The 144179-nt window shown below is 34.4% G+C and overlaps 9 protein-coding genes and 1 long non-coding RNA gene across 26 annotated transcripts; 5 read left to right on the forward strand and 5 right to left on the reverse strand.

Moving 5' to 3' along the window:
- The first annotated feature begins 3248 nt into the window (after positions 1–3248).
- LOC147406808 (large ribosomal subunit protein uL29c-like) lies at positions 3249–15478 on the forward strand. Of its 3 annotated transcripts, none has more exons than XR_015176590.1 (3): positions 3249–3654; positions 13682–13947; positions 15185–15478. XR_015176590.1 is itself a non-coding variant. In XM_086435035.1 (2 exons), the coding sequence occupies exons 1-2, from the start codon at positions 3325–3327 to the stop codon at positions 13856–13858; spliced, it is 507 nt and encodes a 168-aa protein (XP_086291161.1). In that variant the 5' UTR covers positions 3250–3324; the 3' UTR covers positions 13859–14189. The 3 variants fall into 3 exon arrangements, 1 of the variants encoding a protein (XP_086291161.1); XR_015176591.1 differs by having other exon boundaries at positions 14424–15208; XM_086435035.1 differs by lacking the exon at positions 15185–15478 and having other exon boundaries at positions 3250–3654; positions 13682–14189.
- Positions 15479–20774: 5296 nt separating this feature from the next.
- LOC147406809 (cryptochrome-1-like) lies at positions 20775–26601 on the forward strand. Of its 3 annotated transcripts, none has more exons than XM_086435032.1 (5): positions 20775–21329; positions 22255–22473; positions 23780–24486; positions 25076–25875; positions 26338–26601. In XM_086435032.1, the coding sequence occupies exons 1-5, from the start codon at positions 21011–21013 to the stop codon at positions 26387–26389; spliced, it is 2097 nt and encodes a 698-aa protein (XP_086291158.1). In that variant the 5' UTR covers positions 20775–21010; the 3' UTR covers positions 26390–26601. The 3 variants fall into 3 exon arrangements, with proteins under 3 accessions (XP_086291158.1, XP_086291160.1, XP_086291159.1); XM_086435033.1 differs by having other exon boundaries at positions 20777–21329; positions 26316–26601; XM_086435034.1 differs by lacking the exon at positions 26338–26601 and having other exon boundaries at positions 25076–25879.
- Positions 26602–32168: 5567 nt separating this feature from the next.
- LOC147406810 (uncharacterized) lies at positions 32169–43754 on the reverse strand. Its single transcript, XR_015176592.1, has 6 exons — positions 43390–43754; positions 43027–43106; positions 42897–42944; positions 40833–40892; positions 40391–40556; positions 32169–32420 (listed from the first exon to the last, which is right to left on the reverse strand). It is a non-coding gene; the product is annotated as an uncharacterized LOC147406810 (long non-coding RNA).
- LOC147406811 (protein EMSY-LIKE 3-like) lies at positions 34876–40158 on the reverse strand. 5 transcript variants are annotated; one of them, XM_086435040.1, is made up of 11 exons: positions 39950–40156; positions 39703–39819; positions 38604–38812; positions 38075–38245; positions 37467–37740; positions 36959–37370; positions 36313–36520; positions 36113–36222; positions 35746–35992; positions 35121–35226; positions 34876–34928 (listed from the first exon to the last, which is right to left on the reverse strand). In XM_086435040.1, the coding sequence occupies exons 7-10, from the start codon at positions 36475–36477 to the stop codon at positions 35212–35214; spliced, it is 537 nt and encodes a 178-aa protein (XP_086291166.1). In that variant the 5' UTR covers positions 36478–36520; positions 36959–37370; positions 37467–37740; positions 38075–38245; positions 38604–38812; positions 39703–39819; positions 39950–40156; the 3' UTR covers positions 34876–34928; positions 35121–35211. The 5 variants fall into 5 exon arrangements, with proteins under 5 accessions (XP_086291166.1, XP_086291163.1, XP_086291165.1 ...); XM_086435037.1 differs by lacking the exons at positions 39703–39819; positions 39950–40156 and adding an exon at positions 39168–39406 and having other exon boundaries at positions 36959–37194; positions 37290–37370; XM_086435039.1 differs by having other exon boundaries at positions 39703–40158.
- An 8086-nt stretch (positions 43755–51840) lies between the features above and the next one.
- LOC147406812 (putative protein phosphatase 2C 9) lies at positions 51841–59547 on the forward strand. 2 transcript variants are annotated; one of them, XM_086435044.1, is made up of 6 exons: positions 51841–52163; positions 52304–52466; positions 53859–54098; positions 54179–54455; positions 58954–59108; positions 59214–59547. In XM_086435044.1, exons 2-6 carry the CDS (start codon positions 52428–52430, stop codon positions 59352–59354), a joined length of 852 nt encoding a protein of 283 aa, XP_086291170.1. In that variant the 5' UTR covers positions 51841–52163; positions 52304–52427; the 3' UTR covers positions 59355–59547. The 2 variants fall into 2 exon arrangements, with proteins under 2 accessions (XP_086291170.1, XP_086291171.1); XM_086435045.1 differs by lacking the exon at positions 51841–52163 and having other exon boundaries at positions 52305–52466; positions 53866–54098.
- Positions 59548–60850: 1303 nt separating this feature from the next.
- LOC147406813 (putative LRR receptor-like serine/threonine-protein kinase At5g10290) lies at positions 60851–74175 on the reverse strand. Of its 3 annotated transcripts, none has more exons than XM_086435042.1 (12): positions 74044–74175; positions 72847–72989; positions 72495–72627; positions 72320–72391; positions 66193–66336; positions 66009–66080; positions 65805–65870; positions 65584–65654; positions 65330–65473; positions 64017–64358; positions 62223–62617; positions 60851–61460 (listed from the first exon to the last, which is right to left on the reverse strand). In XM_086435042.1, the coding sequence occupies exons 2-12, from the start codon at positions 72923–72925 to the stop codon at positions 61146–61148; spliced, it is 1833 nt and encodes a 610-aa protein (XP_086291168.1). In that variant the 5' UTR covers positions 72926–72989; positions 74044–74175; the 3' UTR covers positions 60851–61145. The 3 variants fall into 3 exon arrangements, with proteins under 3 accessions (XP_086291168.1, XP_086291167.1, XP_086291169.1); XM_086435041.1 differs by having other exon boundaries at positions 73930–74070; XM_086435043.1 differs by lacking the exon at positions 74044–74175 and having other exon boundaries at positions 72554–72627.
- A 17971-nt stretch (positions 74176–92146) lies between these two features.
- On the forward strand, positions 92147–95438 carry LOC147406814 (uncharacterized). Of its 2 annotated transcripts, XM_086435046.1 has the most exons (4): positions 92147–92919; positions 94744–94836; positions 95026–95093; positions 95214–95438. In XM_086435046.1, exons 1-4 carry the CDS (start codon positions 92296–92298, stop codon positions 95377–95379), a joined length of 951 nt encoding a protein of 316 aa, XP_086291172.1. In that variant the 5' UTR covers positions 92147–92295; the 3' UTR covers positions 95380–95438. The 2 variants fall into 2 exon arrangements, with proteins under 2 accessions (XP_086291172.1, XP_086291175.1); XM_086435049.1 differs by lacking the exon at positions 95214–95438 and having other exon boundaries at positions 94912–95041.
- Positions 95439–106744: 11306 nt separating this feature from the next.
- LOC147406815 (1,8-cineole synthase) lies at positions 106745–110981 on the forward strand. The gene is made up of 2 exons (XM_086435050.1): positions 106745–107698; positions 109904–110981. Exons 1-2 carry the CDS (start codon positions 106831–106833, stop codon positions 110263–110265), a joined length of 1230 nt encoding a protein of 409 aa, XP_086291176.1. The 5' UTR covers positions 106745–106830; the 3' UTR covers positions 110266–110981.
- Positions 110982–117112: 6131 nt separating this feature from the next.
- On the reverse strand, positions 117113–130404 carry LOC147406816 (5'-adenylylsulfate reductase-like 4). The gene is made up of 4 exons (XM_086435051.1): positions 129971–130404; positions 118729–118916; positions 118145–118269; positions 117113–117846 (listed from the first exon to the last, which is right to left on the reverse strand). Exons 1-4 carry the CDS (start codon positions 130175–130177, stop codon positions 117389–117391), a joined length of 978 nt encoding a protein of 325 aa, XP_086291177.1. The 5' UTR covers positions 130178–130404; the 3' UTR covers positions 117113–117388.
- A 3705-nt stretch (positions 130405–134109) lies between these two features.
- On the reverse strand, positions 134110–140736 carry LOC147406817 (putative pectin methyltransferase QUA2). 5 transcript variants are annotated; one of them, XM_086435053.1, is made up of 10 exons: positions 140718–140736; positions 140257–140370; positions 138986–139720; positions 138762–138894; positions 137462–137702; positions 137080–137305; positions 136754–136929; positions 135932–136235; positions 135613–135751; positions 134110–134697 (listed from the first exon to the last, which is right to left on the reverse strand). In XM_086435053.1, exons 3-10 carry the CDS (start codon positions 139708–139710, stop codon positions 134539–134541), a joined length of 2103 nt encoding a protein of 700 aa, XP_086291179.1. In that variant the 5' UTR covers positions 139711–139720; positions 140257–140370; positions 140718–140736; the 3' UTR covers positions 134110–134538. The 5 variants fall into 5 exon arrangements, with proteins under 5 accessions (XP_086291179.1, XP_086291182.1, XP_086291180.1 ...); XM_086435056.1 differs by lacking the exon at positions 140718–140736 and adding an exon at positions 139984–140097 and having other exon boundaries at positions 140257–140641; XM_086435054.1 differs by lacking the exon at positions 140718–140736 and adding an exon at positions 139903–140097 and having other exon boundaries at positions 140257–140641.
- Between the last annotated feature and the right edge of the window lie 3443 nt (positions 140737–144179).

The following is a 144179-nucleotide window of genomic DNA, read 5'->3' on the forward strand; positions in this document are numbered from 1 at the left end:
TTCATCCAAAAACTAGAAAAGGCCCAAATCATTTACATACATCTTCAAAATGCTTGAAGAAAACCCTTGGTTAATTTTCATCTAAAGACTTAAAAAAAACCCTAAATTTTTTGCATGCATCTTCAAAAAAATTTGAAAATTACTTTTTTTTTCTTCTTAAATCCTTTATGCCACAAACTGAGTTTTCAAATCTCGATTGAGATGCAAAAATTCAAATTTTTTTATGAAAACGATGAGTTTGAATGATTAGGGCATTTAATCGTGAGAAATGTGGGAGATGAGTTCCAAGAATTATTAAGAAAGAAAAAAGTTTACCAAATGGACTATCAAGAAACCACCAAAAACTTATGGACTATTAAGAAAAAAAATCCCTCCACTAGGATCCTTTAAGTAATTTTCCCTTTAATTTTTTTTATAATTATTTAAAATATATATATAATCCAATTGAAAATGCAATTAAATCGATTTCGTACGACACTGACCTAACATGGTAATGTGCACATAACCATTGATTTCTCTCTTTATATCTCAAGGAAAACTTATGGTTATGTGTACACTACCATGTTAGCACAGTATTGGGAGCATTGTTGTAATGTTGGACGAAGTCACTTTAGAAAAAGGCAATCTAATTTTGCGGGAGCTGTAATAATGCTAAGAAACTTTGAGGGTCCTCGTATTTTTAGGGGCACCTCTAAAAAAGTAAAAATTAAAAAATTATTTTTGGGCACTTTTATATCAAGGGCACCTATATTATAATCCTTGCACTCTTATCATCCTCTGACGATTCCAATGGCTCATTGAACCCGATGGTGAAGAGAGATTCTAACGACTCCATGGAAGAAGATTAAGAAAGAAGAGAAAAACAAGATATAGATCAGAGAAAAAGAAAAAGATCATAAAATGAGAAGAAAATTAAGAAGAGAGAGATAAAGAAGAAGAAGAATTTTTTGGTGTTGTGCCATAACTTTTTGGTATGTTTGTTTATCAAATAAGACAATAGAGTTGTTGGAGATTGGGTTGCATTCATGGGGGTACCCTTAACAAACTAAAAAAAATTCAAAGTTTTTTTTTTTCCTTTTTTTAACTTTGACCCCGCTCTTAGAATTCCGTGGCATGTAATCAAACTTCCCTTGATTTATATCATACCTTATCAGTTAATATATTATAAGAGTCTTTTTTGAAATTTGAGATACTAAATAAAGAGACTTTATAGATAACATAATGAAAAATATAATTCTATAAACTTGTAATGCTAAAAATTAACTATTTTTGTGTACGTGGGATTGTAATTTTATTTGTTTTGACAAAATGACCATGACAATAATGAAGTTAAATGTAAGGGTTGGGGCATCTTTTATCTTCCAGATTTTGATGGCAATGAACACAAATTCAACCTCCTCTAATTGTAATCATGGAAATAAATTATAACACACCGATCTTATAAATGATCGATTTTGTTAATGTAAAAAAATTACCTTTTTATTATTATTTTTATCATCCCACCTCATTGTCTGCAATTGAAATCAATAAAAGAGGGAAATAGAGGGAAAGGGAGTAAAAATTTAGTTGGGGAATTAAGGATTTGTGATTTTTTTTTCTCCCCTCAATAATTGTGTCTACTAAGGTCTATTTTTTTTTTTTTTAGGGGTATGGATTTTTCCATAAAAATGCTATAAATTGGGATTAAAAACTACTTCTCTATAAAAGGTAATTACTGAGTTTGAGAACCAATAAAATTGTTTGGATAAGCTAATTTGAAGGGGGGTGGGGTGGGGGTGGGGGTGGAGAGGAAGGAGTGTGGTGTAACTGGAACCCTCGATGCATATGACCTCCATGGACATCTATCGATTTTGCATTCGTAGTTATCCAAATTGAGCCATTCTTAATGAAAGTCATAAAAAATTGTTAGTTATCGTACTTTGCTTCAACGCATTGTAGAGTTCTTTTATGTCACTAAATTCTTGTCCTATACTAAGAATATTATCATCCCAAAATTTTGTTAACAAAGGGAGGTCCAATTAGTTTTTTTTTTTTTTGTGTGGTGGTGATGGTTGTTGATTATCTATCACTTTCTCACTATCCACTATAATCATTGAATTTTGGGTTGAAATCTTTGAGGGGGGATTCAATTACCACATACATGTACATGTTCTTGTTGCCTGACGTAAATCAATTAAGGAGGACAATGTCCTATCTGTTGAAAGATTGATCAAAACTCTGTTGTTGTTGGGTATGAAATACTTCAACTTAATATCTTCTTGTGATTTCTTTGTAATTTCAACAACTTTTTGTTTAAATGATAATAATGTATCATTGTGGTGAATGACTTCCAATTCAGAACTACCCTCACTCTAAATGTAAGTCATGGGACCATCTTCCTCGTTAATTGAAAAATTACCATTGTATCTCAAAATAACATATAAACTATTAAACACAAGTTTTTGGTTGCATAGTTTTTTATTAAAGAGAAATAAATCAAACACAAATTACATTTTTTAAAATCGTCAAGTTCAATAATAAATCATAAAAACACGTTGAATTCGACAATAATAACGTCAAGTTCAAATATTTATTGTTGAACCCGACCATGTTTTGAATTTAAATTATTGTCGAACTCACATATTGTTGAATTTAAATTATCGTCAAATTCGATGTGTTTTTTATTTTATTTTTAAGTTGAGCTTGATAATTTAACTTAGTTTTTGCAAATTTTTCGTCCCAACACAATATTTTCATCAAAACGATAAATAAAACACAATGAATGAACCATAAACCCTTTATAAAAATCTATTTATTTGAAGTTTCATGAAACCAAACCCTAGAGCTCTTATATTCATAGAAAAACATTAAACAAATGTTAAAAACTCGCCTCTTATGAAGTTTTTGTCGAGTACGATAAATTGAAACTTAACGAGAGAAATGGGAGACCTCTAAGGTTGAATTTCCTCTTCTATGAGAATCAAGGGTAACTTAAGTATTTCACACACGCTCGGACCATTTAAAACTATAAGGGAAAAATTTACTAAATAGATTATTAAGAGATCTCTTAAAATTTAGGGATTATTTAGAAAAAATTCCCTCCACCCACAGGTCTTTAAGTAATTTCCCTATCCGCCCCCCCCCTGGAGGGTGCAACATAAGAAAACTTATCATGATCCGGGAAGCCTATAGTTCTCATTCCCATCTCGACTGTTCGTTGGACACTTGGTGTCCGACGTCGTTGTCCTTTAGAGAAGTCCCAGTAAGAGCGTTATCCACATTTGCAGTCGACCAGTATCTCAAATCCAGTGTGCCCGTGTGTGAGTGAGATAGAGTGAAACAAACATGTTGGGCGTCTCCATGGCTTCGCCTTCATGCGCTTTCTTCTCTTCTTCAAAAATCATCTCTGCAAACCCTAAATCCTCCTTCAATGGCGTCAGCATTCATCAAGTTCTTCCTCTCCGTACACCACATTCGTCATCTCTGCGAAACCCTGCTACTTCCATAGTGATGATGGCAAAGAGAGAGGAAGAACTGAAGGAAATTCGAGCCAAGTCCACCGAAGAAATCAATGAAGAGATCATTGATCTCAAGGGAGAGCTCTTAATGCTTCGATTGCAGAAGTCTGCTCGCGAGGAATTTAAATCCAGCGAGTTTGGTCGAATGCGCAAGAGGGTACTATTCTTCTATCTAATCGATCATTTAAATTTTTTGACAAATTTATCTTGTTTTATCTCATGAGTTTGTTGGATGAATTTTCTGCAATTTTTTATTCCTGTTAATTGGTTATGGGTTTTGAAGATAAATCTTTTTGAAGTAAGACGTGATCTTAGTATGAGTGTATTGGTGTTGGGAGCCCAACTAGGAATCATCATCCAAGAATTTCAGTTAAGTTTAATTTATACACAGAGAGATAAGATGTATGACATTTAATTGCTGAATTAGTCTGCATTAGGAGGAGACAATCATCTTCATGAAACAATTATTTTTAATGGGCATTTAGTTATTAAATCCTTGCTTTCCTATCTTTTTTTTTTTTTTTTATAAATATTTTTGGTATGATATAAATACAAGAGTAGGTCATATTTGTTAAACTAAGCTCCAATAAGCTTCATTGTCTTCATGCCTAGTGAGGTTGTTGAGGAGATCTAGTCATTCTTGAAGAAACTTGACGAAGAAAGGTATGGAGTCAAAAAGGCATTGTAGATGTGGAAGGCTGGTGGTCTATGAAGGAAAATTAATTTTTTTTGTTTTTTGGATATTGAATTTTTGAACTTTGGAGGATAGGATTGGTTTAGATGGTGCAAAATGAACTTACATGTGGACGTGTTATCCATGTGCCACATAGTGGCAAACTAACAATATGCCACCTATGCTCTGAGTGTTGGCCATGTAATGTCTACTGGATGCTAATATAGATGTCAATTGTCTGCCATATGTTTCCATTGCATGCTAAATGGTATGGTGCATACTGATTAAGACCATTCCTAGTTGCACAAAGGGGAGGGAGTAAGAAGTTTTAAGGTTTGGTGGGAACAAGGAGTTGGCCTGTGGGCATTGTTATTTTGTTCCAATTATCTTGAAGGGGATGCTTCAATCAAGTGTTGCATACACCTCCATGAACCCCACTTCACCTACAATACAACTTTTAGATAAATTGACCAGATATTGAAAACAACGTCAAAGCAATTTAGGGTGAAATGAGGTAAACCAATTATTCCGTATACTCGTCCATGAAGACTATGTAGGCTGAAATGCTTGGATTTTGCAAACGAATCCTTATTAAAATTAAAATCTTAATCAAATATCATAATATTGTCGGAGCTATTTGTACATTGTTATAAATATACAGATTAATAATCTGAATAAGAATTTCTGAATTACCTAGGATTGATCTAACTGATCAATCTGGATATCTTCTTCTGTTGATTTGTTGAATGACGATTCTCCAAAGATCAGTGTGTCGACTACTATATGAATTAATCCTCTCAACTTTATTCAGGGTTTGTTATCTTGTATCTCTCACCACCCTTGCCGTCCTGCGTAGTACGTGGTATTGGATTTGTCTCCCAAACCCAAGTTAGTGATAGATTGAGATAAATATATTCTACAATCATTTGCCTATTAATTGCTCATATAGGGTTATATTTATATAAGAACAACTCCTGTCTTATGACCCAAATACAATTCTACAGTTGGTCTCCAATTTGGAAACCAATTTAGAGTTCCTTAAAAAACTATTTGGGTTGGATGTCCTACTCATATTATATATAGCTAACTTTTAGGAATTTTGACCATGGTCAAATCATAGGTCCCATGGCATGGACTTCTCATACATTGGATCCCTAAATTTTAGGGATTTTCACCAAGTTAAAGTATGGGTCCCAGACTTAGTTGGACGTCTCATTAGGGTGAGCAACTATTGCTCCAGAAAAATTTGTGATTGGCTTACTGGGTCCTACTTCTATTTGGAAAAAGAGGGAATGCTATCCAATCTGAGTGCATATATAGATTGCTCTAGGATATCCTATTTCAGGTTTTCCAAAACCAACTAACTAACTAGCATTAGTAGGTTATAGAATGACAAGTGAGGTGAGATATCCATATTACAACTGCATCCCTAAAATCAAGTTGGGTTCGGGAATAAGTTAGCAAGGGGAAAATTCGGTAAAATCAAGTAACATTGGAAAAAGTCGGGAAAAAATCAAGCTAGGTTAGAGCTATATAATCGTTCCTTCTAGCATTTGTTTTCATATTGTATCATCAAGTTCCATATTAACTAGCTAGAATGATAAATCAAGAATTCCCATGTTGATATCATTTATGCATCCAACAAGTAACCATAGATTCACAACACATTCAAGGTTTATACTATTCAAAATATAAAAAAGACCACAATCATGAGTTCAAAACAGGAATTTAGGATTCATTAACGGATCAAAAACATCAAATCAATGTCATTCTCATTTGCATCCGCATTATTCCTGATTTAATCGTGATGTTCGTAAAAGTCACGTATTATTAAAAAAGTCTTGATTAAATCAGTGAAGGAAAAAGTCACTATTTTTTTTTATCAGAAAAAAAAAGTCACTATTTAATCGCAACTTTTTCAATGAGTCGGAGATTTTGGTGACCATGCCTAAAATATGACATTTAATCAATACTAGTCCTTTCTACTATTTAACCCATACATAGGCCTTTGAGATTTTCAGTCTACAATTTAACCCATAGCCTATACAAATTCATTTGGGGCTCCAGGACAATCTTCTTAAATTTTTATAAATATTTTCTCATATAAAATTGTTTTTACAGAGCTATCTATTATTGATAAAATTATTTTTCTACTAGAAAATAATCTTTTTAAGGCATTAAGAATACAAATTGCGTAGGATTGTATATTTAATTATTGTCTTTCCCCAATCTTTGATATTCTCCCATTTGCATGGGTATGGATTCCTCATTGGCAACTTGTTACTCAAGCAGATCACTAATTTTCCAATATACTCCATTTTGTGTATCAATCCTTTTGATATCAACTCAAGTGCAATCAAAACAACTAGATAACCATTCAACAACTTGCAAGTTTCGTAGGTCTAAGGACCAATTTCTCTAAGTTTGTTGATGAGAAGTTCTCTAACTGATTGTAGGTTTCAATCAAAGGCTTTTCATACTCAATAGTTTAGTGTGCAATCAAGCACCCATACTTCGAATGCATAGGCCAAACTACGGTGGGACTTAGCCATATGTCATCTAATAGGAATATACTAACACTGTGGCAGTCATGTAAATGAAATGTCCAACTTCATCCCTAACTGCAACCATTTCAAGTATAAGGAACCAGCATGCTCAATCTCCCGTGTCAGCTTGAAGCCAACCTACAATGTAACCTTATGACCTTACACTATCTCATACCTCATTGACCTTCTCATGATTAACTAAAAATGGCCATGTACCTAAACGTTATGCATGAAATAACTGATCATATCATCTAACAAAAGAATGATATAGATCTCACACATCAAAATAATCTCATTTTTAATGAATTATCTCAATTAAATTACAAATGAATTTAGCTTGGTGCTATTTCCAATAAACTATAATGTCATCAACAAGTTGAAGATGAGAGATCATTGGACTTAATTAAGGCTTTAAATAACCTCCTTCCATCATCTTGGAGAGCATCTTTTTTTGATAAATAAAGATAAAGATTGCATTAGAAGTGAAGGCTGGTCGAGATGACCAGCAAAAATAATAGATAATATGACACGAGAACCAATGCCTCCAAATCCCAAAAACCCCAAAATTGTGGAAATATAAGATCACCTTATCGAAGTCCTCTTGATCTTTTCAAGGGACTGGATGCTGCCCCATTAACTAAGAATGGAAGTGGAAGGAATGCAACTTTTGATGTGTCTTTTCCATACGCAGTTACTTTCTTTATCAGCTTGAAGGGTGATACAATTGAGTCTCTGAATGTAGGCTTGGGCCGAAAGGAAAATTCAAGCTCAAGTTTTAAGTTATTGTCATGATAGAAAGTGAAAAAGAAGTGTTTCCATACCTTGGATTTACAGGTTGAGTAATTGGTATCAAGGTTTGTACACATCATCATCTATTTTATCTCAAATGTTGGGATTGTTGGCATGATTTATTTTTTTCTCTTTTTTTTGCCATTCCACCTTATATGACATTTTCCTTAGTTTTTAAAGCCTTCCACTTTTCCCAAAGTGCTTGTGGATATCATTTTTGACATACTACCGAATAGGTGACATGTGTCCTCGGGATTACCTGAAATACTCACTTGTTTAGTTTGGGACTAAGCATGTGCATGAAAAGGGGTAATGAACTCCGGCGATAGGTACTAACCATACCAACGTTCTCAACCGAACCAGAGGGTAATGTGGTAACAAAGATCGAACCATCATTTATGCCAAGGACAACAAAACACCTGTTAGTCAAATCCCTGTTTGAAATTCGAAGAATCGTCTTTAAAATTTAAACGAAGCCCTCGCGAAGTAAAAATAGTGCAGGCCTAAATCCCTTATTTGGCTCGGTCAAAATAAGGATATTAGAAATGTCATTCTTATTGGCCTAAGGGAGGCATCTGGGCACTCGAAGATATAGTTGACAACTCGGGTGAGAAGACAAAACCTTACCAGCTCGGCTTACCTAGCCAACATGATGAGACAATTAAAAGATTGAAACTCTTTAATATCAGCTCTCTCTTCCTTCAGATCTTAGTATTAAATGCGATATTTCTTAGTACTATCGAAATGGAGACATGACATCTTCTATCAAAGCCACCCCCAAAATAGTGAATATCACCAACCACACATTACATGCTCCGAGACTCTACTAATTAATCTAAAGTATAGCATTAATTAGGCGTGGGCACAATCATCACACTTATATAGAAATCTTTTCCGTTCAAAGTCATCATCACCCATTTGAAACCTTAAATAGCCTTTATTATCTGGTCATTAAAATGCTAAATAGTTATCCCACTTCGATTCCCATGGACAACAACAAAAGATGTGGAGGTTTTTAGGTCTTCTACTCCTCAAGATAATTGTTGGAGGCATGGCGCTGATTGGGTACTCACTATTAAGTCAGACGGTGGGATGTTTCATCTTGACTCTATCTTCATGGACATGGACTAGTCCGAAATAAGAGTAGTAGAAGCTTCAAATCCACTACCCGCTGGTTGAAGGCAGAGAAGGAGAAATTGGAGGGACACTGGTGTGGTGCCTACCAAAAGAACTCTGACGGTTAAGTTAGTAATTTCTAAGAAGGAAATAAAGCAGTAATAGGGAGATTGGGGAAAAAAATAATGGAGAAGAAGGTGATCAATGATTATCTTGTTGCAAAGAAGAGGGGAAAACTTTTTTTTTTTTAAAGATTCAAAAAGCCTTTTTGGTCTTTGAAAAGGATTTTTATAGACTCTCTGCTGAGGATATGTGTCTCCACACAATTGTTCTAGGTAGAAAGTGGGTTGTTTGCTGAGTTGGACATATGGGCGGTTGAGACTTGCCGTTGAGATCTTTGGGGGATTGTGTCCACGTCTAATTAATGCTACACTTGATGTTGATTTATTAGAGTCCCAGTACATTTAATGTAGGATTGGTAAGATTCATTGTTTTGAGATGACTTTGTTAGAAAATGTCTTGTCTCCATCCCTTTTGAGAAGTAAGTATTGATGGATATCAAATTTGATACTAAGTCTGGGGGAGGGAGAGCTAATATTGAATAATTCAAATTTCTTAAAATTTTTGTCCCATTATGTTGGCTAGGCAAGTTGAGTTGAGACAATTTTTTATCTGGTAGGGTTACATCTTCTCACCTAAGTTGTCAACAACATCTTAGAGTATTTAGACCCCTCTCTTGGGCCAATGGGAATGAAATCTCTGTGCTCATCGCTCTGTTTGAGTCAAACAAGGGATTCAAGGTTGCAATACTTTTACTTTGCCTTTCCTGGGGGCTCCGTTCAGATTTTAAAGGTGATTCTTCGTCTTTCAAATGGGGATTCGAACAATTGGTATTTATGTTGAGTTTAGTCCCACATCAGAAACTCATTGCTTTGTCTCTCTCCTTAGAAGTTCCTAGGCCTCTCCACCCATTGCCAATTGGTTTTGAGTTGGATCCTCAACTTTATCATGGTATCAGAGTGCTGATTTATATAGGTCACGGGTTCAAATCTTTCCACCTTTATGGGTGAGGTGGAGTGTTGAGTGTATATTTTCCTCCACTCTCAGGTGAGTCATCCCCCAGTTAAGTCCCATGACCCTCTTATATTCATAGTTCTCCCCTTTTCCAACAAATCGGTCTTTTGGAGTAGTTGGTTGGTTATCATGGTATCAGAGCGAGCTTTTTTCTCCTTCACATCACCCAGTTCATAGCTGTATGTGCTTTGGCTTAGTCCGGCCCACATGTGCGGGGGCGTGTTGAGTTTAGTCCCACATCGGACACTCTTTGCCTTGTCTTTCTCTTTATAAGCTCATTGATCTCTCCACTCATTGCCAATTGGTTTTTGAGTTGGACCCTCAAATTTATTAGTTTTGTTGTCCTTGGCACAGATGATGACCCGATCTTTATTGCCATAGTACCCTCTCGTACCGAGAACGCTGTTATGGTTAGTACTCGTCATTGGAATTCATTATCCCTTTTCACGCACGTGCTTGGTCCCAAACTAAACACGTGAGTATTTCGGGTAATCCTGAGGACATGTGTCACCTATTCAGTAGTGGGGAGAAAATGGTATCCATGGTGCTCCTTCTCAATGGTACCTTCGTTGATATTTGTTCTATATACCCAAGATATCTCAATTTACTTTCCTTAATTTATCTCCTATGGGGTTTTGGACTATTCATATATTCCCTCAAATATACTAATTACCAGTTTCATCCTTCTTAGTCTTACCACTTGTCTATATAAACATCTTATCTTTGTTGCTCATTTTCATGAACTTGTTGGTTATTGATTCCCAACTGTTGGAAAAACTCCAACCTTCAACCTGGGATACATAATAATTGACAAGAACGAATAAGAATAAACGAGAAAAATCAACTACGAGATAAGATTTACATGGAAAACCCTAAACTTAGGAAAAAATCATAGAGCTACACCAATTTCATTATGCTCGAAGGCCAAAAAAAAGAAAAGAAATTACAATGTTTTTCTCACAAAAAACTGCTATAACTACCCCTAACAAATTAGGGTTTTACATAAAAGTAGTGAAGTTACAAAATACCCACCTATATCGGGGGGTTGCTAGCAAAACACATGGATTGGTTAACAATACATCCTTATTGACCAATCCCATCAGGTTGCACAAACCATAAAAACAACATTTTACTTAGAAAAAAAATTAAACTCTAGAAAGCATAGCTGATCTTATTGCTCTCTCTGTACAATTTTACATTTAATTTGTTCAATGATGTTGATCACATGATAATGCAAAAGTGTGTCTTTGCTCATAGCCAACTAGTTCTAAGGAATGTTGCCTGGGTATGACAGGGACACAACTGTAATACAGCAATGACATGACATTTAGGTGTTGTTTGTTAAACTGAAAAAAATAAGTGCTTAATAGCATTAAGCGCCGAAACTTATAAACACTGAAAAAGTTGTTTGTTTAGATACTGAATCATGTTTGTTACACATTGTTGAAGCTAGTAAATTGTCTTTGTTACCCTTACAATTATATTATATATTGTTTGCATGTTTCAAATGCCTATTTCTTATAAAACACAATAAAATATATTATTTCTTATAAAATTAAAATACAATTCATTTTTAAATAATAAATAATACTCAAATCTTCAATTTTTAAATAATAATTTCTATTTATAAAAGCCTACAAATTTCAAATTAAAAATAATAATGTTATATAAGTCACCAAAATTTGAAATCAACTTTAAAATAACTTAATTTTGGATGAATAATTTTTTATGGAAATGAAGGATGCGTAATTACAAAAGCACACTATGAATTAATAAGGGCAATCCACACCATAGCCAATTTTTTTTTTGTTTTATATGGGTTAAAGTTTTTGGAATGAGCAAATTTTTAGTGAGGATGGTTTGTATGGTCTAGAGATCATCCTCACCAAAAATCAGTCCATTTTGAAACTTCTAACTCGTCAAAAATAGTATTTAAAAAAAACAAGGGACGATTTACGGTTCTTGAACTTGTTTTGATAGGGTTAGAAGTCTCAAGATGTGCTGATTTTTGGTGATGATGTTCTCCTCATTGTAGAGATCATCCTCATCAAAAATCAACTTATTCCAAAACTTTTAACCCATATAAGACAAAATAATTTAGCCATGGTGGGGGTTTATTAATTTGTGGGGGTGTTTATATACTTATCCATGGGATATAAGAGGTAATATCCTTTTAAGAATAAGGGCATACTTGTCCATGTTCAAAAAAATGAAGGGCATACTTGTCCGTGTCGAAAAAAGCGAAGTGCTTACCGCTTCAGCACTTTTTTTCAGTATCAAAATAGTGCTGAATTTTTATCACTTTTTTTCAGCAATAAGTGCAGAAAATATAGAGTAAACAAACGCGCTATTTTAACAAAAAGTGCTGAATTTAATTTTTTTCAGCAATAAGCGCTGAAAATTAGCACAAACAAACACTGCCTTACATTTGAAAAGTGAAGTCTCAAACATAGAATTGACTTTCATTTTGACATGTCTAATTAACATAGATTCCATTAGTGACTTTTTTATTTGCTTTCAGTTATAGTTTTCTTGCTAAATGAGCTATAAGTTAGAGAGAGCTGGCCTTCTTACTTGTCTTCATATCTTATTTCTATGACCTACCTGCTTTTTCTCCTTATTTATTGTATGAGATTGCTTCTTGTATTATAGCTTCTCTTAGAGATTAGTATAGTTCTTGTCTCCCTTGTTTGGGTATTATCAAATGCTTGCTTGTTACCTTTTGAGTCTCATTAAAATGGTATTAGAAGAAGGTTATGAGAGATTACTCTGGATTAGGATAGAAACACTACAAGCATGAAAATGACTTCTTAGTCTCTCTTTGCTAAGAACTTACCCACCAATATCTCCATCTTTGTGGATAACGAGACCTAAATAATGGAAGTGGTTGCTTTGGGGTATTTCTTCCCCTGCTTAACTCAAATCCACTTGTTTCTAAGGTATGCTTCATACTTGAAACCCGTATTCATATATGAATAAAGCCCCTAGTTTCTAAGGTATCCTTCATACATGAAAGCTATATCCTTATATAAGTAACATCACTTTAGAAAAGATGTGAAATGCTTGTAGTTCCTCTTTTTGGCTTCTTGGCTTTAATTGATGTAGAAGACCTCCCTGATTGTTGCATGGGTCTAATCCAAGGTTCGTGATTTTGATAATACCAATCTGGGCTTTTTTGATCTTGGACCATATTGACCGGCTTCTTTAACCGTTCTTCAACTTCAGTTGATTGTCACTAACTGTCCGAGACCCCATTTTGGTTGACTTGCAAGCAATGAACAAAAGTGTTATAGGGATGAAAGCCTATTTTTTTTTTATTAAAATGAAAAAAAAAAGGGTATGGCCCTTTGAAATTTGATGAAGAAGCCACATGCCCTACTATGATGGATTTCCATCACTGGAGCAGAACCATGATTGCTTGAAGCTCAGTCTATCCTAAGCCTTCTCTTCCGTGAATATCCACGAGAATGTCTCCACCTTTGCCTGCTGTGTTTTCATGCAGGATCATCTTCATCTACATTCTCTAGGGCTATACAAGTTGAAGGCTTAACGCCATATAGCACTTCGTTGTCATTGTGTTTGTCCACAGATAGCACTTTGAGATTATAACTTTTGGAGTTGAGTGGTCTCTTCCTTGTGAATTCAAGATCCTTATTATTGCTCTTATCTTGTATACTTTTGGGGATCATTATTGATTGAATATTACTGGAGTTAATCAGTTAAAGGAGGTGATGTAAAGTAATGCTCTTCTATTTGATGGACGACATACTTCCTTTCCATTGCAAGTGTTTCTGCAGTTGCAATATTCTACATGTTATTTTTTTTTTTCTCTAGATTATCAATTTTGTCCATTACAATTCCCACTAGTTCATAGTACTTTTAATTCTTTAGTTTCTCTTCTAATCATTTGTAAGGTTTAATAGGTATTTTTGTGTCATCCACTAAATATTGACTCGGATCTTTATTTTTCTTTCTCCCAAACATAGATTGCCCGTATGCTGACCGTAAGAAGGGAAAGAGAACTCGAGGAAGGAATCAACAAGAGATTGTCAAGGAAGCTTGACCGCAAATGGAAGAAGAGCATTGTTGTTAGGCCACCTCCATCACTGAGGAAAATGCAAGAGGAGGAAAAGGCGGCAGAAGCAGAGAGATCGACATCATGATCTGACCAACTCCTTATTATGTGAAATAGATAACTTGTTGGTACAAGAGATTATAGCTTCTTCAAATTGGCCAGCATTTTATATAAAAGGTAAGCTTTTTTCCTGTCAAGAGTGCTTGGGGATTGGATAATTCCATTGTTGTAGTATTAGCTAGCTTGTATGGCCGTAAGTACGAACATTTCTTCTCTTATTTCCAAGGTCCTCCTTTATTCACAATTATGGAATCATCTTTGTGCCACAGATTTTTTCTGTTATTTCCAATCTAACAAGAACATCATTTGCTTAGGTGGTTGGATTGATGAATTAAATGAAGTAAAACTGTGTTCTTCCATGCATGCCCCTTTGGTAGTTTTGAGTTTTGACACACCCGTGTTTATCTATGATTTTTTTTATAAAAAAAATTGAATCTACTGATCTCTACCTCTTAAGATAAATACTACAAAGGGCAAATTAAAATTACCCTAAGGAGTAATTTTCTGATTATGAGACATGGGAGAGGGCAAGAGTGGGACCCAATTATTGATCAATTAGTTGGTGAGGCCAACATCAAATTTAATATTTGCAGGAAATTGGGACCTGCCCTGTCACAATCTTACAATCATTTCATGCCTATAAGAGTACAAGCATATTTCCCTACTCCTTTGCAACCATCTCTCTCTCTCTCTCTCTATATGTAGGGTTTCAATGGGCTCGGCTTCTCAGAGCCGGTCTAAACCGGCAATGGACCCGGATATGAGTAAGATAATTATACCGGATCAGGCCAAGTCCGTTTCTTGTAAGGGTAGAGCGCTTGAGCTGGGCCTTTTGACTTGGCAAGTGACCCAGCACAGCCAGTTCTCTCTCAAATGGTCGTGGCCTGACCAATCTGCAAACTAGATATATATATATTTTTCTAAACGGATCAGGCTTGGGTTAGATTTTTAGACCGATGTGATCCATTGACACCTCTGTATTCACAATTTCAGATGGTAATGAAATTTTAATCAAATTAGACATGGCTTAGATTTTTTTTTTTGGGCTCAATAACAGCCAGCCCATTTACGGCTTGACCCAGTCCATTGAAATGGAGATGATTTTGAGTGAGTTGGGATTGGGCTATTATACTCAGTCCATTTAAGGCCCAACCCGGTATACGTCAATTGTACTGTCTCCAGCCCACTTGGGGGGAGGGATTGAAAGAGATAAAGGTGAGTGAGTAGGAATCAAAGAAATCCGTGTTTAACCTTATCTCTATTCTTCCAATAAGTGGTCTTTACTATTACAAAACATTGCACCTAGATAATATCTCACAGGATTCCTCTAATTGGTTGTTTTTCTTTGATGCAGACAACATCTTTATCCTTCTTTCAATCGAGAAAGGGTCCTTTACTGTGGACTTTAACCACAAAGGAAGATACATGTCCAACCCTCCCCTTCTCTCTCTCTCTCTCTCTTATTGATAATATTTAGGGTAATTTAGCCCCCTCCACATACCGCTTGACCACAGTCTTCTTTAAGATACTCAGGAAAATGACCTAATTGCCCTTGATTTATAATACCTCCCAAAAATCTGTTGAGTTTGACAACCTCAAGATTCTTTCTACTTCAAATCTCAAGAATAAGGTAAGATTTTTTTTTTTTGTTTTGAGAAATTACCAATTGCTTTTGACAAGGGATTGATCAAGATAGAAACTTTGATGGGTCGGAGGAATTTGAATGAAATGGGTTTTGAAAGAAAAAATAAAATAAAATAAAGTTTTTTTTTTATTTTTGGCTATTGAAGGTATTTAGGTCATTTTTCACTAATCTCCCAAAGATGACAATGATCTCAAAGGTGAAAACATAGGGGTTGTAGGTATCCATAATATTTATCCATTAGTCATTTGTGTGACTCAGAGCCCAATTCCAATGGAAAAGGACCGTCCCATTATACAAATGGTGGGACCCACACATGTGCGTGTGATTAATGTTCGGTGGACAAAGCTTTTTCAATCTCATCAAATCTTATCTTTAGCCGTATAGCTAATCATTGTTGGTTTATTTCCACAGACCTAAATCTAAATCACTTGATATCAAATCGAATCTTTCGTCCACGTAATCTTATTTGTTTAATTGCGAAAGGCCCAAATCACTAAATGCAGGGCCGGAATGATCCGAAATATAGCTACGTTCGAATCGGTCCGATCCAATCAAATATATATATATATATGAAAAATCAGATTTTTAGATCGAATTAAAATCTTATATCCGAATTTTTGTTTGGATCGAATTTAGATCTATCCTAATTCAATTAAAACAATCAATCCAAATATATTTTAATAATTTTTTTTATTCTTAATTTTTCATATAAATACGTAAAGATAAAATGTTTTAGTCTTTTTTATTTTCCTTTATATTTATAGTAGGAAAGTGGATATTTTAAAATTTTAAATTTTTTGAACATTGATAATGTGAAAATAAGGCATGTGTTCGTTTTGGATTAAGGATGAAATGGAACGGATTGAATTCGGTTCACATATTCATTAATTCAATCAGATTGGATCATATCGCAATGGCATTGATTCGATATCGAATCGATCCGTTGTCAACCCTAACTAAATGTTCGAAGAAAATTATTGATCTCCCAATCGTTGCTAATAAGTTACTAAGGATTTTTCCCTTACTAGGGTTGTTGGGCTCACCTTTTAACATCCAAAAGACAAAATTCTATGAATTTTGAAAAAATAAAAATAAAAAAAATTTATTTTTCACCGTTGAATTTCATTTTTAAGTTTGGGAGTTATGTGAAAGTTCAATAGCCGTTAATTTTCAAAATCTTGAATCCAGTTCAAAAGAAGAATTTGTTTTTTTCTTTTATTTGAGTTTTTCAATGAAACGTAGAGGTTGTGGTATTGGATTTCTAATGTGTAATTCATTTGAGTAAAACAACCAAAATGAGACTCAAAATCAAATTATTAAATATTTAATACCATAAAATCGGGAGTTTTTAATTCAAATCAATTATGGTACTTTTAAATATAATAATTTGATAATTTAGATAATAAAATTTTTATTATCATTCTAATTTTTATTTATAACACATCATTTGGACCTCACATCGCACACCATGTCGTGAAAGTGTATGAGAATCATAGATATTTTTTCTCGAGATATGAGTGAAAAAGCATCTTTAATTCTTATCCACTTTCAAGTCAAGATGTGCAATATGAAGTCATCTTGAGGTCTGTTTTGTTTTGTTTTTTTTTAAGCAAAACATGTAAGTGATCGGTAACATGTAGGTGAGAGTTGATTACGATTCTTTCTTTCGTACAAAAGATAAAGATTTACTGTTCAAAGAATTTACTTATCCATCTCTTAGAATTTTTGTCCTTCTTGGACAAATAAACCCTAAAAGAGATGTTTGATGTCCACTCGAGTTGATTAATGAATTGGTGTTTTATAAGTAAAAGTTGGTGTGACAATAATTTTCTCTCTAAACAGTACAATACAATTTAAAATTAAAAAGGCATTTCTTTGGGACCACATGATGTCTCAATCCCACGTGTCAATAATGCTTTGCGTGTGTTAGCCTTACTATATTTCTATGCTCACAACGCAGACCAAGACATTAATCAGATTCTATCACTTTCTGTCATTTATCTAATGCATTATTAAATAAGTTAAAGAAGTTGATTGATTGGTTTGCCATTACATAATAATAATAATAAAAATGGTCTCAAATTTTGCAAAATTATTAATTTTTTTCTTTTGGCAAATTCCTAAATGATTATAAATTTTTTTCGCATTTTCGAAATGTTGCTAATGTTGACACAACTATAAGATGATATTGTCAACATTACGTGATGAATCAGTCAAAATTTTGAAAATACTAAAAATATTTGTAATTGTTTGAGAATTTACCCATTTTTTCTTTCAAAGGTTGCAAGAGAAGAAAAAAAAAAACTTTTATTGCTACACCAACCTTTTCTGACGCCACTCCAATATGTGTGCCAATTCTTTGGTGATTTTCATATAAAGTGGGATGGCATTAATAAGTTGGTGTGACAATATAATTTGTCTAAAAAAGGGCTATAACTATTAATTTCATAATAATGCAACGAAAAATAATGGTAATGTAATAATGTTCTATAAGGATGACTATCACGCATATATTAGAAAATAATTCTAAAATTTGTTATTTTAAAATGAATTTTGAATTCAAAAGATTGATTTAAAACAATGAGAATAATGATAGATAATTGCCACCATTTTCAAAATAACCGTGGTAGTTATTCAATTTTTGAAAATTATTTTCAAATATGATGTATATGATAAACACAATGACGGGACCCACTTGGGGGGGGGGGAATAAACGAATTTTGAAGAAAATATAATATATAAATCAAGTAATGTGAAGGATTGTAATTTATTGATTTTTGATTAAATGACTTTGATTGTCTAAAGTTTAAACCTGAAAGTTGGTGTATTTGAGAGATTCACATTTTAATATTGGTTAAAGAGTTTTTTGAAAATAACATAGTAAAAAATATTTTTATAACTAGGTTACAATTTTCTTGATTTTTTAATATTAAATATTATATTTAAATATAAAGTGGGGGCATTTATGCTCGTTAAAATTTTGGTGTTGAACCATTTCTACTTTGCCTTCTCTCATTATAATAATAAAGATAAAAACACAACTTAATAAATCATAAAATTAAATCACGACTGATCTAATTTATCAGGTCTATACCAACATGATCAATTATATATTTTTAGCCCGATCAGATTTGCTGATAGTCTTAAAATTTTATGTATGCTAGATGGTGACATGTGCAAATGCACAAGTATCTGAAGAACTCATTTGTAATTTAAAATATTAATTAAAGAATGATTTTGATGATTATATAATAAAAAAAATATGTTTTTGTAATTTTTAAGAGTCGTGCTAGAGTGATCTCAACTTGAAATCTCATATCGCACTTCTAGACATGAAAGTGGATTGGAAACCATAGATGCTTTTTCAATTGTATTTCGATGAAAAGCATCTATAGTTTCCATAGACTTTCACTTCAAGAAGTGCGATATGAGATTCCAATAACATATTTTTTTTTTAATTAATTGGAATTGCATTTTTTTGATTTTTGATTAAAATGATCTTGATTATATTAAATTTAAGAATCATGATAGAGTAACATTGAAATTGACATCATTTCACACATTAGCATGCAGAGAATCATAGAAGCCTCTCACTTGTATCTTGATAAAAAATATTTATAATTTTATACACACATCCACATCAATGTGTGAAATGCTGTTAATTTCAATGTTACTTCAACATTTTCTAAAGAATAATGATTTTCTAATGCTCACGTCTAACACACGCCCTTATACGCCTCTTAACGCGATATATGCTAAAATCATAGATTATTTTCCTCGGAATATATAACTGTACATATTTATGAGGATGTATAGTTGTGTATTGGAGGGGAAAAATCTATGATTTTAGCCCATGCCATGTCACGGGACGTGTGTCAAGGGGCCTTAGAAAATCACCACTCAAATTTAAATGTTAAGATGGGGGTGTTTTTAAAATTATAATTATCCTCATTATAATAGTAAAGAAATGGTGGTTGACGACACCCAGAAGATACAAAATTTCACTGTATACTTATGTACGCTGTCCGAAGTTATTCAACAATGTATGTAGATCCAACATAGAAAGGAAATTCAGATTTTTCTAATCAAATGGACCCCACCCGCAGTACATCCTGACTTCCTCCAATTCAACAGGCCGAAGCCAAACAATGAAGAGAAAAAGAGGAAGAAATGGAAAAATGTAAGTAGGAGAGTGAGAGAGAAAGGGGTTCGGAATGCAATGCAAATGTATATAATTAAGCAAAGGAATAGGTTGAAACATTAAAGCTCAAGAGTTGCTATTACCACACCAATTTTTATTAACACCACACTAATTCAGTATAATTTTTTATTGGTGATTTATATAAGAATTGGTGTGGTATTAGTAAACGTTGGTTGGTGTGATAATAATAGCTCTCTAAATCTATCATGTGGGTTGGGTCATGATTTTTAAACTCGTCCGAGATTGAGACGTATCGTCCAAATAAATTCAGTATCGAAGTTGAACGAGACCAACTCATAAAGTCATTTTTTGATCAAGATTTAGGACTCATGTTTATTTTTTTGATTTGTCTCATGAGATGTCTCAAATATATTAAAAAACTCATCCGTGATGATTCGATATCGGGTCTGAACGAGACGAGACGCGAAACTGAGATTAAAAACCATGGGTTGGGTAGATGGGTAGATGGGTGATCAGGCCTATTTGGTGAATGTTTGAGGGCATTGTGTTTTCAAACTCATCACATACCCTTGATTGTGGTCTTATGTGAGAGACTAAGTGAAATGACGAAAATAACATTGTCTTCAACCTTTTGCCAAAAATTCTTTATTAAAAAAAAAAAGAAAAAAAAAAAAACAAAGAAAAATCCTTCAATCTCTTCAAGCTTTTGGATAAGAACTTTGACTTATTTGCCAACAATAGGTTCGAATGTGCAAGTGGATAGAATCTTAAGACAAAAGAGGATGATGAAACTATTTTCAATGTTAAAGTAGACAGGATCTTAAGATTGAAGAATAGGTAGAGTGATTGAAGATTTGTCCTTTAAAGATATGATGGGTTTTTCAAAAAAAAAAAATAAAAATAAAAAATCAAAGGTTTTCTAGTAGTAGATAGAAGATGAGGGTATTTCCATTATTTTCTTTTAATCTTCTACAGATGACTGTGATCAAGGGGGCATGCCATCAGTTAAAAAATGCTATTCACCAAAACATGGAAAAGATGTGTCTGAATTACCTAAAGAAAAAACCACAAGACATAAAGTTGTGGTTCAAAGTTGTGCGTCATTTGATCTTAGCCAAACCCCAAGAAGGCCAAAAGAGGTGGTGTAAGTTGTGGTGGCAAGTTGCCCATCACTCTCACTCTCTAAAAGAGTAGAAAGATACCAGTTGGATGCTTATGGAACCCACTACTATTCAAAGAAGAGAGAGAGAGGAGGGAGAGCAATGTTCTCATAGACTGAATTTGATACCCTTTTAGCTTACTTTTAATTCTCTATGAGCTAAAGAAAGAAGAGAGATTGTTTGGTTGTTGAGTTGTTACACAGAGAGAGAGACATGCCAAGTGGTGGTGGTGGGTGCAGCATAGTATGGTTTAGGAGAGATTTGAGAGTTGAAGACAACTCTGCACTAGCTGCTGGTGTGAGAGCAGGTTCTGTGGTTGCAGTCTTCATATGGGCACCTGAAGAGGAAGGTCACTATTGTCCAGGGAGAGTCTCTAGATGGTGGTTGAAGCAGAGTTTGGCTCATCTTGATAGTTCTCTGAAAAGTCTTGGCACTTCTCTCATCATCAAGAGGTCTACCGATAGTGTCACTTCTCTCATTGAGGTTGTGAAATCAACTGGTGCTACTCAACTCTTCTTCAACCACTTATACGGTCAGTTTCATTCACAGATATTTTGGATTCTCTTATTTTGGATTTTGTAGATCTTGGTTTGTTGGTGATTACTTTTTATCATTGTTTACTCTCTATTATTATGAAATGTTTTCTTTAATTTTTCTTGTTTTATTAATTATTCTTGTGGTAGTGTTTGTGGCTTGGGTTTTTTTTTTTTTGGTTGTTTGGATCAAATGAAGGAGTCTTCAATCAGTATTTATCATTGTTTACTCTCTATTATTTTTATTTCACCTCTTTCTCTTGGTTGATGATTCCTTTTTATCATTGTTTACTCTCTATTATTTTATATGTTTTCTTGATTTTTTTTTTTTGTTTTATTTATTGTATTTGTGGAAGTGTTTTGTGGCTTGGGTGTTTTTTTTTATTTATTTTTGGATCAATTGTAGGAGTCTTCAATGAGTGTTTATGATGTTTGCTTAAATTGGAATTATTTCTTGAGTATGTACATAAGCCCCTATTGTTTCCATGTTGGATATTTGGCAAGTAGGATTCTATAATGATCATGATTGTGGAATTGGATCTTTTAAGAGATGGGTTTTCTAGAATTTTGGATTTCAAGATTGTTCATTTTCTATTGTTTCTTATGTTTAAATTATTCATTTCTAATGTCAAGATTGTTTTCTTCCCTATTATATATCTGTTAGTTAATCTAGTCAATATGGTCTTTGTTCTGTTTTGGTTTCGTTATTCATGTTTATTGATTCTAGAGCTATGTTGTGCTTAGGTTTCCTCTTCAAAATTCAAGGTTCTGTACTTACCTTTATGTTTAGCCAAGGATGGGTGATGTGCCTTTATATGGCCTGTATGAGGTTTAGATGTTCTAATCTTCATTTTGTTGCAAGAAAAGCAAGAGCTAATTTGTGATAGTTTGGATTTTTACATAGACTTCATTCCTTTTCTGTAGATCCCTTGTCGCTCGTAAGAGACCACCGGGCAAAGGAGCTTCTCACTGCTCAAGGCATAGTTGTCCGTTCCTTTAATGCAGATTTACTCTACGAACCATGGGACATTAATGATGACCAAGGTCGCCCATTCACGACCTTCTCTGCTTTCTGGAACAAGTGCCTTAGCATGCCTTATGATCCGGCGTCTCCAATGCTTCCACCTAAGAGGATAACTTCAGGTCTGTTTTCTCACGTCCTTACTTCATATATGTTCTTGGAATAGATTCTAGTGGTTAGAAATAAATCACTATGTTATATAGTGTTTCCAGTGACTGTAAATATTAGGTCTTTTATAGGTCAATAATTGTGTGGTTGGCATCATGTAATGGCAACAGTGGGGAATTGGCATAAAACAACTCGTAATAATTGGTTTTCCTAGATTTGGCTAAAATGGGAAAGACGGTAGAGGTGAAAGAATTGAGGTTCATGAAATATGCTAGGATCGAATCTAGAACATATACATAATCATATTTATTCTTTGATAAGTAACACATATACATTATATTGTTGGGGGTGGTGAAAATAGTCAATCCTGAAAATAAAATGTAAATACAAAACAGAACTTAATTTATTTTTGACACTCCCTTTAAGTCAGATGTGTACTTGGAATATTGGAAGCTTCATTGGTTATATAATTGTTTAATTGCTTTGCTTGCCTTTATTAGCACATTTACTCATTTGTGTTCCAATCAAACAATCCTCTTGAAGTATTTGATTATGTTAAACCTTGTCACAGATCAACTCTTGCTTATAAAAAAAGGATTGATGAGAATATTTTTCTCTTGGATTATCAAAACGAAACTTAGCTTGGCCTACAAAATTCCCCAGTCCTTCAAGACTCCAATGGATGTTGAAACCATGAAGTTCCTGTCATGATCCAATATTCAACATTAGCATTGGGACAGAAATTACACACTCTACCTTAAATTGCTCTAACAAACCAAAATTCCCACAAATATTATACAGTAGCTACTCTCTCATACCGTGCTCCTCAGGTTCCTTATTAACTGATATTGCTGAAAGAAACGAACAACTCTTAAGAGTACCTCTAGCTTTAATGTTTTGATGATTGTGAAAAAAGTGTAGAATATATGGGAGACCACATTACTAAATTTTAGGCCTTTATGTGGATTGTGTAAGCAGTTGTATATGGTCAAAGAGGCAAGCACCTTGTTCATGCTCGCCAAAAGAATGCGAGTTTCTGTGAGTGCATTAGGGAAACTTTACTTGTACCATAATTATGTACCAACATCATCTTGTCTAGTTTTTTTTTCATCCAAGTCAAGGATTCTAAAAGCGTGAGAGAAAGGCTGAAAATGAAGATGATTGAGGTAATAAGAAAAATATTTGAGGATACATGTCTTTTTGATGACCCCAAGTTGTTAGGATGAGACGTAGATGTTGCCATGTTAGGATAATTCGTTATTCTTTGAACTACCACTCTTGTGCATGCTTGTTTACATAACAATGGTTGTTCTCTTTCAGGTGATGTGTCAAGGTGCCAATCAGACACAGTGGTATTTGAAGACGAATCTGAAAAGGGAAGCAATGCTCTTCTTGCCCGGGCATGGTCACCTGGATGGAGCAATGCAGACAAGGCTCTAACTACCTTCATTAATGGGCCATTGATTGAGTACTCTGTCAACCGCAGAAAGGCAGATAGTGCAACGACTTCGTTTCTTTCACCTCATTTGCATTTTGGGGAGGTGAGCGTACGGAAAGTCTTTCATTTAGTCCGCATCAAGCAAGTTCTCTGGGCTAATGAAGGGAACACGGCCGGTGAAGAGAGTGTCAACTTGTTCCTTAAGTCTATTGGTCTCCGAGAGTATTCAAGATACATGAGCTTCAACCACCCTTACAGTCATGAAAGGCCTCTTCTTGGACACCTTAAGTTCTTTCCTTGGTTAGTCGATGAGGGCTATTTCAAGGCATGGAGACAAGGTCGAACGGGATACCCTCTAGTTGACGCTGGCATGAGAGAGTTGTGGGCGACTGGTTGGCTTCATGACCGGATAAGGGTTGTGGTTTCAAGTTTCTTTGTGAAGGTTCTACAATTGCCATGGAGATGGGGGATGAAGTATTTCTGGGATACTTTATTGGATGCGGATCTTGAGAGTGATGCCCTCGGTTGGCAATACATATCTGGGACTCTCCCTGATAGCCGTGAGTTGGACTGCATAGACAACCCACAGGTATGAATAGTTTTTCAACTGTAATTTTGGAATTAATAATGTGTGTACTCATAATATATGCAAACGCGCTATCACTTTATATATATTTTTTTATAAATAATATATGGCATGTGGGGTAGGGTCCTTTTTCATGATGGTTCTATAAGCTTTAGATCCATACCCCAACGACCCTCATCATCAGAAGGAGCAAAGACCTCTTCTAGTCTATAAGAAAGCATCTCCCTATCTAGCAATCACGTTCAAAATAGAGCATGAACAATTTTATTTCCTCTTGTAACAGAGTAACGATCACCACCACCCTTTGGTGATAGGAACCAAAATGTAGATCCCAAAGCAAACATCACAAAACTTCCCAATACCCTCCCACAATATTTAATTCTGAAAACCTACCATGTGTACAAATTCCTGATCTTTAGAATTGCTATACTCTTCTTATACCATTTTTGACAAGATATTAAAAAAGAAAAGAAAAAGAGAGATGGTTGAAGTTTGACATCCAATTGGCTTACAGAATATTTGATTTTATGCAATTTTTTATTACTTCTTTTGAATAGTTGACTTAATTGTGAGATTTCTTTCTTCATAACAGTTTGAAGGTTACAAATTTGATCCGAATGGAGAATACGTACGAAGGTGGCTTCCCGAACTTGCGAGGATACCAACTGAATGGATACACCATCCATGGAATGCACCAGAATCCGTACTTCAAGCCGCTGGGGTCGAATTGGGCTCGAATTATCCTCTCCCCATTGTAGAGATAGATGCAGCAAAAGACAGGTTGCAAGAAAGTCTTGCAGAAATGTGGCAACGAGAAGCAGCTTGGAGAGCTGCAGTTGAGAATGGAACCGAAGAAGGGCTCGGTGACTCTTCGGAATCAGCTCCTATTGCCTTTCCTCAAGATATTATGGAAGTTGATCGTGAGCCCACTAGAAACAACCCCATACCTATGGTCCGGCGCCATGAAGATCAGATGGTCCCCACCATGACTTCTTCATTGCTAAGAGCCGAAGCGGAGGGAACTTCTTTGGACCTCCGAAACTCAACTGAGTATAGCAGTCCTGAAGTACCGAGAAACGTACACATGGGTTTAGAAGCTCGGAGAGAACCAGTAAACCAAGGCGGCCTCCATACTGTCAGAAATAATAACGCTCCACCACGATTTAGTGTTGCTTTGGGGTTGCAAAATGCTGAAGAATCAACGGCAGAATCTTCTATTACTAGTAGGAGAGAGAGAGATGGTGGTGTAGTTCCGGTTTGGTCTCCATCAATTTCTAGTTATTCAGAGCAGTTTGTAGGTGAACAAAATGATCTTGGGAGTAGTTCATCCTATTTGCAGAGGCGTCCACAGTCTCATCAACTCATCGATTGGAGACGGCTTTCACAAACAGGGTGAGCAACCAACCTTTTTTTTAAAATAATTAGTTAGGGCTGCACTAATTGTTGTCGTTGGGAGGGGAGGGGAGAGAAAAGGCAATAAAGTTGAAGGGGGTGAAGAAGAAAGGCAATAAAATGGTTAATGTGGACCCCACTCCGATGGGATGTTCATTTTCTATAACTGTAGCAACTGTGGGACCCACCGTTGTGTTTTATATATATATATATATATATATATATATATATATATATAAAAGATTTTCTGAAGTTTTGTTTAATGGAACACCCGGAAGAAACAAAAATCTTTGAATTGATATCTGCTAAACTAGCTTGTTAGCCTTTTCATTTCAATATGTTACACAACTCCTTGGTCTTTTTTATTTATTTATTTTATTTTTAATTTTAAATTTTCTCAAAAATAAAATGGTAACTCTTGATCTTGGCATTTCTAACAGATAGAACAATTATACACAACAGGGCAAGAAGTTGGGTGGTTGAGAACGCTGTGCCACCTAATGCCATTGGCTAAGACTACATGGCTGTATTCCTCGGACAGGTCAAAATGGATGCTGTACTCGTGTATCAGATACTTCATTTTTAAGGATGTCGTTTCTGTGACATACCATCATGGCTGTCTATCTGTCGTACTCGGGTAACATAGCTTCATGACATAGACTACCCCCTTGTATATTATTGTCTTTTTTTATACCCATTATCTGACCTGATCTGTGGCTTGACCTCTCTCGTGTCTAAGATGCCAGATTGGTACTGTCAGTCTCTTTCCCGTCCTATATGTTTTTCTTTACTGTACCAAATTTAGTACTGTTATATAGTGATTGATATTCTCATAAGGTGAGTGAAAGAATAATGTATTAGAAGAGGTGTAACTGTAGTAAATCTAGGCTGGTGCTTCTTTCCTTGTGGAGTGACTGAGGTTCAAAAGATCATTAAAAAAATAGAGATTATAGTTTTAAGACTTGGAAGAAAACTATGAGTGATGGTAACTTCAAAAAATATAGATTTGATAAATAAAGAATAAAAGTAGTAAGTGAGGTCAATCATAGATCTTATGATGATCATATAGTAGGTTGGGTACATGAAAATGTGTGAAATATATTATAAACTTAGCAAAAAATTAGAGACACAGATCATATTAATTATTAAGATGCATTAAGAACAAACATGAAAAAAATTTGGTAAGATAGGAGGAAATTAAAGAAAGATGGAGGATCTTATTTTTAGAGAGATTTAAATGCTGATCTTGTGGAGAGTTTAGAGATAGAAAGAATCATTAATCCTATGATGACCATAAGACATTAAGCTATTGTATGATGATTAGGATTACAAAAATGAACAAAACTTTAGCTAATATGAAGATAAGAAATGCTTCAAGCCTGGATTATAGCTTAATAGCGGGAGTACATGGGTCTCGGCTGGATAATTCTAGTTAACTAAGTTTTTTAGTAAGATTTTATAGACTGAAAAATTAAGAGACTAATGGAGTAATATTACGGGTTTTGTTTGTAAGGACAAAGGAAATTTACAAAAGTACACTAATTGTTGTGGGATAAAAGTTACATGTCACACTATTAAATTATGAGATAGGGTGTTGGGAAAAAAAGATTTAATAGTTCATACAATAAAGAATGATAGAAAATTAATTATACTTCATGTCAGGGAGGGAGTTCAATTATTGAGACTATCTTATTTAGAAATTCAAAGGACAACTCTCAAGAAAGGTGGAAGAACATAATTTTATTGAAGTAGAAAAAAATATGTCCAGTCCTTACTAAACTTACTGTCAGATATAAGTAGAGGTCTAACATTGTATTCTATTTACTGATAATGTGGTGTGGTTGTTGATACTTGAAAGTATAGAGGGCTTGAACTATGGGCGGATACCCTAAAATTAAGGATTTTAGGATAAGTAAGATCAAAAGAGAACATATGCGGTGCAACTTTTAGTAAGGACAGTACTAGGTATGAGACATTAGTCAAGATTGATGTATTGGGCATACCCCAAAGATAAAACTTTTACTATTTACTTACAATTATCCATAGTGATGGAGTGATTGGTGAGAATGCATGTGACCACAAAACTAACTTTGGGTTGATGAAGTATGGGTGTTTTGAAGGAAAAGAAGTGTCAGGCTGATGAAGTATCCTTTACTGTGCTTTCGTGCATCTTCTTCTGGTCTGAGGCTTTCTTTGAGTTCAGGGGGTGTGTTTTTTTGATGATTTTGTGGCAAGATGGGACTGGGCTTGTAGTATTTTGTGCAGCCTGTTGAGTTCTTTGCTGTCTTTGTATTGCTAATTGGTCTTCTCGACCACTTTTTCAATAAAATTCGTTATCTATCAAAAAAAGTAGGGGTTTGTTTCTGGAGTTTTATGTGATCAACATGTTCGAAATAAAATGAGAGAGCTTTTACAAGGCGATAGGTTTGTGGAGCTAAATGTGACATTCAAGAAAGTAGAGAGAGGATCTCAAGTTGGCTAAGTGATAAGAGTAGGAAAGGAAAAATCATAAGTGAAAGAAAACTTATGAATAGTCCTTGAATAGGACTATGGGTTAGAAGTTTCGGATTGAGCTGATTTTTTGTGAGGATGGTCTCTATGATAAGAAGATCACTCTCACAAAAATCAGCTCAATCTGAAACTTCTTAGTCCATCGGAAGTGGTTTACAAATTATTGGTAAAAAATCGACGGTCCACATTCTAAATCACTTTTGATGGGGTTAGAAGTTTCTGATTGGACTGATTTTTTTTAGGATGATCTGCTCATCATAGAGATCATCCTCTCAAAAAATCAGCTCAATCCGAAACTTCTAACCCATCTTTCGAAAAATTATTATTATTACATTGCTTTTACATATGTCCCATAATCTGTCCCCTATATGTATATATTATCTATTTTCTTAAATTTTATCGATTGTTCCCATTTCTTTCTTCCCCCCCCCTTTTTTTTTTCCGTCCTTGTCGTTTTAAACCTGTGTGCTCCAACTTGTGACCATGTGTGCACCATCTCTATTTTCTCTATATGGATCTTTGAGAGAACTTGCATAGTAGCTTCTGATGGTTTCTATCAAAATTTTTTTATGGGCATAGAACTTATAGACTTGATATTCAATTAAGCATTATATGTGTGATATTAATTTTAGGCTTAGCCATATGTCATTTTTCCAAGAAGATGTGTTGGTATTAGTATGTTAATCCCAAAATTTTTAGACAAATTCTTGATATGGTTGCAAGTTTACAATCATGTTTTTGCAGATGCACCTATTGATACCCAGGTGAAATCTTACCATACCTTCAACTTTATATTTCAAAGAAATTCAAACAGCTCTGGATTAAAGACAACATGATGCTCAATTTTTATTTTAAAAAAATTGCCACTAAACCAAAAATATCAACTGAAGAATGAGAAAAATCCTAAAATGGTAAAAAAAATGTCATTTTATGGCGTTTTTAAGGGAATGGACCTGAAAATAAGTGAGTTATAGCATGGTTTCAAGACGGCAATTTGCGCAATATGAAAATTGATTCACCTGGGATACAATTTGAACCACCCAATTTTTTGAAGAACTTGACTTCAGGGATGATTCGGATTGGCATCTCTTGGGTGATTTTATTTATTTATTTATTTAATCTTTAAAGAATTCAAGTGTTTGTTATTTGATATAAAAGTATGACCTACCAATCCTTTTCTCTTTAAGCTAACCATTTTCAAACTCAAATCAATTTATATCAATTCATGTCAACAAATGGTTTGAACCAAGAATCAATTTAGGAAGGATTGACTAGGCCAGATCAAACCATGGCTACCACCTGGTGAGTAAAGTATTTTTTTTTATTTTTTTTGGAAAAATGGGTTCCTTAAAAAAAGGTCAATTTTTTGTTTTTTTTGATGAATTTAGTAAAACTAGGATTGCATATATTGACTTTGATCATTAATCTACTACATTATGCAAACAAGTAAAGGACAAGTACTGTAATTGGCACAAATCAGTTGGAAGGTTATTAACAACATTAGAGAAATTAACCATCACTGCTAATCCCCACCCAATGCCATGACAAATGATTTTGATCGGGCATAACTAGTTAATGAGCATAACCATAAACCCTCATTTGGCAAATATAAGAATGTACGTACTCACGAGCTCTACAATAATATGTACAAAAGTAATTGTGCTTGGGTACTAGGGGTAGGCATGATTTTTGGATAGAAAGAACAAGATTCGTTCAACCAATCTTAGATTTTGGGATAAGGCTTTGATGATTATAATTGTGATCTAGGCGTTCGCATTATAAACCAACGGCTCCTGAGAAGGACACCCATGACAGTTGTTTTCCAAAAAACAAAAAACGACTGGTCTAACAGGTGCAACATCAATCGTTCTAATTGGAGTAGTTTTTCATTTACGACAGACAAGGACAGTAGGAAAAGTGTTGAAAAAAAAATGACTGTTTTTTACAGTCGTAAGAAACGACGGTCTATAAGCATCGTTTTCTTGGATTTATAAGTAAAAAAAAATTATTTTGTGGATGTGTTGCTCAAGTGCTCCACACACTACAACAAATAAGCGTTATAGCGAGGGCCAGAGCCGTCACATTAAAGGTTATTGTCGACTTTTATAAAACTTTCGTCCATTTGACCGTTGCTACAGATGTTTTTAATTAAAAATAATAATTTTACAATACAAAATCAATCTGTATGCCTGTGAAGTCCACCCTCTTCAGTTCGATCTCAGAGAGAGAGAGAGAGAGAGTAGAAGAACAATAAGAAGAAGAAAGGTAACTTTGAAGCTTAATTACTCAATTTCTGTTCTGATGCTTTGCTTTGCCCTTTAGAGAAAGCGAAAATGTGCTTCTTCTTTCACGAGGTGCCCTAAAAATACATAAACGAAAAGAGAATTTTGTTGTTCTGTTAGTTCATATAGATAGTGTTGTTTGCATAGTAAAGAAAATATTTATTATCAAACCTTAAAATCTTAACGTATAGATAAAAGAACTTTTTGTAATCGTTCTCTGATCTCTTCAAGTATTAGGCCATGTATTCTTCATAAGTAACTCAATCCTTTAAAAAAAAAAATTGGATTCAAATGTAAGTAATAATTGCAATTTTAAGCAATTTATGTAATTAATAGTTTTGCTTATTGAGTTTGTTGAGGACTTTCATTTTCAGAAAGAACTTGATTCCAATTGGTTCTCCTATAAAATTCCTGAATAATTTCACTTAACATCAATCTTCTCAGTTTCCACCATGATTCTTTCAAGCTTAATTTGTTGCATTATTGTAGCATTCAAGGCATTTTTAGTCATGAATGAATATAAGTGGATGCGTTTCGGGATTTGTTGCAACTCTTGATCACTTATCCTAGACCAATATCGAGGAAGTAACTGATTTCGTCCCTGTGCATCCCCTCGAGGTCTTACATTGGGTATTTGAGTTTCACCAGATGAGTCCTCTCCATTGTGCAGGCTAGTATAGAATTGCTTGACCAATGGAGGTGGAGGAGTTTTTTGTTGGGGCTGAGTTCCAGAAAACCTATTTGGTCCATTTGCCCCACTAGGTGATGAATAAGGTACAAGACCCAAATGAGGAATTTGTGACTTTGGATGGGCCTCATAGTTCATTCCTGAAATAAAGTCTTCAATAGAGGTTTCAACAATCCCACATTTTCTCGTCTCCAGTGGAGCATTGTCTCCTGTAAGGTGAGCGGGGCCTCACAAGACATCTAAATTCCTTTCTTCCCTATGGAAAGTATGAAATGCGGTCACTATGTCAATACTGGAGTTTTCATTTGCAAGTCTATCTAATGCAATAGGGTTGATGCCGCTAGCCATTACTCTTTCAAATAGATATTCAAGTTTATTTTCATAGGTAACTTCATAGGGCATCCATGGATGCTATTCAGAATGAGTTGTAGCAGAATTCCATAAATTGAGTGGCTGTTGCCATTGTCCATAAACCATTCATGTTCCATCAATTGGATTCCACTTGTTCATGGAGGGGTCTTTAAGTCTCTCATGTACAAGCAAAACCACAGGGGTGGTCGTATCTGGTTTGAAGCCTGGAAACAGTATATAGACATAATGGTTAAAATATAAATTGGAAAGATTCAGTCACGCAACCAAAGGAAGAGCAATAAATTTTGGACATAGTAAAGTTACACCAAGTATCCCTTATAATGCAAGAAATTATTCATTGTTGAAGATCTTTAAACTGATGGAAGTGCAGGAAAATCTAACAAATTTAGCAAAGAATTTATATATATATATATATATAGAGTATGATTTACAGAGAATGGATCTATGAAATCTGAAGAAAAGCTTTGAACATGGATATAACTCATCTTAATGACCAAGACAGGCAAAGTTAGAAAAACTCAACTTTGAGCTGGAATAAAGGAATGTTAGATGCCAATTTAAAAACAATCCAAGCTGAGCCATACAATGGCAGGCCAATACAAAGCCAAAACTAAGTAACCTGGGTTTTTGGGAGAGCCTGCACTTTCAACTTCGGGGCACATCTCATTAATTTGAGCACTCCTATAAATTCCCTGAACGCAAGGGAAGTTTTAGGAATAGAATTGAGATATATTTTACATAGATAACAATAAAACTAGTGAACAGGAAAAGAAAGAAAGAAAGAAAGATAAAAAAAATGGAGCATGGATACCTAAATGAGTGTTTTAGCATTTGCTAATAATTTTAAGTTTGTAGAGCAATGCAAAGTATTAGCTAATATACTTTAAAGTGCAGCATTTCCAGAGCATAGGAGCAATATTTTTAAATTTGTAAAATAATAAAAAACATATTTTTTCCAATTCAGAAACTTGTTGCAACTTTAAATTTTATATAGATATGCAAGTGAAGGTCTACAAAACAAGAAGAAAATAAAACCTCTCTACCTTGGCACTCCTAAAGTTTTATTTCCAACAAGTAAACGACATGTATAATCATCGGTGAAGACTTCTAGATTTACCTAAAACTTCACTCTTCCATCATAGAAAGTAAATGATGCTCTTCACTGCAATCATCAATGAACTTGACAAAATTTGCAAGCAAAGGGGTATGGGCATCTTTTGAATAGGTATATGAGCATCTTTTGATTGTATCTAAAATATTGAAAAGTTGGTTTAATCAAATTTGCAAGCAAAAGGGTATGGGAATCTTTTGAACAAATGTAAATATTATTTTAAGGATGATACAACCATCAATTATTTTCAAAAGCAAAATATGGCAATCTTGTGATAAGATTCATGGTGTCATTAGAGATTGTCTAAGGCAAGTATATATAGTAACATTTTCAAAGCTGCATCCAAGTCATGCTCTTCTTTATAGCTGAAAGCCTCATCAAAACCAAACTTTTTGTTCAGTAGATCAACCTTAGTTTTCATCAAAGAAAATAGAGAGGAAGGTTATTAGAGATAACAACAAGATTACTTTTAACATGAATACTCTTTGTTGTGCTTGATTGGATTATTGGAATAGCGAGCGAGCTGGGTTGTTGAAATGGACTTGTGTTTCAATCTGTGTGTCCATAACTAAGAAATAGGTGACCTAACGTTTGCCACTAGACTAGACATATTGAGTCACCAGATTCATATGGGCTACTGGTGAGTGAACAATGATTTTCTTAAGATCAATCTGTCTTGATGTAGTTGAGCGAGTGCTATATACAATTTAGCAATCGTGCTTGGAGTATAAATGAAAGGAATGGAACAAAGTATTGCTTCGGAAAACAAGGGTATTGTGGCTCCCCAATTTTCAGGGATTCCTACCAAGATGGCATTTCATTTTTCTAACAACTGGTTCGGCATCTTTTCACAAAAGTTTTGTTCTTCCTTGGATATTTTGTAAGAACTCATATTTTTCAATCTATAAGTTGATTTTGTAATAAATAGAGTAAGTGTTTCTCATTTCCTAAACGAGAGCAAACAAATGGTCTATCCCTTCGTGTAAGAATTAAAATGTCACTACAACAAATATGGAAATTAGGAACGGTTTATTACCGTTCCTAATCCAGTATGAAACGGTTGAAGGACCGTCTTTAATCGAGGCGTCGTTAATGAGCTTAAACGGCTAGAAGCCGTTCTATATCTCAAGATTTGGAACGGTTACAAACCGTTCCAAAACTTAGATTTTAGAACGGCTTAAAACCGTTCCAAATATGTATTCATATAATAAAAAAAAAATGTTAGACGTTGATTTAAAATCTGATGTCTATAAGACTGATGTCCTAAGTCTAAGACTTTAAACATCGGTTACAAACCGATATCTACAGTGGTCATAAAGCGATGTTTAAAGTTAAAAAAAAATAAAAATTAATTTTTAATTTTTTTTTTCTACACACCTATTACCCACGGTCATATTAATTTTCATTTCTGTCGTGACCAAAATAGCTGTTATTGGTCAAAAAAATAAGGCACAAAACAATAGAGAAATCAATTCTTTTGAATTGCATTAATGACACCATTACACTCATCATTCACAAAAATCTCAGTCAAAATTGCTGTTGCATGGCCTGTGGGCTCCTCCGACTCTCTCCGCAACATGAGCACCTGGTGTGTCAAAAACAACCATATCACATTCTCAATACATTTTGTGCATGCGTGGGCTTGTGTGTGGAGAATTGGCTGATAAATAACAGCTTTACCGTTACTCAAGATCTTGATTTTAAACATTTATACAAGTTTTTTGAAGTGTTCAAAGTCCATCTTTACATAAAGTCAGAGGCATAATCTCAGAGATCACCATTAGGGTGTTGGGTATTGAAGAGCAACCTAAATCTGCAATCCTTAGGCACTAAGGGAGGGTGGAGCAAGACAGATTTAGTATGGTCTCTTCTATTATGAGTTTCACTTTGACTATCACTGTTCTCTATAAACATATAATGTAAATCATTTAGAAGGAAACTCAATTCATGTGAAGAACTTGTTCCACATGAATCAATCATCACGTATCTATCACAACATGAACGTATGTAACTAAAATTAAGCGTAGCAACTCACATAGTCAACAACAGCCCTTAGTAATCTGATTTGCTCTTTTGAAACCGTCCCCACCTATTAAATTAAAGTCAAAATAATTTGGATTAGAAGACCTTAAAAGATGGATAATGTGCAGGTGATAGTAGTGTTTTCCTATCAGATATGATGACCAACTGACAAGCTGATCCAATATTCTTGTTTTGTGAATCTGTATTTTAAAATATCTATGTCCAAGAATCCAAAGATAACCAATCAAGAGATTATTACCTGGCAGCCGAGATCCCCAAGCCTCAAAATCCGTTCACCATCAGTAACGACAATGACTTGGATAGCTTTCACAGGCCAGTTCTTCAATACCTCAAGAATCTTCCCCCTATAAAACCCACAATTCCTCAGTCTCCACATGAACAATTAATGTAAACAACACATAAAAAATCCAAGCTACAGTAATGTGGGGAGCTGAAAAACAGAATATCTCCTAAGAACCCATACTTCTCTTTCAAACTGATGTAAAGACCCTGAGGGCGGCGAAAGATGCTTCCATATTTCTGGCAAGCCTCACCAACTGTTGGGGTGTATACAACAGTTACTAGTGCTTTTCTTCTTCTATTACCTATCAAATTGTCACATGGAAAAATAATGGAACTTGCAACTGATGCTCTTCCAGTACATGGCTTTGAGCATTACAAGGCAAAGGATTATTCCCTTGCTCACGCTCCTTTCTCAGGTAACTCAATTTTCTACTTGATTTTCTTGTTGAACCATTATAGTTTAAGTGTGCAGCGAGTTGCACTTTTAAATGGCATCAATGCTTCTGCATTTGAATGCAGGGAGCAGCTATGCCGGTGGAGAATCTTTAAATAAAATTCATACTTCAAAATATTGAACTTACTGATTTAGGCTTCTTGCCCTTGGTGGGAGCTCCTCGTTTAGCAACCGATGATGATGGCTGCATAGGAGCAGCTACTGTTTGTGGGTGCAAAGCAGGGAGTGGTGCACTTAAGGACATAGAAGGCAGTGCTTGTGTTATCTTTTGTTTCTTGCGAGATGCTGAGACAGTAGGACTGGGTACTGGATCATGAACAAGTTGAGCAGTACTATGCAAACCAGATTGGATCCCGCCTGATTGTCGCCACTCCCTGAAGTAATCATGAAATAACACTTCCAGTTAAAAAGGTAGAACTGATCAAAACTTGTTGCAAATCTGATTGATATATCTCGGAAAAAAGAACATAGTTCACTTCATGACATTATCAGACCATATCCTCCGAATGATGTCATCTGCATTACCTCTGCCTAGAAGCTCTCTGTGTTCCTCATCTGATAGTCTATGCTCTTTTCTAAGTTCTGTTATTAAACTTTCCTTCTCCTGAAGAATTTCCATTTCATGAGGTAGTTATCTAAGCATGGTGAAGAAAATATAAATGCATTAGTGGTGAAATGATGTAACGATAAATACCCAAGTAATGGCATCAGATTGGGCTTTAAAGGCCTGTAGGACTGAACTGTATGCTTCTTGCTCAATATGGTGGAACTGGGCCTCCATATCATTATGCGTCGATCTAAAGTATGGGACAGAACCAACAACAACATATCTTCCATTCCCAGATAGACGGCCACCCATTTGAACTCTATTTTGACGTGAAGGTGGAAGATCACATCTGTGCCTGCAGAAGTTTAAGAAAGAACTGAGAAGTAAATAAAAGAATAGGAATGTATATGACAACCGTGAAGGAATGCATTTTTGACATTAACTATTGTATTTCAAATCAATGCATTTTTGCATCTCTCTCTCTCTCTGTGACTCAAACATCATTTGAGCTTAGAGGTGAATGCACATATTTCTTGAAAGGCAGGACAAAATTACAGAACCAAAACTGATATGCCTCCGCAGTTCTTGTTATTTCCAATTCTGATTCTTGTTCCACTTTAGAATCATAATCAACCGAAGTCGAAACTGAGAAGATATGATGGTTCCCAGTTCTAGTTACCTCAGGAACTAATCGGAATCAACCCATGGACACCCATTATGTTCTTTCTAAGAATTAAGGTGACAATTCCTCATGCATTAGAGATTACTTATGTAGTTAAGTGAATTGACATACCTGCTGTTGGCAATTCCTAGAAGGAAGAGGAACAGCTTGCAAGCGTCGGCTATATATGCTACGAAAACAGAGAAACTAGTGTAAAAGCAATGAAACTAATCAAGCTATCAGATCAATTGTTACGATACCACGTCTTCTGCATTATCATTTACACACTAGTGTCCAAACATGTTCTCATCCGCGACTCATGAACCCTTCTTCATGTTCCGATTCATCCCCTCCAATACGTGCCACATCTTCGTCAGTGGGTCAGATTTAGATCAGATCATATCAGATTAAGCATAATATCACATTTCAAAGGCATAATACTGAAAAAATTAAGCTCACTCACACAGAACTTCATGAGCAGTCAATCTATCCTTTGGATCCCTTTCAAAACCACAGTGTCCTTGTCAATGTCATTTGTGAATACCTGCACCAATTGCAACAACATATAACCCATGATCAACTCAACTATCCTAAAACATTAATCAATCTTACTTTACTGTTCTAAACTTCAATCTCAAACCTCGATCATGGATTTTTCCACAGTAAGCTTGTTGAGGGTCAAAGTCCCAGTCTTGTCACTGCAAAGCACATCCATCCCAGCCATTTCTTCAATGGCAGTCATACGCTTAGTGATGGCACCTTGTTCAGACAATCTATGAGACCCAATAGCCATAGTAACAGACAACACAGTTGGCATAGCAATTGGAATCCCTCCAATAAGAAGCACCAACAAGTTATCAATTCCCTCTCGGTACTTCCTGTGCTGTATGGATTTCACATGCTGATAATGTCTCCTGGTACCAAGATACAAATTTGTTTTGTTAATGGCTAAGATACCCCTGCATATTTCTACTATTAACCCTTACTCTTGTTTAAGGGACAGTATGGTCAATAAAAACACAATTAAGAATGTATAAGCTGTTTTTCACCCAAACCCTCGTGGCTTTTGGAAGTGCTTTTACACTCCAAAAAATACTTCTTGTATATCTTCACCAAACAATTGATATTGCAATCATGATTCTTATAGAAGTGATTCAAAGAATTTGAGGCTGATAGAGAATAATATTTCTGTTAAAAAGACTACCAAGTTATGCTAGATTGAAGAAGTAAGTTGGAGTTGGAACTTACAATGAATGAAATTGTTCTTGAGCACTGTTTGTCATAGAGGTGGGCTTTGGATTTGGATCAGACTTGGGCTGAATGAAATTCAATCTTCTTGACCCAAGATAGATGACATGAGAGATCTGCACAAACAGAGACCACCCTAGTCCTCCTCCTAATCACGTGATACTTGCCTGCCTGCACCACACAATTTATATGCTTTTGCCATCACCCAACACAACACCCATAAGTTTATTAAAATATCTGTAAAAAATTCAGATCAAAAGAGAAGAATCTGCCCTTTCAAGAACCAAAGAGGCATTTTTCCTTGATAACATTGTAAAAGAGTAGCCAAAAGGATTGAACCCAAGGCCCCCCAACAAATTCCACGGATCATACTTACTACTTTGTCATCTTCGTCACAAAATAAAATTATTTCTTACCATTATTATACTCAAAACAGAACCTGTCTCACAGATCAATTTATTTACTAAAACATGACCCATTACTTAACCAAAACATTGATGCTGCTCTCAACCACCAACATATTACCTACCTAATATGTTAATTATTTTCATTACAATCTACAGAGAGGACCACTGCACTGCTGCTTCATCACAGCCATAAAAACAGTGGTCATCATCAGTACACTCTGAATGAAATTTCATTCAGAAGAGAAGGCCAGCCAATCGAAAGCCCTTTTCACCAGTTCTGTAAAGCCCTCTACTCCACCAACGAATTGTTCTTGGTCGGTATCTCCAGTACCTGCAACATACAGACATCAAATGACCATTGGATTTTGTTTCTCAACAGGCCTTTTGTTACATGGCATCAAATTCTAAACCACAAATAGATTAAGAGTTTGGCCAGAGCAATCAAATGGTAAGCAAGATTGAGTGGATTCTACTGGGGCATACAAGACCTAGCAAGGATGGACCCCATCTAATGCATCTTAAGAGTAAAATTGGATATAAAATTTATTAATCCTACAATAGTTGGAGGAAACAGAAAATTCATCATCAACAAGGCCTTTTATTGCTCTTCAAAAATTGAACCAATTGATCTAGATAAAGAAACTACAAGATACTGCAAGAGACATTCAAAGTGGCCATATGAGTACCTTTCATGTGGCATGATTGAGTGTGATAGCAGCATTCCTGGAAATACCTATAGCTATAAGATTTTGAAAAGAACAAATGCTTTCCCAAAAACCACTGAACATTTCACTGTGAATCCACTCCCTTGCTCAATCAAGTTGTGCTGCTGCCGAAAGTAGAACTCAAAGGAACAGACACTGGCACATGTTGGGGACTCCAGCTACAGACACCTTCCTTTGGGATGAAATCAGAACAGGCACCATTTTAAAGAAAAAATTAATTTATTGGGTATGTGATGTAGGACCATGATGGTTAACTAAATGGAAGGTCTGAGATTAAGAATAGATTACTTAAAGCAAAAAAAATAAAAATAAAATCTGTCATTCATCCAGAATACAAAGAATATCAGATAAATAATTATGTTGAAATTCCAATGTAAATCAGAACTGTGAGATAATAGAACAAACAAATTGTGTTTAATCACATCTAAAAACCTAAATCTTCAATCCAAATCCCTAATATAATCTATATAAAGAAAAGAGAGATTAGAGATAGTACCTAGCCCGAGAGATCGATTGAGCGAGCGACTGAGCAAGAGAGAGATGAGATCGAGCGAGAATGACTGAGATCAAGCGAGCGATTGAGCGAGAGAGAGATGAGATCGAGGGAGAGCGACTGAGATCAGAGAGACGATATCGATTAAAACTAGAAAATTAGAAAACGAAAAACATGAAATCGAAACGAAAGAGAGAGAAGAAAAACCAGAAAAATCGAAACATTGGAAGAACAGAGAAGTAGATCTTACGCTGGATTAAGCTTCTTGTGAGCGATAGAGCCTTTCGGAGGTCCTCTCATGGCATCTTCGCTTGAAAGTTGAAACAGAGACGATTGATTGAGAGAGAGACGAGAGAGTGACTGAGATCAGAGAGACGATCGATTGAGAGAGAGACGAGATCAGACTGACTATCGATTGAGAGAGAGACGAGAGAGCGACTGAGATCAGAGACAAGAGAGTGAGAGAGAGAGACGAGAGAGAGAGAGAGAGAGTCGAGTGAGAGAGACGGCTGAGAGAGATGGATTGGACTTTCATTCCATCTAAATAAACAGAAATGGGTCGGATAAAATGGTTTTTAAAAATAAAACGGTTTAATACCGTTTTTTAATAAAAACGGCTTAATACCGTTTTACCCTTATGTTCCAATTTTACATTTTTTTTGTAGTGTGTTAATATAGGGGGGGATGTTACCTTTTCTTTGGATCCGGTGCTTCCAACCACATAGCAACCCATCAACTGGGCAAATTGTCCCACAAGCTGGCCAACTGCACCAGAGGCCGCTAACACAAACACATTTTCCTTTCTTAGGAGAGCAAACCTCATGAAAACTAACATAAGTAGTCAATCCAGGACATACCTATTAGAAAAAATCATGCAACACAGTTATGAAAGCATTACAAATCTTAACAAGATAACATAGAGAGATCAACGTGCTCTATGACTGATATACTTGCATGAAATCTGAACCACATTCATGTTTAATTATTGGGTCCAAACTCATGATGGAATTGAAGACTCCAAATATAACAAAATGTCTCAAGACAGGCATATTTGCAATCTTGGACAGTAATTCAAAACCTCAAGGCAAGGTATGCTTTTTTAGAGAAAAATTAAGGGTTTTCAAGAAAATAACTATAAAGTAATGCTTTTCCACAAAGTGAAATGTACTTTGAGTCATTTAATCTTCATTAACCTGTCGCAAAAACTGAAATTAGATTAAGTTCACCAATCTGGAAAAAAATAGCACATAAAAATTAATGGATACTAAGGGTATGTATGGTAGCAGAGAAAAACTAGTGGCTATGTTTCTAATATGGAATGATGTATCAAACTTGAAACTAAATATATTACTCTTCTTTTTTGTTATTTTTGAAGCATATCGGTGTTTTAAAATTGTTATATTACTGGCAGCGGCTGTGTCAAGATTATAAAGATACATGATTTTATGTCTGTAATAGAATCAAATTAGAGAAAGCATGCTGAATTAAGTCATTTCTTGGCAAGCAACTTCTTGGGAAGCATTTCTACAAGTGCTGTTTTGACAAGAAAAAGTCTGGCTGCTTTTAACCTCCTTTCCATACCAAGATCCCAAGACCAATAATAATTGATATTAGTAACAGAAGCAACAACAATAACAACAAGAAGATAAAAACATACAAGTGATAAAATAGATACTCTATTAAATTAGAATTGCATATGTAAAACAAAGGTTAGCTTTCGTTACTCCAGATTCCATTCAAGTCTTCAATCCCCAGATGGCAGACATTTTTTTCTTTCTTTCTTGCATTTAATGCACGATTACAATTGAAGTCAGGCACTCATGCAATCCCCCCCCCCAACACACACACACAGAATTAACTTTCAAGGCTTTGGAGCAAGACCTGCAGGAACAGGATCTTGCGGATGGTTACAAATGTGGTGAAATGGCCATAAAGCAGGGCTGACAGAGTGGGCATTAAAGAGCTTTTCACAGATACCTTTGAGATTAGAGGTGATGGGTTCTTTCTTTTCCATTGTTAGTGAGAGAGAAAGATAGAAGCTTGAAGGTGTGAAATTGAGGAGGTGAGAATTCAATGAAGTTATAAGAGGGGCTTAGAAGGCTCTTCTCTCTTTAAAGATTTAAGAAAGTATAGGAGGGTAATTAATATCAAAGGCATTTCTTGCTTTTCTTGTGTGAAACTAGCTGGGGTTGCAGGGAAATGAATAGGGAACTACAGCTTTATAATTTTTCCAAGTATGCCATTGTTCTAGGTCATATTCACATTTTGCTTTCCTCATCTTTTTTTACTAAAGAGGAGAACCTACAAGTGCTTCTTATAAAACACAAATGACAGTGAAATCAAGGTAAAACCTTTACCTGTCACACATCGTATGGAAGTTTCATTTGCATAAGGAAATGAAAAACTGCAAATCTTGGATGATATCGAGTTGTCATCTAAATCATATCATACTAAATTGAAAATGAGAGGATGTTGTGCTCTAGAATACTACGCTCAGTTAACTCACAGTTCATGATTATCGAGGGGTCAAAATCTAGCAACTATCTGATAGGTGGGTACTTAACCAGTGCAAATGAAGCTGCATAAGTACGAAGAAAATACTTTGCAGCGCCCACTGGGGAGAGATTTTCATGGAGAAAGTTGAACTTAATAGGTGACGTTGGAAGAACCCAACTAAATCCATGCTTCATCTTTAGCAGGAGGATGAGCAACCATCTTTCATGAGCTACCTCCACCCTTAATCCGAGAGGCAGTGCAGTACATAAAACTCAACTACACATTAGTCTATTTCCATGTAAGTTTTTCATTAGAACAATAATAGATATATTGAAGATTCTTTCACTTAAACCTCTCTAAATCTCATACTATGATCTTCTCCTCTAAGAAATTAAAATAAAATACAGCGCACATATGCATACAAATATTGTATGACCATTTCGTTGGGGCCAGTCCAAGGCATGCATCATTTGATTAATTCAGGTGGTTAGAATCTATTACGAACTCTTCAAGATAGCCAAAGATTCTTGTACTACCAATATAAACCTAAACATAGGTCTTACTTTTTTCATTTGTTTTTTTAGGAGATGTATCAAAACTGGCAATCATAAGAAAATAACAGCAAAAATAAACCTAAAATCAATTGGAATATTAAAAAAAGCCCTTGATTTAAAATTTTTATTGTTCTTAGAGGCACAAACCTGTAGCTCACACTTGTTTCATTCCAGGCTTTGATCAATTTCCTCTTCCTCCATTAAAAACAAATGAATCAGAATTTCTTCAAAAAACAAAGAAAGAGAAAAGAAGAAAATTTGATGAAGAAAGGATGACCTGAAGAAATCATCTTTGCAGGTCTCACATACAAAGATTGAGATTTTTCTCTGCTAATTCTTCAAAATAATGAGGGTCATCTATATAGATTGCACACACATACATAAATATACACACACACAAATAGAGAGATTAGATCACAGAGAAAACCATTCAAATCGCTGCATTTTGCTATAAAAAAATTCAGGCAAAAACACTCAAATATGAGTTATGAAATTCAAGAAAAAATCCTCAAATCTAAGGATTCAAACTTAGATATGGAAATAAAGAGAAAAAAAAAATTGAAATCAAGGGCATATTAACAGAAATTAATCGAAATGAAGTGAAAATGCACGTAGAGCAACATAATATGTTGAAAATTACCTAAGATTTACATTGGAGATTTGGAGCACTTGGGACTAGATCTAAATCTATTTCTCTACTCTCTGATCTAGATCTGTTTCTCTACTCTAAGGATCTAATCCAAACAAAAGGTTGTTCCTTGATTTACACAATACTCCTTTTTCCCATCGTCTTCATCATCTTCTTCCATATAAAGTTAGTGTTTGAGAGAGGGCCGAAAAAGAGACAGGGTTTGAGAGAAATCAATTTGAGAGGGAGAAAGAGATTCTCTAGTTTCAGTCGTGGGTTTGGGAGTTGATCCGATGACTCTCACACAAAATATCGTTTTGACAGTTAAGATCCCTCAAAACAAACGATTGCCCAAATTTTTTTGATAGTATCCGACTCAAATCATTTGTCATTTAGTTCAAAACGACTCATTAAAACAGTCGTAAATTAACGACAGCTACAATCAGCTGTTTTTAAAGTCGTATCATGGCTATTTTGACGTAGTGGGACTAGTCTTCCCATCTTCCATGATTGCCATTAGTTAATGATAGTTTAGGTGAAAGTTGAATGTAGATTCAACCATCACATCTCTAAGAAGTCAACCTCAATGAATTAAGATCGTAACCATCATTTTTTCTATGTTAATCTATATACATATATATCTCATGACAAAAAAAATAAAAAAAACCCTTACTTTATTCACTAAATAGAAAGTTATTGTCGATGTATGCTTTGATTCACCTAAGTTGCATTCCTACAAAGAATTGGAGAGAAGAGAGGAGAGAAAATGTGAGTTTTTTAATCTCCAAAAGTGGAGAGATTTGGAGAGAAACTCCTTCAGAATATTTTATAATTCCAACTCTATTCTTAGATCTTTTTAAGACATTTTAAAATTTCAGAATTGTCCCAATTTCTTTACTGTCAATCTACATATAGTGGAGAAAAATTGAGGATAATTGGAACTTCATTCTTATGTTGTCTAGATTAAGAGATATGAAAAGAAGAGAAGATAAAATAAATGAGTTTCTCTCCGGTTCCCTTGTTTGGATTAAGTGATGAGAGAAAAGAAAAAAATTGGAGAGAAGAGGAGAGAAAAAAAATGTGAGTTTTCTTTCTCTCCAAAAGTAGAGAAAAGAGGAAAGAAATGGAGAGAAATCCTTTAAAATATTTTTTAATTCCAACTCTGCATTTCAAAGTTGTCCCAAGTTCTATCCTGTCAATCCAAACATGATGGAGAGAAATTGAGTTTTTATTCTCTTAATGAGTTTCTCTTCTCTCAATACAAACATCTCATGGTGAAATTTTTTGCTTCTTAGAAAAGAGTTAGGATTGCACTTTCATTAAGTTCCAATTTCCAACAATCAACTACGTCTCGTTTGGACCAATGGTGCTTCCAACAAAGTACTTCCATTGGAATCACATCGTAACCATGCTCATGAAATGCAATTTAGGGTCTACAAATGGAAATGATCGTTCGATAAAATATAAATTATTTTGTACAATTAGTAGTAAATGAAAGTACTCTAAAAAAAGAAAGAAAGTAGTAAATGAAAGACATTAGTTGCCCCACAAAAGATGATGATGTTACCACATAAAGGGATCAGAGATGAGAATAATCGTCGATGAAGAAGATAATTTTGGTTTTTTTTTTTAAAATATATACTGAGAGAGAAATAAAGGCAAGAATAAATGAGAGAAAGTAATTAATTTTGACATTTTCATAAAAAATGGGTAACAAAAAGAGAAATATGGTGCGCGTTTGACTAAGGGAAGCTCCGTCAAATGTGGGAAGCTAGAAGAAATCTCATACACTTCTCGCTTCTGCACCTACTTTTAAGTGCCAAGAAGCAGCTTCTAACTTCAAACACTACTAAAGTGCAATAAATACACTTTGGAAATTGGAATCTGAGGGCATTTTGATAAAAAAAAAAGGGGCATTTCAGGTATAAAATTTAATTTTCAAAGTGTATTTATTGCACTTTAACAAGACCCATTAAGATAGGGTCTTATTAACATGTGCCCTTAGGGCACACGTTAAAGTGCAATAACTACACTTTGGAAATTGGACTTTGTACCGAAAATGCCCTTAAAAATTATTTTTACCAAAATACCTCATATTCCAATTGCCAAAGTGTATTCATTGTCATCAAACTTGTTTGATTTGATTTTCTTGCATTTATTGTATAAATAATTGCTAGTCCAAATTCTAGAAAGTATTTGTTTGGTTTAAGGACCACATGATCTTATATATTCTCCCACTGGACTAGTTAATATTCTTTAACAATTAGTCAACCAAAAAGAGTATCAACTAAAATGCTACGAGGATGATGGTTTTGTTTAAAAAATATAATTAAAGGTTGATAGAGGAATCAATCATCATTTTCGCAAGCTTATAATGGCCACTTACCAATATCAAAATCTTCTTTAAAATAAATAAATAACACAAATGAAAACCGAACATACATCCTTTCAGGTGTAGCTAAAGTTAAAAGCTTCTTTTTTATTTGATTCCTATTCTTCATTTATCTTAATAGAATAAAATACAAAGGGCCTTTTTGGAATGGTGCAACTAGTGGTGTCAATGGGTTGTTCCCAATTCTTTTTGATTCCGGTTACAAAATAAATGGAACCAGGTCTAGAATCACAATCGTCGAAAAACACAAGTACCCATCGGTTTCAATTCTCAAGAAACGAATAAGAAAAAAACTTCAAATCATTATAAAAAAAATCTCCTTTTAATAATTAACATGTTATAGATAAAACAATTAACTTAATTCTACATTTTTTTTATGGCCAGATATCCTCGTAGACAATGGACCAAGCCCGTATTTGGGCTTGCCCAATACATAGACCATGGTCTTGTCTAAGGATTAGTCTCGAAACATGTGCAACACCTACACATCACTCGCACTGAGTAAGTGAGTGTGTGCCCTCACGGGTGGCCCTTGAGGAATTAATACTCATACTGGGCATCAAACTCACAGCCTACGGGCACTAATCGCTTATCAGTCTGAAATTGCCATTGAGCCAACCCCTGGGGATTAACTTAGTTATACTTTTTTATAATAAAGATACAAATTAATAATATTTTTCAAAATAAAAAATTTATCTTAGTTAAAAGTGATAAATTTTTTTTTTTGAAGAGATAGCTCATTGTAAGCTCTAATTGATAATCTATAAAAATTGAAGAATTTTATATAACATGCATTCATTTTGAAATAAAAGAATAACTTTAATCATCTATAGTATAAAAAGAAATAACAAAATAAATTGGTTTCAGGTACCCCGTGAATACCCATTGAATAGAACCTAATGATTCTAGTTCCTATTGATTTGGTTCTACTGTAGACCCGACTCTAACCAATTCCAATAAAAAGGGAACTAGAGTCGGGGTTTACAGTTTCGATTAAATGATCACCCATTGACACCCCTAGGTGCAACTATAATTATGAAACTGAAGTTGTACAAAACAGATCAATTTATTGTGTTGGCTAAAAAAATTATCATCATCATACCTCTGTCCAAATCATTATATCACATTGGAAGATCTCATACTTATACATATTGCGCAGTGCGAATCCCTATGCACCACCAATGGTTTGGACCCAGGGACGACTAGGAACGGGTCTTTGTGCAATTATACACTGTGGACGCTCATTTAATCTAATAGGAAAAAAGAAAAGTCTAAGTGCATGACACATCATGCAACTTTAATCCAGATATGACTAGAAAGATGGCAAAAGAGTTAATATAAATTATTATTGTTTTTTCACCAAAGAAATCAATGAAATGTTATTTGCTAGGGAGCACTCAAGATATATTCCTCCAAATCTTTTTGACTTGAAAATATTTATTTACAGGTATGTGGGTTCCCATTGTCTTACATGGACATGTATATTTCCAATATTTTCATAAAAAAATGTAAATATTCAGTGTTTGACAATATGGATAAATACTGCTAAGACCCTTTTGTAATGTCCATCATGCAAATCTTAAAGTTTGTCCTTAATTTTTCCTTTTTAAAATCATTTAATTAATTATGATACAATTTTTTTTTATTATATAAAATACGTCTATTATTGTTAAATAGTATTGAAATTGTTCGTGTAGATTATCAATAAAAATAAAAGGACAAAAATATATAAAAACCTTGACAAGTAAGGGTCAATCTACAGAGAGACAATGTTGATCCAACAAGTTTTTTTTTTTTACTTAAAATAATCAATCACAATTTTCAAAATATTAAAGGAAATTGAATTAAAACTATTATAAAATAAACAAGAATGAAAATCACAATGTAAATAATTAGATTAGTCAAATCCACCAAAATAAGTCACCTTATCAATTTATTTGTTTATTTTTTATCTTGATCCAATTAACAAAGTTAATGTTATTGAATTAGAAGATAAAATCTGTTAATCCAACTATTAATCCCAAATTCTATGATAATATTTAATAAGATGAAATCAAAGGTAAAATATCGAATCTCTAACAAAACATAGTTTAACTTGAACTTATCTAAGATTAAACTATCAAAATCATGAAAATAAATATTATATTTAATGATCACTACTTAAGAAATTGGTATCATAATAAAACATTAAGCATAATTGAAATAAATAATTATCTAAGTTGGTCTTGCTTGGGTTTCATCGATCTCTCTAACGGAAGTCTAACCACGAATCATAGTAAGAATAATAAAAACAGAATAAAAATAAAAGATAAGAGAATAGGGAAGAAAATGATGATTATTTATTAATCTTGAATTGAATCTAGCAGAATACTTCTTTTGTTTACAAAGTCCTAACAGAAAGTAAATCTAAATTTAGAAAATTATGGAAGAACTGAGAGAAGAGATATATTAGATGATTTTCTTAAGCACTTTTCTGGCCTCTAATTTATAGAGGTCAGATTAGAGTTCTTCTCAAATTCAAAATGCTTTCGTACTTTACAAGGACTCAAAAACCTAATGTGTTACGTTGTAAAATATGTTGTTTAAATATTATACGAATCTCGAGATGTAGCTTGATGATGTCTTTGCGTTGACCAAGGTGTTCACTGCGCCGCAGTGCTCATGAGCCCCTTGACTTTGGTCTTTAGTCCATGGTCTTGTCTTGGGTTTTAAATCTTAATATATGTCTTTAATTGTCTTAGTTCATTTTTTTGAATCTCGCAACTTTAACTTATTACACATAAATAATTATAATTAGTTCAAAAATTCATAATTGATTAAAAAACAATAATAATTATGAACAACCAACGTATTATGTCTATTTAGGAGATTTTATGTGTTATTCAACCTTAAAGTCCCTATAAATAGGGTCTTAGAATTAACTTTTTAGGCCCTGATCAGAAATCGAATGGTTGCTTAAGTATATATGCTGCAAAAGGGTGTTAGCATCATCATCTTAATCGAAGTCTTATCACAAAGATTTACGATTAGCTAAACAAATCTTGTTCCTCCATTCAATTTCGTCCAGAGTTACATCTTTTCTTATTGATTAAAAGATGTTGTATATCTTGGTATACAATCTTTAAAAAAAATGATTCCTTTAGTCCATACTTTCAATTATAGAGATCTTATTTTCTCGATTACTTTAATTAGTGGATGTATATATATTATGGACTGCATTATATAAAACTTTCGATCCCTTCCCTAACCATAATAGGATCAATTTATATTATATGTGTGACATGTATATTTACAATATTGCCCATGATATAATGATATGATACAAATAGATACACAATAATAATATGCATCAGTATCTCTTATCATCTATTATTTCATTCTCCTTGATTACTTGTCCAAACCATAACAACTGTCTTATTATAGGAATTTAAAATATAAAAATGTTAAAAACAACCACCAAATTATCTCTAGACTTGTTCAATGAGGCACCCTAAATGTAGTCCAAAGATAACGGTCTTTGTGTAGGCATTTTAAATGCCTCGTCGAAATCATTTGCTTGGAATCCCGTAACTTATAGAACCACCACATAGAGAAACATCATGGCGCAAGTAATGACGTCCTTCGTACTATCAATCCAAGGTTGATTGTTGCTGATCTGGAGGTAAAATGTGTATTCTGTATAAGGTGGGTGGAATTGACACCTTCAATTATGATATTGAATTTGGCTCTTTCACCCTAATTATTGGGTGCCACCAAATTTCTCAAACTATATTTTAGCGAAGATTTTTCTTCGGTGGGACTGGGTATTCAACATTGATAGGACTTGACGCAAACCCCTAGGGCCTTCTTGTCCAAATTGTTATCTTCCTTCATCCTTCATCCTTCATCTTAAACGAAAGATAACTTGAAATAAGATGTTAAAGAAGTCTTGACGGTAGGTAGAAAAGATCTTGAAATGAGATGCTAAAGGTGTCTTTATAGGTTTCACACAATTCATACCAACCTTGTTGAGAAACTCCCATGTAAGATAAACTTCCCTCCTTTAAGTTGTAGTATATCCCACTTGGAATTGAGTTTCTCATTGTATGACGATCAAGGACTCATATGGTGAGAATTGGATAATATGGCATTTCATACAACAATTATCAAGATCTAATAGTAGTGATTCTCTATTACGAGCCTCTTGAATCCTTTTGTGATGTCTTTGTTGAATACATCATGTTTTAAACATAAGGTCCCAAGTGAATGCGCATTTTGTTTGTGATTCACAATTATTTTCCTAGTAATGGGTATCACACTCAGCTCCTCAAAACGTTTTATGGACCTAATGTCAACTAGTGGAAACATGTGAAAACTCCTCCTTGAAGACTCCAAGGAAAAAAGACTAATGAGTATCTGACATGGTAAAACATACACAGTGATGATGTGGTTGAGGTGGCACATGCACAGAATCGTAGATCTTTTTCCTTGTTTATCTCAAAGAAAAGATCTATAGTGCACATGGCACATCAACCGTGTACGTTTTAGCACGTCAATTTATCAAGACTTAAGAAAAAATTGTCTCATTGGGCATCGTGTTTATAGGTACCTATCAACTTCTTTAAACCAAAGAATTGTAAATCATTCCTAAAGACAGTGCGACAAATGTAAGGTAAACACCAGCCTCAAATGATGTTTGAGGCTCTCAATCAAGCCAATTATTGAGATGGGTGTATATTCCAATGAATTCTCAAGAGAAATTGTATTTTGAGAAATTTTTTATTGATCCTTAGAAAATTAATACTGTTCTTTAGGAATTTTTTTTTTCTTTCTCTTATCTCGAGCATATGTTTGATGTATAATCTCAAATAATCTGAAAATTTATTTGAGAGTAGAAAACCATGAATCACTACATAAACACACTTCAAAGATAAATATCCCCGTGTTACCCTATTTGCTCCTACTAAATCAAAATCGTCGATTGTTACCATCCAAACTCGTCATGGTTCACAGGTTGTACTACATTCGTGGAGACAAGATGACCTCTTTTACACCATGTTTCTGTTCAATATTAGATTCCCCATATTTTGGTCAATAATCAAGACACGTGTTTTGAATTTTGGCCAATATTAGATGTACCATTGTGTTTTCAAAATGCTAACATGCTCGTATGATCTAGGTCTCCATCTCTGATATTAACGTAAATGATCTAAATGGCACTCTACAAAATTACAGTGCTTTTTTGCTCACAATCCAACAAGCATTTGACATGTGGTGCAAATGGCATGAACAATATAAGAGATGAAATTTCTCTCCTACCCATGGTGAAAAATGGAAATTTCCTGATGAGATCACCTTCTGTCATTAAAAAACATGATCCGATGCCTTGGGGTTGTAGAGGGCGAAATTTTACAAACTTTAAAATAAAAATAAAAATAAAAAAAAACTATATTTTTCACCGTTGAATTTTAATTTTAAATTTGGATACTTGATAACTGTTCATTTTCAATTCTATAGATCAAGCTTGAAAAATATTTTCATTTTTTTGAATATGAGTTTTTTAGTAAAATCTAGAAGGTTGTGGTGCTAGATTGACAATGTGATAATCCATATGGTCTAATGAATCATTTTAAGATTTTAAATCTCAAAATTAAAAATTAACTTGTAAGTAGAGGACGTGGGGTCAAGAGAGAAATTCTCTCTCTATTATCGATGTCATTGGCATCACATGTCAAACGGTTGTTGGGCTGTGAGTAAAAAATCATTCACAAAATTACATTTACGAATCAAGTTCATTTTCACAAATCAAAATTCTTATCGAAACAATTTGACGAAAGATAATTCCAACTTAAATAAAAGATACTCTAACACTCAAATCAAAGAAAGGAGACTAATTACATGAACTGCTTTTTTCCCAAACACACTAAATTGATTGCGAAACTTGTGGAATTGACTTGCCCACTGGACCCCTAACTTGAATAAATTATCTTGACTTTTGTGTAATGAGTATCACGAGGTGAAATATTAATGCAAGGATTAGTTCGTACATTCGTCCCCACTTGGCAGAAGAGGGACTTTGGGTTTTTCAATCTGTTTGAGCGTTGAGGACAAAAGAAAGCTATGAGAATACCACCAAACATAATTAAAAATAAAACATAATTAAAGTGTACAAAGTTACAGCAAAGTCAACAACAAAGAAGTCTGCATTTTTGCAGCCTTTTCTCCTCTGTTCTTCGCAAAGACTCTAAAACGGTTGCAAAGTTGAACAGCACAGCATCCTCGACACCTTCTCTTTCTTTACTATTATTTCTAATTATCTCCGAAGGAGAAATCTGTTTATTTTTATTTTATTTACTTGGGCTGAAGAAGAAGGAAGACAGCAACCCAAGACTGAAATAAGGAGCTTGGTTGATCGGTAAGAGGAATTATGAAATACCCATATCGAATTTTTTCCTGTATTTTGGAATTCTTTTGGTGATCTGGGGTTTGGGTTTGGGGTTTTTTGTATTTTAATGATGGGTTTACTTGATCGGATTTCTGGGTTTGAGGATGCAGGTTGTGAAATTCGGCGAAAACGTGGTTTTTGAGGTGGGGTTTGTTGGAAAGTTTTGATTTTTAGTTTAGTAGAAGAGCTAAATGTTGAGAATTTTGTGAGAATAGTTGAGGTGGCAAGATTTATATGGATAAATTATGCTGCTTCAATGCTGCCTATTCTCAGGTGAGAAGATTCCCTTTCCTTTGCTCCGTCTTTGCTTCTGATTCTATTTTATTTTGATTTTTTTGAGCGAATTCTCTGTTGTTATAGTTTAATTTTAAACTATTTGGACGTATGGAGTCCATTCAATTTTGGAGTACTTCGTATTTTTTTTAATTCCAATTTACTGTTGATTGGAAAAGTGATGGCTTTTCTGTATTTTTCTTCCTTTTTAGTGTTCCTTGGTTGGATTTTCTAAACTTTGGTTAGGGTTGAAAATTTGAATTATGGGGTTCCAAGTGGAATTGGTTAGATTGATATTAATGTGTTGTTCTTTTTATTGAAAAACTATGCATTTTATTTATTTAATTTTGGGGATAGGAAGGATTGTCTTAGCTATTTTATATGAATGATGTTATGAGTCTATCATTGAAGCACCTTATCAATTATCAAATCAATGATGACACACAAATTGGCCAACCAAATATTTGTCCGGCTATTGTTCTCTTGTTGTCTCGAATTCAGGATGGACTCCCCTAACAAAAAATACATTGGCGTACATGTAAACGAGGTGCTCTACCTAACTGAGCTATAGCCCTTGTGGTTGTTATAAATATTTTAATATGTCGATAATTTCTTGTCAAGATGATTATTCCATTATCCTACATGATAGCTCTCTGATATGTTTTCTGCCAAGGATTGATATTGCTTAGAAGTAATATGCAATCTACAATCTATCGACTGTGTTAATATCATGATGTTTGGATGGGTTTTCTACTTTGGGTGTGCTTGGCTGAATTGAGATTATGGTCGGCATTTTTTTTTTGTTGTCTTATGGTGATCTTTGAATTTTGGTTCATGGTATATATATATAATGTTTGGATGGCTTTTAACTTTGGGTGTGCTTGGCTGAATTGAGTTTATGGTCTGCATTTTTTTCTTTTGTTGTCTTATGGTGATTTTTGAATTTGGGTTCAGTAATAATATTTAATCTATTATCGATAAAAAAAAAATAATATTTAATCTATAATCTATTTTTGAATTTAGCATTCTCCACAATTTTTTTTTCCAATAATACTCCTATCTATTTTGTATTGATTGTCAAAACATTTATTGCAAGAAAGACATTTAAATCTAAAGACAAAATGTCCTTAGCATTTATTATGTAAAAAGGCTAATGTTCCCTTATCTTTTTCACTAAAAGACAAAATGAATAGGGATATTATTGGAAAAAAAATGTGGTGGGGAATGTTAACATCCCCATGAGGTCTCGGATGTTAGCATTCCTTTATATATATATATATATATATATATATATATATACATTTTTTTTATATGGGTACTTATATTAGTAGCTTATAAATCTCAGTATTCTATGAGATTTTTCTTGAGGTTGAAATTACTTTTAATCGTTAGCTTGTAGGAGTACGGTCCTCATGTGGATCCGGGAAGGGGAGGAGCAATCAGGGTCCAACCAAGTATGGATTCAGTCTTGTAAAAGGGAAAGCAAATCATCCCATGGAGGATTATCATGTTGCCAAATTCGTACAAATCAACGGACATGAGCTTGGACTGTTTGCTATATATGATGGCCATTTGGGAGATAGTGTGCCTGCCTACCTACAAAAGCATTTATTTTCCAATATCCTAAATGAGGTGGATAGTTTTCCAAATACAGATTTAAGTGTTAATTTTTCCCCCATTAATCTTACTTTGTGATGTTTGTCTTATTCTAGGAAGAGTTTTGGACTGATCCCAACAGATCTATCTCGAAGGCATATGAAAGGACTGACCAAGCAATTCTTTCACATAGTCCTGATTTGGGACGAGGTGGGTCCACTGCCGTCACTGCAATTCTTGTTGATGGTGAAAAGTTATGGGTGGCCAATGTTGGAGATTCACGCTCAGTTCTCTCAAGAGGGGGGGAGGCGAGACAAATGACTACTGACCATGAACCAAACACTGAACGTGGCATCATCGAGAACAAAGGTGGTTTTGTCTCAAATATGCCAGGTTCTCTAACACAAACCTTTTCTTATGAAGTTCTATTATTGCTGTTTGTATCAAAGCCCCTATACTAAAACGGATCTTAGATGATTGGGTTCCCTAAGATCACATGTATAATTTCTAGGAGTCCTTATCCTATCCTTCCAAGAGTTGGGCTCCAAATCCTACTTCATATATATTAACACTATGTGTCCCACTTATTGACAGCCTATTCATTGTAATTGAAAATAGGAGGGCATCAATTAGCTGCGGCACATTGCATTAATGTTTGAATTTTGACAATTCCTATAACATGTAACGGTACTTGGTCTAGAGCCTTCACAAAAAATTGAAACCTGTAAATCTAATATATCAAATCATAAACTTAAACCATGTACCTTAGAAGATGATCTGACCCATTAGATCCTTAGCTTTTGATATCCTGAAAACTTGATCAAAGAGAGAGGTCTTCTCCTACTCTTAGATGCGTGGGTGAGCCCAACCCATCAAGGAAACCTAAAGGAAGAGGGTTACACCACACAAAAATGGGGGATGGCTCATATATCCCAGCAGTTGGATCTTGTGGCACCTATTTTGTTCACACTTTTAATTAATTAAATAGTTTCCTAATTCGATTAAATCTATAATTAACAACATTTCTAAATCCAAATTACTTGACGAAACTGTTGTGTAGGGCTACAGTAAGAGATAATTTAGGACGATTTATTTTTAATCACTAAAATATTTTACAATTTCCCACTTGGTCCACATAATACATGTTCAATAAAATCAATTTTTGGGCTATGAAACTTTGAAGTCAAGTGGCCACTCTTTTATTTTGAGAGATCCAGTAGTAAAAGAGTGTAATAGAATTGTCTATTTAAACCCTTCACCAAAGTTCAAAAAGTTCCATTAATGGCGAATCACCAAAACAGTGTTTGCTATGATGCAAGGGTTGTTTTATGGTAGACCATTAGTACTACTAATGTCTTTGAGCTATTTTTATTTCTTATGATGGTGTTAGTTGTGGTGTAATATGAGATGTACAAAACTTTAGTATGATCCATGTTTAACCATGTACTCTCAATATTGTCCCATGCTTCATGCATCTACTCAGTGCATGCCATCCGGATATCTTACGGCATTTGCCATGTGATAACCATTAGCAACTATCCATGATGAGGGCTTATGAACATGATGCCTAATCACATTCAGCCCAAGCAACTTTTAGAGATTGTGGAAGGCTCTTAGGGCTATTCTTTACAATATTCTCTATCCATGTGCAATGACTGAAGTTAACATATCATGAAAATGAAGCGGTGAATGAAATAAAATGACCTCATCCAAATCACAAGATTATAGGGGAAATTCCCACTAAACAAATGAATCAAAATGTTTTCAAATATTTTCATTGTGGATACATGTTCTTTAACTCTCTCGGATGCAAGAACTTTAATCAATGGGTTTGCAACCATGATGACTTGGATGTTTGATGTGAAAAAAGTACATTTTTATAATATGATGTTTTTAAAATTTTGTTTAATATAATATGTGCTATTATGTATAAAATAATAAATTTAACATTATGGGAATTGCATTTTATAATATGAAAAATTGTAATTTGGTTTAATATCATGTTTAATTTATGAAATATACATCTTTATACTTTTCATAATTAATGTTTTTTTTTTTTTAATTTCCCCAATTTTTACTTGACTTTTGTTGGGGTTTTCCAAATTTCTCTCTTGTCGAATTATTTCTCAATGCTGACTTTGTCCCTATGCTCTCAATGAGTCCTTGGAGATAAAGAGTCCACAATCAATTTCTTCTTTCTGTTTGTAGCTCTTAACCACCAATCTGGCCGTGAATATTTCAGTCTTACCTTTTGAATCTTTCTTATCAAAAACTCATTTGTATCCAATCATCTTTGCATTCTTGGATTTAATTCCTATATTGCATTATTTTCTATGGACTTGAGCTCTTTCTTCTTCGCATTCAATCATTTGGAGAACAATCACTTTCCATGGCCTCTCTGAATAGTCAAAGCCAAAGGGATCACTTAATTCTGCTCCCTTCACTATCATGGATGTGAACCTTGTAATTATTGGGAATTGTCTATTTTCTAATTTTGGAAGATCTCCCGAGTTCTACATGCTCAACCATAGGAATTACTTGTGTTATTGCTCCTTGTACATCTGCATCCCTAGTTGTTTGCATTTCTATATTGCTAGGATGACAAAGTCCAATACAGATATTGGGTTCCTCACACACTTGATCATCTGTAATTTTTTTGAACACAACCTATTTATGTCTCGAGATCGCACTACCACTGGCATCCTCTGAGAATCTATCATTATTTATCTCTACATCTTGAGTTGGTCTTATTAGACGATAAAATCTGTAACATCTTGCTATTTTTGGATACTTAAATGTGTAGTGGCACTTGGCCCACACCAGTACAATACTGTCCACTTTGGCTTTTCCCGCCCATGATTTTAAAAAGTGTCATGTCAGGGTTATGCAATGGATTAGGCCCCACCCACGATACTATCCTTTTTGACGGCTCCATCTGTCCCACAAATAGTCCTTTACTCAAGGTTTTGAACGTGTCATACCATATAGGGTCAAGCTTGGTCTTATAGCCTAGGCTCTGAACGTCTACTCAACTGATGTGGGACTGAATTCACAACTCTCCCTGTCATTCCATCCAGCACACAAGATGGCTCTACTTCGACCCAAGATCGTGATATTTTTCCACCAAGCTGGATGAGTCGTCCTTGACTTTGATTCCACTCGTAGCGCCTCTGGCCCGCCCACACTAGCAAGATTTTCTCTGCTTTGGGTTTTACCTCGCATGACTTTAAAACACATCTTACAAAATATGGTCAAGTTTGCCCTCATAGCCCAGGCTCTGGATGTCTACCCAACGAATGTGGGACTAAACTCACAACTATGCCTACCATTCCATCCAGCACGTAGGATGGCTCCAGTTTGACCCCATGGTCTCAGCAACCATCTTGGCTAGGCATACCTGTGAGATTGTGATATAATGAATCTACAACTCACAGTTCTATGACCAGTTTTGCATTTTGGGTTACATATTTCGGCCTCCATAGAGCGTCCCCAAACACATAAATGACTAATGCTTGGCTCCTAGTCTAAAACTTAATGGGGTCTCTGGTACTACCTCACTGAGATCTTGGTTCAACACATATTGATATATGATTGCCTTTGAACATTCACCCCAAAAAATTCCTGGTATGTTCGCCTACCATAACATACTCTGGATAACATTCTAATAAGTCATAGTTTGCCTTTTAGATACACCATACTGCATTTGAGTTTCGGAAGTGGTGTATTGGAGAACAATTCCGACATACATACTTACAAAACATCCAATGCTTCCGACTTGTAGTGATACATGTAAAAGTCATCTATGCATGATATTGACCACCATGAGAGGTAGTAGGAAAGCTCTGCAGATGTCTGTATCATGAACTCTAAAGACAAGAACTCCTTGAAGCTCGCCTAAGAGTAGAAACAAAGAAAATAACATCGAACTATAGAATGAAACTTTATAAGATTCTCTTATTCTTCAACCATTCCTTGTACTTGAAAGAATTCTTTCATATGCGACTTTTCTTGAATGATTTCTTTCTTGGTTGAAAAACTTACAGATGAGCAAAATTTCTTTGTTGTGTTGAGTCTTACTTATTCACTTACGCACTGGGCTATAAGCTCACATACATCCCACTTTCTATTTTGAGCATCACAATTTACTTAATAAGTGTCAATTGATCAAGGAACACATGAAACTGCTAAATACACTATTAGGTCATCCTTAATCTCAGATCCAAATCTCTAAGAGAGATTACCAGCTTAGAAAGCTTCATAATGTGTTCTTGAACGTATGATGGAGCCACACTAGATGTAGAGCTTTAATATTGTGAATAATATGACCAGTCCAACCTATGATTGAACTCGATCTGACTGAATTACTGCCCTTAACAATTCGATGGCTGGCCTGTTTTTATGCCATTCATCTAGGAAATTTTGAAGTTGTGTTCACGGGGACCAAACTTAGACTTAGATACGGTTCAATTGTCATGGCTATTCTGGAGGTTAATTAGAGAGACATAAATAGTTGAAGCTACTTGGTCTTGGGTTAGTTTTTATTGGTTTTAGACGATCTTAAAAACTTTATTTGATACATTGGCCCGATGTTGTATGATACATAAAAATCTTTGTGAAAAAGTTTTGAACGTGTAGTATATAAAAATGGGGCATGGATGATCAGAGTAGGTCTAGCTGTACTGATAAAAAAAACCAAAAAAAACAAAAATAAATAGTAATGGGTCCATCTCTAGTCTGTCCATAGTAATACCAGGAGGTTGTGCTTGAATGGTTTAAGAACTCGAGTAGAATCCAATTTTGAATATTTTTGGTCTATGTAACAGCCTTGATATGGTATAGTCAGTGATAATTTTATGCAAATCGTAAGGTTGGCATTTGTGACTTCTTTCAGGAGATGTCCCTAGAGTGAACGGCCAGTTAGCTGTCTCTCGTGCTTTCGGTGACAAGAGCCTCAAATCACACTTACGGTCGGATCCTGACATACAATATGCAGATATTGATTTTGATACTGATCTTCTCATCCTTGCCAGCGATGGTCTGTGGAAGGTGACTTCTCCAAAGCATTCTCCACTCTATTTGTTTCATATATGTACGTAAATGCACACCCATTTGTATAAATTGAAATCTCTCTTATTCTTGTGGTTGATACAGGTGATGGCTAATCAGGAGGCAGTTGATATCGCAAGAAAGATCAGGGACCCACAGAGGGCAGCTAAGCAACTAACTGCTGAAGCATTGAATAGAGAGAGTAAAGATGATATATCTTGCGTTGTTGTTCGGTTTAGGGGGTAAAACTTAAGGGCTATTAATATATGTTTGAAAAACTCTTTGCATGAAATACCAACTATAAACCACCAATTATGGCAATCCTCATGATATCCAGAGAGGAGGTATGAAATTTACTTTGAAAAGAGGTTACATATCTCCTTCACCGCTCTTTGTAAATTTATTTTATTTCATAGGTTGTGCTGTTTGATTTCTTCAACTTTTTTTTTTTTTACTGATCTGGTGCATACCATCAATTTTCTTGAATTTGCGCGGAGACTGAAAAGGTATATGTGCAGTGAACGTCGAAGGATTTATTTTCGATTCGTGAATGGAAGGTATGTTTTTGATCTTCACTTAGAGAATTGAGTTATTATATGCTCAAGATGGAGAAACTTTGGTGTTAACAGTTTAAATGGCCTCCTATAATGCTTTTGTTGCTGTTTTGGGTGTGTTAAATCAAGAGGGATTCTATTGGCTCACCAACTTTTGCTAACAACACTCCAATTTATATGTAAATCACCAAAGAATAAGCACACATCTTGGGGGTGGCGTTAGCAAAAAGTTGGTGTGGCAATAGAAGCTCTCCAAATAAATTCAATCTGATTAAAGCCTGTCAGGGTAAGATTTATCTGACATTGAATTCGATGAACAAAATTCTCCCACCCAATTGGGAACTTGATTTGGTGGCCCCTGACATTCGATCATATGATTGTTTCATTGCTTTCAAGAAGGTGGTTTTGTACAAGATAATTGAGGTTTTGAATTTTTTAGTCTAGAAGTTCAAACGACATTCACAAGTACATAACTGAGGAGGAGAGCTGAGACCCATAACTTGAGAGGAGATCCATTGTGTCACAAAATACAGATTGATCCTTTAAAAGAACAGGCACCTTTGTGTTGATCATATCTACCCACAAGACAGTGGACCAATAAACTGAAACTTGCAGTTATAGTTTCTTAAATCTTTGTTTTGCTGACTTGATTATTCTTTGAGATCCCCTATTGGGTTATGTTCCTTAAAAATCCATACCTCACAACTTCTCCGATCACATTGGTTGAGAATCACGAGGGTGCTTCTTTGGTTTCTACCAAAATTTATTCTAGTATCGGACATGAATCGTATTATATGAACAGCAGCCTCTATGATCCAGAAGAGTGATTCCAAGCCATTGGATTTGAATTTTTTTTCTTACATCATGGGATTGAAACAAAATGTTTTCTACTTGTATTTAACCTCAGTTCAAAACACTCTGAATCAAATGGTTAGAAATCACCTATCTGACTAACTTTGGTGAAAGTTCATAAAGGGTGGGCCTAAACATCTTTATAAGCGGTCGCTCCTCTCTTCCCTGCAAATGAACTTTTGATGTTTCTCATCACTATAAACAGAAGAAAAAAAGATCATGAACTAACGTTCGTGCAAATACAATGGTACCTGTCATACCGAATAGTTATCATCTCAAAGTTCTAAATCAAGCAAGAGAAGGGAAAAAAAAAAAAACTTTGAAGAATATCTCAACTGAATCATAAAAACTAGCTTTATTATTTTATAACAAACAGATTGAGAACAACAATATAAGGTTATAGTTCACATTAACATTAGACAAGCTCATTACACTCAAAATGTGGTTACAATTCAGTCTTTTTACTAGAACAAATACAAGAAAAAATGCTTCTATAAACTTTGTAGTTTCTATGGTATAAGAAAATTTCATAATTGGATGAGTCATAAGGGCATTACCTTTTACGAACTTAAGGGTAGCGTGCAATGAAAAGTACATCAAATTTATACCGCAAAGGGAAAGCGTCGCTGTTTTATCTTGCACCAGACAATTCAATTGCATCCTGGTTATAAAAGGAATCTTCTCCCCAATCAAATCTCCTTTGCAGTCTATCATAATCTTGCCTACGAGTAATCTCAACCTGTTGCCACTCATCCCACCTCGCAGCCAGCCCCTCACCTTCCAACATCCGTACCACTTCTGACATTATTGGGCGGTCTTCGGGTGATGCATGGGTACAAAGCAAAGCAACTTGGATCATCATTTCGATTTCTTGGTGGTTGTAATTCTTATTTAGGTTGCGGTCGACAATCGTAGTTAATCTTTTCTCCCTTTCCAGCTTCTTCACCTTTAGCAACAAAAAAAAAAAAAAAAGTTAAAAAAGATCTTAAATCAAAATGAACTAGAAATAATTATGACAACCAAGTTTTCCTAAGGGTACTTAATAAGAAAGCAATCTATTGAAAACAAATTACATCCATATGGTCAGGAATCAGAATGGAAGAAACCCTCAACTCAAATGATAAACTGAAGCGTAAAATATTACATCATTTGTGTTAATTATTCATGACAAATGTGTGTTGATTTGCATCATATGGTATTTTCGTGTTGCCTAGAGATATTTTTGTCAAACTCGTGTAAAAGACAGTCTTGTTAAAGTTAGTTTATTGGTACAAGAGCAATAAATCACAATTAATTGGTTATGCAAAGTTAGTTTATTGGTACAAGAGCAATAAATCACAATTAATTGGTTATGCATTCTCCCCATATATGAAAATTATCCTTTCTTTGACTGTAAACCATATTATCGAAAACCGCCCCCCCCCCCCCCCCCCCCCCCCCCCCCCCAAAAAAAAAAAAAAAATTACTTTTTTGATAGATAAAACATAACATTAAATCCATTACTTTTTTACGTGCAAAAACATTATGTTAAATTGCTTATTTCATTTTCTTCGGTTGTGGCGCTCTTTCTGTGTTTGTGTGATACTTGGTAGGTCTTCTCGACCTCTGTGTGAGCCCACTTGAAGCCTTATAAGCTATTTTTCTATTAAATGAAATATCTATATTCATTAAAGAAAAAAACTGTAAATGTGTTGAAGTTTAGTCTTACATGGTCAAGCAACAACACATCATCTTCTTCCTCCAACCGTGAGAAGTCTATTGCCCGTTGCCCTGTTACAATTTCCAAAAGCATAATCCCATAACCGAAAACATCAGTCCTCTCTGACGATCTTCCAGTCGATAAATATTCAGGGGCAATATGACCCATAGTCCCACGAACTTGAGTTGTCACATTAGTCCTTCTAACATCCACCAATTTTGCCAGGCCAAAGTCCCCAACAACAGCTTCAAAATCTTCGTCAAGTAAAACATTAGCAGCTTTAACATCACGATGAATTATCTTTGGATTGCAATGCTCATGAAGGTATTCTAATCCACGAGCTGCACCTAAAGCCACTTGTTTTCTAGTATTCCAATCTAAAACTGGCTCTCCAGGTTTAATCTCTGTAGTAGCATTAGCAATAAGCATATGTTATCACTTCTCAGAGAGAACAATCTACTGTAAATGAGTGTAGAAGAAATGCATAAAATTCATCAACTGAAAATTACTCAAAATGGATAGAAAAAAAATCCATAATCAAGGCCGAATCAAAAACAATTTATACAATAAATTCATAATCAACCCATGTTACTACTTTTATAAATAATAATGTTCCTACATTCTTTGACCAATTAGTGGAATACTTAAGTACAAAATGTGAAGCATTAGTAGACATTTTATTAATATCATTCGCACGCTTGAACACATACACACACCTATGCCTACTCCCACACACACACAATTGGTTTTTTTTTTTTTTTTGAGTCATGATAATCTGATGCCCCCCTCTGACATACGCCCCTATCACAGAACCGTATATCATTTGCCTCGAGATACACAAGAAAAAGATTTATGGTTCTGTGTATCCCGGAGGCATATGATCTATGTTTCTGTGATGGGGGTGTATGTCAGAAGGGGGAGTCATTTAATCATTGTTCTTTTTTTTGGTTGGGGGGGGGGGGGGTAAGTGTTTGTATTTGTTTTTAAAAATATTTTGTGTCTATAAATTTCAGAAATTTAGTAAATATTAGCACTTTATAAAATTGAATAGATGAATTACATGCCAAATTCAGTGATTAGCAAAAAAAAAAGGAGCTATAATGGGTTAACTATAATTTTACAATCTTATTTGCATAGTCAAAATGCAGCCACTAAAGGATGAGGCTTTGATGATGATTTGAACAGTCAAAATACAAATATTTTAATTGAACAGTGCAATTTTATTTTTCTTCAAAATGATCCTGAAACAATCAATATTTTGGGATTGTCACAATTTTTCTCCAGACCAAGGCCATGTCTCCAAAAAAGATTATGCATAAACTTGGTTCTATGCATCTATCAAGTAGGCAGGTTATAATCTAATATTATTTAAGTGTGGTGAATATTTTGTGTTCTTAGTGTTACAAGAGCAAAATGAAGTGATGTTACATATGTAAAGGCTTTCAAAAAGGCCAGAATAAAGAACAAAAGGAGATCACAGAGCAGACTGAAATTTGTGAAAAAAAAATTTCCAATTCATATGGGATGAGTAACAGCAGAGATAAAGGTCTACATGATTATAGGACATCTCTAGTTATACACTTAAAGTGATTATGATCATTTATACAAATGTTAAAATCTTGGACTTATCCCTAAACTTTACCTAGTTAATTCGAGGAAGTTTAATTCACCATGGAGAAGTTTAATAAATTATCACCAATTTAATGAAGTGTGGAGAATTGTTGCCAAAGTTTGTAAAACGGACCAATGAGGAAATCTAACACCATTGCATGAAATAGATAATCTATTAAATAGTTGAAGTACCTCTTAGACGATAAGCAACACTTAGGTTCTGCATAAAAGGATAAACCAAAAGTCGTTCCGATGGAGTTGTACAGAATCCAATAAGCCTTAAGAGGTTCCTATGAACTGCTACACTTATCATCTCAACTTCACGAAGGAAAGCTTGCTCTCCACCAGGACTCTCATTATCAGTCAATCGTTTTACAGCAATTTTTGTATCATCTGCAAGCACTCCTTTATATACCTTTCCAAAACCTCCTTGTCCGAGAACATTTTTCTCGTTGAAGCCATCAGTAGCCAGTTGTAGTTCCCGCCACGCAAATCTTTTCAATTGCCCAAATGCAATTCTTCGGTCAACCTCACCTGAGAAGCCCATGTAAACATGATCTCACATAAGTAAATTCTAAAATAAAATAGAGCTCCTAAAATTTCAATGAACTTCACAATGTGAGGAGTCGATCATATATGAAAATTTCTTTATAATCTTATTCCAAATTGGTTGAAAATAAATGTTTTATTTCGGGGAATGAAGATTCAATCCTTTCTGATGACCAAAGACCGTACAAAAGTGCTTCCTAATATTCCTTTAGACCTTAAATTGTCATGTTCTAGTCAAATGTGGAAATGTATTTTATCCATCAGTTTGCCGACAATACAAATAAATGTTACAAAATAGCCTCTTCAGCATGGCCAGACTGACGGCCAGACTGACAGCCAGATGTTTCAATTCAACATATGAAAACAGATGTTTGGAACCTATTGTAAACTCTGAAAAAGAATGCAAGCAAATGATTGTGCCTCCATAATTCGTGCCAAGCTATACAAATTGCAAATGTTATGGAAATATATTTAAAGGGTTTTTTTTCTTCAAAGTAGGGTAAGCTAGTATTCAACTACGGTATGCCATAAGATAGTCATACAGATTTGACCATGCATGAATTATTAAGTACACTACCAAAAGGGAAGCATCCAATATGGTCTCGAGTGTGTTAAAATGTCAAGTTTGGTTTTAGTAGTAGACTCTCTTGTTTTTAAATAAGGGTTATATTTGTCTACTTAGGTGGGTGGCATACTTCTGTAATTAAGTAGAACTCCTGTCTTTTTTACATAGAATCTATCTATGTTAAAAAGGGAGGGAAGGCTCCATCAGCCATACAAGCCAATTCTCATCCCCAATTTCTTCTCTGTATCTTTTCTCTTTTCTTCTTCTCTACTACCTTAAGGACCATAAAACTCCAATTTCTAACTCATCAGAGTGAATCTCTACGGTATAATAAAAGTTTAGCAAATCAATAAGCATGAGTTAGCAAAGTTAGCTCTTTCACAACTAATACCTGGAACATCTACAAAAACTTCACGCTTGTAGCCCTTATGCCTGCCCTTGCATAGAAGAAACAACACACCCCCTACGAGGAGAAACCCTAGTATTCCTCCAATAATTCCAATTATTTTTCCAAGCTTCAATGTATGGGAGGTACCTGCAAAGGAAAGCGGAAGATAAGGAATTACACCTATACACAGAAGGAAAAGTTTAACATCCATACATATAAGAACACTGACCAAAACTATATGAAATAAAATAGCTTACCTGTATTATTAGTATTGGATGCACAAGGGTGAGGAAAATTTGTGCCGCAATTCAAATTATTTTCTAAGAAACTGTATTAAGTAATCCAAACCAAAACATCTGTTAAGAACACGAAACAAAATCTAAAAATGCGTAAATCATACTTCATAAATGAACAAATAATGATGTGTGATGTGCTTACTGCCATATTTGAGTTATATTGTATAAGGTTTTGTTCATACTTGTATTTTGGAACTTGGAATAAATGATCAGGTACTTGTCCGCTGAGACCATTGGAAGCTAACTGGCTGTCACAATACCATTGCACATTGTCAAATACTCAAACTTGAAATACCAAGTTAGCTTTGAAGTATTCCTCCAGTTTTCCACATTTGATATCACCGGTTTATCATTAAAAATAAATAAATAAATAATTGATCACATACAGATCGATTAAACTCAGAAGACTCGTCATAGACTCGGGAATATTTCCACTCAGGTTGTTATAACTCAAAACCCTGCATAAATAATGAAAACCAACCACAAATTTATATGTGGAAGTTGAAATAAGTCTCAAATAGAAGTTAAATAGTTCAAAGCAATGTAAACAATGTAGAGAGTACTGCTTACAAAAACTGAAGCTTTTTAAGATTGCCAAGGGAAGATGGTATTTCTCCAGTTAAACTGTTATTTTCCAAATTCAAGTTTGTCAGACTTGACAAATTTCCAAACTCCTCCGGTATCTTACCGGTTATGCCATTACCTTGCAACGTGCTGCACATTCACTGCATCTGATAAGTATCATTAGACTAAAACACACATAAGAAATAAAAACTAACAAAGAATTTATATGAAATCTTTGTCAACAAAAATTCACATCATTGAGAGCCCCAAAAAAACAAATTAGTAATGTTTACCATTAATAGCATAATACTTATGTAGGAACAAAAAAATCACTCCTTCGGATTAGTAAAGTTTCTAAATCAAGGCATTCGGATCCAGTTCAACCCGATCCAAACCCAATTATCCAAGTGATTCAAATATACCATGAGTCCGACCCATACCCCAATCAATTTGGCTGAGAGGGATCCTACCCATTATAATCATAACACAAGGAGGTTCGGCCTTTAAAGGAGCCAACCCCTTCAAGCTTTCAACCACAAGGTGGTTTGGCCACCCTAGGAGCTGACTCCTTCATCCTCTCATCTACAAGGAGGTTCAGCCTCTAAAGGAGCCTATACCTTCAACCTTTCAACCACAAGGTGGTTCAGCTTCCCTAGGAGCCGACTCCCTCATCCTCTTATCTACAAGGTGGTTCGGCCTCCTTAGGAGTTGGCCCCTTCACTTGTTGTACCATAAGGTGGTTCAACCTCATTGAGAGACAACCCCTTCACTCGCTGTACCATGAGGTAGTTCGGTTTCTTCAAGAAGTCGACCCCTTGTTATTTTCATCCAAAGGAAGTTCAACCTCCTCAAGGAGTCTGCCCCTTCTCTTGCTCCTGCTCAGTAGCTTATACTACTGTTGCTTCTTCTCCTACTCCTACTCAGTAGTTGATGCTACTACTACTTCTTCTCTTGTTATCCTCAATAGCTAATACTACTACTGCTGCTACTAATAATATTACTCACCCTCTTACTTTTGGGAATTACTCTAAGGAGATTGATATACTAAGGGAATTGTATGAAGCTACCCGAGTAGCAATATAGTAAAGTACTACAACTACTCATCATAAAACTACCCAAGTAGCAAAAGTCATTACAACATGCTCTACCACCAAGGTAAAACACACATGATGCCCGACCGAGTTGCAAACACATAACTTGACTGAGTCAACTCGAGGAATGGAACAGTCAACGAGTTCGAGCAGTTACATATTTAAGGCTACTCCTTGTGGAGGTTACAAGAACTATGAGCAGTGGGTCTTCATTATCATCAAAATATCATAGGATTTTATTACCATAAATGCTAGAGACTATGGGTGAGTGATTACAACTAAGTTTACTACCTCTTTTAATGATTCCAATCTATAAATAGGGAGACTTCTCCCATTCATAGCACAAGCCACACAAAACTCTATTGTTCTTACTTTCTTCTTCTTGCTCTACAACTTATATTAAGCACTAGCTTGATCATCGGAGACTCCTTGGCTGGTACCCTACCGGTGTTTTTTTCAAGATAAGACAACATCAAATTGCGATCGGAAACTTGGAAGATTTACCGAAGAATGCAAACGGAACTTGAAAGCTTCATCGGAGAAGACGACCAAAGTTGTTCATTTATTGTAATTCGCATCCTGAGGATGGGTTAATCATTCATTGTAACACATATCTCAAGAAAGATTTGATCATCTATTGTAACACGTATCTCGGGTAATGGGAGATCCAAAAAAATCCCCTACAACTTAGATGGTCAAATCTTTTAAAATGGTGCCAAAGCATGTCCTCATAAACATGTGTAGCTCAAATACCTTGTTGGACCAGAATACCCAAACAGTGCAAATTAATTCCAGGAAAAGACAAATAGAAAAATAGAAGGATAACCAACCACACAAAGAACAGAAGAACCTTGTGAGGAAATAATCAATAACCCAAAGCTTCCACTATGTGTTTCAAGTAAATACAAGAGATACCGAAATTCTCACTTCCTAAACTCCTCCACTTATTCTTATTGATCACCCTCTCAAAAAACTCGAAGAAAACCTACCAATGCCCAAATCAAATTCAAATAGCTTGGTGCATCCTTGTCCACCCCCACCCCACTCCTCTCCCCTTCCTTTCGAAGTAGCTTTCAATGCCCTACATTGTCTATTTCTAGGGAAACCCAAATATGAATCCCCAAGGCACTAAAAGAACCCACTCCCCGAGTAATGGGAATCTTTGTTCTACAAGAAAAACCATTCTCTTTCTCCCTTGATTGGGATGGAAGAAATCGAGACAAACTCCAGCAATGACCACCGTGGATTGATTTCATGGCCATGCTTCACCAAAAACAATTCTATCAAAGAAACCTCAATTAAGATTCTTTGAGACCATGGATGTCACCATAGAAATAGTCGAACCATCATTGCTACCTAAGCAACCTTTTTTTTAGGAACCATTATGTTTCAAAAAAAAAAAATCAAAAAATGTTTCAAAAAAAACCATTAAGAAAATTTTTACAACACCATACAACTTGTGACCATGAGAAATTAGAGTCCTCTTTTAACTTCGTATAGTGTTCATTATCTTTGAGTGATAAAACTTTGAGCTGATCCGTCAAAAATCCTCACGTGAACGTAACAGAACCAACTCCTCTTATCAGCCCTTTTCATAGTCGTTGAACCAAGACCTACATGAGTATGTGTGTGGTACCGGTATTATGTATAATCTAGATCATAATTGGCCATCAAAACAAAACCACCCTCAAAACCAAAAGATGAAACTTTCACTTGATTAGCATAATCCCAAGCCCAACAATTACCAAACCCTTAGCTAGATTGGAGTTATTTTCTAGGATCACTCCTTTCATTTCCCTCAATCACCTTCCAACATAGCCATGTTCTTCCATATTAACTTCACCTACACTGGTATCATCACCTTGAACTCGTGTTCAAACCAATCATCTTGGATTTTCAAACCTAAAAAATCCAGAACCACATTATCTTCTCATAGTTTCTGATCTCCCCAAAGCGCTGAAGTTTTGTTACCAACTTGGTACTTTGTTGACATTGACCTCAATCTCTGCACGATTGTAGGCTAGGCTCTGATTCCTTTTGTTGTGGAATCAGAGCATAATGTCTTCTATCTATGCCAAAGCTCGGATGCCATTATTTATAACGGTGTTGAAGCATGCACCTAGAATTGTGTAGCTCAAATACCAATTATAATGAATGGCGATCATGTTCACCCACACTCCGATACCAGTTGTTCGAATAAAATGCCCAACAACGTAATATGATACCATGCTAGTCCACAAGCATTGACAATCAAGAACTTCCACTTTGTAACTTGAATAAATACGAGTGGTACCAATATGTCCAGGTTCCCAAACCCCATCACTCAACTCACAAGCCCTTTCCAAGGCCCCAAAGATCACCTCCCACTAATCAACAATAACCAACATAACACCCAAATAGATACCCAAAATACAAACTCCGCCACCCCCCCCCCCCCCCCCCCAAAAAAAAAAATAATAATAATAATAAAATAAAATAAAATAAAAAATTTTCATGCCTTGATATTGCCTTGGGATGCATTCGATGTTTGCCCTCACCTCCTATTTATAGGGAACTCAATACTTCTTTGATTGGATTAAAATTCATATGTTATACTTTCCTCCTTTGATTGGGTTTGAAGAATTTGAGACAAACTCTAACAGGAAATCCCTTGACCCTTGAAGAGGAATGAATCAGATTCACAATACGCAGGTGGGGGAACTGTGTTTTCTTTGAAGATTGATTATACTTTAGGCCTCTTGTAATTTTGTTTCTTCATTAACTTTTTTTCTTAGTAAGGCCCCATTATTTCCTTGAAAGAAAAAAATAAACATTCACAATAAGACCTATAAATGTGGTAAACATTACAAAAATAACATATGAAGGTGGTTAAACATTTGGTACTTTAGAAAGATGGCAAGACTGCCACAACAAGAACATTTGGTGTATAATGGAAATCCACACAATGAGCTCTTAGCACCAATTGGTGGAAACTTGCGCCAATTGAGTACAATGAGAACTTGTGCTTACAATGACCAACTAAATGAACGATGTTTGGGAGTTCGTTGGGGCCAAAGACACAAGGTCAATGACCTACAAAATCAAGCAAATGACTCACGACGGCAGTGAGGCTTCTTCTTCAAAAAGAAATTAGACATAGAGAATAAAAACACTCCTAGTCTCTCTCCCTTACAATAAGTTTTTATGCTAAAACCCTCAAATAATGGTCTGTCCAACCCATTGGACTGACTGTCCAGAATGGTCCCCACCCTTCTTTTAAATGATTAATAACAAAACCACCTTCAAACAAAAGTAGAAACACCCAAAATATCCCTTCTTGAAATAATCCTTCTACAAACCAAAATACTCCAAATTGCTCTTAAGCAATGAGTCTTCTTCTTAAATTCAACCTTGGCGATTTCTCTATAATTTGCTCCAAGTTGCTAGCTAGGGCCTGTCTTACTTTCCAGATGGAATTCACTACCAGTGGAAGTACAAAGTGCTAGCATGGAACTAATTTTCATATGTGCCAAGATGATTCAAAACCATCTCTCGTTGATAACAAAACCAGAGGTTGTGTTTTCTTTCCAACAAGGTGATGTGGTGTAGAGAAGACTTGGGGCTCCCTCACTTTGGGAAATTTGCAAGGATGAATTGGATAAGAAGACCTTTTTCCCCAGTCGTTTAGTCACTTCTTGCTTGGGTTTAGACAAACCCGGGGGTACCCCATTTACAAAATCATCAATGTTGATTAAGAGAAGAAGACCCCTTCCCATAAGGGTACTTGGGGCATTTTCCTTTCTTAGGAATATATTGAACAGTTTATGATATGGAGTGTAATTCTTTCATTATGTAAAACTGGTGACCGAGATGTAATACAGGGTTTGGTGGCTAGGATTAGCAATAGAGTTTATTCCGAGAATTCTCATTGTGAAAAGGGAGGATTTAGTTGATTTTGAGAAAAAAATCACTCCATTGGAAAAGAGCCTTGAGCTCCTATATTGGGTTTATTGGCAAAATTCTTCAGCTGTTGAGGAGTCAGGCTTCCCTCTTGGACAACATTCAGTTGGTGACACACCATCACTATCCCTATTCTACCTATGTGGTATACACAAGTTCCCACCATCACTACCCCTATTCATCGAGTTTCTCGTAAACGGTATTTTTCTTTTAATTTCTTCTACTAAGTCTTCAATTTATTTTCATTTTTGTGTCTCATTTTAAAGTTGGAGCCAAGTTTTATGTTTTCTAGCTAAATCAAGTTTGGTTGTGAGCATGGGCTTAGACCCATAGCTTAGTTAGTATGACACATTGCAAAGCAACTTTGAGGTCGTCGGTTCAAGTCCAGCTTACCCATAATATTTAGCAGGTGCCAGCTAGCTTAGTTAGTAAAGTCTTTGGGTGATGATGCCAGAAACCTGGGTTCAAATCCCTCCAGTACCAAGTTACTGAACTCATTAAAAACAGGCTTACTGACCACAAAAAAAAATTTGGTTGTGAACATATATTTAAAAGCATAAGCAATTTATTTATATTATAAATATGGGAAAGTTTCAATATTTTCATATTGTGAAAAAAAAAAAATCAATTTGTATGAATCAAGGTTTTTAACTAGCTTTGAGTACCGAAAAAACTAGCACATAAATTTCAAATGTAAAAGCAGGGAAAAAATACGCCTGGCCTTGACTCACGCAACTAAATTCAACTAGGAAGTTGTAACACATTTCCTGTGATCTTAAGGGCCATCTGAACAGGCCCCAAAATTCAATTGCCATCCTTTGCCAATTTTTTCATACCCTTATGCTTCTGGGTTTCCCAGCCCTGTCCCTATCCAAATGGGTCCTTCAAGTTGCCTCTAAAATGATTCAAACACAGTTACCAAGTAACCATAAAAAATTTCAAGTGAGCATCCTCAATTTGGGAACTAAATTTTTTGAAGATATTATCTCGTCTTTCCATGAAAATTAATTTCTCAACTGGGGGAGAATAAGAACGAAAGTGGCTTCAAACAAATTACATGTAATCTAGAATTAAGATTCAATGCTAACATCCTCCATACATACAGGGTAGAAAGATTCTTCAAAGCTCCAATTTTAGGTGACAGGGTCCCAGAAAATCCCATCGATGCCAATGTTCTGCAAGCATACACAATGTTAAAGCCCTTCCTTAGACACTGAAAATAATTCTTGTAAAAAAAATCTTTAAGGATCATATGCCAAATATGATAAAAGAACGTACACAGAAGTGACATAATTGTTATAGTCACAAATCACATGAGGCCAAGTGCATGGACTAACTTGATATGAATTCCAATCTGAGAGTTGAGAGGCAGAAGCATTCAGGGTTACCTTCAAATGATACAGAGCGTCCACTGAAAAAATATATATATAATTAGTCAACCAGTTATGTATTGTCTTTTTCTTTTAAGGACGTAAGTTGAGATTGAATCAACTGACTTTCCACAAAGAAATAGAAATAAATTGGGAGAGATAGAACCACCACTAAATCATCACATCAAGAACATCCGGCCAAAGTGCTTTATCAATTAATAAGATAAAAAGAAAATTGTTAGGTGGACACAACATTGTACCTTGAAAATCAGCGACCACAAAATAATGCATAGAAGCCAACGTCAGAAAGACGTAAAGCAATCCCATCTTCGATGACATTATCCCCAGTGATTAACTCATTGGATCATATGAACACACTATGTGCTTTCAATGAACACCATCTCTGAAAAGATGCACCAATCAGACATGAAACGCATCAGATACAAAATATCCATAACAGCAACACAACAGGAGTTCTCAAACAAGTTCATTTGACATGGTTTCATAATTCATATTGAACTTCTTAGTATGGGCATGGAAATTTTTGCGTCCTAGATTAATCTATTGTTCATGATACCATTTTTTTTGTATAAGCAAACATAAAATTATACCACAGAAGGAAAAATAACAGATTGAACCCACTAAATATAAGAACAAGAACTGATTTTAGCTAATGAGTTGGTCAGCATTCTCATTAGTATTTCTTAAAAATGTCTATACAGGACGAGCTTCTCTATCAAGGAATATCTAATTGATCAAACATACTAAAGATATTTCAAGAAATGACACAAAAAGAACCTTCTTAAGCTCTAAACATTGCAACCAAAAAATTACAAATTAAAATTATATAAAATTAAAAAAAAAAATTAAAAACTCTATTTACCATCTCATTACCCAAAAGTTGTAGATACAGATTCTTAATCAAAATACATTTTCACCAAGGAAAATTTGCTTTTAAATATTCCAATGAATTTTACCTAAATAATCTTAACTACCAAATATAAATGGGCATGGATCCAAGACAGAGAGCATAAACAAGTTAACTAATTTAGATAGTCTCATAGAAAGCTTACCAAGATAATAAGTAACACATATTAATAAACAAAACCAAAACCAATCCAAATTCAAAATATGCAGATAAAGCAGATTAATGATCCCCACCCCAACATAGAGCATCTATAGAGAACTTCATTAAAACAAACAAACAAAAAAAGTGAGAAAACTATGGAGGAAACAGAACAAAAACCCTTGAAACTTAGGGATTCAAAAAAATCGAGTCTAGTAACATGAATAAAACAGGAAATCAAAAATATGGTTTAAAAAGCTAATGAGAAGAAACAAACCAAGATGAGAATCCAAACTAGAGATTTCATTGACAAGAAACCAAGTGGGTTTCTGGCTAATAATCTGATAAGAGAAAAGGTAGAAAGATTTGCAAAAGTGCCTTGATGCATTACCCTTGTGACAGTGTGGGAAGCTTCTTCCATCATTACTTTGTTTACTCCTTGTTCCACTCTCTCTCCTTTTTATTGGTTAATCTGTAAGGCTAGTAAATGACCCTCCTTTCCTATCTTATATTACTAAATGGCCACCGATTTTTGGGCCATACCTCTCGCTCATAATTCTTTGACCAATGTCAATGAGAGAACCTACAGTACACATTGTATGATAATTGTGATTTCTGGCTGACTATCTTTGAAAATGTTTCAAAGCTGTTCATGAACACTTTGACACAATCAGTGAGTCATGAAAATTACATGAATCCAACGACTAAAAATCACCAATCAATCTGACTTTTGTGTCCATGTACTTAGGGTTTTGACTGAAAAGTGAAAACTCCTGCTCTACTGTTGTCATGTGTATCACATTCCATCTTATAAGTGGACCCACAACTCCAGGTGAAAAAAAAAAAAAAAAGGTGTCAGGCATCAGCACAAGTTGTTCAAGGTTTCTCTTTTTGTTCATTAACCTTATTTATTTATTTATTTTTTGCCAAGAAAAAAATCTATAGGCAAATTAATGAAAATATGCGTATTTTATTTACGATATCTTTTGCATTTTTGATCAATAAAACTCTCGCAAAGTACGTAATTGTAAAATATTGTAATTGAAAAACTTTACATTTTATGGCATTTTACATTGTGTATACAATTCTTATAAGTTGGAATATATCTACTTTGTTCGGAAAAAATAATTAAGCAATGCCAATACTTTAGCAACACATGCATAGCATATATTATAATTTCGAACCAACGAATCATAGCAAGAACAATTTAGATCTAGAGAAACCCTTATTAAAAAAATAAAATAAAAATCAGAATCGACGTTTTGATAACTTTGCCTTGTAGTGTTTGTTGGTCCTAAGTTTAGATAAGTTCCCATCTTGGAGAAATTTGTATCCAAGAACAGGCATCCCCGATACTTCTTCTACTCTAATGATTTATGTGCAAATTGAACTAGAACAGTGCATACAATATAAATCAATTTTGTTGAAAAGTGAAGTCCATTCATCTCGATCGATCCATTGATGTGTCACCTTAACTGTAAAAGATTGATTGTGGGCAATAGCAACTTTTAGCAACAAGAAAATGATCTTGTCAAGATACCACATTAGTGACCATTATTGCACGCCCAAATCCCTAAACTCATCTTTAAATTTTTAACGTAAGACTCCAATAATGATAATAATGATGGCGATGATGATGGTGAGTCGGTTGAATTAAGCAAGAGAGGGAAGGCGAGGGCTGTTCAACAGCCAACGCTCTCTACCATGTCAAGAGGTATGCAATCACCATGTACCAATGCTAAGTGATGTTAGAGTTTGTAAGATTGCTCAAGAAAATGAGTTGGTGAATGATTCTTATGTGAAAATATATTTTATGGCCTGTCTGATTATCTTTAAGAGATTTATTTTTTCGATGATGACGATTTGGTTGAATTAAGCAAGAGAAAAGGACTGGGTTAATAGACAGCCTTCTCTAGCATGTAAATAGGAATGCTAACGACATGTACCACCTCTTAAGTGTCGTAAGATTGCCCGAGAAAATGAGTTGGTAAATGATTTTTATGTGAAAATAGAATTTATGGTAGGATTGAGTTTCTTTAAGAGATTTTTTTTTTAAATGCCATATTTTATCTGTTTTGTCCTAAAAATATCCACTTAGAGAACCCTAGTAAATTTTTTCCTCTTGGGATGGAATAATTTTCTACAAATATTTTTCTTGAAAATTGAAATAAAAAATGTTTTGTCGGCAATCATACTTGTCTAGGGGGTAAGTGGATGAGGTGTCAGTATCACCATCTAATCATGACCTCAATGTTGGTTCAACGGACCTTTTAGCATTAATATTTACTTGAGTCTGTTTGGTTATAGTAAAAATTATTTTACATATCTTGAATAGGATTTTTCTTGATCCTTGGGTGGAAACCCTTAGTCAAATTAGTTTTCATGTTGTTTGTCCGACTTTAATCCTAACATGGTTTATTCTATATGTTTTTTTTTCCATATATTAATGCAAATCTAGTCTAATGTAGTAAATAATTCAAAACTGAACTTATATAAAATTTAAGTCACAAACCTTAAATAACTTAATACAAAAACTCATGAAGAATTTTTATGAACCAGACTAGCCTTACTAAGGGTCGCGAGCTCATATCTTGGCATCCAAAAAGATGATCTGATGCCATGGCCTTGTAGAAGATGGAATTCTATGAGCTTTATTTTTTATTTTTTTTTAAAGAAAACATTATTTTTGACTGTTGAATTTTAATATTAAGTTTAGGAAGTTTGTAACCGTCCATTTTCAACAATGTGAATCAAGCTCAAAAATATTTTTTTAATCTAATTTTTGTTATGAAAATTAGGAGGCTTTGTGGTGTTGTATTGCCTATGTGGTAATCCATATGAGCTCAACTACCCTTTGTAAGATTTGTATAGTTCTTGAGGGAGACGAGTTAAAGATTACATTGACTTCATAGTGGGGTTGATGAAAAAGGTGCAGGAGAGGGGAACCCTAGCCTTTAGTTACGCTCTGCTTTACGAGTGAAGCCCGCTAATTTAGTTAAATATTAATCATGTGAGACATAGACACGGAAAATGTGGATAACTTTCTTACCCCTTGGTTTGAATGGTATAGTTAGGGAGACAAACAAGATTTAAGCAAAGCTCTAATTATTTATTAAGCAAGATAAAGGAAGGTATGCTCACTTAATTATTGAGGGTATTTTATAATTTGAAAAGATTTTATTATGATAATTTGTACTTTAAGTGAATTTTTGTCATTAATATATATATATGTAAATCTTTGTTATAAGTGATTAGGGCTTCTTTATAAAAAGAGAGAGGTCTTGAGTTCAAATCCCTCATTGGCCACCCACAAGAATTATTTTGATTTATCCGGTATGTGTGATTTGATGGGTATTACACATATCCCAAAGATTTGTGGTACTCTACCTCTAAGAGGCTAGTTGCCTTGCCCCCCTAGTTGGGCCTTTGAGTCCGAAAATCCTATCATAAAAAATAAAATAAAAATCATCAATTAATCTGATTCTTAGTTTGTGGATAGACAAAGAATTGGGATAAAAAAATCAAATTTGGCATGAAATGGAGGCCTGGAAATGTGTAGCGCTACTTACTTTCTTGAATTAAAGGACTTGGAGGAAAAATAAATAAAAAACTAAATTTTTTTAAAAGGTAGTGTTCAATAAAAACGTTGTGGAGACAACGTTGAGAAACAAAATTTATCTTATAACTTTAAAGTTTTGAATTGAATTGATTTTTTTGTGAAAATGATCTCTATGGTGAAGAGATCATCCTCACAAAACATCAGTCCAATCTGAAACTTCTAATCCAATCAAAAGTGATTTATAAATTGACAGTCCACGTCTAAATCACTTTTGGACTAATTTTTTATGAGAAGATCATCCTCAAAAAAAAAAAAAAAAAAAACAATACAACCCATTCTAAACCTCTAAACCCTAGAAGATAAACATGGTGGTCCACGTTATTTTTCTAAGGTAGTCTCATGGCTCCCGAAACGGACCTAATTTTAAAAGCTGATTAAATTATGTTTAGAAAGAACGCCCGAAACAAAGGAAACACGTGCATTTTTTAACTTTGATCATTTATTTATTTATTTTTGTCTAAAATCTAAATTACGCAACTCTTTGATTGGTTGTTGGTAAGCTTACGTTTTCCCCCCACGCGGACCAGGGAATCTTGGACCTACCACTTATTTGACAAAATGATTGGTCCTAAATGTTAACTACGTTCAAACTTGGCGGCTCACAAGTTGAAGAAATTCCACAAAGTAGGGCCCACCGGAAGAAAATAGTGCACATATGGTTGGACTAAAATGGACCGTAGTTTCAAAACTCGATTTCACGTCTCGTCTCACCTGATCTGTCTGTAGAGTTGTCTTGGATGAGACAATCCATTTAACTCGATTTATCATGATTGATTTATATGTAATTAAATTAAAATAATTATAATTATTTAATAAAATAATATAGATTTGAAAATATTTAGTCATAAATTATATTTTAATTATATGATAAATATTTAAATTAAAAAAAATTAATTATTTTAATCAAAACTCTAATTGACTCGATTGAGATTTTCAAAATGTCGTATGAGACATCTGATTTGTCTCGCAAAATGATCTGAATGTTGAGACTTTGTGTATATTTGTATTGTTGTTGAGTGAGATCAAGATAATTTGAGCAAATCATCTCGGTCTCAGACAAGATTTAAAACCATGATTGGATGTGACTATTCTTGACAAGTTTGGTTAGTCGCAAAATTTCGATAAAAATGACATAAAAGGGGGTTTGACAAATTAATCATGGATAATTAGTTGGGGATTGGATAATTAGTCATTAATTGGAAAAAAATTGATTCTTAGGAAAAATGGATTATTATAAATAATTAATTAATTAATTTCTCAACACTCCCTTAATCTATCACTCTCCCTCGTTTTTCCCCCCCCTAAATTGACCAAACAAATTCATTCTTTTAAAAATGTTATGAATTAACTGATTTGATTTCCTGGAATAATTGGGGCATCTAAGTTTGGTCAATATTATTCTAAACACAAGTCTTTATACACAGTAATACGTGGCAAGTGTGAATACAATGTATAATGGTCTTTTTGTAATGTATAATGGATGTACGCCATGACCTTTTGATATGCTTTAATTATGGATTGGATAAAATAAATGATTGCAAAGCAACTTTGAGATCATGGGTTCAAGTCCAACTTACACATAATAAACAAAAATAAAGAGAAATTAATATCCAGTAGCTTGAGAGTGGAAAGGAACCTGTTAGATTTTTCGCATTCACAATCTTAAAACATAACCATAATATATTTTGATTTTTTCTACTAGGATATAATCTATCACCTATCTTAAACATATGTTATTTATTCAATGTAAAACGAATTAAGGATATTTACCTTGTGTCATTGTGAAATTGTTGATTCAAAACATTGGAGGTGTGCCTCTCTATCCACGTGTTCCTCGAAGCTTTCGAAATCTCAATGAAATTGATCATTTCTTCTAAACTTATCTTCTCCCTTCTCTAAATATGGATTGGCTAGGTATGAACTCTTTACTTTATGCGTTTTCCACACACGTTTTCTTTATTTATACATTTCAATATGGGGTTGTCGATCATCTTTTATAGATGAAGGTTGAGGGACTAAAGTTGTTCTTTTAGTAAGATTTCTATCCATTAAGGTCTCTTACTAATTTTAAAGAATATTCATAATTCTAACGATATTGGGTTATTCGTTAAATATCGATATCTATAATGTTTATAGAATCCTTGTGTAACTAAAACAACAAAATTGTGAGGTCAACTGGGTCATCAAGACATTGATGCATACACAAATAACAAAAACAAGTTGAGTTGACTATTCCCTTGTAGGAGTGGAGCCATAATTTTTGGTCAATGGAGGGCTAAGTGTTAATGATGGTTGACCGATAATCTTTTTATCTACACTAATGTACGCCTTGTAATTACAAACAATGATTGACCAATATCTCCATAAGAGTAATAGAAGATTTTTACTGATCAATGATTTCGGGAGAGAGAATAGATGTTTAAAGAGAGATGATATAATAGATATTTGATCTAAAGAAATGAAATGTATTATAACCATCTAATCTTGAAAAACATTTTCTTACTAACTTAGTAAGGTTTCAAATCTTACGAAGGGTCCTTGAGTTCAAGTGGATTACTAAATTAGCAATCTAACACCATGACCCTCTAGATTTCATGAAAAAAGTCAGTTGAAAAAAATAATTTTTTTCTTTTTTTGCGCTTGATACAAAGTTTTGAAAATAGATGTCTACAAAAATACAACCTAACTCCCAAATTTAAAATTAATATTTAACGATGACAAATAACCTTTTTATGCTATTTTTTTCGAAGTTTATAGAATTTTGTCGTCTACATCCCTATGACATCAAATCATGTATTTATATGGCACAAGGTGAGTTCAACAACCTGTAATAAGATTTGAAATATTACTAATTAAGTTAGTAAGACTGGTCTTAGGCAGTGTTTGTTTGCGTTATTTTTCAGTGCTTATTGCTGAAAAAAAAATTTAGCACTTTTTGTTAAAATAGTGTGTTTGTTTACTCCATATTTTCAACACTTATTGCTGAAAATAAGTGAAAAATTCAACACTATTTTGATGTTGAAAAAAAGTGCTGAAGCAATAAGCATTTCATTTTTTTTTTGTATGGAAAAGTATGTCTTTCATTTTTTTTGGGCACAGACAAGTATGCCCTTATACTTAAAATGATATTACCTCTTATATCTCATGAATAAGTATACAAGCATCCCACAAATTAATAAACCCACACTATAGCCAAATTATTTTGTCTTATATGGGTTAAATTTTTTGAAATAAGTTGATTTTTGGAGAGGATGATTTTAGTGAGAATGATCTCTACAATGAGGAGATCATCCTCACCAAAAATCAGCCTATCCCGGAACTTCTAACCCAATCAAAACAAGTTCAAAAATCGTAAATTATCAATTTTTATTTTTTTGAAAATCATTTTTGACGTAATTAGAAGTTTCGGAATGGACTGATTTTTGGTGAGGATGATCTCTAGACCATATGATCATCCTCACAAAAAATTTGCTCATTCCAAAAACTTTAACCCATATAAGACAAAAAAAAATTGGCTATGGTGTGGGTTGCTCTTATTAATTCACAGGGTGCTTTTATAATTACACATCCTTCATTTCCATCGAAAATTATTCAACCAAAATTAAGTTATTTTAATGTTGATTTTAAATTTTAGTGACTCGTATGACATTATTATTTTTAATTTGAAATTTATGGATTTTTAAAAATAAAAATTATTATTTACAAATTGAAAATTTAAGTATTACTTATTATTTAAAAATGAATTGTATTTTAATTTTATAAGAAATAATATATTTTATTGTGTTTAATAAGAAAAAGGCATTTGAAACGTGCAAACAATGTATAATATGATTGTAAGGGTAAAAAAGATAATTTACCAGTTTCAATAATGTGTAACAAACATGATTTAGCATCTAAACAAACAACTTTCAACCCTTAAATTCAGCGCTTATAAGTTTCAACACTTAATGCTATTCATCACTTATTTTTTTTCGTTTAACAAACAACACCTTACTCTTTAATTTTAACAATGGGTCACACTCCAAGGTTTGTTAAGTAACAATTTGATCAAATAAAATTCATTTGGAGTTGTCAAAACTCCAAGAGAGTTTTTTTTAAAAGAAAAATTACTTAGAAGATCTTGGCGAAATGACTTATTTCTAAATAGCTTTTAATTTTTGCATGGTAACTTGATAGGACATTTAGTAAACTTTTTATTTCTTATAGTCCCTCTTTATTGGCGAACACATCACTTTCTTATTTATTGTTGAGTTCACCACTTTTTATTTACTGTTGAACTTGACATTGGTAAAAACCTACCCATTTTCAATTTTTGAGTTTTTTCAACTAAAATATATGGAATGATCAACTAAATAATTTCAACCCAAAAGAACCATTATTGATCGATTTTCATCCAAAAATTAAAAATTAAAAAAAAAAAAAAAAGTCAAAAAAACATAGTTTTTGCATACATTTTTTAAATATTTGAAAAGACCCTTGAAAATGACTTCTTCCTTCTTAAATTATTTCTGACAGAATGTAATCTCCAAAACTTAATTAAGATGCCAAAAATCCAGTTTTTTATTTATGAAAACGATGAGTTCAAACGGTTAGGGCATTCAATTGTGAGAAATATGGGAAATGAGGTCTACGGACTGTTAAGAAAAGAAAACTTTACTAAATGAACTATTAAGAGACCGCCCAAAACTTAGGGACTATTTAGAAAAAAATCCCTCCACCAAGGTCCTTTAAGTAATTTTTCTTTTTTTAAAAAATAAATACGAAACAAATAAATCTACCTAAAACACTATTTTGTTTAAAGTGAGTAAGGGCTTGCATGTCGTCCATCTCTGACATCAATCAAAATGCAGAGGTTAATCACAAAAGAAAATTCAAAAGTCTTTTACCCAAACCCCAATTGAGTTTCTAATGTAGCGGAAGTCTGTGAATCAATCGATTCAATAGGTTGTTTTTAATAGAACACTCAAAAGTGACTTTTCTTCAAATGATTTAAAGATACCTAGATTTGAAAGTCTCAAAAATAGTTCGTAGATGCAGATGGTGGTCCTAATCAGATTTGGAGTAGCTTAAGATATCATCAAAATAGACCACAACAAACTTACTAATGAAGGGTTGTAGTACTTGGTTCATGAGGCACGTAAAAGTGCTAGGCGCATTTGATATACCAAACGACATAACTAGCCATTCATACCAGCCATCCTTGGTCTTAAAGGTTGTTTTCCATTCATCTCTGGGTCGGACCCGTATTTTATGGTAGCCACTTTTCAAGTTGAATTTGGAGAAGATGGTTGAACTTGTTAGTATGTAGAACATGTCATCAAGCCATGGAATCGGAAGGCAATGCCTTATAATAATTGTGTTTACTGCACAACTATCAATACACATTCTTCATGTACCATCATTTTTAGGTACCAATAAGGCCGGAATCAAGCATGGATTAAGGCTTGGTTGAATGAGACTTGAAAAGTAAGTTTTCCATTTGCTCCTTCAATATACTTTTTTGGATTCATTCTATGATGGGGCAGATTTGGGAGAGTTGCACCGCGCACCAAATTGATGTGGTGTTGTATATTTCTAATGGAAAACAATGAATCTAGCAAGTCCGAAGGAAGAACACAAGAAAATTCTTCAAGTAAGGGTTGCACTGGAGTCGGAGGTTCTCAAATAGAAGGTTCTCGAGTAGAAGATTCCACTACCACCCGAACACTTAGCTTGTTCCTTTAAGTCTTCATTGATGTTGGTAAAAAGAAAACAAGTTCGCTTCTCCTTGATTAGGTAGGAAGCTTTGGGTTTGGCATAGGAAAGATGTAAGATCACTTTAACACTATTATGTATGAAAGAATAGGTGTTAACTTTTCCCTGGTAGGTGACATCATTTTCATGAAGCCAAGACCTTTCCAAGAGGATGTGATATGTTCTCATTGGGACGATGTCACAAATAACCTAATATTTATATTGTCCAATGCTAAAAAAAAAAGCATTATCTTGTCATATTCTTCTTACATTCATTATCCACCCAACCTATAAAATAAGGTGTAAGGTGTTGCGTAGTAGGTAGCTTGAGTGCATCGACCATGTGGCTTGAAATTATACTTTTTGAACTTTTACTATCTATGATTAATTGGCATAACTTGCTTTGCACCTTAAATGCAGTTCAAAAAAGATTATGTCAAGTTGAAGGATCGACATTTTGTACCAACAATAAGTTGTAAATAAAATAACTTAGATGTTCACCTCCGTCCTCCTTATAACCCTCAAAGATGACATTTGCATCATTATCAACATAAGGGTCATTTTCGTTATTTTCATAATCAATCTCAACCATTAATATGTGTTTCTTCCAATATATTTCGGAGGTATGATCCATTTGCCTACACGTAAAACACTTATTGTACCTTAGATGTACATAGGGATTAAGTTGGTGGGGTTTAGGAGGTGGAGCTTGAGAGGTGGAATCATGGTTATTATCATACGGGGGTTGATTGTGGATGGATAAGGTTGATGAGATATAAGGGTAGACTATGGGTAGTTAAACTTCTGATTATTGGTATAAAAAAGGCAAGAAGAAGTACGAGAATCAAACATAATGATTCTACCTTTAAGGCATTGTTTATGGTTGCATGCAAGCATGTGTATTGATACGTAAACAATTTCTCTTGAATTCTTTTATTCAACCCATTGATTAAACACCTAATAATTTGATTTTCATTCTCTTGAAGTTTATTTTTTGAGAGAAGTCGAGAGAAGTCATCAACATATTCTTGTACACTTTATGACCCTTGCTTACAATTTTATAGGTTGATGAACAACGTTTGGATCTAATTTGATGGTAAGTATCATTGTTTAAGCAATTGCTTCATAGATGACCATGATTGCACTTGTCGAAAGTCTTGACATAGTCAATCTCGTTGGAGATGGTCCCACCAAGAGGAGGTTGCCCCGATTAGCTTAAAAGCCATGAGTTTGACCTTTTTATCCTCCAAAATTTTCATGTAATTGAATAATCGTTCAATACTTGAGATCCAATCAAGAAAGTTCTCAAATGTGCAAGAGTCCATTGAAAGTAAGAATATTCATCTTAAACCTATAGTTAAAAGATCATTCTTGTTATCTATCGTTGCGAGGATGTGGGGGTGCATTATGCAGGAACATGCGTTCAACCTTCTCAAAATCATGGAAATGCTTATTTGTGAGTCGGGATAATGGCCCTGTTTTGCATTAGTTTCGCCATATAGGGGTGGGTAAGTATGGGGAAGGTTAAGGAGAAATTTATCATGATCCAAAATAGGGATATTTAGTAAGGGGGGTAGTATAAAGATCTAATTCATCCATGTAATTCATATATGGGGTTTTTATAGTCATTGAAGTTATTTGCTGGGTTTTGAGTTAAGAGAAATATTTTGTGAGAGCATATATGTGATTGTTGGAAGGTGAGAGATTTTATTTTGAGAGTATAAGAGTGATACAGTATGGCTAGAAGGTTGATGAAGGGTGGTATGAGGTGTGGTGCGGTTTGGGCAAAATCAAAATTATGTGTAAGGCTTTGATTTTGAAGGAATTCAGCCTCTTTAAAAAAAAAATTAGGGGTTAAATTATTAGGAGAATTGAGAGAGGGATGGTCGAAATCCTTTAGGTCTTCATCTCCAAAAGTTTTCTTATTGTTCTTCATCTCAATGGTATTGAGAACCATGCATTAAACACAGGTTTTCAACATAATTATAATTTTGTTGGTGATTCTTTCTTCAAATGTATCCAATTGAACTTTCAATTAAGCTTCTAGATAAGATTCTGTGATAAAATCACCTTCACCAACCTTCTTTTGTGGATCGTAACAAGAGTTGTGATACTATTTGACGTTGCAAAAGCGTGTAAATCAATAGATTCGATATGTTGTATTCAATGGAACATTTAAAATCAATTTTAATCAATAGATTCAATTGATAAACAAGCAATAACTTGAAATAAAATAAAGTATAAAGCTAAACACTAATTAAAAGAGAAAAGATATTTGATTGATGATTATTTTTTTCTTGAATTTTCGGATTTGAAATTTCTTATATAGATAACTCCATCATAACAACTTATGATCCTACTAAAATACTAAAAATTAACAATCCTAACATATCTATAATATATTAACTTTCTAATCCTATTAAAATTCAAATTAGACATTTCTAAACACTTTTAATTATAGTCTAAATAATAAAAATAAATTTAAAACTAACAAGAAATTGTACTTCTAACATAACTATAAAAAAGAAATCCTACTAGAACTAGAAATATAAATCCTAACTAAGATTGTATATGTCCTACTTCAATTTCAGAGTCTTTTACCCAAAATCCAATCACTACATTTATTTTTTATTTTTTAATAAACAAACAGATTAATGATCAGTAATTAGTGGTTGAAAATGGATTTTGAACTTAGTGCATAATATCTAGGGGTGCAACTTGGTTTGGTTTGAGGTCAAATTGAAACCGAACCAACATAGGTTGGTTCCAATAAATAAGAACCAGAACCAAACCAAATTCCATTGGAATCAAACCAACCCAAACTGAATTAAAGTCGGTTCGGTTCCAAGGGTTGTCAATATTCTATAAATTGTAAGTAATATTTTTTAATGTAAAAAAATAAACATATAATAGACATAAAATTTCATACAATAAATCACTAATCTATCCATAAAAAGTCATTACTTTATCTATAAAAGATCATTAATTTGTGTCCTAATATATATATATATATATTTATTTATTTATTGCATAGGAGACCGATTCTCGATTTGGTTTGGTTCTATACAAGCTTGATATGAGAATCGAATCAAATTGATCGGTTCTCCATTTTTGTAACTCGGAACCAAACTACAAGTCGTTCCAAATCGAATCGAACCACCCCAAAGTTATCCCAGACCAAGTTGCACCCCTAATAATATCAACATTGATAAACCTTACCAACTTTTGCACCTTTGAAACTCAATTAATACACACTTGCCCTAACATTTTAGAGGATTCTTTCTATAGGTGTCTTACTTTTTTTCACTTTGTTATACACTCTTTCTTACTGTGGACTTTAGAAAATTATTTATTCTAAAAGGATTAGATACCCGCATTTGCACTTGATCGAGGGCAAAGAATAAATTCTTTGTTTGGTTGGGACAATGATTGAAATGCGCTCATTTGCAATGAGTGAAAAGTATGGGCTGTCTTCCAAAATTATTTAGAAATTATTATAGTGCGCAATGGTGCTGGACACAGTATCCAATTCTATCAACAACAAATATATCCCTAAAATAATTATAACATCTAATTGGATCGAAAGGCAAAGATCTAAGCGAGTAACTCCCGTAATTTAAATAACTTCCACTATACATGGCTATATAGCTCAGTTAAGGCATTTAAATTGGCTTCACTTCATAAGGAATTGTTGCAACTGACCCACATTACTCTCAATTACTTCGACCTCACAAAAATATCAAACAAGTGATTTTGACAAAGAATTGTGATAATTTGATGCACACCCCCCATCACAGAAACGTGATCAATTGCCTTGGGATATACAAAAAACTTATGATTATGCAAATCCCGAGGCAATTGATCTACGATTCTGTGATGGGGCCGTCAGAAAATCATTACACTTTTGATAAAAATGTGGGAAAGGAGTAAAAAAGGGATTATATTATAATTGACATGAAATATTCACCCTTGATCATGGAGATATTAAGGCGTAATTTATGATTCTTGTAGCGTTTGAACCAAATGAAGAACATGATTCAAGAACGAAGCACTTTTTTTTTTTGGCAAATGCCCTTTTCAAACACCAGTTCTTGATAATGATGTCTTTTTGAGGGGAAAGGAAGTTACACAACCCAATCGATGCCCTACGTGCCATATCAGAGTGCATTCGTTATCATAACGTTTTGGGAATATTATCTAATAGACTTTGTAGGAGGGCTTCTTTCTAAATAATTCTCAACTTTTGGATGATAGCTTGATAGTCCATTAGTAAAATTTTTATATCTAAAGGGCACTCAACCTCATCTCTCCTTCTAATATTTTTGGAGTAACTCAACTATCATTTTCTCATATTCTTCAAATACTTAGGTTTTCAATGACGATTTTAATAATTTTCAACAATTTTTTATTGTGAATAAAGAATGTAGAATGATGTACTCCTAGTTTGAACATTTAGATGTATTTTTCAATTTATTTTAATGATTTATAATAATAATAAAAAAGATTGAACGAAGTTGAGATTCTAACATCTTTGAAGATTTTGTCGTAACTTTTGATTCGATTGTCCGTTTTGCAACTATAATATATGCATTTTGGATATTTCGATAAGATCTTTTCAATATTGAGATCGTAAAAATAAAAAAATAAAAATAAAACCTGAATCACTCACTATAAATAGTGTCAAGTTTACTATTTTTTTTGTCAAGTTCAACAATTTTGACGTAGAATTCACATTTTTATTGTCGAGATCCACTTTTTAGTGTCAAGATTAACATTTTTTATTGCCATGTTCAACATTTTTATCATCGAAACCAACATATTTTATTGTTGAGATCGACAAAATTTTATTATTAAGATTAATATTTTTCTAATAAAAATGTTGAACTCAACAATAAAAAGTGATGAATTCAAAATTGTAAATGTGATTCAGGTTTTTTCTTTCTTTTTATTTTTTGGACTTTGATAATGAATGTATCTTCTTAAAAAAAAAAAAAACATTCCTTAATTCTAGATTTCAGACCACCAACAAACTAATTAAGCCCACACAAATTTATTATTGGCTATAAAAAAAATCCGGGGCACATTGTGTCACAGTTTTCTCTTACGCAAAGTATGCACTTCAGACCATAGGGAAGCAAACATCAACCGGGGAACTCTTGACGCTTACATAACTTCCATTGCATATATGTGGCCATCAAAATCAGTTTAAGGATTGGTTCATGCACATTTTGATTTCCTAAACTGGTTTTGACGTGTCGTCTCTTCCATGAACAAGACCAAGTTGTCTCGAACGAGACAAACCACTTGACTCAGTTTACAATGATTTTTTTTACATATATTTAAATTAAAATAATTATAATTTTTTAATATAATAAGGTAGATTAGAAGATGTTTAGTCATAAAAAAAATAAAATCATGTTTTATTTATATAACAAATATTTAAATTTTTAAAAAAAATTAATTATTTTAATCTAAATCTACAAAATCCCAGTTGATTCGGCCGAGATTTTCAAAATATCGTCTGAGTCATCTCACGAGATGGTGTGAAAGCTAAGACAAAATGCATAGCCCTCCATTTAGAAAGAAAAATGTGAACTCGACACTATATAAAAAAGGGTTGAATTCGATAATAAAAATTATGAACTCGACAGTACCAAGGACCATTTAAAAAGAAAAAGTTTACTAAATATCTTGATTAGCTAAGTTGAAAAACTTAGGGACCATTTATAAAAGAAACCCTTCCGCAAGGGTCCTTCAAGTAATTTTCCCAACTTTCGTTCCATTCCACGACATATAATATCAACTCAAGGTACATTCATTATCATAACACTTTCAAAAATTTTAATTAGTCTTATATTATTTAGATAGATTATATGAACTATTTGAGCAAATTATTAAAATAATAGAAATTTAGTTATATAAATGTTGTAGTTTATAAAGGGGATAACCTTAAATACGATTGTTCTAAGGGAACTTCAAGAGGTCTTGACTCCCTCAAACGAACCATCTTCTCTATTAGGGAAAATTACTTAATAGACACTGTGGAAGGACGTGTTTCTAAATGCACCCTACATTTTGAGGTAGTATCTTAACACCATACTTAGTAGAATCTTTCTTTCTTAATACTCCTCACCCTAATAAAACAACAAACACAAATCGTCTGGATCAATATTCAAATTGTTGAACTCGATTATTCAGTTTGAAATGTCAAGATTGTAACAAGGTTAATCTCAACAATTTGAATGTTGATCTTGATGACTCAAGATCAATGATTTACAATCTTTTGATCTTGATGATTGGAATAGAGGTTGATCTCAACAATTTGAATCGTCAATCACCATTTAAAAGGGGTTGAGGGTATTAAGAAAAAAAAGTTCACTAAATGATCTATCAAATTCACTCAAAAGAATTATGAGTTTAGGAAGCAGTCCATCCCATAGGATGCATTAAGTAATTTCCCCTCTTTAATTACATTTTTAGACCTACTAAAATTCCGTGTGATTTTGGGATTACACTACTTGTTTAGGGCATGTGAGTGCCAAGACTCCCGACATGAGAATTAGTCGAACAATCTAAAGTTTGGGAACTTTGAGAATTACAAGCCGCCCTGCCCTTGTTAGAATTTGTTTTGAAGCGGGTATTGCTTCAAACTTTTGAAGGTACCCTCTCTTTTGGATTACGTGTGGCATTTTCAAGGAGGTAGTCCAAATATTAACAAAAATGTAAGGCGTGAAATAAATACAAAAGGCCACGTGTCTTGTAACAAGGAGGGTTGCTTCAAAATTTTGAAGCAGCCTAACCGCTTCAAAGTTGGACTCGCCCTTGTTCCATCGTGCTCAGTATTCATAATTAGCAATTCGACATACAATAAAAAATCGTTATGAGATTAATTCGAGTATGATTCAAAATATACTTTTAGTGGTACGTTTAAAAATGCAGAGAATGGCAAAAATGCAATACGAGAACAGTTCGTATATAATTTGACTTCAACACTTAAGAAAAATTTCAAAAATTCATGTGAATACATATTACAATATTCACAGTACTCATATCCAAATATTTAGAAATCTCAATCTTTTTAATATTTATTATTTTTATATCTTATTTTTCAAAATCACCGCATGTGCCATTCATCTTTAAACTCATCCTTGTGTAAATTAAGAACATATGATACTTTTATGCATGTATATTAAATAAGAACATTGTTTTTACTATTAAAACAAAACTTTATAATGTAAAGCACATACTTTCTTAGTTGATTGAGCAATCAAGATTGATGTTTAAAAAATTTGAGAGGATAGAGAAGATATATAAAAGGATTGAACAAATTAATTGTTAATCGATAATCATGAGATTCGATAACAAACAATGGTTAGTGACTGTCTAATGATGAATGAAACCTTTAAGTGTAACGAGAGAATAATGAAAATGTAATCTTGCAATATTCTTTATTATAAAAACATGGGTTAATTTGTGTTTTTAATCCTCTTAGCATAAAATATTTTTGATTTGTTTAATTCGAAAAAAGAATAAATCATGAATGATTCGAAAAAAATTCAAAAAGTTGTGAATTTTTACAAGGAGTTGAATTAGATGAAAGTTTTAATCGTTTTGTGTATCACTTAAAAAATTCAGGTATAATCCAAGAAATGTTTCAAGAATTACTCACCATATAGTATAGTCCAACCCAAACCCGAGTGATTTTTTGCCCACAAAAGTTCTCATCACAACCATGTCAACCCTAATGAGGGTAATTAGTAAAGTCTCAGGATCGGATAAACCTTCCTATAATAAAGGTTAGGTGTCTGCATGGCATGTTTTTATTGGAGTTTAAAACATGTAGGGCTCTTAACCAAGTCGTGCACGCAACTTGATGTGTTTGAACTCCAACAAAAATGTGCCATGTAAACTCCTAACGTCTCATTTGTAAAATTGGAGATGCATTCAATGCACGTAGGTTGATATGATTTTGTGAGAATTTAATGATTATCTGACTCCCACATGTGGCATACTCAAAATACTCTCTTGACGTGACATGTGCTAAAATCAAAGATCTTTACTCCCCGGGATACACATATTATAGGGATGTGTATCCCGAGGCATAAAATCTACAGTTCTAGCACATGCCATGTCAAGAGAGTATTTTGAGTATGCTACGTAGGGGAATCAAATTATCACGACTCATTTAGAAATAAGTGGTGATTTTCCAACTAGAAAGTCTTCACTCGACTAATGTGAAATGGATGTAGAACCATATATCTCTTTTCCTTAGATTATCACAACTCATTTATAAATGAGTGGTGATTTTCTAACTAGAAAGTCTTCACTCAATCAATGTGAAAAGAATGCGGAACCATATATCTTTTTCTTGGGATACACAATTTCACATCCCTATAAAAGATGAGTAATTGTATATCCCAAGAAAAAAGATCTATACTTCTGTGTTCATGCCACATCAGCCGAATATTGACCGAGGGAAGACTTTCTATTTAGAAAAACATTGTTAATTAGGAAAATGCTGGACTGAAAAGCATCTATAGTTTTCAACATAGCTCCACGCCATCAAAGTGTAAATTGACCAGAATAAAAGTCTAGAACATTGTCCCATACTTAACCAACGTCATGTGGCATCCGGTTTTATGCCACGTGGAATTTTTTTGGGATCCACTGAACTTATGTATATGTGGTCGATCTCTTGGTGAAGTTACGTACCAAAAATCATAATATTTGATAATATGCACTAGATGTAAGCTCTTGAAAAAGAGTTTAAATCTACTAGATCACCACCAATCAAGATCACATATCCGTACGATCTCACTTTTAAAAAATACCACGTGGCATATAATGGGGGTGCCATCTGGCGTTGTTAGTTACGGCACACCTTTGTGATCATTACTCAATTGACCAACGACTCACTTTGGAAAGCATCTTTGATTGCGTCATACATCCACGTCAGCCATGTGCATCACGTTGGGAATTTCGCTTTGTGTAATAAGAGGGTGACTCACTTTTACTTTCCCAAAGGGCCGCTCATAAAATTTTCACCTAAATACTTTATCTGGGACACTTGTCCATATTTCACTGGGTTTTAAGATATACTTTTCTCTCAGACAAATTCAGCAAAGGAAAACCATTTCCCTGCCACACAACTGTAGAAGATTCCAGTTATTTTCAATTCCAAATTTCAAATGGAAACAAAAATTCCTTAATTAAATTCTCCATTTCAGACCAAATGCCTACAAACTCTTAAACCTTTAATTTAGATTTCAATCTATTTTCTCTGTATCTCTAATGGCCAAGTGTTTCAGTTTAACTGCATCAAGAGACCGCCTTTACCGCTTTAGCTTCACTAATGCTGGCCTAAGATCTGTCTCCACAGATCTCGGAGATGGCACTACCATGCACTGCTGGATCCCCAAATCACACAAACAAACGAAGCCCACACTAGTCCTCATCCACGGCTTCGGAGCAAACGCCATGTGGCAGTGGACTCACCTCCTTCGCCCTTTTACCTCACGCTTCAACCTCTACGTCCCTGATCTCCTCTTCTTCGGAGACTCGTTCACGACTCGGCCCGAACGATCCGAGTCATTTCAGGCTCAGTGTCTCATGAGGTTTATGGAAATTCATGGGGTGAAAAAGATGAGTTTGGTCGGGTTGAGTTATGGTGGATTTGTGGGGTACAGTATGGCGGCGCAGTTTAGAGAAGAGGTTGAGAGAGTGGTGCTATGTTGCGCTGGGGTGTGCTTAGAGGAGAATGACTTGAAAGAGGGTTTGTTTAAAGTGTCTGACTTGGAGGAGGCTATGAGTATTTTGTTGCCTCAGACGCCAGAGAAGCTGAGGCAGCTAATGGGTATGTCGTTCGTTAAGCCGGCTAAGTCTTTGCCCACCTGTTGCCTCCGCGATTACATCGAAGTGAGTGTTCTAACGTATGCCGTGGCTGTTCTGTGTTAATTTTCTTTCTTTCTTTCTTTCTTTCTTTCTTGTGGTTGGATTTTACCCACTAAAATTCATAAAGGTTAGATGATCATGGCCATTCAATTAGTTGATTGGTTGAATGCTCATTAAAATAATTGAATAATTCAACGGTCAGAGAGCCACACCAACTTTTACTAATGTAAAGAAGTGCACACATTTGGTGTGGCGTTAGTAACAGTTGGTGTGGCAATAATAACTCTCTTAAATTAAAATCTTTTTTTTATAGAGAAATTCTATTGCCACGCCAGATTTTACTTACAGCACACCAATCTTTTTTTCTTTTTTCTTTTAAATTAAGCTAGTGTTTTACATAGGGATTGATGTGCTAATAGCAGCTCTCTCTCTTTTTTTTTTTATTAGTTACCTCCCTACATGTTTGAACTTGACCCTACTCAAAGTTAGAGAAAGAGTCTTGATTCTGCGTTTCTGGGAGTAAGTTAAGCTAATGCTTTTTTTGTTTCATGCACCACTTGATAGATATTTTTGGGCCAACTGACTGATGAACTTCTTTTGACCCAATTCAAATTGATTGTTATTGGCAGTGTTACCTAAATACTGGGCATGGTTGCCAATTGTTGAGGTGTTCACACGTGTTTTGCACACGGCAAACTTGTGAAAATTTAAATATAGTGATATATGTACCAAGGAGTGAGATCCACCACTCCATGGGTTCTAATTAACTTCACAGTTATATTAGCAAAAGCTCTACACCAAATGAATGATCATAAATGTCCATTGCATTAGATCTGGGTGGGCTGATGATTGGTGAATCTTCTTCAATAACAATCTTGTTCCTTCCCATTTGATTGTTAGCTCTTAATTTCTTATCCCATAGATTTTGTGATCACATTCTGACGATCAAGTCAATAGAAATTTTAATAAAGTAATAAAGTGCTAGGTTTACGATTGCATATTTTTTGCTTTTGAGACCTTAAATTTAGATAGAGGCTGTCTTGTTGAAATTGGTTTCATCTGTCTGATGTTGCATACGGGACTAAATATTTTTGTTCTACTTCAATAGATGTAAGTTGTTTGTGGTGCATGTAACTGTCGTTCCTAATTTTTTTGACTACCCTATTCCATTTATCGAGAAAATCTCGAGACGTGTGGCAAGTGTCAAGTTGGTAGAACAAAAAATATTGCAGGGCCTTTTCTTGTTCTGACTATTCAAATTTGGAATTGTTTCTGAGTTTCCATCCTGATCCCTAGATCATCTGGTGGCGAAGCTAATACATATAGAGGATAGGAGACGCCTCAAGTCGCACAAAACATTATAAAGGAATCTCAAATCATGAAAATTCCTGCAAAATCCCAGATACATGTTGGTCTCAATGGAGGGTTCAAATCATTTCTTGGTTTCCTGTCTCAATGAGATGAGTTTGATACGAATTTTGGTATAATGTGAATCATATAAATCTCAATTCCTGTGGAAACCCAGATACATTTTGGTCTCAATGGAGGCTTGAAACCATTTTGGTTGCAGGAGATAGGTTGGAACAAAACCATTTTTGGTAGTAAAATTTATGTCTCGTAGTCGCTCTTTTTGGATTTTCCTCTTTGTATCTTGTTTTCCTTTTCTTATTAGAAAAAAAAACACAGCATGATGGGTCTTGCTATGTATGCCCTGCATGGAATGAACATGTTTAGACTCGACACCACAAAGCTTTCTATTTAGTTTCTGACCATGTTTTGTATTTAATTAATGTATATTAAATTCATTTTGATGAATTTTGGCTTCTGCGATTTCGATTGTGTGGGCAGGTGATGTGCACAGAATACGTTCAAGAGAAGAGGGAATTGATCCAAGCGTTAACCAAAGATCGAAAACTTTCTGATCTTCCCAAGATCACTCAGGTTGTTCATATCTAAACTCAGTACACTTCTTGTTATTCTTGAACTTCTTAGCTATGTGGCTTCTTTTGACAACAGCCTACATTAATAATCTGGGGAGAACAAGATCAGATATTTGCTCCTATCTAAACTCAGTACACTTCTTGTTATTCTTGAACTTCTTCTTAGCAATGTGGCTTCTTTTGACAACAGCCTACATTAATAATCTGGGGAGAACAAGATCAGATATTCCCATTAGAACTTGGGCAACGATTAAAAAGGTTAGCTTACTGCCTAGCCAACAATGGTGGATTAATTGGAAAAAAAAAATTAATTGTTACAGTTGATTTGTATATGAATGTATTTGTTGAATATTCATTGTTGGTAAATGTTGTTTACAGCCATATAGGGGAAAATGCTGAACTAGTTGTCATCAAGAAGGCGGGGCACGCCATGAATATGGAGAAGCCCAAGAAGTTTTATAAGCACATGAAAGGATTCCTCGTTGATTCTAATCCTCGTCCTCTCCCATCCAATGAGCCAAAAGTCATGAAAACTGAAGCGTAGACTTGATATTATTGTGATAATTAATTCCAATTTGCTATAATAAAAATTATATTATTGAATCTTCTTCTTAGGATCTTGAGTCTATAACTTTAATTTTAATATTAACTAATAAAAATTATCCAAAACAAAAGGATTATTGAATATTACTTTGATTGCCAAAATCGTTTGGTAAACAAAGAGGATAAAGAAGAACGCCACAAGTACCATGAATTTGTTGTTACACAAAGAATCTCTTCAAGTTTCTATGAGGTTTTATGTGTACCTCCTATGAAGGAAAAATAATTTTTGAATTCAAATATTACCTCTACGTGGATTTGGAGTCGTCACAATTTTTTATTATAGAAAATGGTGTGAACAGGTACTCAAAATATGACTTTGAGAAAAATAATTTTTGTAGTGACTCTTGTATGGATAAAATACCGGACTACCTAAGATCTAGGTAAGTGATTGAATTAAAGATCGGGGAAGATGTTAGACACCCCTTCCTCTCCATCAAAAAGTGGTAATATTTAAAAACAAGGTCATTTTAAGAAAATATAATAACGAAAAAAAAAATTGGAAAAGCAACGATTTTGTACCCTTACACGTAAGAGACTTTTAATGTCGGTTTGAACTAAAAAGGCCATCTCATTGAGAGAAAATATCCTAACATGTTGCCTCAAACTCACATGACTTTAGAAAAGTATGGGCTTTGTGATCGTGGTTCCATTCTCATGGAATGAGAATGGCCCAACTATTGACAGCCTCGAAATCGTTTTTTGTGTGGTGTGTGCAAATTATGAATAGAGATTAAAATGATTTTTCTTTTAAAAGTGGTTACAACCCTTATACTTTCGACCAAACTGAACTTCAATCCACCGGAGGTAGGGGAGGGTGAACACTACATCTTAGAGGTTTTCTAAAAATAAAATTAAAGAAGTAACGGGGGGGAAAATAGAATAAGGAAATGGAGAGGAGAAATGGGAAAGAAAGGGGATGCAATACTATATCTAACCCACCTTGATACTTGAGTCTTCCTTTTCTTCTTTCTTCTTAAGTTCTTAGTAGAATTATGTGTGCCCCTTTATTTAGAGAAGATGAATGAGAGAGGGAAGGAGAGTTGAATAGAGTGAAGTTGGGAGTTTCTTTTTTTTAGAATTTTTTAAGGCTTGAAACCATAAGATTTTTTTTAGAGGGATGGGTTTTTTTTATATAGGTTTCTTGAGTTGTTTTTAGGGTTATAAATGTTTAAGGTAAAGGGTTAAAGGATAATGACATGAGGTGTAGGCATTAGATAATTGTTATTTTAAAGCTGGGGAGACATAACTTGGTAAAAGATGGTGGATGGGTTACTTTGGATCCAAACCCATGGATAAAATCCATTTGGATTGGCTAAACAACTCATTCCTAGGTTAAGTGTTGGTTTAAGTTGAGGGGTGTGGGTGTTTGATTAAAAGAATGATTTGTGTAAATGATTAGGTGGTCAGGTTTTGGGAGAGTGGAGGAGATGGTGACATGTGTTCAATGGTATGGAGTGAATGAGTTAGGTGAGTTGATTAAGGAAATTAGGGTGTGGGGGTATGGAGATGACTTATATAGTGTTTTAAAGATAATGTGATGAGATTAAGTTATGACATGAAATGTGGGTTGTGTAATTTTTAGGGATGATGATGAGGTTGGGTAAAATGATTTTGGGAGGTGGGTTATGGTGGTGACAAGTGTCCCTCATTGATTGATTATGATTATGGACATGGATTTGGACTAGAGTAAGGGTTTGGGCTTAAAATTAGGTAATAATTTAGTTTGAGTTGCATTTAAGATTGGTTTAGGTCCATTGCGTTTAGGGGTTGGATTGAACTTGATTATATTATAGTTAGAATGATGATAAGTTGAGAAGATGATGGGGTTTAGATAAGCATTATTGTGGGTTCATATGACTATTGAGAGTCTTAAGACCTTTGATTTAAACAAAAATGATCGAATTTTAAAATTTTAGGTCCTTAGGCCCATTGATAGGTTTTTTTTATATAATATAAAATACATCTTTTTGAGTCATTTTCAAGTGGGATCCGTTCAAATTGAAGTGTCTAAACCTAGTATATGTGGTTTATGGGGTATTGGATGTTCTTGGGGGGATTTAGGTGAGATATGGTGCTTTAAGAAGTTAATTGCCTCATCCTGGTAGTCAAGCCTACAAGTCTAGAACCTTGTTATCAAAAATAAAAAATAATAAATTTGAGGGACAAAAAGTATAAGATTGCAATTGTCAGCTAGCTTAATTGCCAAAGTTTATGGTTGATGATACCATAGACCTATGTTTAATTATCGACAATACTGAGTTTCTGATCTCGATAAAAATAGGCCTATCTATCTATTAAAGAAAAATGGAAAAGTAAATAAAAAAACAAAAAAAAGAGGGGAGGGGGGAGTTGATCTCAATAAAAATTGAGAAAAAAATATAAAAAAGAGAGTATGAATTTTATTGATTTTGAATGAAGAACAAGTCTACGTTATCCAAGTCGTTGGTACTAGTCCGAACCACAAACTGTAATAATTGAATCAATTCATGATATGGCTCGTACTAGGTTCATAAAATCATGCAAACAACGAACCCACTAAATTTTGATTATGTTCTGTGACCCAAAGCATTTAGTTTGGACCAAATAATTTGGTTAAGCGAACCAAACCAATTTATTAGATTTGTTTTCATTGTTTATACTAAAATCTGAATTTGTTTCTATTTAATTTAAAATTTTTTAACAATATAATTGATCTTGAAATTTGTCTACTTGAATTTTATATATGCACAAGTAAACCAAGCTAGCAAACCAATTTAGGGAACCAAAGCGGACGAATCGAGTTTATTCTTGAGTGGTGAGCCACGAATTACAAACCCGAATTTAAACCCGAATTTAAACCGAACGTACCCGGTAACATAGCTCCTATTTGTTATTCATTTGGGTATAATTGTAAATAAATTGAAAAAATAAGGTTATTTTGAGACATTTCACGCTCTTAGTGTGAAGGCGGTGTGACTTTTGGTCAAGGGGCAGGTCTCATCATGCATTTCAACTGGTATATATAATTAAGAGAGATTCTATTGACACAACGAATTTTACTTATAACACACCAATCTAACGTAGACAATTGCAAAAAGAATTGGTACGTTGTAAGTAAAAGTTAGGTGCTAATATAATATCTTATAATTAATTCTGTACAAATTATTTACCTACCTCAGCATTAAGTTAATAGAGATGCAACTGCCACACCAACTTTTACTAATGCCACACTAATCCCTAGGTAAATCATCAAAGATTACACATAGTTGTGTGGCGTTAGTGAAAGTTGGTGTGGGAATAGTAACTATCCAAATTAAATAGGACATTTATTTTTGTACCCAAATACATTTCAACGGGCCAAATGCAACTAAAACCTTCTCACATTCTTGAAAATGGAGCCTTTCTTTCGTCCTCAATTCCACGATAAGACATCCCTCTTAAAAACGCTTCTCTTGCCATAACCAGACATCTCCAACTTCAGAGGTGTTGGGGATTCCAATAGGAAAATGCTGAAATGATAAAAAAGAATTTACTGCAATTCTTACAAATCTGACATGGGATGTGCATATAATCATAGATGTGTTTTTTTACGATACAAGTAAAAATCATCTACAGTTATGTATGCATGTCCACGTCAGAATTGTGAGAATCACAATAAATCCTGCGTCACCTCAGCACGACTCATTTCAATATTAGTCAACTCCACCCTCCTTTTTTCTTGCCATGTGCAATATTCTTAATGGCCCAATAATCTATAAATAATTGATTAAAATAGCTGTTTCTTGCCATGTGATAAATATATATTTTATTTCTTAATAGCCCATTAATCTGTAAAGAATTAATCTAGAGAGCTACTAGTACCCCCCATCAATTCCTACGTAAATCACAAAAATAAAAAAATTGCAAATAGTTAGTGTGGCATTAGTAAAAAAATTGGTGTGACAATATCAACTCTCTTAATCCATTCAACAGCTATTGGATTGATGGAACAGTAGCAACTTGTATTTGACCTCCCACGGATTAAGAAAAGAAGAGGTCAATAAAAACAATTGGGTGTTACTTAAAAGATTCAAACTTCAATTTGTTTGAACGAGAAAAAAAGGAGAGATAATATCTATCTCTAAAATTAATCTGAAATGCCCAATTTCAAGAATCAAAGAATTTACAATTGATGTGGAAATGAAATATAAGATCACTTGACTCTCACAAAAAAAAAAAAAAAAAAGCATTTAGTTTTATGTTTAGTTTAGAATTTTGTATTTTTCTTTATTGAATTTTATGAATGAACCCTTGATGAACTCAAGTTGAAAAAAAAACAGAAAAAACAAAAACAACAAATCAAATCCAATAGCTAGAATTTTCATTAAAGTTGATTTTCAATGCGTCGTTTCAAACACGGCAGGAATGGAGGCATTGAGATGGATGATTTGACTTTACAACGGGTCCAAAAATTAATTTCAACATATGGAACATCCAATGGGAGTGGATCCATCCTTTGTATCTTGATTTTCATGTAACTCTCTGTAGCAATTTTGAAAAGTTCGTAAAACATCACATTGAGAATAAAATAATCATACAGTCCTCTTGGTTCACTGTTTAGATTTGAAAAAAAAAAATTTGCATTTTTTTTAATCTGATCAATCATTTAGAATTGGACGGTCACTAAGCTCCTAAATTTAAACGAACAGATATAACTCTTTGAAATCTAGATGATGTGGCACACTCCCAACCAATGGTTAGCACTATAAAGTGTTACAAGGATCTGCTCTAACAACCAAATAGAGCTGACTAAACGATTAAAGTTTAAGTGCCAATTATTAAGATTCGATCAAAATCCCTGTGGCATTGGATCATGTATTTGAATGCTACGATGTGAGCTCATGACCCTTAGTAAGATTAGAAATCTTAGAAAAATATTTATCTAATTAAATATATTAAAAATATTTTAATAAGATATAGAAGTTGATTGGGCTGGCTAGATTCACTTAGGCCTTAACCTAACTTGATTTGATGTGTTGAAAATTATTCAGCCCAACCTTTCATTACAGGTTCAATATGAGTAGGGTTTCTATCGATTTGAACGAAGAACAAAAAACGATTTTCATTTGAGTATGATTGTAAATAAATTTTAAAAATAAGATTATTAAAAGGTCATTGCACATATTTGAGACATTTCACCATGGTTTTAAAACTCGTTTTGACGTTTCGCCTCGTCCATGAAAGAGATCGAGTCATCTTAGATGAATTTTTCGATACATTTGAGATGTCTCGTTTAATAATGAGAAAAATGAACGTAAGTTTTAAATCTCATCCAATATATTGACTTGTCTATCCGTCTCATCGGTGGATGATATTGAGATGTATCGAACAAATTATGTCGATCTCGGACAAGATTTAAAACCACGCGTTTCACACCATGGTTTCAAAACTCGTCCGAATCGTCTCAATATCAGGCATGGACGAGACAAACGGACAAGTTAGTTTTTTAGACAAGATATAAAATCCCACGTTAATTTTAAATTTTTTTTTAATAAAACATCTCAAACATATCAAAAAACTTATCCGAGACTACTCGATATCTGGCATGGATGAGAAGAGACATAAAATCGAGTTTTAAAACCATGTTTCACACTCTCTACTTAAATGCAGTGAGTCGTGATTTTTGGTGAAGTAGTAAACATCATCTTGCATTCAAAAGGGGGTTTCACTAATGTAAATACTTTCACATAGGATAGAGCTAAAATTCCTAAAATAGACTTTTCAAATTACTTATGTAAAAAATCAAGCATTTTGTTAACGTGTTCCTTTCATTTCCACACTTCAAAAGGTTTATCTCGCACTAATCGTACGGCCCGACTCCAGGTGTTGAGTATTCTAATACTACCCAATTCCACACTTATTTTTCTAACTACCACGTGTTATTTTCGTATTGGAGATCCACTATCTTCCGGAACAACCAACTGTACCGTATATGACCTCCTGAGAATTAAAGAAAAGAAGAGGTCCATAAAAAAAAATGAGGTGTTTCTTCGAAGGTCCAAACTTCAATTATGTCAATTTGTTCGAAAGAGAAGAAAAAAATGGAAGATAATGCCTAATTGCCTATCTTTACTAGTAATATGAAACTATGTTACTCAATTGGTTGCTACTAGTTGGAATCACGATTCAATTTATTGTATGATTCATATTGGGTTCGTAAAATCAAGCGAACCAATTTAATTTTTTATTATTTATATTTAAATTTTAGATTATTTTATTTTTATTTAATTTAGAATTTTTTAACATTTTAATTTTACTTACAATTTGAATACTTAAATTATTTACATGTACAGGCCAACCAAGCTAGTGAATCAATATAGTAAGCCAAAAGGAACTAAGAAACAAATTATCTTTACCTACTCCTACGAACCGAGTTCATTATAGAGTGACAAACCACAAACCTCAAACCTAAATTCGAACTGAACAAACCCACGAAATCAGGTAACATAGATCTAAAATGCCCAATCTCGACAACTAAGAATTGATAATGAGTAATTTGGTAAGATTTCAAATCTTACTAAAGGTGGTGAGCTCATTTAGTAGCATCAAAAACAAGATTTGATGCCAGAAGGATATAGAGTACGAAATTCTATGAACTTTAAAATGAAAAAAAAAAAAAAATGTTATTTTTCTTCGTTAAAATTTAATTTTAAATTTGGAAGCTTGGTGTGAGTTTCATAGCCGTTCTTTTACAAAAACATGGATCAAAAAAATTATTTTTGTGATTTTTTTATATATGAGTTTTTCCATGAAATCTAGAGGGTTGTGGTGTTAGATTGTCAATTTGGTAATCTATTTGAGCTCAACGACCCTTAGTAAGGATTGAAGTCTTACTAAGTTAGTAAGAAAAGTACTTTTAATTTTACTAAGGGTCATTGGGCCCACTTGGATTGTCATGTTGCCAACTCAACTCCTCACCAAACTCTCAAGATTTCATGGTGTATGCCAGATTTTATTTATTCGTTTATTTATTCAGCTTCATAGTTAATCTAAGTTTTTGAAAATAGACCGCCACCAAACTTCCAAGTTTAAAATTAAAATTAATTGTGAAAAGTAAACTTTCTTTTTTAAAAGAATACCCCCAACTTTATTATCTTTCCTCTTTTCCATTTTTTCAATAGTACTCCCATCAACTTATTGTCTTAGTTTTTCTCCCTTTTTTTCCATTAATACCCATCCAGCTTGATTATTATTCATCTTTTACTCCCTTAACCCCAAAGAGGATATCCATACCATAGGCACAAGCAAACTCTAGTTAATATTAATTAATCCATAGAAATAAGAATTAATGAAAATTTTTAATTTTTTCTCATGCCTCAACATTTATTTGACGGATAGCCTCAACCTCAGTTGAGATTAAAAAGATTCAAAGAAGTGTATGGTTATTGAAGTTTGAATCTTACATAGTTGTTTGTTGTTACTTGCTAGTTAAATTGATGAATTGTTTTATTATGGACTTCGAAGTTTACTACGTTCCATTCGTAATGGCCATGCTTAAAATATTTATTTCAAAAATCATTAATTTAATTTTGAATTATAGTGGTGATTTCCATCTCTTTAATCATTTATACCTAGAGAACAATATTTGGTTGAATAGATTGGTTTCTTTTCCTCTTTGCTTAATGATTCTACCTTAGGGCATCGATGTGGATAGTAGATCCTCAATAGCGTAACAATCCTATAGCATTTGCTTGCACAGATGAGAGAGAGCCATTTTTTTTTTTTAAATCTTAACCCTCTACTGATCATGCTTTAGATCTGATTTAGACAGAAACAAACTCAAAATCATTTTTTTTCATTGATCGAAGAACTTGAAAATGGATGGCCACTGAACTCCCATAGTTTGAACGGTCAAATTTAATTGCAACACTGATATGGTGCTCTTTCAATCATTTAAACTATGCTACAGGGTGCTACATGATTGTTACGCAACAAGAGATCCACTTCCACCGATGTAGTACATGTCAAGGAGTTTTTTATGCCTAAATTAGAAAATAGTTAGTAAAGGAATAATCTCAATCAATTCAAAAATCTGTTTTATTAATCATATTTTCTCTATATATAGATTCTCCTCATTTTCTAATTTGACAGTTTTGTTTGTTTCACATTTCCTTTCTTGACCATGTAGATTCTCTGTATGATCTCAGGTATCGTTTCTTATCCATTTCGATATATTGATCAAGCATATATATCCTTTAAAAGTTTACTATTCTTGAACAATTCGTGTCTAGAATCTTGTTTAAAACATGTTCAGGACCACACAATCACATCCATTGCTCGTGACCTTAGCCTTTATTAATTGAGAAAATTACTTAAAGGACCTTGGCGGAGTGATTTTTTCTAATTAGTCCCTAAATTTTAGGACTTCTCGTAATAGTCCATTTAGCAAAACTTTTATTTATAATTAGTCTCTAAACTGCACTCTGCACATCTCTTATGATTGAAATGTCAACTGCTCTAACCATTCAAATTCTCCCTTTGCATCCAAAAAATTGGATTTCCAGCATTCTAGCCGACTTTCGAAGACTTCATTCCAATGAAAAGATTTAGAATGAATAAAAAACCATTTTCAAACATTTTGAAAAATGTTTATAAAAAGTTGGTGCTTTTTCAATACTTTTTTGCTTTGTTTTTGGATGAAAACCGATCAAAGATGATTCTTTTGGTTTGAAATCATCTACACAAGTCGTTATGTCAAGTTTTTAGTCGATCTTTCTATGTACTTTAGTAAAAAAAAACTCTGAAAATGAAAACGTTGGGTTTAACCAATGTCAAGCTCACGACTTTTTATTTTTGAGTTCAACATTTTTTTTAATTGTCGAACTTAGCAATAAAAATTGTGGAGATTGACAATAAAAAGTGCTGAGTTCCACCCTGCACATATCAATAAAAAAAAAGTATTTTTTTGAATCTTAAATTAATTCTTCATTTTTTTCATTATAAATTGTCGAAATAAATAAATAAAAATACATCACATCTAAATGTTCATAATTAGAAATATATCATTTCCATTTGTCATTTACGATAAAAAAAATGTCAAAAATGATTGGAATCATTATTGGAAAACCAAAGTATGTGAAGAAGATGAAAAAATGGTAGTTTGATTATTTCAAAAATATTATAACCTGAGATGAGGTTGAGGGACCGTTAAGAAATAAAAAGTTTACTAAATGGACTATCAAGCAACTGCCCAAAACCCAAAAACTAATTATAAAGAAATCCATCCGTTAGGGTCCTTTAAGTAATTTTTCTTTATTAATTCCTTTACTATCTCTTTTGAGACAGGAGGGCTTGCTCTCTTTATCATGATTCTGTCTAGATGTGTATAATTTGGATATTGAATCAAATTTTACCCGATGCCTGAACAATGCTAATGCTCAAGAAACAACAAAGGAAATCTTAGGAACCTTACTATTTTCTAGTGATTTTTTGCTCACAGAACAATAGTGGTTTGACATATGGGGGCAAATGACGTAAGCGTAGAGAGAAAAAATTCTCTTACCTACCTGCACGTCTTCTGCCAAAAGATTTCATTTTTTAAGGTTTCGAATCTTAAAAAAGGTCTTTGAGCCACATGGATTAACTTTGCAATCTTACATCACAAACTTTTAGATTTCTGAAAAAAAAATCATATTAAAAAAAATCGATTTTTTTAATTTGATCTAAGATGTTGAAAATGGACAACTACTGAATACCCAAATTTAAAACTAAAATTCAACGATGAAAAATATTTTTTATTTATTTTAAAATTCATAGAATTTCATCCCCTGCAATCCCATGGCATCGGATCAAGTTTTTGAATGGCACAAGGTGATAATAGCAGGAAATTTCATTTTTTTATCACTTAGGGTAAGAGAGAAATTATCTCTTATTACTTATGTCATTTACTTCACATGTCAAGTGGCTATTTTGATTTGAGCAAAAAATACTCACTTTTAGACAGTGTTTGTTTGCGCTATTTTTCAGTGTTTATTGTTGGAAAAAAATAAATTCAGCACTTTTTGTTAAAATAACGCATTTGTTTACTCTATATTTTCAGCGCTTATTGTTGAAAATAAGTGAAAAAAATTCAACATTATTTTGATGCTGAAAAAAAGTGCTGAAGCAGTAAGCACTTCACTTTTTTCGACACGAACAAGTATGCCCTTCATTTTTTTGAGCACGGACAAGTATGCCCTTATTCTTAGAAGGATATTACTTCTTATATCTCATGGATAAGTATATAAGCACCACACAAATTAATAAACCCATACCATGGCTAAATTATTTTATCTTATATGGGTTAAAAGTTTTAAAATGACTTGATTTTTGGTGAGGATGATCTCCTCATTAATATATAAGCACCCCACAAATTAATAAACCCACACCATGGCTAAATTATTTTGTTTTATATGGGTTAAATTTTTTGGAATAAGTTGATTTTTTATGAGGATGATCTCTACAATGAAGAAATCATCCTCATGAAAAATAACACATCCTGAAATTTCTAACCCTATCAAAACAAGTTCAAGAACTATAAATCGTCCTTTTTAAAAAAAATTATTTTTGACAAGTTAGAAGTTTCAAAATGAACTGGTTTTTTATGAGGATGATCTCTAGACCATATAGATCATCCTCACTAAAAATTTGCTCATTCCAAAAATTTTAACTCATATATAAAAATTAAAAAAAAAATTGGCTATGGTGTGGACTGTCTTTATTAATTCATAGGATGCTTTTATAATTACACATCCTTCATTTCCATCGAAAATTATTATTCAAAATTAAGTTCTTTTAATATTGATTTCAAATTTTGGTGATTTGTATGACATTATTATTTTTAATTTGAAATTTGTGGGCTTTTATAAATAAAAATTATTATTTAGAAATTAAAGATTTGAGTATTATTTATTATTTAAAAATAAATTATACTTTAATTTTATAAGAAATAATATATTTTATTGTGTTTGATAAAAAATAAACATTTAAAACATGCAAACAATGTATAATATGATCGTAAGGATAACAAAGACAATTTACCAGTTTCAACAATATGTAACAAATATAATTCAGCATCTAAATAAACAACTTTTACAGTACTTAAATTCAGCTCTTAATGCTACTCAACACTTATTATTATTTTTTTAAGTTAAACATACAACACCTTACAATAATAATTTAGGGTGTGTGTTTGTTAGGGCATGAGAAATAGGTTTGAGGCTATCGTTTGTTTTCGTCTTCATCCCACAAAGAACATGCCATTGCGGTCCCCATTAGATCTTTCTTTATAAGTACTGGCGGGCGCCACCAGCTGTTGGTTAATGGTTAAGTTACCCAACACCGAGACTCTTCTAGTTTTAAAGAGTTGAAAAAAATAAGAACTAGAAACAAAGAGATGAAGAAACAGAAATACAAATCACGAAAAAAATACTTGATAGAAATCCTAGGAACCTCTATGACTCCTTTACTTTTCCCCAAACTAATCTCCTCTATATTCATCTCTGCTGATAAATCTCTTCTAAATTTAGCAGAGAAATACAAACTCCTTCAAATTCTCCACTCTCTTCTCTCCTTCTCTCTCTCTTCTCTCCTCTTCTTCCTTCGTTTCCTTCCCTCTCTCTTCGCTTCCCTAATCCCATCACCACCGTTGGATTCACCAATCAAACATCACGTTAATGGAAATAGAGAGGTCCCACCATCACAGTCACCATCACCACCAATCGAGGGAGATTCCAGTATCGCTCGAGCACTTTCTCAGATCCTCTCCATCATGAACGAGATTCCTGTTAGTTCTCGCAAGTACGAAACCGTTCGATCTTTAGCGGAGAAATTGATTGATGAGAACCTAATTGAAGCTTGTGACTCTCTCACAGAGGTTAATCGTACGGCTCTGTCGGCGGCTTTTGCAAAAACTCTTAGGCAGCTTGAATCAGCCATGTTGGGTCAGGAGCGAGACCGGATCAACCAATCGCCTGGTGGATCAGTACCGTTGGATCATTGGTTGGGTCGGGTTTCGAGAACGGTACGGTCTTTTAGAGGCGGACAGATGCTCCGGTTGGGTGGGTCGAAGGTGGAGGAGGTGAGTAGACCGGTGTGGTTGACGGCTGATAAGCTTGCGGCTGAGCTACTTTGGTTGGCTCAGAAGCTTTCGGCTTGTGGGAATGCTGAAGAAGCAGTTTGGATGTGGGGGTCGGCTTCGAATTTGGCTTGGCTCGCTCTTTCAGCTGACCCGCGGCTTCAAGGTTTCCTCGTTAAGATTTCAGGTATTGATTTGTACAATTGTACTTTTGTTACCATGAATCACATGTTGTCATAGATATGTTTCCTCGGGATACACATATACAATATTTCATGGGAATTTGCATACCTGTATCCCGAGGAGACAGATCTATGGTTCCGTATCCGTAACACGTCTGCCGATATTGACCGTGTGAAGACTTTCTTGATGGAAAATCATTATTCTTTTAGGAACTAATTATTGGTGTGTTCTTTTTTCATATTTCGATCTAAGAACCAATCACAGAATGCCACGCAATAAGCCTTTTTTTTTTTTCTCTTTTCTGGGCCTTAATATCTGACCCACTTGATTGGTAAACTCGGTTGTTGATTTGCAACAGCTGTTACAATCCAGACCACAAAACAAAAAAAAAAAGTGTACCACGTGGCATTTTGTAGTGGATAAACAAAACTCCAAATATAAGTAAGTTCACATAAAATATTTCTCCTATTGTCGTACTCTTATATGAATAAGACGAATAGGTAGGTTTTGATGTCAGGAAAGCTAACGCATTCACATCGAAATCTAAGGCATTCACGAATGGTGGTTGGGAACATGGATAGTGGAATCCTAAAATCATTATCAAATTCAGAACCATGTTCCTAAATGACCTATATTATTCCATAAAAGCTAATTTTAATTTGTTGTTTGGCCTTGCGAGACATATTTTGATGTTAGGTTAAGCGATTTGCCGCATTCCAACAAGTTTAGGCCTTTTGATGCATTGGTTTAAGTTCCTAACATATTATGCTCATGAGTACAAAATATTGGTCATGTGTCTCCATACTTTAAAATTCTATTTTTTGTTTTAATTGTTTTCCCAAGATCAAATCAGTAAAAAATTTAAGAGAATAAAAATTTTAATTAGAGAAAATTATGCATTTTTGCCTTTAAATGAGTTCATCTTTTATATCATTCAAAATACTTACATCCATACCAAGACCAATCACTTGATGCCAAAGTGAGTAGTCGCTCATCAGTGCATTAGGACGTACGTCTTGGGTAGGTTAACCACCTCTGCAGGTTAATAACTCTACATTAGGGTGATGTTGTTGTCTATAAACACATCTGTGATGCACTTGATTTAATCTATCACCCCCATCAGTGTGATGTTTATGCCACTTATTAGCAAGTCCAATTTTTGGGACGAGACTGTCTTTCTATTGGTCTCCCTCTTGGCATATGGGTCAACTATACTACCTTAGCCTCGAGAGCCGATGGAATTGAGCTCAGACATAAATACTTTGGTTCGGGTGTGATTTTTCTCTTCTCCCACAAGGATTAATCACTAAGCAGCTTTCTTTCAAAAGGTGCATTTTGAATGGATACGTTTATTCTTTTAAAATGCTTGGTCTAACTGTAGGAGCTATTGGAATGGGATGTCATTTCCGTCTCCCATACCAAGATCTGTCACTTTGAGAGTTGATCCTTCCTTAAATTTCATGGAAAGGTTGGAATCCACTCCCAAATGATTATTATATTTTCTTAGGGAAGTGCAATTAGTAGTCAGTAATTATTAAATGAAGGCAGGTTCTGAACCCAGGTTGTGGTATCAACACTCAGAGTTTAACCTACTTAGCAAGCTGGCACCTTCGACTCCAAAATATCGAGCTCCCATGCAAAAAATCCTGTTTCATCCATTCACAGTCCTATCCTAACACTGAGTACCTTCGGTCTAACTCTACTTGTGAATGGGATATGGCCCTGTTTATTACTGTCAACTTCTTACGATAAAGCAACCACTGTAGTGATAGCCTCATTATGTGAACTTCGGAAATTCAATTGACTAATGCCTAAATGTGTGATTGGGTTTGGTCTTGGTTCTGGTATCAATGTATCTAGAAACAAGAATTTATTATGTACAACGGTTCTGATACCAAAATATGTAGATTCGAAATTGGGATATTTTTCTTCCTCCAAGAAGAAACTTGACTTCCTTGGTACCATATGTATAAGTCAATTCAGATACCCGAAGACTCATAACTGAAACCTATTACATACAGATAGATTTGGTTCCAATTCCGTACCAAAACATGTTTCTTCAAAAATTGAAACAATATTTCCTCTTAGGAGAAGAATTTTGACTACTTGTGTTTATAAATAGCTCTCTAAGTTCTAATACATTCTGTTATTTTAATATGAACATCTAATCTAACTTAGAGTGAATGTTTTTTATCTTCTCTTCTTCTAGCATTCTTAATCAAGCAGGCCAAAGACATGGGTGGGGATGAAAGAAGAGGAGGAGAAGATGAGGAAAACAAGAGAGAGATACAAAGACAAAGGACGATGGAGTTGTTGATGGGTTGGTTGCCATTTCTGTGTCAAGCAAGCAATGGCAGTGATGCACCGGTGCTGAGTAGCATTGAGAAAATGGAAGTAGAGAGGGTACTAGAGTCTATTATAGAGATGCTGAGGCAAGAGGACCAACAAGAGAAGGTGCTGGCTTTGTGGCTCCACCACTTCACTTCATGCCCTTCTTCTGATTGGCCCAACCTCCAAGCTTGCTACTCTAGATGGTGCGGACTGTCTCGTAAGAGCTTAGCCGTTCGATGAACTTTTACTTGCATATATGCACTTGTGAATCCACATGATATCTAAATAATCTCAGTCCTGCTGGCCAAAGCAAGATCCATTAACTTCCTTCAAATGGTTCCCCAGTCCCAGCGCGCTCTCTCTTGATTATGACTTCAATGGTGTCTGATGACTGTATCTTTATGTGGGTCTATGGGAAGAAACAGTGAAAATAAGAGATCAGTACTACTATGTATCTAGAATTTTTATTTTTTTCCATATTTTATTTAATAAATTTGATTTTTTTTTGGGTTAGACAAGCAAGGGTTACTCGTCAGCAAAGATGAAAGCAGGCTCAGTGTATCAACACTCCACAAGCCTTACCATTATGAACTTGTCATTCTATACCTTAACCCTCTCAATTTGTTCCTCAAAAATTTCCAATCAATCATGTCAAGCACTCATCTATGTATATGGATGGGCAGTTCTGTAAATATATAACAAGTATGGTTTTGGTCTCAAATTTTGATGTTATCTTTATTGGAATTGCATAAAATTTTGTTGTGTACCTCTCCCCATGGATGGCCAACATATTTTGTCCACTCTATGAGCATTCCTATGTAACTTGAGAGTCATGCACATATTAGTATTGTTGGCACATATTTTAACTTGAAACAATGCTTGGGCTGGGAGATGATGTGCCATTGTATGATATTGCCTAATTAAGTTGTGTGAGATGAATCATGCCATCGTGAGTACATTGCAGCTTTGTGTTTGCTGACACTAACGGTGGGGTGTTTAAGGTAGGACACTCAAGCTCTCCTCGATGCACCTATTGAATAGTAACGTGAGAAGTACAATAAGAGAACATTGTGCAAGAGATGATCATGACTCACTCACGTGAGAAAGCTTATTATGCACCTTCCATTTCTTCTGAATCATGGGATGAAAGAAATATTTGTCTTTTGTTGCTCTTGAAACATATAAAAAGTGTCCTCATAGGCACAATATATATATATATATGGGGCAGTTCATGGGACATATGTAAAAATATATGTAAAAACAATGGTTTTTCAAAATATGGGTTAAAAGTTTTGGATTGAGCTGATATTTTGCGAGGATGGTCACTATGATGAGAAGATCATCATCACAAAAAATCAGTTCAATTTGAAACTTCTAAATCCATCAAAAGTGATTTATAAATTATTGACAAAAATTAATAAAAAAATGACAGTTCACATTGTAAATCACTTTTAATGGGGTTAGAAGTTTCAGATTGGACTAATTTTTTTTCGGATGATCTTTCCATCATAGAGATCATCCTCACAAAAAATCAGCTCAATCCAAAACTTTTAACCCATATTTTGAAATTTTATTAATGTTACATTATTTTAACATATGTTTTTTCACATGTCCCTTGATCCGTTCCATACACACACACACACACACACACAGAGATATATATATATATATATATATATATATATATATATATATATATATTTGTCTTTTGCTGTACAATTCTCCAAACCTTATTCATCCACATAAAAATCATTGTATATCTCTATGTATATGTATTCGTCTTTTGTTGTACGTTTTTTGAAGCCTTATTCATCCACATAAAATCATTGTATATCTATATGTATATATATTTGTCTTTTCCTGTACGTTTCTCCAAACCTTATTCATCCACATAAAATCATTGTATATCTATATGTATATATATTTGTCTTTTGTTGTACGTTTCTCCAAGCCTTATTCATCCACATAAAATCATTGTAGTCTATATTTATGGACCATCATATGTGATGTGACATACAAAAAACAAACTTTCTTTCACTCATTTACAGCCAATTAGGGCACCCTTTAATGATTCAACAAGTGGTCCTACCAATAAACCGTCTTATCGTAAAAGGAGGCTACTAAATGACTTCATATAAAAGGGCCAACTTTTTGACAAAACATTTTTCAAAACATGAGTTAGAAGTTTTGGAATAGGCTGATTTTTTATGATGATGATCTCTTCACCGTAGAGATCATCCTCACAAAAAATCAGCTTATTCCAAAACTTCTAACCCCATCAAAAGTGAGTTACAAAAAATGTTTGGCTCCAAACTTGGCAAACTTTAGGGCTGCCGAACCGCTCTCTTAATGGGGACGATTCGGCAACCCTAAAGTTTGGTGCCAAACATTTTTCAAAATATGGGTTAGAAGCTTTGGAATGAGCTGATTTTTTGTGATGATGATCTCTATGATGAGGAGATCATCCTCACCAAAAATCAGCCTATTCCAAAACTTCTAACCCCATCAAAAGTGATTTACAAAAATTAGACGATCCGCGATTCTTCAACTTGTAAACTAAGGTTAGAAGTTTCAAAATCAGCATATTCCAAAACTTCTAACCCCATCAAAAGTGATTTACAAAAAATGTTTGACACCAAACTTGGCAAACTTTAGGGCTGCCGAACCACTCTCTATATGGGAATGGTTCAGCAGCCCTAAAGTTTGGTGCCAAACATTTTTCAAAATATAGGTTAGAAGCTTTGAAATGAGCTGATTTTTTGTGAGGATGATCTCTATGATGAGGAGATCATCCTCACCAAAAATCAGCCTATTCCAAAACTTCTAACCCCATCAAAAGTGATTTACAAAAATTAGACGGTCCGCGATTCTTCAACTTGTAAACTAGGGTTAGAAATTTCAAAATGAGCTCATTTTTTGTGAGGATGATCTCTTCACCGTAGAGATCATCCTCACAAAAAATCAACCTATTCCAAAACTTCTAACCCCATCAAAAGTGATTTACAAAAAAATGTTTGGCACCAAACTTGGCAAACTTTAGGGATGCCGAACTCTCTCTCTCTCTCTCTCTCTCTCTCTCTCTCTCTCTCTCTCTCTCTCTCTCTATATATATATATATATATATATATATATATATATATATATATATATGGGTCGGGTTCCTGCGACACACATATAGACAACGTGTTTGTCTTATATGGGCAAAAATGTTTGGAATGGGCTGATTTTTTGTGAGGATGATCTCTGTGATGAGGGGATCATCCTGGCAAAAAATCATCCCATTCCAAAACTTGTAACCCCATCAAAATTGATTTACAAAAATTGGACGGTCTATAATTTTTCAACAAAAATTGGACGGTCTAGAAGTTTCATAATGAGCTGATTTTTGGCAAGGATGATCTCCTCACCACAGAGATCATCCTCACAAAAAATCAGCCCATTCCAAACATTTTTGCCCATATAAGACAAAACACGTTGTCTATATGTGTGTTGAAATGGTTGTCATTTGAACCTGACCCTATATATATATATATGGGTAGCGTTCAATGGCTAACTTTTTGGCAAAACATTTTTCAAAACATGAGTTAGAAGTTTTGGAATGGGCTGATTTTTGGTGAGGATGATCTCTATAGTGAGGAGATCATCATCACCAAAAATTAGCCCATTCCAAAACTTCTAACCCATGTTTACAAGTTGAAAAATCATGGACCGTCCATTTCTTGTAAACTATTTGTGATGGGGTTAGAAGTTTTGGAATGGGCTGATTTTTTGTGATGATGATCTCCTCACCATAGAGATCATCCTCACCAAAAATCAGCCCATTCCAAAACTTCTAACTCATGTTTTGAAAAATGTTTTGCCAAAAAGTTAGCCATTGAACGGGACCCTATATATATATATATATATATGGAAATGTTGGGCACCGTACTTTTTGCCTTACGTTTTGTCTAATGTGTTTTGTCTTACATGAGTTAGAAGTTTTGGAATTGGCTGATTTTTGGTGAGGATGATCTCTATTGTTAGAAGATCCTCCTTGCCAAAAATCAGCCCATCTCGAAATTTCTAACCCTATGTTTACAAGTTGAAAAATCGTGGATCATCCATTTTTTGTAAATCATTTTTGATGTGGTTAGAAGTTTTGGAATGAACTGATTTTTGGTGATGATGATCTATGATCTCCTCACCGTAAAGATCATCCTCATCAAAAATCAGCCCATTCCAAAACTTCTAACCCATGTTTTGCCAAAATGTTTGGTGCTGAACATTTCCCATATATATATATATATGGTCCTGTTTGGTACCCAACAATTTGCCCAACATGTTTTGTCCTACATGGGTTAGAAGTTTTGGAATAGGCTGATTTTTAGTGAGGATGATCTCTATAGTTTAAAAAAAAATCTTTACAAAACATGTTCTTTAATGGGGACTTACTAAAATATTGACCGCCCCTCCCCCTCATTTTTTAGTGTGAATATCTGTATCTTTATTATTATTCTAATGAGCATAGTCACATAATTGGAGTAAGGGTTTAATTAAAATGGTTAGGGAAAACTTCAGAATAAAATGTAAAAAAATGGGGAAAAAATGATAAACATGAAATATAAAAAATATTTTAAAAATTATGAAAATGTATATATCTAATAATACATAAGATATTTATTTTAATTTATTCTATATTTCTAATATAACATGTTCTCAAACATAATTTGATAATAGTACATGTTATGAGGTCAAAAAATGTTTACTCATCAACATATCTTTTGGTTCAAATTAAATAATAAATTATTAAAAATAAATGAAAAATTATAACATCAAGATATTATCATCAAATCCCATATTTCTACATTTATGGATCACCAAATTCTTCATATCAAATCCCACATTTAAAAAAAAAAAAAAAAAAAGTATTTGATTTTTTTTTTTTTTTTTTTTTTAAATGCATTTAAAACAAAAAACATGAATTTTTCAAAAAATGATAATGAGAGAATGGTGGGTATTGTTTGTCCAAATCCACATTAGATAAATTTTAAAAATAAAATTGTATTTTTATCTCTTAAAGTTTTAATGGTAAGAGCACCTCCATCCATGTCTCTATCCTCTCACCCTTACACATATTTGGAGAGGGAGAGATAGAAAATGATTTCTTCAAATCCTTATGCATCATGTTCCCTCTCATTTGCTTCTTCATTCTGCATTGAACAATGGCAAATTGACTAGAAAAAAAAAATCATTCAAAATTCACTCGTTGATGTGGCGTGTGCACAGAACCATAAATATTTTACTTGTGTATCCCGAGGAAATGTATGATTTTGTACACATACCATGTCAACGAATGAATTTTGAGTGGCTTGAGTCAATTTATCGCGACTCTATTGCATTTGTTTTTGCACATGATTTCATTGTATTACCATCTTTCCACCTCACTAATTTATATTTGTGTTACTCATCTTGTTAATAATATTATTATTATTATTATTTAATTCTCAAAAATAACTTTTTCACTTAATAATTTTTATAAGAATAATGCCGGAGTGACCTCAAGTCACAGAATCATAGATGATTTTCATCGAGATACGGGCAAAAAGTATCTATGGTTCGGTACATGCAGCCACATCAGCAAAGTTTGAATTGAGGTCAATCTTGAGTCACTCTACCATGAAAGTAGAGAAGATCTCACTATAGCAAATACATTTTTTTAACTTCCCCATATAGAAATTGTTCCTAATCTTTGAAGATAGGGAAGAGGAGACGTCGGAGTTGCTAAGAGTCTCTTAACGGTTTTGAGAATTCTTTAACCTAAACTAGTTACTTTACTTGTATTTTTATTTCAGGTTCTTTCTATTATTTATAATAATAAAAAAAATGTGGCTGAGATAAGATGGAGGATTCCAAATGAAATGGACCATTGGAAAACATGTACTGATCCCTAGGAAATCTATCCCATCTCAGCTCTGTCTGCTTTATGCTGAAGTTGTTTGAGGTTAGAAAACCCTTGTTATGTTACCTGATTCATCGATTCGATTTGGGTTCACAATCATTGTTACTCTAGAAAAAATCCAGTTTATTAATTCATAAGGTCAGTTTCCGATGATTCATGAAGAATAATGACTCATGAAAAAAGACATGTTCCTGACTGTGTAAACACAAAATCCAACCAAAACACATATTGAATTACTTGGTTCACAATTTGATACAGTAGGAATGAATCTGGTAACATATGTTTTGTGATGGACAAAGCAGCTTAGACATTATGTGGATAATGATGATCTTAGTCAAAGGCACAATTCACATGGATGGCCAAAATTGGTAAATAATCAAATATGACCAGTCCCAAATTTTGACATTTTCTTTCTAGGGATGGAAAAAGTAATTGCATTTATTTCTAAAAATTCTTTTGGCCACAACATTCCTAGGGCAACCATGACTAACCCCATGGAATCTTTGGTTGGAGTCTTTTTAAGAGCCGACGAGGTTGCGAATCTGCTTTGGATAAAGAATTTGATATTGTTTTGTAAGGATGGGATAACAATACACAATCAATCACCTTTTTCTATTTCTTAGATTTCTTATGTCTTTTAAGGCATAGTGTGTGTTAACTAGGTACACCACTTTTTTTTTTTTTTTTGCTGCCGCACATGCCAACTACCTTGACATGTATATAGCCACTTTTAAGTAGAGAGACATATATAGAGATTCAAAGGTGTGACCTGAGAAGTAAACCCAGTCGCCCTTACCATCTCAACATGGATGGGTCATTTAGTGTAGGATGCTCTCATGAATTTACCATACAAACAGTGGTGTTGCATACACAATAAGAAGCATCATCTCACATACAAGAGATAATTATGACTAACATGACAATGCTTTACGCACGTTTCACATAGAAGAGAAGATACATCATCTCTTCTCTATTAGTCGTCATTAAACTTGTGAAGACAGGATAATGGTGTAACATCATAACCAACCTAGAATCCAAGTGGTGTTTATTTGTATAACAATGGTAACATCACATTAAACTGGATACTATCTGTTTTACTGTGAACACTACTAATAATGTGAAAAACATTCTAGGCAACACAAAGACATATATTAATAAATGAAATTTCTTTAATATAAACAGCAATATCATTATATTTAGTCGCTACAACAGCCAAATACAAAAACATCCACCGTCAAGTCATAAAAAAATGACCTGGCACAAATGACCAACCACTGATTCGAACCCAGATAGACAGCCTCTCGACCAGCATAATGAGAAGAGAAAACCCAAGCAAATGTAGTAGGATATGCCAGGGTAAAACCTATATGTCAGAGCCTCATCAAGCCATTCTTCTTGTCAACAAGAGAGGTCATGACAAGGTTTTCATCGCCTCTCACTACCACCCAAACATCCCCGGGTAGAGCTAGCGTCACCAATGGAAACAGACGCCAAGGATTTGGAAGCCCATGCCCTGGCATTCATTGCTCCTTCCTGCAAATTGCTCCTCTTGCAAGGCCTCTTGAGCACATTGAACACTTGTGTTGCTTGAAAAAGATATGCCAGAGGATGCTCCCACAAACTCATCAAGTTTGTGTTAAGGGTGTGCCTTCTCCAAGCACAACGAGCATGAGCTAGCAGTGATGGAACAAGGAAGTAGAGCAACCTCAGAAGCACAAATGTGGTGGCCAGAGCCAGATATGTTTCCTGACGAAGCAAATTCTCTGGAGACCTTGCCCACGTGAATGGGCAGTTTTCCTGCTCGGTATCCCCAATTTTTGCAAGATTCAATGGGTTCCCCTTTTTCTCCAAAGACATTTGATCCCGTGATGCAGGTTTAATGCCTACATACAAAATTGAAAAATCCCCAGGGAGAAGAATGAAAATGTGCAATGTATATTCTTCGATGTCATATTAAAGAACAACATTATAATACATCAAAAAAAAAAAACACTTGAAAAGTTCTTAAAGAGGTATAGGGAGATAAGGCAGTTTGTGATCATGTTGGTTACTCTCACAAAGCCAAAACTTAGTCCCAGATATACTAACCCATTTCCATAATTTTCTAAACAAAACTTCAAGCAAAAAAAAATAAAGAAATTAAACAGAACTTCAGTAAAATGCTCAAAGGAAAGTCCTTACCAGTGACATCACTATAGAAAGTAACAAGAGACTTGAAGGACCGGGAACCATGATAACGCACTCTCATGGTGGAATTTAAGAGGAAAAGGGTTGGGAATCCACGGACTCCATACCTCGAGAGTATGCTGTAACAATTAGGACAATGTTATTCTCAAATATTAATGTTTCTGAAAGCAAGCATTTATAGAGCATAAATGGGATGCATTGGCTGGACCCTCCGGGGTAATGTTCTTATCGATCTAAGTAGCCCAAATAGTGGGCCCCATTCAGAGAAGTTCCTGTACCAAAATAATTCAGCCCCATTTGAGGATCTTATGGATCCACTTGAATTCTTTTTGGACAACAAGAAATGCAGAAGCAAGAATGATAAAGTTAATTACTGACCAATTAAAATCATCAATCAAGCTGACTTTTGGTAAAGGATCTCCCTCACATGGGTCCACTAATCAGATTGCTCAGGTTCACAAGATTACGCACCACTTGTGAAATATAGACTATAAAATACTGCATGTGTAGTAGCATCAGGAATGCCTACGGTTTCTCAATGTATATACAACTATAAAAATGGATTGTCCTTGTCAAACCTTGGCCTGATGGCAGATTCTTCAACAGCAAAATGACGGATGGAAGGATACAGAGAAGAAAGAATGGCGAAGGTTGGTCTACAAGCTCTAGAGAATGGACACCACGATGCATAGAAGAGCACAGCTACGTATAATTTACTATTATTGTAAATCAGATTCAGCGCTGTCTGCAACAAAACATCATCCCCCTTCACAAAAAGCACAGTTTAGATGACCATCAGCATTCTATTAAATATAAAATTGGATAAAATAGAAGATGTGTCGAAGTTACTACATGCAGTAAATTTCACCTGTGCAAAATAGCAACAACAATAATAGTCTATTCCTTACGCTAGATATCGAGTTTCACAACATGAATCCTACTTTACCATTCAACCATATCTTAAGCTTAAAGGTGCCATCTAGCTTAGTTGGTAAAGTTTATGGATGATTATATATACGGGGCAGGATCAAGATCCAACATATTTTGTAAACTGGGGTTGGAGGTTTCAGAATTGGCTGATTTTTGGTGAGGATGATCTTTATGGCAAGGAGATTATCCTCATAAAAAATCAGCCCATACCAAAACTTCTAACTACAGTTTAGAAGTTGAAGAATTGTGACCGTCAATTATTTGTAAACCACTTTTGATGGGGTTAGAAGTTTAGGAATGGGCTGATTTTTGGTGAGGATGATCTCCTCGCCATAGAGATCATCCTGACCAAAAATCGGTCAATTCCAAAACTTCTAACCCCAGTTTACAAAACACGTTGAATAAAATGTTGGATAAAACGTTGGATCATGATCTTGTCCCTATATATATATATATAAAGAGAGAGAGAGAGAGAGATGGGGTTATATGGACTGAAGGACCATCTATCTCTATGGACCACATACCAACATGGTGCCTAAAACCACCATCAGGTGCCACGTATATGTAGAGCATGAAATTTTATGAACTTCCAATAACCAAAATTGAAAAAAAAGATATTTTTACCGTTGGAATTAAATTTTAAATCTGGGAGTTTGGTGGCCGCCCATTTTCAATCTCAAGATCTAGCCCAAAAAAACAAAAAAATTCAAGATTTTTTTTCAAAGCCAATCTAGACCACAAATCAAGAGGGATGAGGTGTCATTTGGACCAACATGGCAGTCCACATGGCTCAAATGTGGACCTCAGTCCATGCAACCTTTTCCATATATATATATAACACAACAGTGGGTCCCACTCCAGCTACAATGGAGTGGGGTCCACACTACCCCACTTGATTGCCTTTCCTCTACACACCCCCTTCGACGATATTGTTCAGTAGACTCATGGAAGGGGAACTCTCATGTTCGCACGCAATCTTGACTGTGTACACATGAAATCCAACAGTTGAGAGAGACAAGATATGTTTCTCAAGAATACATCACATATCACTAAGATTTATCTCGACCATTGGATTTCATGTTTACACGGTCAAAGATTGTGAGTGAACATATGAGTTCATTTTCATGTTCCCATGTTATCTTCACATACTTCCTTACTACTTCCACACACATCATCTTCAAACTTCCTCTTTCCCTTTCAGAGTTTTCGACTTGCACCAAAGCACTCCTTACCGGTATTGTTATTGGTCTTAGTATTTAACAAAAACTTTGGATATTTTCAAGCATAATTTTCAAGACAAAAAAAATACCATTCTGACTGCACATCTTGAAAAAGAAGGAAAGATAATTACTGATGAGGCAGCGAAAATTGGTGCTGATACATAAAAAATAGATGCTGTGTGATGCCAATCCAGACCACTGGCTTTTCAAGTTGTGCAGTCAGGATGGAGCATTTTTCATGTTTCAATGTGTATCCCGACATATAATAATAAAAGGAAAAGAAGCAAAAAACTAGTTCCATTAGTTTGTGGATCATCAAAAGAAAACTGTCTAAATTCCATAAATTAAAGAAAATTAGTAAATTTCTTTGTATTATCTGAATTTCTTTTATTATAGTAAATTTAAAAATTATTTATTAATTTGGTACATCAAAGCCTTTGTGAGGCACCTAGAGAACAGTATTAGTATGGTTATTTAATTATGCTGGAAGATTCTATTCGAAGTAGAGTAGCCTAAGCAATGTCTGGTCATCAGTTGGCATGGTAAGAACCCCTGGCAGATGAACATGGTTCAGGCAGGCAGTAGATAAAATTGGTAGATTCCAAGCCCGTGATAAAAGAAAAGAAAAGTTTGAAAAAGAAGTTATGCACTCATTTTTAATTAGGAGTAATGGAAGGAATGAAGGTATCCAACTTCATCAGGAGAGATGTAAGGTATGAAGGAATGTGTCTAATTCTTTAACCACGATGACTTTCACTTTTGCTTGTGTCAACCCTTCTTAGTAATGCAAGGTATCACAACTATCAAGTACTTCAAATTCATAGATTAATGTTACTGTTTTTTCTTCTTTTTAATTAAAAATCCACAACTACCATTCTAATCTTTGGAAATCCTCAAAAAAGCAGAAGGCAACATGTTTGAAAAGTGCCCTTCAATGATTTTGCGGGCCAAAGAAGAAGCCTTGAAATGCTTTGCAAATGCAACTACTGGAGTTATTTCCATAATGGGATGGAAAGAAATGGGACTAGGGAGAGTGAGGACAGCGAAACATGTTGTGAAGGCAGCAATGGATGCTCAGCTCTTCAACATTGTGATATGGATATCGTTGCCGCAGGAAAGTGATTTGGAAAGTGAGGAAGATCCAAATGATAATCATTGAGAGGATCGGATTAAATCAGTCGCTCCGACCACACACAACAATGGTTAATGATGATGATGATGATGATGAACACAAGTGGAACAAGGAAGAGACAGCAATAAAAATCTATGATTCCTTAGCAAATAAGTTCTTGTTGGTACTAGAGGATCCTCCATCAGAAGGCATCGTACTCTTCACGATTGGTGTTCTACCGCCCAATGTACATAACAAAAGCAAGGTCTTGATCATGACTACTTCACAAGTTGTCTGTAAGGTGCCAATCAAGTCATCCAGTCGGAGGAACATGACATTGAAGAAATGCTTGGGTTGATCGAAGAAGAGTGCTTGGACGTGGCTGATTTTCCAAGGTTCTGTGGCCCTGCTACTCAAGACTCCATCATACGTTGTTTACAATGTATCTTTCTATTTGGAACAAGTGGAGGTATGGGTACTGATTTGATTTATTGTTGGTTATGAGAGAGATTAACTGGGGGAGAAAACATTATTGCAGAGTGGAAGATGGGGCAAGATCTGTTGATTGAGTTCACACGACAGGGCCTGATTGCGTCATATCAACTAAGAGGTTTGGAATATTATACTGTACATGATCATATACAAAAGGACAATTTGAAAAATCTTTTGATGTTTGTGTGCCCTCATTTGGAAGATGTAAAGCTGATTTTGGCAAATGCAGAGCTGAAATTTGGAGGTGACATCAACTGGATTATCATCCTTGGTGAGTAAGACACCGTTATGACCTTTCGGTTATTCTATGGAATATGTTGAAGCCTTCAAGTCGGTGCTTCAGGATATTAACAAAATGGATCGCATTCCAGATAATTTCTTTTATGAACTAAAGGGCCTTCGAGTGCAAGACCTCTCAGGTACACCTATATCATCCTTGCCTACCTCCCTCACCTGCTTGGCCCAAAACCTCAAGAGTTCTAAACTGAGGAAATTGTCACAACCTTTAGGATTTTCCCCCTTCCATACAATTTCTAGAAAACCTTGACGTACTCGATCTTCCCTTGTTTTTTATCACCAATGCCAAATTCCATCATCACCATCCTTCTCCCATGAGCGCTTATGCAGACTTCGACTCCTCAATCTTTCTAAGAATCCCTCTCTCTCCTCTCTTCCATCATCATTTTTTTCCAACTTGTGGAATCTCAAGCAACTTTCACTAGCAGGTTGCAAATCATTGTCTACTTTGCCCAACAATTCTTTTCAAGCACCAGTGAAACTTCAAATTCTCGTCCTCTCCAATGCTCATTCCTTGATATCCCTACCATCTTCCCTCTCCCATTGCATCAGCCTCAAGACTCTCATCCTCAAAGATTGTATTAATTAAAGACAGTGGTTTCCCACTTGCATCAATTACAAGCACTCTAGTCAATAAATCTATCAGATTGTAAGGCCCTACAAGACATTCATTCCATTGGAGGTCAACCTTAAATTGCCAAACCTCCAGTGTCTCAACCTTTCTAGAACCACAACCCAAGTGGTTCAACTTTTATTAAGAGGTCTTTCGAGCTTGAAGACAATAGAATTAGAAGGTGCTACAAGTATCGAGGTGCTTGATCTTTCAGGTACCAAAATCAATCGCTTCCCTCATGAAGTCTGTTCCAAGGGTGCTACTACTCTGAAGCGACTATATCTACGAGGCACGAATCATCTATGCCAAGCCGATTCGGGAAAAATCAACGTTCCACCCAAAGAGCTTCTTATATGGGATCAATGCAACTCCTCATACTATAATTCACAGACTGAGGCTGACCATCAGCTCCAAGAGAAATTTGGTGGAGCTTTCATATCAGTAGGTAGCAGCAATATTTTTCAATTTCTCGATTTCACATCTAGATATATCCTCTTCTTTGAGTTGTCACGATTCCATGTCATTGTCTCTCCTTGCTCAGAAAAAGAGGAAGTAAGTGCACTCTCATTTCATTCCAAAGGGAACAATTCCTTTACAGAGACATTTATTACAAGTCATTGTCCTCCCGTTCCTCCACTACTACCACACTCACCCCTACTATCCATTTTGCTCATTTTATGAGTACAAGCAAACAAGTAGGGCGTTTGGAGATCTATGGTGGGAAAACTTTCCCAAGCATCTCGATGCTGTACTTTATTGTACTTAGTTCCTTTTTCTATGCAACAATAAATCCATTGTATTCTTATCACAATTTAACTTATCTCTCTTAAATAAAATAGAAGAGTGTTGGATTGAGAGATGCCATGGAATGAAGTGCGTTATTAATTAAGAAGGCATATGGATGTACGAGGCACTGAGATCGCTACACAACCTTTGGGTCTTTAATCTCTCAACATTAAAGACCTTGCTTAGAGGGTCACCTGGAAGAAAAAGTTTTCCCAAACTAAAACATACATGTTTGGAGGATTGACCAATGCTCTTGAATGTTTTCTCTTGGAGTTATCAAGTGGGTTAGCCTTTGCCAAGCTTAGAAACGCTGAAAATCAGATTTTACAGTAGATTGGGGGAGGTGTTTGAAGAGGGTACGATGGTTCTTGATGATTAAGGAAAACTAATGAAGGAAGGCTCTTCCCCACTCCCACAGTTGCACACCTTGTGCCTTTGGGAACTTCCAGCCCTCAAGAGTACCATTGGGCCCAATAAGCACTTGCCAAAATTGAAGAAGCTTAGAGTGAGAGGATGTCCCAAGTTGCATGCACTCCCTCTACATCTCATGGATCTTGAAAAAATTGATATAGAAGGAGAGTTAAGAGTGGTGGAACCACCTACAATGGAAAGAAGATGAGAAAGAGAGCATAAAGAAACTTATCAATTTTGTCAGATGCAACCCGTCTACTCTTCATAAGAAACGAACACAATGAGTAAGTATTTTAAAATTCTATTTCTTTCTACGACTAAAGAGTTTCGATTTGGGGTATTTAAACAACTTATATGTAATTATGCAGCAAGGAGCTACATACACCAGTAAGACCTATTATCCGCTCTATCTTCTTCCTCTCTAACTCTTTAATTTTTGTTTTAGACTTTATGTATTTCTCTTATGATCTTGTATGATTGCAGAGAAAACATTTTCATGGGAAAATGAATTTTTGTGTTTGATTGCACCTAAGAACATGTCCAGAAAAAGTGTTGGCAAGCAGGGAATCTGTAGATCATCTTCTTCTTCATTGTGAGGTGACGTTTGAGGTCTGGTCTCCTTTTCTGTCTATTTTTAAGATTTTGTGGTGTCGTCCATGCTCATTCATCTCTGTTTTGTTTGGCTGGAACTCCTCTTTTTTTGGGGCATTTGAAAAGAAAGGAATGGGCGCACTTTCGACAAAAAGGAAAGTTTTGTGCATGAGTTAATTGTTAGTATTTTGGGGTTGTTATTCTTTTGGTGTAAGCAATTTAGATGGTTGTTTTTTTAAAGATTTTCTGTTTAGGTGGGATTTGGTGAATGGCGAGAAGTTAACTAGTATCTCTTCTTGAGGACACCTTGTCCTGAGATGGGCAAATCATTTTCTGAGGGGTCAAGTAAGAAAAAAGAATTCCTGACAAGAAGGGAAAATCACTTTCATATAAAAATAATTTTCGTGCAAAAAATACATATTCATATGCCTGAAAATACATTTTCTCAGGAAAACCATTTTCCAGTCCATTTCCCATGTGCAATCATACCTGTAGTGTTCTCATAACTAAGTCATTTAAAAGTCCATTAGACTATCTTGGTAAACTTACAAATACTGTTTTTTATAAGTATAAATTTATTACACTAAAGAGAATGTACAAAAGGCGATCGAGATGACCAACCAAAACAGCAAAAAACAAAAGCACCCAACTTTCACACAAAGAAACCCATCTAAAAGCAAAGTCCTCAAAAAATACACTCTTAAACTCCGGACAAAGCTTACACCAATAGAAGGCAAACCCAGAGCATCTAAACAAAAAGTAAACGTACAAGTACTCTCCTATGGCTAATTTGCGATCAAATTAATCAACAACCAGAATCTTATTTATCTTTATAAAAAAATGGACTAGGCCTTTACCAAAGCGCTCGCATGCTAAACTTTATGTGTCTGTGCAAGGACACGAGGTTGGAATAAGTCTAGGATTAGTTGTATCCCTAAGATAAGATTGTCATATCCCTTGAACTTTCTGGGAGGCTTCAAACATCTTCAAGAAGCACGTTATCTGTCTCTAAGCCGATTTGACCATCCAAATTAATTAATTTAGTCATTGCAAAATATTCCCCTAAAAATTAAAATCCTGAAAGAAGTGAAATATACAATCTAACTATAAAATGGTTTCAATGATCCTGATGGACTACCCTACAATTCCAAGTGCAATTCAAGAAAAAGTTGCCACTGCTTCACAAAAATAATGTTTCTTTTTATCTAAAGAGAGAATTTATTCATAAACAAGGATAATGGACTTAAAGCCTGTTCGTATTTAAACCATTTTAATGTAAATTCAACCTACGCCAATGGATATCCCATGAACTAGGTTCAATGGAAGTACTGGTTATTAGTAATTATTCCACTATGCCAAGAGAAACATGCTTCCATCCCATCACAGTTACTTTGCTTGCAACTTACCATAGTTGTTGATTCCGGTAGAGGCATGGCTGAATTGATCCTATTTGTATGCGAAAATGAAGAAAGAGAGTTTTGTTGTTCATAATGAATTTGATCCTATAAACCTATTCTATTTTCTTATATACAGGTAAATAGCTGAGCAGGCACGATTTTAATCCCAGGTTTGGTACTCTCGCGCACACACGTAAAAACACACATGCACCCAGCCACACTTTACCACCTCACCAAGATGGCACCTTCTTATAAACTTATTTTATTATGATCGTAGATTGGTGGCAGGATCTTGTTAAACCTTCGTATGGCGTGTATTTTCAGAATTGAGCTTAAACAGACAAATTTTCGAACCATGGTTTTGAGACCTGGCTGATCCCAAGCTGAGATATGGAATAGGTAGTGTTCTCATCATCATCATCCTCAAAGCCTTATCCCAAAGATTTGGTGTCAGATAAAAGAACCCTCTTCCTCCATCCCACTCTATCCAAAGTCACATCTTTTGTTATTAAGAAAGTGTTCATATTTGCCTTCAATATTTCCATCCACGTTCTTTTGGTTCTTCCTCTCACTCTTTTGGGGCTTTTAAAACCTTAACTTGAATAGTTCTTCTAACTGGGGCTGTCATAGGCCTTCTAGAGCATGCTCAAACATCTCAATTGACTTGTTCTTAGTTTATTGACTATTAGAGCTACTCATTTTCCCAAGAATGTTCATTTCTAATTTTCTCTTTCCTAGGAACCCTTCAACAAGGCTAAAAACCAAGAATTTAAATGTTCGTGATTGATATAAAATGACATTTGTGATTGTAGCTTCCCTTAATCTAATTTATAACAAAAGAAAAATTATCTTTTGGAATCTAAACATATATTCTCGATTGATGTGAATTGCTTTGAACCAGTTTGGGAAGGATTGACTCTACTAGTCCAAATTGGACATGCGGACTCAGCACCTGTTGGACCAATCCCAAAATTGGGTTCTTCAAACCATGCATAGAACAGGTTTCTCTCTGCCTAAACTTTAATTTGGTGGTCATGATAATGAAGTTTTTGGATTTCTGGTTTAAATCCCACGGACATGCCTTTCTTTGTTTTATTGTGTGTTTCAAATCATTCAATAGGTAGCATAAAAATCCAACTTTCTCACTTGTGTCCTAACTTTAACCTAAGGGCCGTTGAGACCCCTCTCCAACTAAATTCCCTCATTTGATAGGAAACTACAATATAAAATCATAGTGCCATGTCATTGTCCTCGTCTAAAACCTACCAAGCAATAGAGGTTCCTCGAAGCCTCTTGAATGGGAAAAAACTCTCATGTTATGATACCCAAATGATTTTACCGTATATACCAGAGAACCACCTTTGGGCAACATCAGTAGCACCAAACTAGTTATAAAACGATTATCTGCCGAAATGAAGACTTTTCATATCGCGGGTCCTCTAGCCAGCCAATTTATTGAAGGGAGCTCATTATTTTGTCATCAACCAAGATGCACACCTAATAGGGATTCCTCATAGATGAAGTAGCTTCATCGTTTCATAAAAAGCATGCACTGACTTCCAATTGCTTGAAATATAGTAGCACGTGAAAGATGGGGGGTTTTCCATATGCTCTGACCCCATCTCCCCTCTCCCCAGTCTAGTTAAGGGAAAAAGGCACACTTGAGGGGCAAAGGCGTCCTAGTGCTTGAGGCGCAAGGCGAGGCCGCACAATAAAACTATTAAATAGTTATCAAATTATCAAATAATCATAAAAATAGAAAGTTAAATAGTAAAAGATAGGTACAACATAAATACATGTGAGTTTTATAAACAAGTTAAATTATTCAACACTTAACAAGAAAAAAAAAATTGAATAACGATCAACAGTAACAAAAAATGTAGAGAAGAAGAAGAAGTAACAGGCTAGAAATGACATGTGTTGTTGCTAGTACAACACAATAACAACTAGGGTTGCCAATGGGCGGGTTCAGTCCAAGCTTGATTGAACCCTAACCCCTAAAAAAGTGGGCTATACCTTAGACAAGTCCTAAAACCCTAGATGACCTAAGTCAACAAAACCCTAACGAGCTTTATCTGAATAAAATGACTAAAAATGTAAACTTCAACATATATTATAGTAAAAGATTGTACTTTCCAAATAAATCCTTTTTTTTTTTTGTTTTAAATTTTATACAATTAAAAAATTGATGCCTTATTTAACCTCTAATATTTATGGATGAGACTATATATCATGATCCATGTTATTAAGTTGTAACAACCAATAAAAAAATAATACACTTATTTTATTCAATTTTTAGAGAGAAGAGCGCCTAATGTTCCTTGACTAAGGCGCAGTCGAGGCGTGCACCTCACTTACACTGCCTTGCAAGTCAGAACTCTATAAGGAGGTAACGTTGGCAAGAAATGTGAGAAATGGTATACCACAAATTATCTTAATCTCAAATACTCATATCTCCCTATCCAGGTAACATAGAATACGGGCTCCTCAAATTTGTTATGGGTAGCATTCTTATAAGTGTATCTGAAACAAATCCAAAAAGTCTAAATAATAGTTTTCAATATAAAAAAATCTCTTCTTATTTAGAATTTGGAATAATTTCTAAACCTTTATCATAGCTTTGCAATTCTTTAACAATTTTTGCCAAGGTTTCCAAAGATCTTCTAAAGGAAGTATAGAATAAGAAGTAATAGACACGAAAACTAGTGCAAAGCAATGGTGTGATGCTAGCAGAGAAAAGAATCTCTCAACCTCCACCTTTTCTTTGTTATATATTAACTTGCTTAATCTAAATGCTTTAAATACTAAGAGGAAAATATTAAGCTTTTGCCTCCATGAGTCAAGGCGTGAGCATCAAAACGATATGAGGCATAGAATTCAATTTTGCTAAAAAAGCACTTTAAAAGTCATAAAATTATATAAAATAAAGAAATAGTTTAGAATTCTTTCATACAATTAACTGTAAAATTCACTTATCTCGGAGCACCTATTTTAGGAGAATAGCTAATTACGTGATGTCCATAAATGAAAGATTCTTATTATTTGAACGCTTTTATCGTTTGCTTGTGTATCATACTATCTATATATTAACAACACAATAATATATACTAAGAAAATAGTATTACCATCAATTGGTGGACTAACAAGTAAAAAAGGTAAAATTTTATGCTTATTTGAACGTTTTTATCACTTCCTTGTGTATCATATTATCTATTTATTAACAACTCGATAATGTATATCAAGAAAATAGTATTACCAACAATTGGTGGACTAACAAGTAAAAAAGGTAAAATTTTAGACAATATGGTAGGTAATAGGTTGGTTAATTATGTGAGTCTCTGCTCTCAATATTAGGAGTCTTTGACCTCCTCACTTGAAGCACAAACGCGTTTAACATAAAACCTTCACTCTAGTTAGGTCAATCTAACTAGAGTATAAACATGGACTAGAAGTATCAGAGAAGGCTCGTTAGACCACACATGAATGGTATCTTCTCCCATTACAGAAACCCTTTAAAAATAAAATAAAAAAGTCAATCAACTCTTTCATGCTCTCTTTTCATGGAGAGATTTTGGATAAAATTAATAGTTTTCAAGGCCCAGGTCTCCCAATCACCTCTTTTAAAAAACTCAAGCAATGTCTCCAATTTTCAGCGAGAAATAAGGTATAAATCCCAATTTAAGCATGCCTTAAATTACCACCACAAACTGAATTATAATAGATTGTAATTTCAAGATACACCCAAATACTTTTTTTTTATAGTTAATACTCAATATTAAATTATTAACTGTTCCTCTTAATGCCACACATTTTTCTTCTTCCAAGAATTCCCACAATCACAAAGGATAACAGAACAAAACTAATGAAATAGCATCGATTCCATAAAGAAAAGCCCAAATCAACAAAAACAAACAAATAAATAAATAAACAAAAAAGGGGAAAAACAAAAACAAGAAACATCGTGATGAATACCTCCATAACATCAACGAAATATGCACCATAATCTCTTTCTGAGAGAGAAATCGCTTCCCAGCAAAAATCTCCAAACCCCACGATCGATTCCGTAATGGAGATCACGGGACATATATCCGACGAAGAAACCCTAGCAGGCTCCACGCAGGTTAACCTCCCGAAGAACATTAAGAGAACAAAACCAATTTCACAAACCCTAATCGCCATGGAAACTGGAGAGAGAGAGAGAAAACGCGAGAACGAAAAAGGGATTCCAGAATCCCTAATTAAAGGGTTTGAAAAACGGGGGAATTGAGGCGAAGAAAAAGAGATGCAGAGCAAACCAAGCGCACTTTAGCGTTGGAGCTCTGGTGGTTCATGGTAGTAAGGGCGATGGTGAAGAACGCAGAAACCGGTTTTGGTTCTTTGGAGGGAATTTTTCTAGGGTACAACGACGTCGGACACGGAATTTACAGCTAAAAGAGGAAATATATAGTATATAAAGAGTCTGGCCATGATTTTAAACTCGGTATCTCGTCTCGTTTAGCTCCGATACCGAGTCATCTCGGATGAGTTTTTCGATACGTTTGAGACGTCTTGTGAGATAATTCAAAAAATTGAACATGAGACGTAAAACTCGATCAAATAATGACTTTGTGAGTTAGTCTCGTTCAACTCTGATACCGAGTTAACTCGGATGATACATCTCGGTCTTAGACAAGTTAAAAAATCATAGTCTAGCCTTACTAAGTTAGTAAGGGTTTCACCCTCGCCGAGGCTACTTGGGCTCAATTAGTGGTGTACAAAAACATGATGCAATGTTTCACGATTGTAGAGGATAAAATTCTATGAACTTAAAAAAAAAAATTCATAATTGAATTTAGGAGTTATGTGAAAGTTCAGTAGTTGTCCATTTTTTAAATTTTTGATCAAGTTGAACAAATTTTTTTTTTTTTAAATTTTTTTTTATTTGAATTTTTCGAAGTAGCTTAGGGATTTGTGGTGTTGGATTGTTGAGGTGGTAATCTTTTTTAGCAAAACATTCCTTGGTAAGGCTCAAATGTTTACTAAGTTAGTTAGGAAATGTTTCTGTATAAGTAATGTTAAAGGCATCCCCAATTATTATCAAGGGCACTCCTACTATAGTCAATTTGTTTTTGTCTTATATGAGTTAAAAGTTTTGGAATGAGTTGATTTTTGGTGAGGGTGATTTATTCGGTGAGAAGATCATCTTCACCAAAAATCAGTCCATTCCCAAATTTTTAACCCCATCAGAATTGATTTACAAAAAAAAATTATATAATTTATGATTCTTGAATTTATTTTGATGGGATTAAAATTTTTAGAATGAGCCGATTTTTAGTGAGGATGATTTCTACATCATAGAGATCATCGTCACCAAAAATCAGCTTATTTTGAAACTTTTACCCATATAAAATAAAATAATTTAGGGTGTGACTTGTCCTTATTAACTCGTGGGGGTGCCTTTAACATTACTCTTTATTTGTAACAATGGTCAATTGTAGACAAATTTTGCAAGATTTGATTACTTTTTGGTGGAATCCTTCCCATCTTGGACGTTCGTTGGACAACCTGTGTACAACGACAATTATATTGGATGGGTGTGCCTACGATAGCATTTGTAGCTTTTATGTTGGACGGTTGACGTACAACAACTGCAAACCACAAGAACGGTCTGTCTGTCAGAACGACCCACAGAGACAACTTACCTATCATGTCAACTCCCGTTAGATTGTGCATCCTCGAGATTTGCTGGAGGAGGAAAAGTTTAAATCACGCGCATCTCGATGTCTTAGGATCCAAAAGGCTTCTCAAAAGATAGCATTAAAAGGAACCTCAATTATTAACAAGGGCACCCCTACATAGCCAATTTTTTTTTATCTTACGTGAGTTAAAAGTTTTGAACTGATTTTTTTTGTTAAGGATGATCTCTCAAGCATAGATTTTTTTTGTGAAGATGATCTCCTTATCATATAGATCATCCTCATAAAAAGTCAATAAATTTCTAAATTTTTAACACATAAGACTTTAAAAAAAAAAAAAATTGACTATAATTTGGGGTGCCCTTGGTAATAATTAGAGTGCCTTTAACACTATATTTTCACAAACAAAGTGATTTTTGGGTTGATTTTTGTTATATTATTGTGTGTACAATATTGTTGGGTTTATCTATTTGGCAGCTTACTCAACGTACACCTAAAAAGTAAAAAATCTCAAGGCACACAATTAAATGAGATTATCAGTGCACACACCCCACGAAATACATTTTTATTATGTATGCACCACCCGTCGAACCAATGTCTTCTTCTTCCTTCTCTTTCTCTCTCTCATTTCATATTCTTCTTCTTTGCATTTGGAAGGGTTTCAAGGAGAATTTTAAACCTTTGATCCTTCTTGTTTTTCATACCCAAACACCTCTTATTGAGTCTGTTTTGTAATATTACCTATTGAATTTGTTAAAATAAGTTCGATCTGAACTTACCAAATAAACCTATAAAAAATCTTTGAGTTTTTCAATCTTAACTCGTTATTTTGAAGGTTTTACTAATGTTTTTTTCATATTCCTTCATAATTAAATGCGAATTTTTTTTTTCAAAGAAACAAGGTAATTTAAAAAAGAAATCTTAAAACCTAATTTCTATTGTTTCAATTTCACAAAACTCAAAAGGAGATGAAAATAGAGAAAGAAGAGAGAGGAGTAGGGTAGGTGACCGACATCGATGGCTGACGATGACGATAGTGGTGGTCGCAATAGGGAAGAAGAAGAAAAGGGTCTTTGATAAATTAGGGTGTGTGCATTGAGAATTTATAAAAAAAGGTAAAAATGTAAATTTAATTTTTTTACATTTTAGGGTCTGATGCTTACACAAAGTACTTTTGATGCATGTAAATAGACCCTCCCTCTTTACGCCCCTAAATAATTTAGAAGGCACGTTATAGTGAGTTCCTATTGCCACGCCAACTTTTGCTAACACCACCTTGAGATGTGTGTGATAGAATTTCTCTTTTAGTAACATATGATGAAGATAAACCAGAATAAAGGAATAGCATTTGTTTACATGGTTGTTTTAAAACTCAGTTTGACGTCTCATCTCGTCCATGGACGTAATTGATTTATCTTGGATGAGACGATCCATTTAACTTGATTTATATTGATTGATTTACATATATTTAAATTAAAATAGTTATAATTTTTTTTCATGAAATAAGTTAGATTAGAAAATGTTTAGTCATATTTACATTCTAAAAAAATTAATTATTTTAATTAAAATTTCAATTGACTCAGCTGAGGTTTTCAAAATATCGTTCAAGACATCCCATTTATCTCATGAGATGATGTGAATGTTGAGACACCATGTACATCCATATCGTTATTGAATAATACCAAGACGACTCGAACAAATCATCTGAGTCTTGAACGAGATTTAAAACCATGTTCGTTTAGCCAACCCCAAATCTTTGAATTTGATCTTAATGGGACGATTGAGCCATCAAACCAAAAAAGCACGAAGTTCAATGGTATTCAACCCAATTCTGAAAGATGTACAAAATCAAGATCGATCCCAAACAAGAATGCCTCGAGAAGACTAGGAGAGCAATGATAAATTTTGAAATGTGTGCCTGTTGAATAGTGCTTGGAGGTCCAAACATGTTCCCTCTTTAGAAAATCTTTGCCAACACCTCCAAGAAATTAAATTCACAAACAAACCGATCCCCACATAAAATTCTCATCTTCTCCAATTTGATAAAAACCTTGACTCTCAATTGGAACTTTGTTGTGACAAAATGCACCTCTACCATAGTTCGAACCAATATTGCATGCCTTCCAATAAGTCTTCGATGACGTCTGAATATTTTTGTTTCTCCGTTACCTTCGTGATATTATGCCATTTGTCTCCTTTCACCTCATCTTTCTCTCTCTTTTCTCCTCAATTAGTTTTCGTCACTATTTTAACCATTTTAGGCACCCATACATTACACCTAGAACCAAACATATTATAAACTAAAGTTCTGGTTCGAGTGATGATAATTGGTTATAATTACTCATAAATATCAATCAATATTGATCTATCAAGCTACCAATGATGCAAGATAGAAGAGAGAGTAATAGGAGAGTAGTAGTCTACAAAGAAGATGAATTCTTAGAAGCTCTGCCAAATAAAGAATCTCCATAAATGCATTAGACCATAAACTACAGCAAACATCACTTGTTTATTTCGCACTTTCTTCACAATCCAACTAAATCAATATCTTTGTATTACTATACTGAAACATGACAAACAATATAAACTTTATTCTTTCCTCCTCAAACTTTTTCCTTTTTTAGTTACACAGCCCTGTGGACACCTTACGGTTCCCTGGGTAGTTTGTGATTGCGTCCACTATTGTGTAATCCCTTTCAGATTCATTCCTCTATTTATCTTCTGTTTGGTTCTCTTTCTGTTCAAAATTCCCATTTCTCCAATCTATAGTGTAATTTCAGGACATTTAACTAACATAAAAATAAAAAAAAATCAATGAATATATATCCTAATACGTATCTTCTCGGACTTCCTTGCAAATCATGTTTACTTCAGTTGTCTCTTAAAGAAAGGTTTCTGGCAGATGAGTAGTCTTTCTTCACTATTGCTCTCAATCTCCACTACCCGTGCATCCCATCTCAGACGTGTTGCGAGAGCTCTGACTCTTTCAATGAGAGGAGCAGTGTCGCGGAGTATCACCCAACCCTGCAAGGCCTCACATAAGTTAGCAAGCATACCATAACAGTCATGGAATCCTGAAATATCGATAAAAAAATATGACATTTCTATGGAGTAAAAGATTATTGTTTTTCTTCAAAGAGATGAACATCCCACCAAGTAGACTGCAGCACTGTCCATCAGCAACTAATTCATTATCATCATTGAAGCCTTTTCATAAAGAATTGGGGTAAGTTCTATAAACTAATTACAGTGTCAAACAAGTTGATGGGTCTCATTTAGGAAATCACCACACCAAAAAGAAAAATCTATTGAATGATTTTGATTATCCGATACATTTTGCCACGTTCAAAGGTATTGTAGTAGAGTAGATTGCCATCAACTGATGAGGTATCTTAGATGTGAGTCCTCATTTTTTATTAATGTGGCATACATGCATGCATGGCATATATGAAGGGTCTACGAGATGATGTATCCCAGTTACTTGGTAAAAATCAAATAAAGGATGTTGGAATTTCGGATAAATGTTATTTTGTAACTCCAACTCCACAAAGTTAGAAACAAAAAAAAAAGGAGAGGAAAAAGAAAAAGGCAGCACCATCCATATAATTAGGAAGGTAAATGACCAATTAATTAAGTCATTCATTCAACCTTGGCTAATATTAGATGGGTTTTGTTAACATGTGCCCTAAGGGCACACGTTTAGGTGCATTAAATACACCTTGGAAATTGAATTTCCTACCAAAAATGCCCTCAAAAGATTTGTTTTTTATACCAAAAATACCCTCAAATGCTTATTTCCAAGGTGTATTTCATGCACCTTAACGTGTGCACTTAGGGCACATGTTAACAAAACCCATATTAGATTAGCAGAAACAAGAATGAGAATGCTGCATAAAAGTAGACATTTAAACGTGAAAGATCCATGACAGGTGAAAGTACCTCTGGACGCAGAAGCCGGTCTATCTCTGTAAATAAATCAAGCATGGTGCACCTGCGTGGCTGACTAGTTTCAAGTGATAGGAGTCCTTCCGCATGCACCAAATCATAAGTTCTAGGGTATGTTGGAAATGCTTCACACCTGTACCAAAAATTCCTACTAATATTCAAATACATGACTGAGGAAAGCGTAAAACATGTGTATCTCTGCTAAAACAGTCTGCAGAAAGTGGAATGGGATAATGGGAAAAGAGAATGAACAAAATGCATTCCAAATATTAAGAACTCAAGGTATGAGGACCAGAGACAGAGAAGTACGCACCAGTCATGCGATGCACCGATGAGACCCCTATCCAGGATTAGGGGAAGGTACTTTGGACTACTTGAAGGGACCACATTCATGACCCATACAGATCTCCCGGCTTCTAATAAAGCAGAATTAAAACCTCCAAATCGAGCATTCATGTCTAGCACATTTCTGAGCATATTAAAAGGTGGAGAAGGATCCTCATTACCGGGTCTCTTTGGATGATCCGAGAATATAAGGGGTGAGAGGAGAGACCAATAATTTCGAACTGCTGAGTTCCAATTTAGGGCATCCTCAGCAAATTCTTCTGAATGTACACCTGATAAACATGAAATCATTAATACCTTTACTATTATAATGAGAGAAGGAGGTGTACGGTTCGTCACCAAAATTGGGATTCAAAAAATACCCCACTTTTTTTTTTTGGACAGGTATAGGGTAAGTGGTTAGTTAACAAATGAAATTGGGTCCCGTTCAAACATAGGACGCGGGAACTTTAACATTTAAACTTAATATAATCAGGGAAATTTTGGTCAAAACTAATAAAATTGCAATCGCACGTCCCTGAAATCGTGTTGGTTAGTTTTCAAAATTACAAAAATATCCTTTTTGCTATGAAATTTTCAAAACCACCATTTAATCGATATTTAAATTACAAACAACCTTTTTGATACATGTATGTTTGCACATACCACCTTCTAGTACATTATAATGCGTAGAACTATAGGTAAAGGTATTCATCCTCATTATTAGTGTGACGATGAAAATGTTTCTCCACAAACATATTACTCTGATGAGATCAGGAACGATGTGAAAAGTAAAAGAGTAAAAGATTACCGTGAATATCAAGCTCAGACGAGTTCAAATGAGCCCTAGAAGGCCAGGTTGTCCGTTCTTCAATAGGAATCCAACGGTGGCTCCGAGTTCCTCCAATGCAGAGCTTAAGTGGTTGATAATGTGGAGATTCAACATCATTTCCCTTACTACAGATAGAAGGTCCGGAACCAGATTTTCTAGAAATGCATAAATGTTTAACTATGCATCAGGACAATCCATGTTTATCACATAGTAAAATGCTTTGTGCGATTACTTTATAATATTTTCCAATCAACGAAGATAAATAAAATGGCAATCAAATGGTGTATTCATGTTGGTTTCCTCACCGAGAAGCATAGCAGTCTCTTTTACTGGTCTTTTTCCATACAACAGTTTCATCTTGTTGTGACATCATATCCCAGCAAAGATTTTCTGCAAAATCGCGAACAAGTGTCCATTTCTTTTTATTCTCTTTTTTATTAAGTGATCTGTGAGTGTTGGTAAGCGGTGACGTCCACACAAAGTATCCACCAGGCCTTAAAACTCTATCGACTTCAACCAAGAAAATCCCATCTGCAACAATTGAAACAAACCGGTAAAATGTCATATATAAAACCCCTTAGTTCCCATGAAAAGGCCCCAGATAATCGAAAACAAGAAACTATTATAGAGAAAGATCACAGACGTTGACTCAGAAATATTACATCTAGACTAACTTATAAATAGTACCTTTCTGATCCCATTCAACACCGCATCGTGCACAATGCACCATATCAAAGGAAAGAGATGGATGAGGCAACCGCTTTGAAGAAAAAGAACCTATCATCGCAGGAAGACCTCTTTCAAGAGTTAGTTGAACTTGACTGCCTGAAGCCTCGTAGTTTGCAATGCACATGGTCAATAATTGTTTTGAAAACAGGTGCGCTCCAAAGCTACCATATCCACACCCTATATCCAATACGGTTCTAATCTGAGAAATTGGAAGTACAAATTAAGATGAATTGTTCCGTGTTCAAACAGATAGTATGAAATAAAATAAATATCACTGCAGGGCAGAGAAACTGTTCGGTGATTTGAGAAGGTAAGTTTGTTAATTAAAGCCCGAATAAATTTTTTGGAAATTGGAAGTACAAATTAAGATGAGTCGCGTTCCTTGTTGAAATAGATAATATGGCAAAATAAACACCATTGCCATGCAGACAATTTTGGCCAGGGAAGAGTAATGCCCAAGTCAAATCTTCATCGCAAGTTGGTTCAAAATCAATGTAAGTTTCAACTCAATCACGATAAGCAATATGTGGCAATATTGTCAATCAAAAAATAGTACTGCATTAGCATTAGCTTTATTATATATTTTAACGAAACTAGAATCAGTAAGAAAATAAAAAGTACATTAAGCAAACACGTTATAAATAAATATGATAATTATATTATCCCAATTTTTTCGCATCCAAATAATTATATAATTATAAGATTATCTGCCTTGTATTATTACTCATTAGTATGAGCAAATATTGCGCAACTCAAGAGTCTTCTATTGGTGGTCACATAGCTTCCAAAAGTGTGAAACATTCAATAAGTGGTGCTTTAACTGAGTAAACGATGCTTGAATCATCTTGAGATAAATGTAGGGATCTAGGAAGGAACTACAAATCATAGCTCAGAAGCCACAATAACTGGTATCAATAAGCATATATTACTATGTGATACAACAATACAAGTACTTATTTTCTTTCCCAGTTACATGTTCCTTCCTAGAAGGGTTTGTTCAGTTGACCCCAAATTTAGTAAGGCTGAGTCACAACCATGTGCACTACAGAATTGGGAGTCGACATGGTCCCAACTTGTTCTTCAATGACTAGAGAAACGTCAACTTTTATAAACTAAATAAAAAATCTTGAACATTTATTCACGATAGAGCTCTACCTTGTAAAAGTTTGCATATTGTTTTCAATTACTCAAATTAAGATTTGTGGAGAAGGTAATAAGTGGAATTAAACAATTGAGAAAGCTAACAACAAACACTCACCCCAGCTTGAATGAAATTAGAATCATTTCTCAGCCCAATCATTTCGGCAATTTGATGCGAGTAATCTTCAACTCCATCAAACATAGGAGAGTCCGAATGGAAAGATATCTGATCTTCCTCTAACATCATCATCCTGCAACCATTTACCTTGCACATATCAAACACAAATCACACGAAGCCAATTAGAACAAATTCATTTACAAGTAAGAAAAAACGCCAACTACCTCTTCGTCAAACTTCCTGAGGAAAGAACTTGTTGGGCAGTGATCTTCGCATTTGCAACCCATATAACATCTCGCCCCGTAGGCCACTTAAGAGGAATTCTATAATTTCTCGGCGGAAGAACTAAGCAACTTTGCTTTAATTCCTGTCCGCATTGGCGATCATATACATTACTTTCAGAATCACCCAAAGCAAGATTCTCCGAAATGTTGAAGCAAGGAACATAATTTCCATACTCTTCAGAACAAAATTCGAGTTCTTTCAACCTTGCTGCACCTAGAGACAAGTCTCCAATGTCCAAGAGGTCAGAGACGAGTTTCTCTTGAAGTCGCCTATAACCCCTAAAGATGTACCCTCTCGACGTTGTTGAGATGGAAATTGTCCACCAAAGAGACCCAAAAAGAGCTAAAATCACAATAAAAACTAAGCTAAACTTGATAAAGTGAAGGATTAAGTTATGTCGATTTCTAGAAGATGATCCCATGTTGAAGGGATCTGATCCAAACCCATTCTCTCCCAAACCAGATTTGGAGGATTTTGAGGAAGAATTGTCAGGGAAAAGTAAACTAAGAAGAAAACCCAAAGTTAGGGAGGTCTGGACACGAGGAGAGTGGATTCTCTCTGTGTCTCCATTTTTTGTTCGATCTTTTATCTGAGAATCCAGGAAGTATTGGTTGTTCTGAGTGATCCGTCCTCCAGATAGTCCACGATGAAGAGGTCGAGACATTCTCTCCAATCTGCACAAACCCAAATAAGCAAATTGAAGGAAACAGAGAATCGAAAAAAGGGGTAGAAACCCAGAGAGATTTCTTCAAAATCAAGAGAGAAAAGAAGGGAATCTAATAAAACTTCAAAATTCAAAATAGATTATAAAACGCAATAAAAATATTACAGATTTGGATTGAATGGAAGCTCTTACCCAAGAACCCAGATTCAGAAAAACAAGAAGGAAGAAAGCAGAGAGAGCAGAGAGAGAGACGAATTTAATGACGAATCTCACCAAACAAAAAAGCATAAAGGTGGAGGAATTTCAGCTCAGTTTAGTACTTAAGTTACAGTAGACCGCAGTTGAGTACAAATGAGCAAAAACCCATTCTTTGATCAATCGATTAAACTGAAAAGCCGCAACATTTGACCATTACAAAGAACATTTTAAATAAAAGAATTGCAGATAGAGAGATTATAGTAGATTTGCTCAACCAGTAAAAAACTCAAATTCATCCAAGAAAGTAAAAGAAAACTACCTTATTGAGAGCGGAGGAATAAAACAAACCTGAATTTCAGGGTCTTAAGTTGAGGATTTCGTGAACGCGTTTGTCATCATTTCACTTCTCGTCTTCTTCTTCACCAAATTTAATTACGCGGTTCTTCTCAGCTCTCCCTCGCTCTGCCTTAAATAAGAGAGAGAGAGAGAGTTTTCAAATACTTCCAACTGTAATCTTAATTCCTTCTACTAATAAAAGAAGACGAGATTAGATTAAATTTTCCACAATTTTTCCCGAATTTCAAGCATTTATAAAATATTTACACCAAATCTCACACAGAATTAAAATATTTCAAACAAACCAAACTTAACTCTCACTACGAGAAACAAAACCTAGTTACTTAGATCTGTAACAAATTGAAGAGAAAACATTTCGATTAGAGCTCTAATTCCTCGTCAACAACTGGAACTCATACACGTAAAATTCTTAAAAAAACAAAAACGTAATTAAAAAAAAGAACTTTTTTTACCTCTATCAGAAAATTTTGTCACTTAGTTTACGTTTTATTATCTCCTTTTAAAAATAAAAAAAATCTAATACTGACAGAGAGACAGATAGAGATTGACAAGAAACAGCGGTGCCGATAGTGTCGAACAGGAAATAAATTAAAAAATATTTTTTTTTCTTGTTTTTTTAATTAATAATAATTATAATTACACATGTGAACGAGGAGGACATTTTGGTAATGATGAAAGAAGATGTGATGGTATGGGGTCCACACGTTTACATTTTGTGTCGGTATCATGTAGCTGACGTGTCGAATTGATATTGGCCTCTTTTTATCGCTTTTTTATGACTTGTCATTGGATCATGGATCAAGATTATTCCACGTGGCACTTGTAGTTCAATAAGGTTAAATAGGTTCAAAAAAATATATATACATCTATCGTGTGAAATAGGAACGAAAGTCACGGATCCAAAACTCTCTTTAAAGTGGAGATTTATTTTATCTTTTTAGTCAAATCTCGTTTGATTCTCTTCGAACCCAGCAAAACAATAATAAATAAGTCGTTGACAATGCTTTTACCCATTAGTTATAATTTCTTTAGGCGGTGATACGCTCTACATGAACCAAGGTAGAATGTCTAAAATGCAGAAGCACTTAGGATTAAAGCTGTCAATGGATCGGGTCGGGTCGGGTCGAATCGGCCCAAATAACAAAATGTCTTGGTCCAAGTTGCCACAGCCCGCATCTATTCAGGCTTATGATCGAGTTGGGTCAAGTCAACCCGCTAATTTCATACATAAAATATATAGAATAATGATTTTCTTGACTCCCCCTCCGACATACTCCCCATTACAAAACAATAGATCATTTGCCTCAAGATACATAGAAGTATAATTACCGCAAAGTAACCGTCGATGTATCCAACTATTTTAATAGATAGAACATCTAGCAACGGGAATATACCATCGCCATTGAACTAAAGCTTTCCCGTGTTATGTTGGTGGGAAATATTTGATATACAACGACTACAAAGAATTGTCATTATAAAAAAAAATCCCACTTTTTTTTTTTCTTCAAAATTTTTTTGATATAGTGACAGTAATTCCGTCACTGTAACATATAGCAACACCACCCTATAGCAATGAGTGTGTTTGTCGTCACTATAGCATACCAGGCAGGGTATGTTTGTCGTCGCAATATCATACTGCGACGAATTTATGGCATGTAGCGACAATTTGGTTGTCCTTATAGCCCTTTTTTTTTTTTTTTTCTTGTAATAGATCTACAATTTTGTGATGGGGGCATATTTCAGGAGAGGTGTCAGATATCACTACTCAAATATATAAGTTATCAGATTTTGTTGGACTATGTCGGGTCAAAATCTGATCCAATGATCTTTTTTTTTTTTTTTAACATTTGATCAAAATCAACTTCTACCCCCATCAGGTTGTGTTTAGATCAATCATAATGCCTGAGAAAATGATGTGCAAATAGTGAAGAGAAAGAGGCATTTTAGTAAATAAATATTATCAATGGGGATATTTTTATTATATTTCAGTAGAATCATGATATTCTGATTCGAAAAGACCTACTCGATCTGTACGTGACTGATGTGGCAAAGACATAAAACCATAGATCTTTTTCTTCGAGTACGCAAAGAAAAAGAACAGTTATGTGCCTTTGCCATGTCAGTTACATATAGGCCGAGTGAGTCTTTTTAAGTCAAAAAAACATTAGTCTTTCAAGTATTTTCCATTTCATTCGGATTCTTGCAAAAGTTAAAAGTCAAAACTGGATTCAGCAATTTTTAACTATATGATCACTTTTAACTGACATTTTCAAGAATCAAAATATAATGCATATTGTAATTTTGACCCCTAAAGTGCTTTTGATGTAAAAGAATCCAAACTCTATCCCTTCTCAAAGAAGTTACAACACCAAACACAACCTTAATGGCCTTGGACTTGAAGGAAAATGACCTAACATTGAAGGACCCCACACATGATCATATATATATATATATATATGCTCAAACATAAGTCTTCCTAGGCTGACCCATACCATTACTCTGGGCATATGGTCCCAAACAATAATTTAAGTATTAGGTTTATTATTCTGTCCTTTTCTTCTTTTTACTAGGTGTACCCATCAGATTTTGCCCACCAAAAGAGACTAGATAAGGCGGCTACATGGGTTGATTTTCTCTTCAAATAATGGGTCCCACACGTTTGATGAGTGCCAAGTGTTAGTGCAAGTGTTGCAACTTGTAAATTAAGTGGGAGAACCATAAACTCTCTTTCATCATTTATGGTTTCACGCACTCATTACGTCAAAAGGTACCCACTCTTGTCACATTTTTAGAACACTCATATTTACTTACTTTCATACCCATCTCATCCAAAAAATGGCCCCTTAATAGTTGAATCATATTAAATTTCTTATCCAAATTAATTCAATTTATTCCCAAAATGAGCCTACCATCATACTAGAATTCCACTATCTATTCTACCATATCTTATTATATTATACATATTTATGAGGATGGCCAATAATGTTTTCTCTTTTACCCAAAATGCATTTAAAATATTATATATATATATATATATTTAAATATTTTTTTTAGAAAAAATTATGAAAAAAATCCAAAAAAAAAGTATTTATAAAAAATAATCTAATTTTTAAAAAATTAGAAAAAAGATACAAATCCGATCATTGAAAAATCGATTTTTCTCTCTCTTCACTTCTCTTTCCTTTTTCTCTCTCCTCTCCATTTAAAAAAAAATCAAATTTTTTTTTAAATATCGATCATTGAAAGATCGATTTTTCTCTCTCTTCACTTTTCTATCATCTTTCTCTCTCCTCTACATTTAAAAAAAAAAGAGGAAAAATTATAAAAAAAATCCAAAAAATTAAAATTATAGTGATTATGATTCTAAGATTCATAGGAATCAAATTGGAACCGATCCATTGACACCCCTAATATTCACGAAGTTGGTCACTTTTACATATTATTTATTTAATCTTTTTTTCATCCCTTTTTCTTATTCTACAAAATATGCCATCATTTTTTAAAGTTAACAATAAACGATGAGATGATAGTTAAACTCTCCCAAGTCCCAACCCTTCATACATAACGGTACAAGCTAGGCTATTTGCACCGACCATTTGTGCTCATTGCATTCACTTATAACCATAGTCACAAAAATTGTTGAATTAAAAAAAAAAAAAATCACATTTAAAATGCGATTTGCAATTTCTTTCTTTTTTTAAACATGGGATTTGATGTATGATAGAATTTGGTAATTCATAAATGTAGAAATATGGGATTTTATGATGATAACTGGATTTTAATCATTTTTATTAGATATATATTTTTTCATAATTTTTATTAGACATATTAATCTTGTATGTAGAAGAGAGAGAAGTAAAGAGAGAGAAAAATCGATCTTTTAATGACCGATATTTAAAAAAAATTTGATTTTT

The sequence above is a fragment of the Akebia trifoliata genome, chromosome 3 (assembly GCF_017979445.1).
Source record: "Akebia trifoliata isolate Shusen 1 chromosome 3, ASM1797944v1, whole genome shotgun sequence".
In the NCBI taxonomy this organism is placed as follows: Eukaryota; Viridiplantae; Streptophyta; class Magnoliopsida; order Ranunculales; family Lardizabalaceae; genus Akebia; species Akebia trifoliata.

Coding starts and splice junctions, on each gene's coding strand:
- LOC147406812 (XM_086435044.1), top strand. CDS start 52,428: ATGGATAAATTATGCTGCTTCAATGCTGCCTATTCTCAG. Junction 54,099..54,178: donor TTTCCAATATCCTAAATGAG/GTGGATAGTTTT, acceptor GTCTTATTCTAG/GAAGAGTTTTGGACTGATCC. Junction 59,109..59,213: donor CCAGCGATGGTCTGTGGAAG/GTGACTTCTCCA, acceptor TGGTTGATACAG/GTGATGGCTAATCAGGAGGC.
- LOC147406808 (XM_086435035.1), top strand. CDS start 3,325: ATGTTGGGCGTCTCCATGGCTTCGCCTTCATGCGCTTTCTTCTCTTCT. Junction 3,655..13,681: donor TTGGTCGAATGCGCAAGAGG/GTACTATTCTTC, acceptor TCCCAAACATAG/ATTGCCCGTATGCTGACCGT.
- LOC147406814 (XM_086435046.1), top strand. CDS start 92,296: ATGGCCAAGTGTTTCAGTTTAACTGCATCAAGAGACCGCCTTTACCGC. Junction 92,920..94,743: donor GCCTCCGCGATTACATCGAA/GTGAGTGTTCTA, acceptor TTGTGTGGGCAG/GTGATGTGCACAGAATACGT. Junction 95,094..95,213: donor CTTGGGCAACGATTAAAAAG/GTTAGCTTACTG, acceptor TGTTGTTTACAG/CCATATAGGGGAAAATGCTG.
- LOC147406817 (XM_086435053.1), bottom strand. CDS start 139,710: ATGTCTCGACCTCTTCATCGTGGACTATCTGGAGGACGGATCACTCAG. Junction 136,236..136,753: donor GTCTGAGCTTGATATTCACG/GTAATCTTTTAC, acceptor CATGTTTATCAG/GTGTACATTCAGAAGAATTT. Junction 135,752..135,931: donor ATCGGTGCATCGCATGACTG/GTGCGTACTTCT, acceptor TTTTTGGTACAG/GTGTGAAGCATTTCCAACAT.
- LOC147406816 (XM_086435051.1), bottom strand. CDS start 130,177: ATGGCGATTAGGGTTTGTGAAATTGGTTTTGTTCTCTTAATGTTCTTC. Junction 118,917..129,970: donor ATTTCGTTGATGTTATGGAG/GTATTCATCACG, acceptor CTTTTTGTGAAG/GGGGATGATGTTTTGTTGCA. Junction 117,847..118,144: donor TTTCTATAGTGATGTCACTG/GTAAGGACTTTC, acceptor TTTTGTATGTAG/GCATTAAACCTGCATCACGG.
- LOC147406809 (XM_086435032.1), top strand. CDS start 21,011: ATGCCAAGTGGTGGTGGTGGGTGCAGCATAGTATGGTTTAGGAGAGAT. Junction 21,330..22,254: donor CTTCTTCAACCACTTATACG/GTCAGTTTCATT, acceptor CCTTTTCTGTAG/ATCCCTTGTCGCTCGTAAGA. Junction 25,876..26,337: donor AGACGGCTTTCACAAACAGG/GTGAGCAACCAA, acceptor TATACACAACAG/GGCAAGAAGTTGGGTGGTTG.
- LOC147406811 (XM_086435039.1), bottom strand. CDS start 36,477: ATGGGTGGCCGTCTATCTGGGAATGGAAGATATGTTGTTGTTGGTTCT. Junction 36,223..36,312: donor AATCTGATGCCATTACTTGG/GTATTTATCGTT, acceptor GAAATTCTTCAG/GAGAAGGAAAGTTTAATAAC. Junction 35,993..36,112: donor GACATCATTCGGAGGATATG/GTCTGATAATGT, acceptor TGATTACTTCAG/GGAGTGGCGACAATCAGGCG.
- LOC147406815 (XM_086435050.1), top strand. CDS start 106,831: ATGAAGAAACAGAAATACAAATCACGAAAAAAATACTTGATAGAAATC. Junction 107,699..109,903: donor TTTCCTCGTTAAGATTTCAG/GTATTGATTTGT, acceptor CTCTTCTTCTAG/CATTCTTAATCAAGCAGGCC.
- LOC147406813 (XM_086435042.1), bottom strand. CDS start 72,925: ATGTCATCGAAGATGGGATTGCTTTACGTCTTTCTGACGTTGGCTTCT. Junction 65,655..65,804: donor TTCCAAGTTCCAAAATACAA/GTATGAACAAAA, acceptor TACTTAATACAG/TTTCTTAGAAAATAATTTGA. Junction 64,359..65,329: donor AGTTTTTGTAGATGTTCCAG/GTATTAGTTGTG, acceptor TGGGCTTCTCAG/GTGAGGTTGACCGAAGAATT.